Source organism: Ambystoma mexicanum, chromosome 4q (genome assembly GCF_040938575.1).
Source record: "Ambystoma mexicanum isolate Mex_15411 chromosome 4q, UKY_AmexF1_1, whole genome shotgun sequence".
Classification (NCBI taxonomy): Eukaryota; Metazoa; Chordata; class Amphibia; order Caudata; family Ambystomatidae; genus Ambystoma; species Ambystoma mexicanum.
This window is the reverse complement of record NC_090928.1, coordinates 1,048,064,769-1,048,208,947: the sequence shown is the minus strand read 5'-3', so window position 1 is coordinate 1,048,208,947 and position 144,179 is coordinate 1,048,064,769.

The following is a 144,179-nucleotide window of genomic DNA, read 5'->3' as shown; positions in this document are numbered from 1 at the left end:
TCGTGTTGATGGGCCGTGATACGTCTCACCAATCCGATCAAACAACAAGCTGAAAATAGCAAGACAAAGTCAGTGCACGTGCGTGCAAAATGTTGTTCCTAATGAACGTTCCCTGAAGGGTTAAAGGTTGTTACAGGTGCGGTTGCTTCACCGCCAAGCTAACTCCAACACTGGGTTAGTATTCATGCTCTGCATGCAATAAGTTAAACTCGTTTTCTCGTGCTTCCGAAATAGTTTTTACACACTAATCCTGCAGCGCATAGCGCGTCTCCCTCCGACGGGATAAATCAGCTGTTCTAGATAAAAGACGTGTACTTAGCTTTTCATGTACGCGGGGCCGGGGGTTGAGCAGGTGGGCGGTGCCCCGCATAGGCGTGCCTCCAGGAGCTCGAGATGCACACGTCCTCTCTTGCCTGTAGTCAGGATTGCGAGCGGTGCTTTCTGGGCGCGGCTCGCGCATGCGCAGTAGCGCGCGTGTGGTCCTTCTTCTACCAGCAGGCCCGTGAAGCGCACGGCCTGCTGGGCAATGTAGTTTCCAGGTGGTTCTCCATCCTTGGGCCTTCTTCCTGCAAAAAGGGTGGAGAACACGCCTGGACAAGCTGTTTGGACAACCAAGGGCCTCCTTAACTCCCCCCAGAACCCCAAAACACTGCCAATTGCCCCAGCCCTGACAGTACTCCCCCTCCCTCCAGCAGGCCCTGGTTTAGCAGGGTGTAACAGATGAAATTGGCGGAGGAGTCGAGGAGCATGAATCTTACGTGCGGGCTCCCAAGAGCGGTCTTCTGGGCCATACCCTTTCCAGTCCACCAAATACCATAGAGATCCTTGTCTACGGAGTGAATCCAGGATATTGTGGACTTCATATTCTGGAAAGCCATCTATCAAGACTGGTGGGGGTCTCTTGGATCTTTTGGAAGCTGGGGCTGGTTTTAGTAAAGAGATGTGAAACACCGGGTGTATCTTCATGGATGGAGGTAAAATTAACTTTACTGCCACAGGGCCGACCAGAGCCTCAATCGGAAATGGGCCAATGAAACGGGGGCAGAATTTGCAGGAACCTTGTAGATGTAGATTGCGTGTTTAACGCCACACCCGATCCCCACCTGGTATTGTGGACTTGGTCTTCTTTTCTTGTCAGCATGGTGTTTGTAAGTTGCTTTAGCGAGATTTAGATTGCGTTGCGCAGCTTGCCAGACACTCTCCAAATGTTTCTGCCTCTCACTGGCTGCAGGAACATCGGGTATTGGTTCATGTGGCACAGGCTGAAATCGTGGGTGATAGCCGTAGGCACAATAAAATGGGGTGACCTTGGTTGATGCATGTATGGCGTTGTTGTAAGCTAGTTCGGCCAGCCAAATTACTTCTGCCCATTCGTTTTCTTTTCCTTGTGTCAGACAACGTAAATACTGTTCCAAAGTTTGATTCTGTCTCTCGGTTTGACCATCTGTTTCTGGATGGTAACTGGTGGACAACCGGATTTCAATCCCTGCTGATTTGCAAAATGCCTGCCAAAATCGTGAAGTGAATTGAGGTCCTCGATCTGAGACTATCCCATACCGTATACCGTGAAGCCGGACCACGTTTTGTAGGAACAAGTTCGCTAGTGTGCTGGCTGTTGGTGTGCCCTTGCATGGTGTGAAATGAGCCATCTTAGTTAAATAGTCCACAACAACCAGGATAGCAGAAAACCCCTGACTTGGTGGCAGTTCAACAATCAAGTCCAATGACACAGTATGCCTTGGTGCTGGAGGAGTTGGAAGGGGTTGCAATGGATCCGCAGGTTTCATGTGTTTGGTTTTGTTCCTTAAACAAGTTTCACATCTTGATATATTTTGTTGCACGTCTTTTTGTAAACAAGGCCACCAAAAATGGCGCATGAGTAGCTCCTTGGTTTTCAGTGTTCCAGGATGACCCACGAAAGGGGAGTCATGGCACCACCTGATGGCTTGTTGTCGAAGCGGTTTAGTAGGTAAGTATAACGCTGATTTGTAAAATGGCAATCCCTACTTGATAGTCTGCTCTTGACCCCTGCTAGCCCATTGCACCAAATCTTGCGCTGACATGGCCTTCCGGATCTTCTCAAATATGGCGTCTACACCACACTTCCAACTATGCGTACTGGGTCCACAATTGGTTTGGGCTCTTCTGTGGTCTTTGATAGAAGCGAATTTGCCTCTGGATACCGAGAAAGTATATCCGCCTTCCGATTTTCCACTCCAGGTCGATATGTGACGACGAAGTCGTATTCTGAAAACTGCATGGCCCACCCGAGTTGTCTCGGACTAAGCGCCCTGGTGGATTTCAAGAATTGTAAATTACGATGGTCGGTATAGATGGTGATAGGATGGTGGGCTCCCATGAGGTAATGACGCCACTCGTCGAAGGCTACCTTAATAGCTAACAGCTCCTTGTCTGCAATAACATAGGTTTGCTCAGCTGGTAGCAATGTTCATGAGTAATAAGCGACTGGATGTAATTGCCCATTGTTATCACGCTGCGACAGGATAGCACCCACCGCGTAACTACATGCATCAGTTTCAATGATGTAAGGCTTAGCAGGATCTGGATGCTGCAGAACAGGTGCTGTCACAAACACTTCTTTCAAAATTCGAAAACTAGCCTCAGCCTTTTCGTTCCACTGAAAAGGAACTCCCTTTCGTAATAGTTGGGTGATGGGTTGTACCTTCTTAGCAAAACCGTCAATAAACCGGCGGTAGAAATTGTCAAATCCCAACACTGTTTGAACATCTTTCACAGAACTCGGAGAGGGCCAGTTGGCAATGGCCTGCACTTTCTTTTGATCCATTGTGATGCCTTGAGGTGACAGGATAAATCCTAAAAGCTCAACTGTGGTTTGATGAAATTGACACTTCTCAAGCTTTGCATACAATTTATGTTCCCGCAACCTCTGTAAAACAGCCTTCACATGGCCCTGATGTTCTGCAGCATTGTGAGAATAGATTAAGATGTCATCGATGTATACGATAGTAAAGACATCTAGGTAACCACGTAACACCTCATCTAAAAAGTGCTGAAATGCTGCTGGGGCATTACACAGCCCGAAGGGCATGACCTGATATTCGTACAGGCCAAACTTGGTCCGAAAGGCCGTCTTCCATTCGTTGCCCTCTCTGACGCGCACCAAATGATACGTGCCTCGCAGATCTAACTTCGTGTATACGGTGGATCCTCGTACCTGGTCCAACAACACAGGGATTAAGGGCAGCGGGTAACGGTTTTTGATGGTAATGCGATTGATCGCCCTATAATCGATACAAGTTCTTAGGTCTCCTGTCTTTTTTGGTATGAAGAACAAAGGGGAGGATACTGGGAATGTAGAATGTCGTATGAAGCCATTTGCCAAGTTGGTCTCGATGTACTCCTTCAGGTGTTCATTCTCGGCTTCAGTGAGTGCGTATATTCTACTGCAAGGTAGCACAGCGCCCGCTTCTAAATCTATGCGACAGTCAAAAGGCCTGTGTTGTGGTAGGGTCTCGGCGGCCACCTTACTGAAGACATCCCGATACTCCTCATAATCCTCAGGTAGAACTACATCAGTACTGGTTCCTATGAAGTGGGGACAACACCTCCCCATACTACAATTAGCCTGGCAATACATCGAAGAGAACTGCAGCGTACCTGCTGCCCAATCCACGGCTGGGTTGTGGAGTCTTAGCCAAGTGAGGCCCAAAATGAATCCAAATTGTGGTGCAGTTATCACATCAAACTCGATAATCTCTTGATGCCTCTTCCCGCACTCTAGTTGCACGGGTTGCATATGCTGGGTGATTGGGCCTGAAACCAATGGTGATCCATCCACTGACTTCACTTGTTCCGGCTGTTTTTTAGTCTTCAATGGAAGTCCTAGTCTTTTCGCTACTTGATCGTCAACGAAGTAACCAGTGGCCCCGGAGTCGACCATTAGTGACACTGGTATGCGCCTTCCTTGTACTTTCAGATGACCAGCCAGCATAATGTGGGCAAACGGAGTGTGATGTACATTTGCTAGCATCTTTGGGGTATCTTCAGATTCGGTCGCCCTCGACCCCTCATGGACGAGCTGGCGCGTTTCCCGACGGGGTTCCTTTGGTGGGTGGTTTATTAGTGCATTCTCAAACAAAGTGGCCCAATTTACCGCAATAGAGACATAATTTGTCTCTCCTTCTTCACTCTTTCTCCTCTTTAGTCAAGGGCCTCGTATGGTTCCTATCTGCATCGGTTCCTCGGTTCCCTTTTCAGATAACTTGGTGTTTTTTTGTTGATCTAGCCGAACCATAGGCTTATTGTCCCATTTACGACGGTCTTGGCGACGTTCACTTTGTCTCTGATCTAATCGTAGTGCCAGATCAATCATGGTAGAACAGTCTTCTGGTTGGGGGTCAACTTGTGCCACCAAATCTTTCAGCTCCTCCCTTAGACCCTGATAGAATAGGGCCATTCTCTTTTCCTGGGGCCAATCGGTTTCTACTGCTAGTCGGTTAAAGGCCGTTACATACGACACCAAGTCCGTGCTTCCTTGCCTGAGCGTCAACAATTCTCGATCCTTAATCAGTGTTGCAGCCCTGCGGTTAAATATTTTACCAAATTCATCCAAGAACGTATCCCAGTTGTACAACAAGGCATCATCCTTGCGAACCAGCGGTGTAGCCCATGAAGCTGCATCCCCCGTGAGATAGGATATTAAAAATGCTGTGCAAAGCTTGTGCAGTCCTGAAAACACCTGGTTTGGTCAAGAAATGCAATTGGCACTGCATGATAAACTGGTTAAAATTCTGTGGGTCCCCATGGTATCTTTTGGGGGCAGCAAGTGGCAAAGATGGTTCAGTGGCTACCTGCACTTGTACAGGCGTTGGCGGGGGTTGTCTGGGCAAGGGCGTTGCTTGGGCCTGAGTCTGGATAGTCAGGGTATGGACTTGACCTGCTAGATTCTGATAATCCTGCCTGGTTGCTGCTAATTCAGCCTTCAGGTCCTGGAGAAGGGCTACAACGTCTGCCATAATTGTGCTGCCTAGGCGCCGAAGGAATACGTGGGCTCGCAATTCTGTCAGATCCTCACTCCTCTTGACAGGCGCAGAGGCAGCACATACTCCTCCCTCCCCATTGGGTCTTGGCACCTGGGAAATAGAAACCGCAGGCCACCGCAACCCTCTGGGGAAAGAGGGTTAGGGTCCGTTGGGTGGATGGGTAGAGGGAGTTCAGGATAACCGGAAAGAGGTTCAGGGAATTACAATGGATGGGTAAAGGGAATTAGGGAAACATGCTCCTCGACTCCAGTGCTGTTCTTGCTGATGGTTGTTGGTAGTGGCGCTGCCCTCACACACTCACATCCAACTATCACACTCTTAGAAATTATTCCAATGGAAGGCCTTTGTATTGGAGCCTCTAACCAATAAACACCATAGGTTTTCTATTCTCTAGTGCTGCTTTGGGTTTCAAACTGCCTTCTTTAAACATGAACAACTCAGCAATTCACCCTCATTACTTCATGAAGGCAAACCCTCCCAACATCATGTCATATAGTGGTAACTCCTCACCAATATGCAGATCTCAAATTCCCCACATTACCCCATGTGAGGGTAGCAAACAATAACATGCACACGAGGTGCTGAAACACTTAGCTCTGGCTTCTGCGGGAGTCCTAGGTCCTTCGGCCTTTTCGTGTTGATGGGCCATGATACGTCTCACCAATCCGATCAAACAACAAGCTGAAAATAGCAAGACAAAGTCAGTGCACGTGCGTGCGAAATGTTGTTCCTAATGAACGTTCCCTGAAGGGTTAAAGGTTGTTACAGGTGCGGTTGCTTCACCGCCAAGCTAACTCCAACACTGGGTTAGTATTCATGCTCTGCATTCAATAAGTTAAACTCGTTTTCTCATGCTTCCGAAATAGTTTTTACACACTAATCCTGCAGCGTGTAGCGTGTCTCCCTCCGACGGGATAAATCAGCTGTTCTAGATAAAAGACGTGTACTTAGCTTTTCATGTACGCGGGGCCGGGGGTTGAGCAGGCGGGCGGTGCCCCGCGTAGGCGTGCCTCCAGGAGCTCGAGATGCACATGTCCTCTCTTGCCGGTGGTCAGGATCGCGAGCAGTGCTTTCTGGGCGCGGCTCGTGCATGCGCAGTAGCGCGCGTGTGGTCCTTCTTCTCCCAGCAGGCCCGTGAAGCGCACGGCCTGTTGGGCAATGTAGTTTCCAGGCGGTTCTCCATCCTTGGGCCTTCTTACTGCAAAAAGGGTGGAGAACACGCCTGGACAAGCTGTTTGGACAACCAAGGGCCTCCTTAACTCCCCCCAGGACCCCCAAAACACTGCCAATTGCCCCAGCCCTGACAAGAACGTTCTTGAGCAGCAGAGTTCTTTGCTGGCATACTTACTTTTGTGTGATTAATATTTGTTATCCTTGCAAGAATCTCTTGGCCTTTTTCCCTAGCAGGTTGTATTTATTCTGGCATGAGTGTTTGTGGACGTGCCTTCAATACGTAATACGTGGTTCAGAGTGTGCATAAAGCACTCTATGTCCCCATTGGCTTTGGACCAGTGCTTGATACCCTGTACCAACTGGTATTCCCCAAATACTTTACTCTGGAATGGTGACCCATTATCTTATCTCTACATCAGCAGGAGCCCATGTGTGGCAAAGACATCTGAAAGGACTGGGATTACCCACACTGCTGCTGTCGATGGAATGAACCTCACATTGGTATACCGAGAAAACTCATCCAATATCACCATAAAGTGACGGTTTTGCTGAATGCTGACACAGTCTAGGATGATGGTTTGCTAAGGTTCCTCAGCACTCACCGTCTATTCAGTCGTGTGAGGTCTGCTTAGCTGGACTGATGCCTGACACCATTTGAATCAAGCGAGCAGCTTGTCGACCATCATATCTAGTTCAGGGAACCAGACTTTTTCCCTTAGCCTTGCCTTCGTTTTAGTGGCTCCCTGTATTCACTATGGTCATCACTCTCCGAATGAGTACTGACAGATTCACTATTCATGTACCTTGTAGTAAAATACCATCAACACCCACTAACTACTCCTCTCCTACCGTCGAATGTCCTTGTACGAGCGTTGTCATGTTGAGTTTGTACCTTACTTGATCTCCTAGGATAGTCTCCCATTGCTCCCCCTCACAGTTGGTCAACCACTCTTTGCATACCCCCACACTGCTAAGTCACTTCAGCTATGTTCTCCAGGGACATCAACTTGGGTGCTGCCAAGTGGAATTATCACATGGACCAGTGCTTCTGCCTCCTGAAGCATCCACCGCTCCAGTCTGAGTGGTGGGTATAAATCTGATCATGTCAGTATTGGAAGTAACGGCTTGGGGTTAGTTGAAACTGTTATTGGTTGACCAAACACAAACAAATGAAAATGTTTGCACCACACCAAAACTGCACCCAGCCTCACTGAGCTAGGGTCCACCAGGATCTCGGGTGATTTGTAGGGTCAAAGAAAGCCATGAGCATCTCTTCTGTTAGGGTGACCTTTGACTCCTCAAATGCTTTCTGCGTCAGTTTGTTCCATGCCCATTCAGCATCCTTCTTCACAAGAGCATGCAGGGGCTCCCTGATTATAGCAGGTTCGGTATGAAATGGCCACAAAATGTGATCACCCCTAAGAATCTATGCACTTCAGAGGGATTTGACAGTGAGTGTAAGCCTTGGATAGCAGTGATTTCGAGAGGGTTGACTGATATGCCTGCCCCCCTGGAAGATTAACCCAAAGAGGTGTAGCTTAGATTGCAAATGCAGACACTTCTGTTGATGCAACATCAGTCCTTTTTCTCTGAGCTGTTTGAAGACTGCCTCCTGTGAGGGGTCAGAAATGTGAGGCAGACAACTTTGTGAAGGTTTTCAAAATATATACTAACACAATTGGATACTCCCTGTTTTTTGGTATCGGGGGGGTCGACACTGGGGGACAGGTCGACTACCTCTTTCTTTAGTCCCTGAGACTCAACAGATCAGAAAAAGCCAATCTGGTTCAATCAAAGATTGTTACAACCACTATTTGTATAGCATATTCATTATTTTAATACATATTTAACCAAAGCAAAACTAAAAAAGGCCTCCAAGAAAAGGTCCTATATATTCATCTAAAAAGACTTATTTAAACCTGTGCGAAAACACTTACATTCTTTAGAGTGACAAAGCACAATACCGTATAGTGAGGGAAATCACAGAAAACAGAAAACAAAAACAAGGGAAAGCAGTTTCAGATACTGTTAATATGTGTTATTGGTTTACAAATTTACAGAAGGATCTGGCAACAAGGGCCATGATCATTCCTGCATGATTGAATGAGACAGTTTTTCCAAGGAGACGGCTTGATTTGCCTCAATATTTGTATGCACTCTCTCTATTCTAATGTACAAGGTAATTTTAGAGATGTACATAGGGTTGTAAATTCACAAAGACACCTCTGTAGCGCTTGATATAGATTGAGAGGGAGAAAAGCGGTTAATAACAGTTTCCTCAATTATAGTCGACATATGTTTTGGCCATGATGACTCATACAGTTCACTCTCATAGTGGTGTTGGTCTTATTGGTTAAAGCCGTCTTCAGGACAAACAGATTTGATTTTGACGTGTAGTTTATACTTCCCAAGTTTCAAACTTCCTTACAACACATTCTAAAAAAAGAAACATTAAAAGAATTGTTTTAAAACCAAAGTGTTCATTGGGGGTTCTATGATTTCAAATAGTGGAAAAGGAAACTAATGATGTTCCACTTCAATAACTGACCTGCGTCTTGCTCAGACTTCTTTGAGACTAGTAGAAAAAGTCCTAGCGCCGTCTGGCTGCTTTTGGATGTTCAGTGCCAATATTCACCATACCTACAGATATATATACCTCTATTAGTATTCGTCATGTTTCATTTTGATATGTTACTTGTTTCTTTTAGGGAAGGATAACCATCATTCTAAATCACATAGGTACCTTATAGATTTATGCAGAACAGCTTAATGTTGTGTTCTTGCCGTATTGTAGTTTAAATTGTGGGTCCTTGATGATAGGTTTCTTGAGCGGTCTCCGACGCTATTCCAAACTGCGCTTAGTTGCAGTATCATCCGCCGTCTAGAATAGAGTGGGAAAAGGATCAAAATCTGGGAAGCTAACATTGTGTTGCAAGTTTATATAAGGAAACCTTCCATGTAATAGTCACTCTCTTGTGAATTTGGTCCTCTATAACTGAACTATTTTACAGTTGTATAACATTTGTCAATTTAATGGGAATTGTATGTGTGACCTCTAGTGGGACATAACGGTAGGTAAATATTTCCATGCTCCTGTTTAGCCTAACGTGAGGCATACAGTCAGATAAATACTCTCATATAGCCCTTCGGAGCTTGTTACATTGTTAACATCCGTGTGTAAAACACATAAAGGCAGAGAAACATTGTTAGTGTGTTTTATATTTCAAAAGGGTGCCGCTTACCTCAGAAGTTATAGGCGAAGGAGCACGGTTTCTTCCTTCACCCCAAGCATTCTGTCTAATGACTGCCGTTTGGAGACAATTGTTTCTGAACAAGCGATCATGTGATCGTGTATCTTACACCCGCCCTCTATGTTGGAAAGGTTGCATCCCGCGGTTCTGGGATATGTAGTGCATCTAAAATGTTCTTTGTGAGGTACTGGAATAAAGCTTAGCAGTGAAGTATACACGATCGTGTGTGAGCCCTTCCTCTATATTGAAACAGTTGTGTCTCGCAGTTCTGGGATACGTAATGCACCTCAAATGCGCTTAATGAAGAGCTGGAGTAAAGCTTTGCAGCGAAATTCACACACGCGTATGTGAGCACGTCCTCTATATTGAGTCCATGGCATCCCGCGATGCTTAGATCTGAGGTCCACCTCGAGTGTGTTTCATAAATGGCTGAATTAAAGCTATGCAGCGAAGTGTACACATACGTATGCAACTATTGGCAATGAGAATCTCAGCACACAATCAGAGCTGGCCAGGTCCCTAATGTCATCATGTATATTACAGTGTTTATTTGGCAGACTTTGCTTAGTGCAATAGGAATATTCTAGCTATTTGTATTTTCGGATTCCATTGTGGCTTCTAGTCTAGTCAGAAGTATGTGTTAGACGTCACTTTATGCAGAAGGATGCTGCTTTTGCTCATGAGAAACACAATGGACAGATCATATTTACTATTACTGACATGCATCTTAAAGTACTTATAATGTCGAGCTGACCCGGCATTATTGTCATTGTGAGTGACGGAATGTATACTTGTTCTTGGTTACAAAGTGGTGAGCCCTGACCCAATGTGGAGCAAAAAAATAAACAATGACCAACAGGCTTCTTCAGACATGAGACTATGTAAGCTTAGTTTTTTGGAAACCGATGTTAATAAAGTGATATGTTCAGACTCTGAGGGAGACCATCCTGTTTTGAGTACACACATAATTGATCTTTCACAGAAATGCATTCCATTCCAAGGCCACATTCAAACCTTGTTTGACTGCGTTAGTATCATAGATCCATCTTTGGTCACACCGTGTCAATGCAAGATCTCGGTTACCCCCTCTAGGTGTCTGTTTCACTATTTGTAATATGCACCAAAACATGTCACTTGGTTTATACTGTTTGCTGATATAATGTGATTCCAGGGGTTTGTTGTCTATTTTATTTTTTATACATGATTTGTGCTTGCATATACGTTGTCTCACCTGGCGCTTAGTTTTGCCAATATATGCTAGATTACAGGGGCATATTATAACATACACAGCCCAAGTAGTTAGGCAGTTTGTAAACTCTGTTAGTAGTATGACCCGGATGCCCAAGGTGATCCTTTTCATATTCCTTGTTTGAGCACAGACTGAGCATTTGCCGCATCTGTGGTGGCCTGAAACAGGGGGAAGGCCCCATAGAGTGGTCTGAATATGTGTAGGCATCTGTTGTGATGGATAAGTCTGTACCAAAGTATCTTTCAAGTTCCTTTACCTTTTAAAGGCAAAGCAAGGTCTGGCTGGATGGAAATCATCAGTCTTGATCATAGCCCAGTGTCTAAGAATCACTTTACGGAGAGAGATGCTAATAGGGCTAAACTTGCTCACACATGTAATCTTATCTAGAGATGTTTTCTGCATTGTATGTAAGCAAGTGTCCCTGCTCATGTGTTGGACTAGTTTGTACGCCCTGCGTATTGTTGGTTTCAGATAGCCTCTGTCCTTTAATCTTGCTTTCAGGGCCAGACCGTGAGATTTGTAGTCCGCTATTTGTGAACAATTTCTACGAATACGTAAAAAACTGACCAAAAGTAAGGCCTTCCTTTAAACTTTTGGGATGAAAACTTGCATAGTTTAAAAGCGTGCTTTTGTCTGTCGGCTTTTTGTACAACACAGTTTCCAAAGTACCATGATTGGTTTTAATGATTTCAAGGTCAAGAAATGGAATCTTAGTCATGCTGTAAGCAATGGTAAATTGAATACAGGGATTTTGAGTGTTCTACCAGGTATGAAAATCTATTAATTGGGTAATCAAGCCTCTCCAGATCATGCACACGTCATCAATGTATCTGTACCATGCTTGGATATTTGAACTGAATGGATTAGTGGGGTATTAAATGGAGTTAATCTCAAAGTTGTCCATGTAGAGGTTGGCCAGGTCAGGGGCAAATGTTGCTCCCATGCTGGTACCTTGTAGTTGGTTAAAGAAATTCTTGCCATACAGAAAGAAGTTTTCCCTCAGTGCCAGGTGTATACATTCCAGAATGAAAGATGTTGGTACTTTCGTTAGAGTGCTGGTGCGCAGGGCTAGGTATTTGGCCATTACTGTTAGGCAGTCCTGATGAGGTATGCTAGTATAGAGTGTTATCACATCGAGAGTAACTAGCACATCTTCTGATGTTATAGTAACAAGAGTGATGGTGTTAATCATACTTGTGGTGTGTTTAATGTTAGACTGCATTTTATCGACAAAAAGCTGCAAAAACCAGTCAGCATAGATTGGCAGAGATTCCAAAACTGAATTAATTGCAGCAATTATTGGTCGTCCTGGTGGGGTGGTTGGGTTTTTATGCACCTTGGGAAGGATGTAAAAGGCTGGGGTGGTAGGGTTGTTATTCACTAGGAATGAATATTCATCATCATCAATCCAGTTCTCTTCAAGGGCATCACTGTCTTGTGGCCAATGCTGGATTTGACTTTTATGGACTTGATTCATTCACGGTGCGTCACCCTTTCTCAACTCTCATGCTGGACTTCCTTTGCATCTTTTACTCCCATCTTCATCTTGTATCCTGGCCTGCAACATTGTGTTACTACTGACTTCTGCAATTGTATTCGCTCTCCCCTCTTGCTTCTCCACTCTTTTGGACTGCTTACTCTCTGTTCTCTCCTCCTCTCCCTTTCTCCCTTTTCCCATCTCCTCCCCTTACTTTCTTCTATGCACTTACACTATCAGAATTGTCCCTGGACCTAACATGATAGCAACCTCGTCTGTTTCCTCCACCCTCCCATTACTGTTTTTTTCCTCCTCACCCCCCCCCTCCAGCACTATCTGAAATGTCGTCAGGCCTAGTATGATAGTCGCTTGTTTTGTTCCTCCCCTCCCTTTCTGCCCCCCTTTCCCTCCCCTTTTGTTTTCTCCGGCTCCAGAAATGTCGTCAGTCCTAGTACGGTAGTCGCCTGTCTGTTTCCATTTCCTTCCCACTCTCCCCCTCCCTTCCTTATCTATGTCATAGCTCTTGCACTATCTGAAATGTCGTCAGGCCGAGTACGATAGTTATTTCACATCCTTACTGTTCATGACCTGTAAGAATGTCCTTGCCTTGAAGCGCTTTGAAACACATTGTGTATAGGCGCTATATAAATAAACTATCATATCATATCATATCATATCATGTTTCATCAGACTAGTGATTTCTTCTTTTAGTCTCTCAGTAGGGTCATGCTGGAGTTTGCGATAGGCTAGGGGATCATTGAGGTGTTTTAGGACTTCTTTCTCATAGTCATTTTTGTCCCATAACACAATGCCCCCACCCTTATCAGCTGGCTTAATTACAGAGGTGTTATTCGATTTTAATTTAGCAAGGTCCTCCCTTTCTTCTCTTGACAGATTGTCTCTACAGTTGTTTTGTGTCCGTAATAGGGTTTGTGTTTCAGAAATAATCTGATTTTCAAACGCTATTATTGCCGGTGACACCATAGAGTTTAGGGGTGTAAATATAGATGGTGATTTCAGGCCTGTGATGTTTGTTTGTGATTTTTATCAGGTGAGTTTCTGAAAAAATACTTGAGTCTAATGACCTGGAAGAACTTATGAAGCTCAACTTCTGTTTCAAAGTTTCTAGCTCTACCAGTGGGTACACAAGACAGACCCTTCATCAAAACTTTTTACTCTGTTGGTGACAGAACATATTGTGTCAGGTTGTTAATAGGTATTACCAATTCTGAGGAGGACCCTGCCAATTCCTCGTTTGCATGCGGGGCGGCCCTTGATATTTGTTGCGGCCTCTCCTGCCCTGCCCCCGAAAAAACTGGGGTTGTTGTGGTTGTGGTGTACTCGAGCTACTAGCTCCAGTCGAAGTGCTAGGGATTGATCCACTGCTAGTAGAGCTATTGGATGAATTTGAGAAATTGACATAAGGTCATTTTCTGTGAGCTGCATTGGCATTCCGTTGTTGATTTTGCTTATTTAGATCTTCGTAATAGGTTTCAACCAAATATGGATAGGTTTTAGTTTCTTTGTAATGTTCTACGTCTTTTTTCAGTTTCCACATTTTCTTTTCAAGAATTGTTTTATTAAATTGTACTATTTCCTCTTCCATTTTGGTTAGAACCTCTTTAAGATCTTTAATCACATTTTCTTGTTTAATTTTGGAATCCAGCTGTTCAATTTCGTCACGTTGTAATTTAGTTTCACGTGATTCTCCTGCAGAACATCAGCCCAAGGGTCAGGATCAGAAAGTGTCTGCCTTTCCATGACAACATGAGCAGGGTCCCAGACAAGGTTTCCTGGGTAAATCAACTCTAGTTCATCACACTCCGCCAGTTGCAAATTCTCCATTTCTGATTAGCACATTGTCCCTCACATGTATATGCCTTTGAGGCCTGCCAACACCCCTCACACCGTGTATGGAATACCTCAGCTGCTGACAACACAACAACATGTATTCTTTTATACTGGATCAGTCTGATATGGGCAAAGAATGTAGTTATCAGATGTGCTATCAAATCGAGTGGAATTTGGTGGTAGTCGGTGCAGAAGTCTATGGTCCAGAACACTTCTGCTCCCTGCATATCTGCCAGTATGTCCTCCAACGTGGATGTCAGGTGCCTCTCCCTTTTAATGGCTCTATTCGGGAGCCTCATGTCCATACAAATATGTACTTCACCTGGCTGTTTTGGCTTTGATTATATGACTATCAGCGAGACACACAGAGTATGCCCGCTATCTCTCTCTATGATATCTACCTCTTCCATCCATTTCAGTTCATCCTTGACCTTCTTGTGACAGGTTGCACGGTCTGGTCAGCAGCCAACCGTACTTCCTGGCCCTTCAGACATCTTATTCCTTGGAATATGTCATCGTATTCCATGCACAGCCTTTCAATATCTGTCTTGTATACCTTATAAGCAATGTGTTCTAGACCTAGGGTCTCTGCTGGATATCAGATAATATTATCCCCACCAATAATGTCACCATATATATGGTCATGGGGTAAAGCCGTAGACGATGTTATTAGTGGGAATAATTTATAGGGGAAATGGGACCATATAATAAAAATATCGGGGTTGCAGGGGTGCCACCCGCAGGTTCGATGGGTTAATATCACAGCAGAAATATGGAGATATTCTTGTATGGAAATATTTTTGTGGGGATATTAAACACATGGAACCCTCCACTGTATTGCAGCTTAGGTGTATATCCTTTGCATCTGGCATGACATAAAAAGTAGCTGGCGTGGCGACCCGGTTATGTCCTACTTCGGTATGTAACGCCCATTCCAGCAGTATGGGAGTTTTTCTACTTTATTTGTGTATGTGCACCATGGGTGTGGCCAATCAGGGGATTGGTGGTAATTTGCAGAATTGGGCAGAGGACATTATGTTCGCTGATGCTCCCATATCTATCAACACTGATACCTGCATTAACATTATTGACACAACACATCTTGGTTGTTGTTGTCTTGTTTTGCAGTCACAGCGATATGGCAAAGATGAAAAACACTTCCTCTGTATCCAGGGTGTCTTGATGATCTGTCACACTTTCCAGATCTTCCTCTGGGAGCGAAGCCACCTTCATTGTCCTGCCCCTTGGCTGCTGAAATTGCAGTGTAGTGAAGATAGCGCCATGGCGCTCTGCATATATGAGCAAATTGCCCTAACTTTCCACAGCGGCCACACATTGGCACCCTACGCCCAGGTCTCCTTGCACATGAGGCAATGTTCCTCCAAAACATTCACGTGGGTTCTTCACTGTTTCAAATGCTTGGAATTGGGACTCCAAGTGCCCCCTCGCCCTGCCTCTGTTCTCGGATGATTTCTTATGCGTGAGTGGTGCGGATCACTTGGGCTTCTTCAAATTTCCCACCCTTGATGGCCTCTTACATGTGAGTCGACCTGGATGTGGCCAACTCATGGGTACGTCCCAGCTCGAGAATTGATTCGAGAAGCATTTATCTATTTATTTATTTATTTATTACAGTTTATTACAAACTTTTAAAAAGAAGCACAATTTTTACATATGCATGAAAACATAGATCGAACATAGAAGCATTTTTTTTAATGGATCCTCTCATAGTCTATGTTCACCATGGGCATGAAATCGTTTGTGAGCACGTTGCCAGAGTCCATGTATGAACCAGTGCTTTCATGGAGATTCTGAAACAGTTTATGTGCCACACTGCCCGCATAAAACATACAGCATTGATTTCTTCTGTTTGTCCTCATCTATTCCCGCAGCCACAAAAACCTTCTCAAGACGTTGTTTCCATAACAGTCATCTCAGTGCAAAGGACGCTAGGGGCTCCTGATGTGATAACCTGGGTATCACTGGTCAGGCTCTGGCTTGGCTGACCTCTTTCCTCTCAAATCGACCCTCCCAGGTCCAACTGGGGTCTTTCCTCTCTGACATCTTTTTCTCTACCTGTGGTGTCCCCCAGGGTTCTAACCTCTCTCCCTGGCTGTTCAACCAGTATCTGGCACTTCTTGCCCACCGCATCGCTGCTCTCTGCCCCAACTTTCAGTGCTATGCAGATGATACCCAGCTCATTTTCAGGCTACCCTCGGCCTCCTCTTCTCCTTCCCTCATCTCTGACTGTCTTTCTGCTATCCAGGAATGGTGTGCCGCCCACGACCTCTGCCTTAATGCCAGTAAGACTGAGATTCTACTCATCGGCACACCCACTCCCTCCTTCCCTGCAGCTCTCTGGCTGGCCTCTTTTGGCCCTCTTCTTGCTCCTACCTGCAAGGCAAAAAACCTCGGGGTCATCTTCGACTCCACACTCTCCTTCTCTCCTCACATTTCTGACGTTTCTAAGAAGTCACACTACCAGCTGCACCTTCTCAGAGGTATCCTTCCTTTCCTCTCCTTCCCCCAGAAGCTCACTGTCTCCAGAGCCCTGGTTCTCTCGAAGCTGGACTACTGTAACAGCCTCTATCTAAATCTGCTGTCTCTACTCTCTGCCCGCTGCAACTCATCCAGAACAGGACTGCGAGACTTGTCCTTGGCCTCAAGCTCAGGGAACGTATCTCTCCAGGACTGAAATCGCTACACTGGCTCCCTGCGGCTGCGAGGATTAAGTTTAAAACCCTCTGCATTGTCCACAAGGCCTTCTGGGGCCTTGGGCCAAAATACCTTCAACTCTCTCTTCCTAAATATCTTCCTTCTCGAGCTCTTCGCTCATCCGCCTCCAACTCCCTCAGGGTCAGTCGGTTCTCCAAGCAACGAGTCGGGGGGAGATCTCTCTCCGCAGCAGGGGCCTCCCTCTGGAACAGCCTTCCTGCCTCCCTGAAACTTGAGGAGAACCATCTCCGGTTCCGGAAGCACCTCAAAACCTTCCTCTTTGCTTCTGCTTTCTCTCCCTCTCTCCCCTGCTAAATCACTGAAATTGCACTGAATCTGCAACTGGGCCACTCACCGATCTCTGTCCTTGGCCCAGCCACTCTCCCCTGCACTGCCTCCCTGGCAACCCCTGCACTACGGGACTGTCTCTGTATCCCTACAGCCCCCCTTCCCAGCACTTGTCTGCACTTATCCTGCACTTGCCACCAGCTGGCCCTTATTATTTATCTTGTATTTTACTAATCACTTTGTACTGCACTTTCCCCTCTCCCTTTCCCCCTGCACTTTTCCCGTCCCCCCTACCCATGCACTTGCGTGATCTGAATGACACCTGGCCTAGTAGGATCGTTTGTCTGTCTCCCCATGTTCCCCCCTCCCTGCCTCGTCGCGCCTTGAAACACATGTGTATAGGCGCGTTACAAATGCCATATCATATCATATCATGTGTGAAACTCTGGCACCAGGTAGCTGTGGAATTGATGTGTGCTGCAGGAGTCACGTCTCGTGACCCATGCGCGTGCCCCCTCATCTCTCCTACCAGGCGTAGTTCACAACAAGACAACATCATCTTCCCCCACGTGAACCCTGTCCTCCTCTCCTGGTACATATTGCCTTTTCTGCGTGATGTGTAGACATCTCTGGATGGGAACCCATACCTCTATGTCTGGTACCAGTGCACCAGTGGTGTGTAGACTGGTGGACACGGTTGGGGAAATGAACATCCTTTACATTTGTAGCCACTGATTCCAGGTATGTGCCACCCAGCCTCGCGAGCACCCTCAGTATTAAGGGTCGTAACTGGGAGAGAAACAAGGCCTGTAGCACCATCTTCACAGGCCCCTCTCAAGGATGTGATGATGGGCCCATGCAGTAAAGGTCATGGTGCACTTTGGTTTCTCCAACGCTCGGTGGGGATATTAACTGGCATCGCCCACCTTTGTCGCCAATTGTTTCGGTGAGGGGAGGCCTCAACACAGATAAGCATTATGCGGACACATCGTAGATGGCCATGTAAATGCTCGCCCACAGGACGGGTGGTTGCCTTTATTGAGTTCATGACGCAGCATGCACCGCGCCCATCTGCAGCTGTTCACCACAGCTCATTTTTGCATTTCGTTTTGCAAAAAGGGTACTTTTTGCCTGTACCATACATATGGCAGGAAGCAGTTGGGGTGGAATAATAGGGAATTCACCTTCTTTGAGCAGGTGCTGAAACAGGCCGATTCCATGAGAATGCTAGCAGGAAAATTCCCATGCTGTAAGAAAACCAGGAGGCATTTAAAGATGGAATAACAATGCATAGTGGCAATGTTTATATTATTCTGTGCCTCTACTCCACCTCCAAGTGCCATCAAAATCTCGCGGGTTGTAAAAATGAGGCATAAACAATTTAAGTATTGCACTACGGGCTTACAAATGACTTTAATTGAGACTCATTTTGAATTTGATGCAAAAAATGTCCAGATCATAGTTTACGGGCAGAGACAAGCACGTTGCCTGTAAAGAACGGTCTGTGCAACTTCCATTGCATTTCCAGCATGGACCTGTAGTGTTGTGGCCCGATGCCCGCTCCCGAATCACCGGAGGGAACCACCGCAGATGTTGGAATCACCCGACGAATACCTTTGGGGACTGCATTTACGCAGTAGACAATCCACAGGGGTCATTTTGCAGGCTCTGGGTCACTGGCGTCGTAACTCTGTTTGAACACCACCCCATCCGTGCCCCTTGTGACTGTCTTTTTTTAATATTTGTACAGGCCGGGGTTGCACAGACAGACTTGATCACACAGCCCATACCTTGAGAGGGGACGGTGTTGCCCAGCAGGGCACCATCCACGTACAGGGCACAGCCATTGGGCCTTTTGCACTCGGCGGGACACCAGCATGGTGCTTACCGGAGTCAGCTCTTCTACGGAAGCAGCATGTCGATTTTATTGACTTGGTCACATAACCACCATGTGACCATTACACACATCCTGGGAGCTACCAAGCTCCCAGGAGGGGGTGACATGCAACATGTAGGATATACCATATAAGCCCTCTGCCCCTCTCGGACCTTCTAGTGCTGGAAATACGACTGCATCTCTGCCCACACTGGATTTCGTGTTGGCGGAGATGTTTGAATACTGCTCTCTATTGTTTTTACTCCTGTTAAAACCGGGCAGAATCCATAAGGATTGATGTTATATCTGGCTGCCTTAACGACCGCATTGTAGACATGCCACAACAATGCATAAGAACCTGTGACTGCCTCCATTCCTCTGTCTTTTTTTCACCCATTGAACAAAAGAAAGAAAAATGTCATGAAGAACGTTGTTAACACACAAGTGAAAGTGGCTGTGGCCTTTTCCATGCAATGTGCACTGTATTTAAAATGAGGATGCTGAGGTAACTAAGCACTGTTACTTGAATCCTGCTGCACTTAATTAATGCTTACTTCTCCTAGTTACACTTTTGTCTATGCAACCCAATGATTTCAAACAAACATTTGCTTTAAATGTTACCGTTATCCATCTTATTCTGTTAAAATAAACAAATTACATACCAATGATATATTTGTCTTGAATGTTTTTAGTTCGCAAGCACATTTAAAGTTCTACCATTTAAATGTTCACAGCCCAGTTTATGTTCACAAGTTAACATTCCATTTATAATATGATTTACATTGTCTTCAAGAGATTTGGCTATAAATCTTCATTCATATTTATACTCGAACCATTAAATGCAGCTGCATATTCTTGTTAAGAAGATGTGTTGTATAGTCCATCACAACGAGGGTACTGCTGCATCCCTCGTATTACCACTTCATTCTCATCCGCACAATGAAACCTGACCCACAAATTCATCTGCTTATGCATTCAATCCGGTGTTTGTCAACGGAGTAGAGACAGAAGAGGTGTGAGCCCAGAAGGGAGCCTTAGTGAACGCCCACAAGTAGAGGAAGCGACTTGGAAATAGAGTCGGGTCTTAGCACAAATCAGCACATGGAGAGCGTTACTGACCTCTCAGCCAATCAGAATGTTCAGTGTGCAGTCAATAACTAATGTTATTCAATGCATACTGAAAACCCTGTCTTCAGAAGCAGACAGGGCAGGGAAACAACAATGCATTTTCCAGGCAAGATTTTTTCAACAAGACACTTCCTCTCTAGGAGCACATTTTTTTTGCTGTGTCATGCTATTAAACACATGAAAGAGAAAGCTAAACAGCTGGAAAATGCTTTCACTTTCTAATTTCTACTTTTACATCACACCTAGTTTATACCCATGTTAAATTAGTTCCAGTTCAACCAAATTGCTATTAAAATGGTTAACTTATTAAGACAACCATGTTATTTAAATACTACAAAATAGAACCACGTTTAATTTACTAACAGTTTTTTTTATTTAACTTACTCGCTCTTAAAGTAATATATTTTACTTCATCACCAAAACTCCAAAACATGTATTTCTACTACCACCATTTGCTAATGACCTTATAGACTTCGGGAGGGGTCATTATCGCTTAAGATAATGACCATTCCCCATTTTAAGGTACTCATTGAATGACCCCACCCTCAGTCTATATTATCACATAGAGATCGTTATTCACCTCCTCCCCTCAGCCAATCCGAAGGTTCATAGCGCTCCTGTGTTCACTGCATCCTGAACATTCAGTCTTCAAAAGTGAACAGGGACACCACATTGAAATGTCCAGGTAAGAATATTTTTCAAGAAGACACTTTCTCTCTGGGAGGAGCTTGTGTTGCTTTATCATATTATTTAACACAACAAAGACAATACGCCAAAAGGTGGGCAAATGCTTGCACATTCTTATACAGAAATATTTGAATTTTACATGGCACACAATGCATGTTCATTTTCAACCCTCTCCAGTGTAATCAAGTTTGCAATTTAAATTCTGAACTCAGGAATACAGCCTTATTTAACCCCCTAAGTGCAAAGGACGAGTATGCTTGTCTTTTTTTCATAGAAATGATACAAAATAAAAACACATCTAATTTCCTAACTGTGTTTGTCTATTTACTTTACACACTATTAAAGTAACGTTTTTCATTTTGCCATGAAAACTCCAAAACATGTTTTTCTATAACCACTATGTGCTAATTAGCTGAAAGTCTTTGGGTGTGGTCATTATCGCAGGATGATGACTCTCCACCAAGTTGTGGTCCAGGGCGAGTAAGGCTATAGTAGAAGCTGGCTGCTTGGTAAATCTAGTGTTGTGTCCATAACCCCAATTCTAAATTCACTCTTAACCAGGAGCTGTGTTCAGTCATGTCGATGGTGGTGGTGGGCAAGTCAAAGAAGGTCAGTATGAAGGGGAGCACAGCAGGATTTACGCAGCGGCAAAGTCAGGCAAAGCAGCTTGGCCTCCCATTCGGGCACGTGAAGACCATGGATTAAAATATTTTCTCTTTCTCACACGTGGTGTCTGGCCCCTTTGGCCGAAAGGCAATTCTATAGTCTGCCAGTGACAATCCAGGTGAACTTCACAGGCCGCCCATATGTAATCAGGGAGAAGGCTGTTTAAATGAGTGGCCTAATTGTTTAACTGATATTAGTTCATCCCCTCTGTTTATGTGTGGATCAATAGCATGTTTAAGTTTGTAAACCTGTCACATAGTTATTCAATTGCAAATTACTGATTTTAATATTACCATTTGATTTCTCTTTCTTACATGGACACTTCCCCAGAGAGAACCACACAGGTTGGTCTTTGGCACATTTACATTGCGGAATGCCTTGTCATCTAGTTCCAGTCTTGCATTCCCTTTTGTGCTGCTGCCCCTTTAGAAAGTTATTCATTCTTATTTTGGAAAATATTTTTCTATAAGGATTCCTTATGTATTACTAAGGTAATGTGCCTTGTTATTTTAGTGGTTTTCAAATCAGCGTTATTGAGCCTAGACCACTAATGTAGCTATTGAAAGACAGCAAAGCTTTAAACAATGGCATTAAATATCATGTATATGGAGGTACCTGTATCTGTTTCTGTGTTGGTCCAAAAATATTGGGTACTCCCTGATTTTTTGTTTTCAGGGGGTCAATTTGAAAAAACAGGGAGAGCATGTAGACACAACACACACACCTCAAGATTGACTACCCCTCTCTTAGTCCCCTATTGTTCAACAGAACAGTGCCACGTGTATCTACTTTCTTTTCATCAAGTAGGAAGACAGTATCTTTGTGAAAGTTAACTTCTCAAAAACTTTGTAATGTACAATCATAAAACATCATAAAACATCTTAAAACAAATGTCAAACACATGATAAAACAAATAACCATAAATGCAAATATAGGGTTTGTAAGTGACATTAGTTTGTCTCCTCCATTTGTGCTATGTATTGATGGAGATACAATTAGGGAACATGTATTGTCAATTCTCCTGAGTTCAATTGGCGATCTTAAATTGGATAAATGTCACAGAAGATTTTTCGTAAACCTCTAATTGGGTATTCCAACATAGATAGATGAAGCTGGATGTTGGTGCTTTTTCATAAATTCAACATATGTTTCGCCCTTCATTGTCCATACTACACTATCTCTAGTGCTGTTGGTGTGATGTTTATTGAGGCCATCTTCAGGACAAATTACTTTAAATCAAGAACTCAATTCTAACCCAAATGATCTTGTGGTCAATCCCACTCTACAAAAAATATAAAAGACAGACTATCACAAAACCTGTATTGAAATTAAAATAACTTTCTTAGGAGATGCTGTCTAGGCATCTGTCAAATCAGCCCTATACATCCACAGACCTGTTGCCCAAAACACTGTTATGGGACTTGAGCTTGGTTATACCCAAATTGTTTATTGAAATCTGTCTCTTCAGCAGTTAATATGAAGGCCTGGCAGCAATTAAATGTGAGCCTGCTAATAGGTCACACTAGTGTAAACAGTTAAGATACTAATAACACTAGGAGTTATAAAAATATGAACAATTTGCACATCATATCCTATTTAATAAAATAGCGCTTGCCCTATCTACAGATTGGGTGTGAGGCGCACATTTTGAATACCAATGCTAAACCACGTAGGCTTGTTCAGAAATTAACACTGTGTGAAGTAACAACAAAGAAATTAAGGAAACAGCATACAGTGTATTTGGAAAAAAGCTACAGGTGAGCTAATAAGTTAAAGCGTCACCTATTGCCAAACACCTACATATTTGCATAAAAGAACAAAGGGTAAACCAAAATATTTGTTATTTAACAGGTATCCGCAGGGCCCCTGAAGAGACAGACTTCAATAAACAATTTGGGTATAACCAAGCTCAAGTCCCATAACAGTGTTTTGGGCAACAGGTCTGTGGATGTATAGGGCTGAGTTGACAGATGCCTAGACAGCATCTCCAAAGAAAGTTATTTTAATTTGAATTCAGGTTTTGTGATATTCTGTCTTTTATATTTTTTGTAGAGTGGGATTGACCACAAGATCATTTGGGTTAGAATTGAATTCTTGATTTAAAGTCATTTGTCCTGAAGATGGCCTCAATAAACATCACACCAACAGCACTAGAGATAGTGCAGTATGGACAATGAAGGCCGAAACATATGTCGACTTTTTGAAGAAGCACCAACATCCAGCTTCCTCTATCTATGTTGGAATACCCCATTAGAGGTTTCCGAAAAATCTTATGTGACATATATCCAATTTAAGATCGCCAATTAAAATCAGGAGAATTGACAATAACTATTCCCCAATTGTATCTCCATCAATATGTAGCACAAATGGAGGAGACAAACTAATGTTACTTACTAACCCTATCTTTGCATTTATGGTCATTTGTTTATCATGTGTTTGATCGTTTGTTTTTAGATGTTTTACGTTGTATTAATAAAATTACAAAGTTTTTGAGAAGTTACCTTTCGCGGAGATCCTGTCTTCCTACTTGATGAAAAGAAAGTAGATGAACGTTCCACTGTTCTGTTGAACAATAGGGGACTAAGCAAAAGGTAGTCAATCTTGTGGTGTGTGTGTTGTGTCTGTTTCTGTGGCGACATGTATTCATTGCCTTATTGGAAGTTTGTATGAAATGACAATGCAAAAAACTTTGAGAAGACAGAGATACAAATCTACAGAAAGCCGTGTATGTTGTAAAACTAACCATGTAAAGCAAGGAGAGGCAGTCAACTGGCTTGAATGCAACCTGTAGATCTGGGAAACCTGTTCTTAAATCTCACCTTGCCAAATTGACCGAATTATGAGATCCTGGGAAAATCTTTGTCTCAATGTGACTTGTTTTCCATATTGGCCTAGACTAAGTTCACCTAAAAGGAATACAGTTCACTAGACACTGTCGCTAGAGCCTCCCCTATACATGGATCAATAGAGTTAGGAGACTGAGAGGCCTATCACTTTGGTGTGAGGTCACTTGAATCTAAAACAGTTCTGATATGGTTTGGCTGACTGGAGAGTCTCATCAGAGGACTCAATGCGAATGGCATTTGTGTCTCCAACTGACCCTAAGCCCTTTAGGGTCAGGGTCGACTATGTACGCTGTACAAAATAAGAGAGTCTCCTTTTGTGGTTTGCTGCATGGGTTCTATTATTTGGTGGAAGCATTTCTGGAAATAACATAAAACCCATTATTGATTCTAATGGCAATTGAATTTAACGAATCAGGGGATAACTGGAGCATCTTTGAGATGCCCTTGAACAAACAGTGGTGAATTCAATTCACATGTGTACATGACAAAGATAATCCATGCATGTTTAGATTAACTCCAGTTTTAGGCTTTGTGAATTAGGAATAAGGTAGGTAGCAGATGGGAATCAGAGAGCTCCAGTGCAAAGCTTTGTGCATCAGTCCCATCGTTCTTATGGGCGAGTTAACGGGATACCCTAGTGAAAATGAAATGTATTTCTTAAGCATTAACTAAGCAAGAAAAATGCTTCCAAAATGCCTTGTTTAAGCAATTACTGAGCTCCACCCAGGCATCTGTAGGGCAGAGCATTGGTATCAAGCTAAATGAACAGTTATTGGACATTTTCTGAGTGGTATACTCAATGCTTAGAGAACAAATGAATGGCTTGTAGAAGAGAAATGCATATTAGTGCTTGATAAGTGCTTGAGGAGTGTTAAGCATGGTTTTTTGTTTGTCTAAGGTATGTATGAGGTCATATTAGGGGTGTAGCTACTGCCTGCCTCTGAGAGCAAAGGTTTCAGTTTCCAATATGAGCAATTGCCAGATTGTACATTTTATTTGGGATTCAAGCCTAACTTCACACTTCAAAGAAAGCCTGGTAAGGATCCTACACATTTTGAATCTTGCTCCCTGACTGATTAAATGATTACAATAATACGTGAATGAATGGATGGACTCATGTAACAACAGTTCTCTACCCAGCTCCAACTCACCATAAAAATTGAAGGTTGTCTCCCTTACCATGTAGCTCCTGCGGATGGGTACTGATGCATGGAAGAAGATCCAACCCAGAAGAAGAATTGTGAGAAGGTCTGCCCTGAATATTCACCCTTCAAATCCTAACTGAGAGCAGGTCTTCCCTCAGACTGACTGCACTGGGCTTCCACCCATGATAAAGAGATGAGATGCGTGTTCTCTGTTCCTGATCCAGCAGGACGAGCCGAGCTGCAAGCCCTCGGGACTCTTGCACACAAACTGTCTTGCTGTTTGTACTGTTTGGATAATCATTTGGCTTTTCGTCGACTGCTAAAAACCTATCTGTTCTAAAGCGTACTAGCGTACTCCTCTTTTTCTTGTTGATGTCTCTCCTCGCCGGTCTCTGATAGTGCCAAGATGCTTCGGCGAACGTGCTCTTTATAAAATAAATGAACATAACATAACATACTGTGTGGACCCAACACAAAAACGTAAGAGAAGAAAACACTGAGAGCACTGGCATTTTATAACGTACAAGAACTGGAGCAACTAATGATCCAAGTATTACAACTACCCAGAATAAAAGGAAAGTCAACATTGGACCTCCAAGTTGTATGTCGCAGCCACCTTCATGGGCTGCATTGGTGCTGCTTCCGAAGTACCCACACACTGCCCCCACCCCTGTTGAGCTCTCTCCTTCACCGAAGCCTTGACAGAGCGAAGTGGGAAACTGGGGAACCTAACCAATTGCAAGGCTCCAACCACATTGCTCACTTTTGGAATGGCATCAAGTTCTAGAGCAGCAAGGTTGCACCTTTAATGTTGGTCCCATGCTTAACATTGATGTTATAATTACAATGATGGACCAAAGGCCAACTCACCCAATCACATGCCCCACTGTCTTTCCCACTATTTGTTGTGCAATTCTAATTCATTTTTGAGTGAATACTGTTTGTGCAGTACACCCAGGGCAACCCCAGTATAAACGTCCTATGCTAAATTCCCAGTTGGTCTTGGACCTTGTGGTTGATCCTACCTGACAGGGTACAGATGTATGTCTCCATACCTGATGAAGGTTTCATCCTGAAATGTTGTAATAAAGAGCAATTGCATTATTATCAGAAAGTGCACTTACATGTACAATTGCCAACATCACTTATAGGTTTGACTCTACAATTGGATTAATCAGATTATCACGCCAGCCCAACTTGTAATTCAAATCCTACCATTGCTGATTCTGATCCTCATTCTTTCATGGTCAATACATTGAATGCCATGGTATTGGATGTTATAGCAGCATTAGTACAGTGCTCATAAACAGGTGGAATCAGGCATGAAGTATAGTAAAAAGATGAGTATTTTTATTATTAATATGATTATTATTAGTACTAGTAGTAGTACTAGTAGTAGTCAGGGCTGGACTGGGACCCAAAAGTGGCCCTGGAATTGTTTTTTAAGGTGGCCCTATATTTCACTGAAGGAGCGAGTACAGCACGTGAGCCCAGCTTTGACACCTATATTACACTAAGCTCTGTTGCTCATGAGACAGTGAGCTCAGGGGCCCATATAAAGGTGAGCTCAGCGGCATACATAATGGTGAGTTTAGGGCATTGGTGATTAGCAGTAGCTGATAGCACAGGGATACAGCTATCCATAAAACTGTAATCTCAACAGTCTATGTGACCGCAATCCCAAAAGCCCATGAGACTGTGAAATTGGGAGCTCTCCCGACAGCAATTTAAGACATTCATAAGACTGCAAAATCTGCAGCCCCTGTGCCACTAAAACCAGCAGCACATGTGACTGCAATATCTGACAGTAATCGCAAAATCCCACGAGACTGCAAAATTAGGAACCCATGCGAGTGATCCCTGCAACCAATAGGACTGAGATTTCAGCAGCTCCCATGACAGCAAGCCCAGGAGCCCATAAGAATGCAAAAGTCGAGGCCCATCACTGACAGGGACCTGCAAAAGCCAGTAAGACTGTACTCTGGAGCCCATGCAACACTAATTATAGAAGCCTTTGCGACTGCAAGCTCAGGAGCCCATGTGGCAGAAGGGCCACCAATTATGTGATGGAGAGCCAAGTTATCCATCCCTATTATGGCGAGCTAGCTAAGATCCCATGTATGCAGCTAGCTCTGAGTTACATGTAAGGTTCAGCTGCCTGGTCATTTGGAGGTAAAGTGGGCTGGCAGGACCAACAATGTATTTCCACTGATTGCAACACCTACACCTTTCTAACTGGGTACTAATATTCTAGACATTTTCCCTCAGCTTCAGTAACTACGGCCATGTTAAGAAATGCTCACATCAGAATCACTTCAAATGTCCCCAGCACAGTGCTTAGGATATGCAACCTTCCAGGCAGCTGCTAGTGCAAAACTACGACCTGTGAGAGGTAGCAGGCAGACAAGCTGCTTCGTCAGTCTCAGGGCACCAGCTGCTCGCGCGAGGAAGTGCGACGCCTTTTAGAGAACCAGGCGTTCAATGTTTTAATGAGGTTTTGCCTTAGAACGCTCAACAAACACTAGCCCTGCAGGATCCTATGGCGGGTTAAGAGTTGAGGTTGTGAATGGATGAAAACACTGTATTCCCATTTGACCGGCTCGCCTAACAGTGCCCTCTGAATGCAAGAGAGCAGGGACGATATTTACTGGAGAGTAAGGGGCTAAAAAAGAGACGATAGACAGACACAGAGGACGTGAAGATACATAAGCATAACGGACTAGTCTGCCCATGTCCCTGCTACTGCATACTCGTGGAACCAACGCTGTCGCCAGCTCTGTATTTGCTCTGACTTCTCCATCACTTCCACTTGGCATAGAGCTGTCTTTGCTCTCGCATCTCTGGCCCTCCCGTGTCATCTACTTCTTGGCCTTTCTGAATTATGCTACCCATTCTGCCGAAAGTGCTGTTAGTGGAAGCAGTCCATTGCACTTGCAAATCTTGCTTGTGAAGAGCATCCTCAGGTTAACGCTGAGATTGCCCTGCACCAAAAAGTATTAATTCATCCTCCCTCTGCCTTTGCTGTAGTGTAGGTTCTTGGCATGTGGCAGTACTAGAATGAGCGGTGGGCACTATCAGTGGAATCTGGGGGAAGGAGGGTGAACTGCTTGAGAGGGTGCACTTGGAATTTAGGAATGCATTAGAGGGGCTTGATAAGGCTAAGCGCTGTAGGGTCTAGTTATATTAAAATGATGCTGAAAAGTAAAGTGCAGATTGTGCCATTGGATAGAAGTGTAAGTCAATGGAGATTATGACATTTCAAAAGGGCTCCGTTGGATACATGTCAGCAGGGGAGTTGCTAGGGGGGGGCTAAGGGGGCTATAGCCCCTGATCTTTTGGTTGTAGCCCCGGATAGAATCTCAGGAGCTACAACCAAAAGACTAGCTAGCCCCCAGTCCCAACAGTTCCGACATCAGCTTAGACCCTGGTCTTTTCAAGACCTAGCAACTCCCCTGCATGTCAGCATGACTCAGCCCATTCAGGAGAGGATTACCCTGGTTTATGCTTGTGCAGTAGCATTATGGGGTTTGTAGCCCCAGATTTATAATGGAACCTCAGCTATAAACGCCTTGTAATGAAAAGGAAAACAAATGCAGAACTGCACTATCATCTCCCACATGGAATGGTCATGTTGGTGTACAGTCGTGATGTAGACGTGCTGTTTATTAATTATCCATTCTGCAAAGGGCCTGCTAGACCCTCCAAAAAAGGTGCCCCACGCAAAAGCCGCATTTTATTTTAGATACATTAGTAACAGCGGCACAACGTTACTCCATGGATGGGGGATGAATAAATCGCTGCTATCTGAGACTTGGAACCCGCACGTCACAAGTTCGAATCCTGAGGAATAGCATCTTTCAAGGTCTCAAATGGTTTAATAATAACACCTGCTCTTAAAGTGCTTAGAGGGGGAAGGAATCTGGCATTGGGCTTCCCAGTACTAGAGCTGCCTCGCCCCCATGGCCCTTGGTCTGTGCCCTCCCAGGACTAGAGTGGCCTGGCCCCTGTGACCCTTGGCCTCGGTGCTCCATGGCCCCAGCCCCCAGAACCCAAGCAGTGCGTGATCCCTGGAACAGAACCCTCTGCCCCCAAGTATTTTGGAAAAGTCTGAGGTCGTTCGGGAGGTGCGCGCCTATCAAGTCAAGTTTCTGTGACATGGAATCTGGTTCTGCACATTGCCCCACCCAGGGTCCCGAGAGTCAGAATAGAAAGGAAAAGATGGACTGGGATCTATCAAGCATGCCCATTCCGGCCAGGAAATACTACTCTAGTCCCAGTTTTTAGTTTGCATTTTGGGAACTGCAGTTCTGAGTTTGAAATGGAGAAATGCAGGACTACAAGTCCCAGAATACAAAGTAAAACGGGGCCTGGATTATAATCTCCCGAATGCACTATGGGAATGCACAAGCTATGGCCAGAAAGCTTATCTCACACGTTTGTGCCCTGTAGTGAAGACTCGAGTCGCCCGACGTCCAAAAACAGGGGGACCCTGCTGATGCAGAGCGGATGTTTGTAATTGGGGGCTCCAAAAGCCCCCACCAGTCAGTGGCGAGGAAATCGGCTGCCCTTTATATTGAGGTTTGCATCATATCACATCCACACACATTCCAAAAAAAGTGCCACAAACAGCAGACCCCTCCCACTCCCAAGCAAACGCCCTTCCCAAAAACCTGAAATATCGCATAAGGTAGGAAAAACAGTCTATAATTACCAATACTGGTGACGCAGTAGTGCCCAACTACAGACCTCCGGTTTTTTGGAGGGGGTGAGTTTGAGTTTCAGAATATTTTCAAACCACCCCACACGGAGCCTCGAAGCGGCTTTGGACACTTCTGCCAACCCCACCAAACAAGACATTCTGGGTCTCCTAGAAAAATGGAGAACGCTGCCTTACCTTTCCCCCACATGAGCCCATGCACCTTGTGCAAGCGCCCAGGAAAGGAAGGGAGCCCCCACCCATTTCTCGGCTTCAATCAGGGCACAATCACCGCCTCAAACACCCAGGAGACTGCACCTAAAAGTGCTCGTTTAGTTAAAGCCATCTTTCCCCTTTGGAGGTGCTAAAAAAAAAAAAAAGCCCAACAGAAAGAATAAAAAATAAAAAGACCTTTGTAATCAAAGAGATATTTGGGAGGGGGCGGGGGTTGGCTTGTCCCCTTACCTCGGTCCTGCAGACGGGGTGTCCTCAACACTGCCTTTTGTCCCAGAGTTTAGGCCGGGCTTCCTTGCTCTCATGAGCTGCACAACAGAGTCTCAGTCACAAGAAAGGGCACTGGCTGCCCTCTGGTGCTCCAGCGCAAACACTCAAGCAGCACAGTTAGCAGGGGCTGCAGGGGCACGTGCAGTTAATTCCCCTGGCGGTGCCCATCATCAATGCGCAGGTGCGCCATGAGCCCAGCCCCGGGCAGAAGAAAGGAAAGGGACCAGCCACATCCAAGCGAACTACCCAGGGCGGGAACATTACTCCAAGCAAGAAAAAAGGCCCTAGGCCCCCGAGGCCTACCGGGGAAAGTCCCGGTGTCCCGGTGGGTCAGTCCAGCCCTGGTAGTAGTAGTAGTAGTAGTAGTAGTATGGGCAACTATGATATCCAAGTCTGCGCCTACTGTTGCAAAGGCTCTACACAAGGATGGGTAAGGGATGGATGGAATTTCAGAGTGAAGAAACAGGACGGAAAGATATTTGGGTTTGCATGTAGGTCTAGTATTGTTATAGATAGATGTCTATTGTTTGTGTGTAATGTGTATACATGCTGCTCTGTCTCCTTCAAGAACAGTGTACATAAGACTTTAGCTTGACTCCTGACAATGGGTTTTTGGTGCGCTCATTTAGATTTCAATCGATTTCTTTGAATCCTGATAGTGTTGATGCTGTCCCTAGGGAGTCCTCACTCTCCCCAGAGGTGCTGAACTTTGAGATAAAAGGATTGAAAGAGGTAGCTCTTCTGGAAGGCAAGCAAACATTTCACAAAAACAGCTAGATAACAGCTAAAGAATAAAAACAAATTGTATAACCTGCAGAGAAAGGTAGTCCCATTGGGATTATGGTTGTGGAGCAGTATGTGGCAGACTACTATCAGACTTGAACAATTATCTCCCTTTCTCGACAGACCCTAAAAATGATGTAAAGAACTGAACTAGAATAAAGATTCAAGAAGTACAGGAAGAACATTGGTGCTGCAAACAGGATCACATTTCTTTTAGATCAGCAACCAATGAGAGTGTTGAACCTCCATGGCTTGCCAGTTTGATACCCAAAGCTGCCCTCAGTGCACTGCTGAACCAATCCATAAGCGAGGTAACACCATAGAGATCATCGTCTTTTCATGGCAGACCCTCCATTATAACACACCTATACCCCATGATTGTTGCAATCACATCACCATTCCCTTAACAATTAACTGTGTTTTCCCAACCAACCGGCCAGAGGATAAGCCTATCAAGCAGCATTCTGATCATTTAATGATTTCTCCAACCTCACCTCTTCCCTATCATGACCCCAGTACAAGGACAACAACAACAACAACATCCTATAAGGTCTCAACAACACCCCGAAAACCAACATCAACATACATGCCCCAAAGAAACAGCAAACTATCAGACATAAAGCATCCACCCACTAGTACACCCAAGAATTGAATATCAGCAAAATTGTAATCTGAAAACAAGAGAAAACCTGGCACAAGTCCTAAACCTCACCTGACCTAACCCAATGAAAAGAGCCTCAGACTGCTTGAGGACACCACCACAGTGAAATCCACCTACTACCAGAAGAACATAGCTGAAGCCAAACATTCAAGTAAAGCCCCCTTCAATGCATACAGTGCATCAAACCTTCACCCATCTCTTCAGTCCCTCAATCCATCAATAAATCTACCATCATCAACAATTTCTTGATTGACAAGATCATCAAGATCTACTAAAACAGCTTCATCAACCACATTGCATACACCTCCCCGCACATCCAACTGCATGAAATAATGCCATGGACATCCAAGCAGTTTCCATCCTCAAGACATCCACACAGAGGGACTGCACCTTTTTTTGACTGATGTTAATATATCCCTCAACCAAAGAATATTTCCCACACACCCAAAACTGAGCAAATACTTCCACTCCAATAATATACCCAGCAATGAACCCGATGACATCAACCACCATTACGTATCTTTTCTAGACAAGATACTCGAAAGAGCTGAAGGTTCTCAACTTAAGCCACACATTAACACCAACACCCTCCGAGCACCACGCAAGTCATAGATAATGCTTTCTGCATCCTCGATGATGGACAACCCTTTCTCCTGGTACTACTTAATCTCACCACAGCATTATAGACAGTGGATCCTCAAGCACTTCTTCACATATATTTCACAAGCACATTGGAATTTGTGAGACTGTTCTCCAGTGTTTTGCATCATGTGTAGATGACTGGAATCAGTTTGTCCAGTCTCTTTAGATCATCTCCACTAGATGTCACTTGTTGAGTCCCACAAGCATCCATCCCCTCACCTTTGATCTTTAACCTCTACATGCAGCCCCTGGGAGGGATGCATCCTGGTCAGCCGCAACATCCACATTTACCAATACAGAGATAATAGATAACACTTCCTCAAAATATTTTCCATCAAAGACATCCACAAGCTCAGGACCAACCTCACCCTGATAAAGACAACCAGCTGCATCATTTAGAAAGCTGTCACCTTGCATGGTCCCTCATGCCTGACCAACAAGGTGACCATCTATGGAAGCAAAATCTCAACAAGAAGCCAGGACCTGGTCAGTTTAGAGCTGCATATATTTTCAAAAAGGAACCGGCTTGCTCAATCTATGCTCCCAAGCTGTGGAACCTCATTCTGGACAACATTAGACATGCCCCCCCCTTCATGCAATGCAGAAAGGAACTCAGGGCCCTCCTGTTTAAGGAGATCCTTCTTCATACACATTAACACCCCAACTCCACCTCCGTCTGACTCCACCTTACCCCAAATGACTACTCCTGCTGCTTAACTGTAATAAGCATAGCCCTGTTGTACCTTTGACCCCTAACATGTAGTCCTATTAACCTCTGATTTACAGCACTTAACTTCTTCTTGAAGCCAGTCCATCACTTAATAAATACCCTAAATAAATAAAACAAATACAAATAAATAAACATCTACACATATTTACAAAATCTGCCTAGACGAATAGCTGTAGCTGGCATTGATTTCATCCTAGAGTCCCTCTTAAAGTATGCTGCTTTTTATTCAAAAGTGTTCTTTCCATGCATGATCTTTCAATGATGTGGAAGAAACATCAAATAATCCTGGAAAATATATGCTGATAACCATGGACTTAAATTCCTTGTACACAAATCTACCACTGACAGAGAACTTAAGCATCATTGAAAACATTAACTGAATAGAAGAAAATGACCTGGTAGTATCAATCAAGTAAGTTGGATGCTGCGCACAGATGGCCTTCAATAAGAACTACTTTCAGTTTAATGGTATTTCTTGAACAGATGGAGGAAATGGCAGTGCAAGCTCATGATTTGGCTAATCTCTATGAGAATGCCTTTGAGGAGGCTCACATTTACTCTGATACCAATCAATTCCTGGGTAACATCAAAAACTGGAAAAGATATATGGATGATGTCATTATTTGGAAGGGCTACCCAGATTCCGAGGAATAGTTTCTTTGTTGGAACACTACTCTGAATCCACACCATAATTTGACATTTAATGGAGACATACAAGCAGTAGACACTGTGGTAAGTCAGAAGACGAAATCGGGCAAAGGGGTGGCACTTCAAACTCCAGGTTTTATTCAAGGAATGAGAAAAGACCCTATCTATCCTGATAGCTAAAAGGGTTGCCCTCCCTAACTGAATTCAAACTCAGTTGTGGTCGTCAGGTTGGTTTTCATACTAAAGAATCACTCTTCTGTCCAAAATATTCTAATCTGACCCTACTACTAAGCAAAAGGTGTTCAGCAAACAGATATGAGGCCAGGAGAATGACTCCCTTCTCCTGGTCCAGCTGGTTCAGCCTTAAGGGTTGACTTCTAATAGTCGCTGCCCACAATTTGGTTAAGTCCTTGTAATCCCTCTCAGGGACTTCTCTGGTTTTGTCAAAATGTCCAACAATTGCTATTTCTCAGCAATATATATATTCCAGGACTTTTCTTCTCTTCCTCTTGTTTAATACAAGGGAGATTGCTCGCGAAATGTCCTTAGCTTTTCCCATGATTTCCTCTAACCTCTTGGCTAGGGAGACTATTCCCATAGCAATCTTTATCATTGATATCTCTCTTGCAAATATTGTTTTGAATGAGGTTACTCCCGATGCACTCTTCTAGCTTGCTATCTTTCTTGCAACTACTGAGATGAGGGAGATTATTCCCGATGTATTCTTCACTCTTGGTATCTTTATAGCAATTACTGTGATGACGGAGATTACTCCAGAAGCACTGTTCACTCTTAATATCCTTATAACAATTACTGTGATGAGGGAGATCACTCCCAAAGTATTCTTCACTCTTGATATCTTTATGGCAATCGCTATGATGAGGGAGATGACTCCCGAACTATTCTTCACTCTTGCCCAAACCCGGAACGGGTCTTCCGTGACTCCCGTCACCTTCTTTCTCATGGGATCATGTCACCGGTTCTGCGGGTGTTGGTTCGGCTTGTTCTCGTTGAAAGCTCTTCCCGTCTCTCTCTCCACCTCCTGCTGCCCTGAGCTGGCTCAGCGGGTTATTTTGCTCTTCAGTGTAGTTGCAGGACTATGTGGTCCACCTCCTAAAGGTCACACCACCATCAGCCTCTCTCCAGCTTCTATATAGGTCAGATCTCAGTTTAATGATGGATGGCTCTGCTGATCTTTCCAGTGTGACTTCATGACTAAGGACCAGCTTCTCCAGCGTGCTTCCTCGCTCCCTGGTTTGAATCTCACAGGGTTGACAGGCTTCATGCCAGGTTCCCATTTCACCAATTCCATGTTTTTTATTGCTTTATTTGTGGAATAGCTGGGTCCTCCCCAGTGGAGTGCCATAGTCTTACGCCTGTATCAATGGAGTATTCTTCATGCCTCTTTGGGGCCACCTCTTCTCAGTACTGTCTAGATTTAGAAAAGGAGCAGTTTGCACCACTCCTTAGAGCTTCCTCTCCTCACTACTTTTGTGAGGTGTCCTGTTATCACTCTGTATGTTCCTCTTCGTTTTGGTGGAATTAGATCTTGACTGGGTAAAGGAGAGAATATTACAGTAACAAACAGTAATGCTTGACGGTTGGTTCTGGGACAACCTGAAAGACTTCATAGTCTCCAAGGTAAGGGGGTAAGGGAGTTCCATCACAGAACGGGAGTCCTTGACCCCATGAGGGGCGTCCCTCCCTATGAGGTCTTGTTTTCCACCACCCCTAGGGGGGTTGCTGTGTAGCGGGCTCACCTCCCTAGCCTCAAAGGGAAGGGCTCCCCTCTGGGGACAATTGAGGAGATCCTGTGAATCGTCACATCACAGTTGATTTCACGATTGGGCATGAGGATGGCACTTTTTTCACTCAATATTTTAAAAAATGTACTGATAAAAATGCCCTAATTGTCTACAATTTAGCACACTCAATTCCATGCAAGGCAGTCTCCCCTTTGACCAGTACCTACGCCTACAGAGGAACATTACTAACTCTGAAGATTTTGAATTTAATTTAAGAACATAAGTTACAAACATGAAGGTACTCTGGCCTATTACTGGATAAAGCAAAATAAAAAATAAAAACAACAGAGAAGCACTCCATGAGCAAAACACAAGACAAGAGAAGAAAACAGGAATTGTTTTTGTTAACACTTTCACTAACGAACTGGTAGGAATCAAGAATATCATTAAAATAAGTTGGCTGATCATATAATCCATTGAGAGCACCATCAAACGTCTTGGTCTTGAAAAGAGGCATGCTAGTACAGGCACATATGCCACCATAGAGGCAGCCCCATCCAACTATCAAAGAGAGTAGGGCCTACACAAGATTCATGGGAGGTCATTACGACCTTGGAGGTAGCCATGCTGCTATTTGCGGCATGGCTATCCTCATTCCGGGTACCAGGTCCGGGTTCCTGGAATGGGGAAATACCGGGCCCTTCCGACCTTGGAGGGTCCGGTATTTCCCCATTCCAGGAACCCATCCCCATTCCCATTCAGGCCCCATAGGGCTCAATGAGAATGGGGAGCATGCTAACAACGTGCCCGTTAATGACGAGCCTGTTGCTAGCATGCTGGACCGCTCGCGGGACCCGCTAAGGACGCCTGGTAAAACCAGGTGTCCTTAGCGGGTCCTGCAAGCGGAACTCGTAATGAGGTGGTAGGGTGTTAATGGGGCCGGCAGCTCTACTGGCCCCGTTAACCCCCTACCGCCAGGGTTGTAATGACCCCCATGGTCACTTCCCATGCAAGCTATGTGAAATTTGCTGTTTTACCGAATCTACTCAGAATGTCATGCTGCCACATACAAGGAAATGGATGCAGAAGGATGTCTCCAACTGTATGTAACACTGCAATGGTAGTGTATGGCATATATCGCCACAGTTTTTTTTTAAAAGGAACATGGAAAAAGACAACAGATAGATCAGAGAAAGAATGACAGAATGTCCAACTTGTATCCAAAATCCGTACAAACAGATCCCAAGGTAAAACAGTTTAGTTGAGAGAAACACAATGATTTAAAATCAGAAGGACTGTAAATCAGGTGGTGAAACATCAACCAAAGCTTAGAGGAGATTTTAATCAGTAGGGAATAATATCAGATTATTCAGTTTAACAGCCATATTACCTGGCTAAATGGGAAACTACAATGCCTGTGAATTGTTTACGTACAGAATAGAATTATACATGAATTCAGAAATGAAGTATTACAGCCATTTAAAGCTATTATGATCTACCTCCTCCTGGAGGGGCTAAGACCTCAGAGATAAAAGACACATTGGTGGGAACCCTGTGAGCTTGGTCAACCACTAACAAGAATGGACTAGTGGTAATCACTGGGGACTTCAATGTCGACTGTGGACCCACGGAAAAGACAACACTTCCAGGAAAGCAGGCGGGCGCTCCAAGCTATAGGCTGAAGGTCTCCCAGAGAGCCAAAGCACGGTTGAGAACAATGGCTGAATTTGATCTATCTCCTATCCTCCCAGAGAACAGCGCAAAAGATACAACATGGACAAATGGCACAATTTCCACCTGGACAGATTTTACATTTACAAATAAACACGAGAGTCTGAACTTGGTGAATCTAGAATTGATAGACACTAAGGCTAGCGATCATGTAATGCTAAGTGCCAAATGGCACGAATACATCTGCAAGCCCAAAACTTAAATGAAGGTGAATGTGATCGTCAACTCAGGGGGAAACCGTGTGCGCTAGTGCCCGAAGACCTTGCTCAGATACAATACACTACTAAGGCATGACCTGAAGAACAGAGAAGGGGAGAGAGTGCAAGACATTATCAGGGAAATATATGCCCGGGTTGGAGCCGAGGCTGTGGCATCCAAGAAAGGGGCGTACAAGAAAGTATGGGGAACAGGCCAGTATTTCGATCATGCTATAGTGAATAAAAAGAAAGAAAAGAACTCTGTTATTAGAAAGCTGGAGAAGAAGCTCAGAGCCTGCCGTATGACTCTAAAGGAGCGGATAAAAAATCGTTAGGAACAATTATAACTTCTGGCTCCGAAACCACAGAGAATCCATAGAGGACGTAGGGTGGAAGCATCTGAATAAATTAATAAGAACAAACGACTCAAAGAAATTCTGGTACTGGATAGGGAAAGCACAACAAACCACAGGGCCTCAAAAAGAAATTGTAACTGTAATTGAGGCCAGTTGGACAAAGTTCATTGAAGGATCCTTTGATGGCCCAGAAGGATCAGATCTGATGCCCTTGAGACAACAAATCTCGTGGAAAGATGCCATCCTGATTCCACTGTTTAAAAAAGGTGACAGGGAAAGGCCCGAAAACTATCGCCTTCTAGTTATGCTGGACTGTAGCAGAAACGTTTTCACCAACATTCTGCTGGAACTACTTACGGCATGGACAACAAAAAAGGGCATCTTAACTTATCATCAAACAGGGTCCAAAAAGGGGTGTTCAACAACTCACCCCAGTTGGACCCTGTTAACGCTGATATCCGACCTGGAAGCAAAACCTGGGATGGCACTGTATGCTTGTTTCGTGGATTACATGGCGGCGTTTGACAGCGTAGATAGGGTCAAATTATGGTCCATGCTCGAAGAGTGGGAGATAGAGCTGTCCCTCCTATATTTCATAAAAGCTCTCCACAGGGACACGTCGGTGAGAATCCGGCTGTCACAGGAAGGGGCCCTTTCGGACAGTATACCCACCCGGAGGGGTCTGAAACAGGGATGCGCACTAGCCTCACTGTTCTTCAACCTATACCATTCCATTCTGGCGAGAAGATTGGAGGCAGCCCGCAACACTCCACCTCAATATGGCAATAAAGGCCTGGCGTGTATTGCATATGCGGACGATGTAGTGATCTTCGACAGAACCAAAGTTGGGTTGCAAAATTCTCTGATGACACTATATTCATTCTCACAAGAGCTGTCCCTTAAACCCAATATCAGCAAAACTAAGATTATGATATTTGCGAACTCTACTGCTGCTAGGAAGAATAAAAGTTGGTGGCTGGGAGGAGAAAGAATCGATACTACTAGCACCTACCGCTACCTGGGAATTACCATCACAACAAAATCCATGGTGTCCTCTATCTTAGAGGCAGTAACCAAAAAGCGTGGTAGAAATGGCTAGCCCTAAAGAAAACCATCGATGGACAAGGTGGCAGAAATATAGAAGCAAAACTCCAAGCATACAACATTTCAATAGTTCCAACTATCACATACGCCCTAGAAGTCTTTTCTTGGAAATGGGTTGCGCCTATTGAGAAGCACAGCATTCCACGTATGGGAGCAATTACTAAAAAGCTAGCCAAAATAGAGGAACAAAGTTCCCAATGACTTTGTCATGTCTCCCTTTTCCAGATGGTCTTGGTGGCGGCTAAACCGCCGTCGATATGTTTGTGCCCTGGTTATTCTTCCCGGATGTCTGAAGGCACAAGTTCCTCCCAAGATGGGGAAGGTTTGCAGGTGTACGGCTCTCCAACCTTCTACTGTTTCTCTTCTAGCGGAGTTTCTGCCTCCGGACGGTCAGCTGACTGTATATCTACTTGGGACCCTAACACATCCATGCGTCGCTACTCTTTGGCAAGGCGCTCCGTAAATTTGTTTCTAGGAATCATCATAGAAAATTCTATTATATCTGTCTACCTATTATATGTATCTACCTACTAATCCTTTGTCCTTTACTAGATATTTAGCCACTGAATCCGCCTCTCATCTCCGCTCGCTTACCTGGGCAGCCACCACTGACGTTCACCGGAATCCAGTAACTCCTCTCCACGGCAGTGCTTCTCGCTTCGGGAACGACCTGCTCTCACTCACGTCTCGAGATGGTAGGGAAAACATTTGATTGCTCTATCTTGGTCCATCCAGACCGATCAAAGATTAACGCTTCACTTTCTTTCCGTAGACTCTACTTTCGAACCTGCCATTCTTAGGAAAACTAATACTGTTTATTCCCGATTCATCGATCACTTCCGCAGTTCTTCCGAGGTAGGTGAAGCGCTATAGTTTAAAAATCCCTCAATGAGTGACAAGTTACCCTTTACGGTATTTCTTACTTCCCAGACCTCCAGCTCCATTTCTTCCGTGGCCAAATCCCATCGAAAGCTGTGGAAAGAAGTATTGCTTTCCCCCGCTTAATACATATCACACATCCCCAGGTAATTTCTTCACTATCACTATGACATTTCTTCTATTTGTCTTGTTTATCACTCCACTTACCTTATCTCCTTTCCGCTTAAAAGAGATCACCAACCAACTCTTAGAAGACAGCCATAACTACCTGTATCTCCTAAGTTGATCCACCTACGCACGCTATTCCACTGGCAGTTTATCCACGCAACACCAGACTGCGGCGTCAGGGTTTTCTACCCCTGAGGGTTTCCCTGGGATTTCGGCCGTCCTCAGTTCCTACTTTCCCAGGCTGAGGGCGATAGCGATTCTAGGGTAATTTTCAACGTCATCCTAAAAGTATCTGCTGACCAGGTTAGTGGTTTCTGTGACAGAGTTACTATTTGTTGCATACATTGTAGTTGTGATAGACTTTAAGATTGTTGTCCACAGGAAATATATGTAAAAACATGCATTTTAATATGATTGTATAAGTAAATGTGATTATAAAATTGATACTTGATTTTATGTAAGTGTAAAAAAAATGCTATTCATCTAATAATGCACTATAAAGAAATAAAAAAAAAAAAAAGAATGATGATCTAATCATTTGCTTCATTGGGGCTTTTCAACAATTAGTGAAACAGACTTTGCATTTTTAGGTAAAAGGTTGTCCAAAGAAATTACTGTGGGTTCCTGTTGCTATCTCCTATAAAACATGTGGTCCTTTTCTGCATCAGGACGGATAGGAGCATTAGACTCAATGCCCCCAAAGCTGTATCACTACTGTGTATGAGATGCATAAGAATCTGTGCTGCATTACCCAGGAATGACTGTGGTACATATGCATACCACTTGGGACGCACTTCCTTAAAGAAGTAGAAGAAAGAAAAGTGTTGGCCTTTTGAGCATGACTTAAAACAAAAAAATAAAAATTGCTGAAATATGTTGTCAGGATAAAAAAAAAGTGTTGACATTTCGAGCAAAAGCTTAAAGAAAACAATAATTGTCACATTTGAACATTTAGAGGTCTCGTCTTTTCTTCATATCTAATTAACTTTGCAATAGCTAAAGCTTACACTTTATTCTTCTCAAAGTGTATTGTTAATTATCTAAGCAAATGCAGTAGGTGTTTAAAGTAATTGGGGACATGTACTCTTGTTATAAACATAAACATTGATTCAGCTTCCTGACTTCTGATGTTATTTATAATGCATTTCTTACAATCAATTGCTGCATCCATGTCTCGTTTCTGGTGGTGAATCAATTTCCAGATCTGCTAGGAAGGTCATGTAGGGAGGACAATCAGAAATGTGCCTGGCCCTCAGATGACTGGGTGGCAGATCTAGTCAGGTGGCAAAGCATGCTAAGAAAGGGTTCAAGCCTGAAGTGGCAATCAAGCACTCTCCATAGAGAAGGGCCTGGAAGTGGGTGAGGTCTGCTGTATGGCAGTGATTACTAACTTTTTGTTGTCTGTGTCTTCGAGTGTGGAATCAAACTGCTGCTCTTTCATGCAGGTCACTTGAGGAAGAGCAGGACAATCAGTATTTTGCTTTGCCTTTTGATGGCTGCACTGCAGGAGTAGCCAAACAGCAATGCAGGCATTTGTGGGGCAAAGCCTCAAGCAGGGCTTGCAGTGTCTAGGAGCTAAGGCATGCCATAGTAGTGGACCTAGAAAAAAACATGGGTTTCATGGGATGTCATTTTCAGGTTTCCTGCACAATTGCTTCTTTAATTTTCAAGAATTATTAATCTCCATCCATTACAGTGACCCATTCACTTTCAGACACCACCTTGCATTTTAAGGACAACATTTTGTCACTTTCATCGTTGATAACGTCAATTCTGGTTGTCAGTCTGGATTAACAATCTGGACAAGTGTGTGTCATGGAACATACTTTATATGGAAGGCATGTTCTTGAATAGCTGCCATCCGTTTGCTAATGCATACTGGTATCTTGTCCAGAATTTTTGATGTGAGGATTTCCTTTTGAGATTTGTGGAGAAATCTCTAACTTCACAACTAATATACTGGAATTTCTTAATCGCTCTCATGACTGCCAATAGTTGCTTTTCAATGATCGGATTATGGCGTTCAACACATCTAAGCTTTCTGAAAGTAAACATAATAGTCGGCCCTTCTCTTCCTTCCAGTTGCTTCGGCAGCGCTCCAAGTCCAATGGCACTTGTACGTGTGCTTACAATAGTTATCCTGCTGTGCATGCAGTTTAATTAGCTTAAGGACTTTTACAACTTCTCGCATTCCTATAAGAAAGACACCTTCACATTCCATATTCCATTCAAAGGTATTATATAGAAAATGTCTCTGAGTATTTCTGTGTGAATTTGGCATAATACTCCACCATGTATAGGAATGACACCCGCTGCTCTATGCTTCTTTGTATTGGTGTGTCTTTTGTCATCGCTATAAGAGAAATAACATGACCTAAATTTTCAATTAGATTTTTCCATAGCTCACAATGCTCTCTTCTCTCAGTGTCACCCCGATGCCCCTTAATCTGAACAATGCCATTGTCAGTCCTCATCCGTCCTTCATCATGTTCATATTTGGTGGACCAAAATACCAATAACACCTGAGGTTTATGACTGTAAGCTTTTGAATTAATCACAACCTCTGGTATTGCTCTGGGTAAGCCTCCAGACCATCATTGGTCACCCTGTCCTGCCATTAAAGAAGGAGACAAACAATATGTAAATCAGACTTGGTCAGCCATCAAAAGGGGCAGTCCAGCCTGAACTGCTGCGTCACATCCCTCCTGCATGAGACCAGAAGGAGCCCCAGACAGGTTTCAACCTTATTTGGCTTTGTAAGTGTGATGTATATTCACAATAGGCTCGGGATCCAGAAATGGGCATACAGGTCCCCCTTGGGTGGCATTCTGCATCAGACCACAAGGAACCCAAGGCATGTTCCAGGATCATTGGGAATTGTAGGTGAGCCTGTGCCTAGACAACATCATCTTACTCAAGAGAGAGTTCCTCAATCATGCTGGTCAATCCTACTCTTTAGCATTTTGCCATGTGGCCCTTGTATGCACATTTCTAGCTAATAACACACTTAAGCAGGACACTCTTTCCTATAAGCAAGATTCATGGGACTATCACATTGGAACCTCCTTTCACTATCTCTGCAACTAACTCTGTCACCTCATTCAAAGGCCTAATTCACCTGAGCTATACTTATTTTAACCTCAGTTTTAACTTTTGTGGGTGGTGTGGGATTCTGCATGGGCTGTATTTCAGCGTTTTGGACTGATCCATTTTCTTTTCTTTTAAACATAGTAACTCGCTGCATGGTATGTGTGACCCTTTTGGCAATGAACACGTTCTCTATGGGTGGGTCTCCCTCTTCCCACAATTCCTTCCTCACACTTCCTTCTTTGCAGTTCAACCTACATTGGTCTCTGAAGCATTTACATGATGAAGCTATATCCCTCAGAGTAGTAATGTACTGCTCAACTGTTTAACCCTCCTCATGTACTCAAATGCCAAGACGATAGCATTCAAGTATGATGATGATGGTTGCCTTATAGTATTTACCTGGTTTCCACATGTAGATCTCCCCTACATTCAAGCCCATTGCTTCTTGCTCAGGTGATATATGTTCTCCCATTTTCTTATCCACCTGTACACCGGCTAAGCATGAGTAATGACATGTTTCTAGCTACCCCATAGTTGACTCCACATGCTGCATTCAGGTAATGTTCAAACCCTTTACGCCAAAGTTTCCATTTTACTATTGGTTCACCTGGGGAAGGAATCAATTGTGAAGGAAGTAAAATGTTCTGCATGCCCATGTTCCTCAGGTGCAGTAATAACCTTGTTGCCACATGCCAGTGTCCAATGTGGTAGTCTAGAAACATTCATCAATCCCCTACGTAGCAGACCACGAAGGCCCACATCGAGGGCTTTTCTTAATTTCTTCCCTGCTTCTGAGCATTTCAGAGCCTGCCTTGCTGTTCTCACAGGCATCGCACCATTTTTCCAGCCTAATTGGAGCCTTTCATACCCTTCTAAAGTAAACCTGGCATTTGGCACTTCTCTGCGCCTGGGCCGCATTTATGAGCATTTCTTTTACAATAAATTGCAACTTTACAACGATTGCATGACAAGTGCAGAAAGTGCATTATTCTCCATGGATGAAACCCATTTCCTGGGTATTTTTATTTAATTGGGAATTGCACACAGACTTCCACGTGTGCTTTTGGCCTTTTAAAGATGTCCGGACCTTTCTAATTGTACTTCCTTGTTGTGTGGTCTGGCCCTGACTCCTCTCCCATTGGCTGGCCGGCCTTAGACAGGCCAATCAGCTATACCAGGAGGCGGGAGCCGGCACCAGACCACAAAGGCCCACAACAAAGGTCCCTGTCTGCTTCCCTGTCCACTGCTGGGATGCTACATCATTCTACTACCGCAACTTTACCCTCCATGGGGCTGCCAGCTCACTCAGCACATTGGAACTGGACTACCATGACTCTTTTACTTCCCTCTCCATGAGTTTAGTTTCCCTGCTTCTGTTATCCTTTCGATTCCCTTCACTGACCTTCACTTTCCCCTCTGCCTTTTCCAATTGATTTCCCTGTTATGCTCTCTAATGCTCTTGTTTCAGCACTCACCCCTAACTCATACCTCATTTCGTATACCTATGGTGCCTTAGCATTTGCCTTTGATACTCAAATGTGGGTGTGTTTTACAAATTTAAATTTGGGTGTGTTTATCTGGGTGTGTTTTAGAAAGTCAAATGTGGGTGTGTTTATCTGGGTATGTTTTAGAAAATCAAATTTGGGTGTGTTTTAGAAAGTCAAAATTGGGTGTGCTTATTTGGGTGTGTTTTGAAAGTCAAATTTGGGTGTGTTTATCTAGGTGTGTTTTGAAAGTCCAATTTGGGTGTGTTTTGAAAGTAAAATTTGGGTGTGTTTTAGAAAGTAAAATGTGGGTGTGTTTTAGAAAGTCAAATTTGAGTGTGTTTATCTGGGTGTGTTTTTCGTTTCACCTTGCCCCTCAACTATAACTTGCTAGCCCAGTGACTGTTCTGTTTATTTATTTATTGCATTTATTACACGCCCAAACCCGGTGGTATCATGGCGTAGTGACAGACATCTTACTTATAAAATAACAGCGAACCTGTACAGGACGGCAGCAGCCTTAGGAATACCTACTGAATCCTGCTAGAACCTTCTGCCAAAAAGGACAACTTTCCCTTAGACCTACCTAACCACACCTGCATTGAGAAAGACCCTCCAGGGTTGAAACATGTGTCAGCTGACCACCCTTTCTAGACCATGCGTCTACACTATGGACAATAAAATCACACAATAAGCCTCAGCAACCTGCGTGAGATCCTTTTTATTTACAAGGGTCAAACAAATTTCCTCTAACTGCAAGGTAACCAGGACTTTTCTGTTACTTATAAAATAATACAATACATTATACATTTCACATAATTACATCAAGATAAAGGAGGCAGTACAGTAGTTCACTGGAGATTGATACTTTCAGGGGGGTGTGGGAGTAAGTGCTATTCAAGAGGATGCCTGATGCTTGCTGGTGTCAGGATGAGGCTCAAATTTATTGAATAGCCATGTTTTAAGTGTCTTCTTGAAGCACTGGTGTGAATGCTCAGTTGTAGCGTGAAGTGGGAGTGTGTTGCAGAGTTTAGGGGCCATTACTAGAAGCTACTTCTGTCAATCTGGAAAAATGAATACCCTTCATTTGAATGATAGACGTAACTTGATGGCCGTGGGCCAACCGTTTTATGCACCGAATTATAGAAATATAAACTGCTATGCTTGACCGACGAGCGGCCATTTTAAATGTAGCAAGAATCGCCATTTTGCTTGTTAACCATTGCTCATTTCTTTCTGTCTAAAAACTGCTTTGCAGCTTGCAATTCATGTGGATTCTGCTTACTCTGCTCAACTGTTAACATTGTTGTCTGAATATGAAAGGACAAGGTCGCGGGACTGAAGAGTTTGCTGAAACTCCTCATGAGTAGCCCAGAGAGGAATGCCCACGCTCCCTCTCTGTAGCCTTGGGAGGAAGCTGCAGGGCATTTAATCACTTCACAGCTGCCAGCCTATCTCGTACGATGGTAGAATATGCTAGAATAATACAGTTAAAGGCTTGAATTATGCTTTTCTTACGGCCCCCCTTCGCAAAACCCTTTAGAACGTGTCGGCTCCCAGGACACGAATAGTACCTCATATATAGCAAAGCTTGGAATGTGGCACTTATCCCGTGTACAGATTGCTTCCAAGAACAGAACCACCGTATTCTAAAAGATGCCTCCGCACTTTCTAAATTGCACATTGTTACTAGAATAGACATCGAAAGCATTATAATCGTCATACTCGTCAGATATGTCCATCGTCATCCCGAGTTCAAAGGAACTTAATACAGAGGGGTGTTGAACATGACTTTGCTGATTGTATGATATGCATTTTGTATATATGTAACTGATGTACGTAATTCGCTCTCTTGCGTCCCTCGAGGTCTAGGAAACTCACGTCGCGGGGCGTGAGATCAGAATTGGCCAATTGATACTATCTTTTGCTTGCAATAAACCCTAGCATTGGGAATTTGAAACCTCGTGTCTGGCGCATCTTTTCGTGAATGGTCATTGCCTTGTTTCCATAGAACGGGGGACCCCTAGGGGCCCCTTTCAAGATGGCGCCCGAATAGAGACCTTCCCCCACTTGCCCCATCGTATACGTTGTAACGGAGTAAAGGCAGAAGAACGGCGAGGACGGGACGGTCGAGCCGGGATCAAGAAGTGTACGGGGTGCCCTGTAGAACAGAGGAGAGATTCCTTCCGCAGATCTGCACACATCTGATCCCTGATCGACGTACCGGGCCAGAGGGCAAAGGAGGCGAGGGTCCCGAGACGAGGCAGAAGCCAGAGAAGCGCAGACACGACGTGGGGAGAGGTTGCGTTAGAACAGGCGACTTGTTTTATCAGGGAATCATTCCCCGATTCAAAGAGAAACCTGATTTTTGGTAGAGTGTTGATTTTGCAAACTCAAATGTCCAGGTAAAAGTGGCTAACCAAAGGGGAAGGTTAAAGAAACATGCCTGGAATACTGTCCACTTTAGCAGGGCTTTTCAGCTGCGGTAGACAGTCCTTGGAATATGGCAAAGTGCACCGCCTGGGGGAACGCCGGCTTATGATATGTATGCGAAATATGGTGTGGGAGCGATAATATTTTGTGAAATTTGGCATAGGCAAACTAGAAAGCAACCCGACCATCAGTGGCCGATTAATGGTAGTTTTGAGATGGGGAGAATAGATAACCTAGAGAGGGTGCTGATTAGAAAGAAAGCGCGACCTGCAGCTTTTGAGACCGTCAAAGATTGGAGGAGGGAAGCGATGCTCCGACTAAGGAGTAGAGAGAAGCATGCGCGTAAGCATAAAACGAAGCTTGAGATAACAGAAGAGAAGGAAGAGGAGGAGTGGACTGAGAGTCGGGACGGGAAGGGAGACGGGACCAGATGAACATAGACAGAATATACCCACAGCGGGAACTACACATAGCAGATGAATTAATGGAACATTTGTTAACTAACACGGATCGAGGCCCAAAACCAGAATCGAAACCAAACACGCCAGCAGTGACTGCGCGGGCCCAACTAATAGCCCTCATACCCCCTCCCGCAGCCCGAGCACTTCCACTCACGCAAGCGTTAACCCAAGCCCCGCCCACAGCACGAGCACTCCCACAAGCGCAGACCGCGGACACACAATTTCCCAGCACCCAGCAAGACCGTTCACAGATGCCACCTGTGTCACTTGTCCCATCCGCACCTCCCGCTCTAGAGACAGATTCAGCACCATCCACCCCTCCCGAAGTCGAGATTGAGACTGGGGAGGCGAGAGGCGGGGCTGAAGGAACAGGATTTGGACGGGTAACTCGAAGCGCGACCAGCAAAGAGAGAAAGATTGAATTACGGCGGGAGGCAGAAATGTACATAGAAGGAAATTATGAGACGGCAGCATAGGCCTCAATGTATGGGTACCGAAGAAGAGACGAGAGACAGGTAGTGTTGGAATGCATGGGGGAAATTCTGGTGGGAGAATGGAAAAAGATACTTGGGAATTTACCGCCACAGCGGTTGTTAGATTTGAATAAGTTAGCACGCAGTGAGCAAAGAGATGAGGACGTAAGAAAACATGTGCACAAACTGATTGAAGTAAAAAATGAAATGGAAGACAGATATGCTGAAATGTTTGCTACACCTGAGTATAGTAGAGAGTTTATTAAGAAAGGTAGGAAGGAGGCGTCAAGGTTGAGTATAAAAAAATCATGGCCAAGAGTTTTTCCAGGTGGTACAAAGCATTTGTCGGTACCGGGACAGATAGGCGATAAACAAAGATTGCAGGTATGGGTAGGGGAAACAATGCGATGGATGTCGAACAAAAGAACGTCAGTAAAAGAAGTAAGTGAGATATGTAATGGGTACCCATTGGAGATGAGAAAGGAAGCGATGCAAACGATAGTAGGGGTGTTATTGCAGCAGGTCATTGGATGCAATAGAGGGAGAGGTAATGCACAAGGCCGGGGAAATTTGAATAATATGCATGGGGTGTCATTGGGATTAAATCAATGTGCGTACTGTAAGGAGGAAGGACACTGGCGAGCGCAATGCCCGCACCTACAGAATAGAGGTGGGTTTGGTCAGAGAAGGCCTCATAGAGGACATCAGGGGTCAAACGGCCCAAGCAGAAGTAACATGCAGCAGCAGCAGGGATATACCAATGGAGGTACTCAAACCCAATCATATGGCCAAAACCAAGCACAACAGAACCAGACATTGAACCAAAGTGTTTCGAACCAAAATCAGGGCGGGCAGGGCCAACAGAGAAATGATCAGAGTGGAGGACATCGAGGGGGAAATGGGAATATTTTTGATACACACCAAACACGTATTGCAGCAGTAGCGGTGACTACACATCGGACAATGTGTTATTTTCGCGATAGGACAGCCCACGACAGGGTCGGAACCAGTGTCTATTCCCGTGAATCAGAGAGGACCCTACGCAGAAATGAGAATCGGGAATAACGAGCACCGTTTCCTTGTAGATACAGGGGCACAGAAGTGCTCGATAGACCACCACTTGGTTCCGGAGATACCACTGTCGGGGCAGAAGCATGTTTCTGTAGGGTGCGCAGGTACACCAGTAATTAACCCCATGTCCGAAGCTGTCCCAATTACAATATGACCATTTACGGAACAGTGTCCATTTCTTTTGACAGAAAATTGTGGAGAGAACTTGCTAGGATTAAATTTGTTGAGAAAATTGGGGGCAGTCATACATTGTACGGCAGACGGGGTGTTCCTCACGATGTGGCCTCACGATGCACCGGTGACGGAATTTATGTCAAAAGAATTGCCAGAAGAGCTAAGTAGAGTACCAACCTGTCTGTGGGCAATGCATGATAACGATGTAGGATGCTTGAAAATAGAGCCAGCAAAAATAACTCTGAAAGAAGGTGTAACACTACCACAAATTCCCCAGTATAAAATTTCTGTTGAAGGTGAGAAGGGATTGAAAAGCATTGTTACTGACCTGGTGAGATTGGGGTGGTTGAGGAAATTGCAGGTAGCACGTGCAACAGCCCGATTCTTCCAGTTTACAAGAAAGGAGGCAATGAGGTACCCTATCGTTTCATAATTGATCTGCGTGCATTAAACAAAGTGGTAGACCCACAATTCCCTTTGCTCCCATATGTCACAACAATACTGACAATGATACCGGCCACTGCAGAATACTTTAGTGTAGTCGATTTGAAGAACGCATTCTTAGCATCCCAGTGGATAAAAGCAGTAGATATCTGTTCGCGTTCACTCTAGGAGGTCGATCATTCACATTCACATGCATTCCACAAGGATATACAGAAAGCCCGAGCATTTGCAGCAGAGCGCTAAAAGAGCAGCTAGACATGCTAGAACTACCCGAAGGTTGCGTACTCTTGCAGTACATAGATTACTTGTTATTAGCTGCTGACACGAAAGAGATCTGCAAAGAAAGTACTGTATTACTCTTGACACATTTAGCGACCCATGGTCATAAGGCAAGTTTGAAGAAATTCCAGTATAATCAAAAAGAGGTGTCTTATTTGGGATACCTACTTTCGAAAGAAGGGAGAAGATTAACACCAGAACGCGTAGAAAGTATTTCTAGTATGCCTATTCCAAAAACTCAAAAAGGAGTGAGAGCTGTAATAGGCATGGCCTCTTATTGTCGGCAGTGGATCAGTAATTTTGCGTTGATCGTGAAGCCGATGATAAAGTTGACTAAAAAGGATGCAGAGATGCCTTTGCAGTGGGATGAGGAATGTCAGAAAGCGTTTGAGCAATTGAAAGTTGCATTGTGTGCTGCGTCAGTTTTAGGCACTCCCAACTATAAAAAGATCTTCAGACTATTTGTGAGTGAGAGTGAAGGATGTGCATTGGCGGTTTTGACACAGGAACAAGGTGGAAGAAATAGGCCGTGCGGCTATTTTTCTTGCTCGTTGGACCCTGTATCGCATGCACTACCACGATGTTTGCGATCCGTCGCAGCGGCTGCTGCGTCAGTGAAACAAACGGAAGGAATGGTATTGGGGCACACTTTAATTCTGATGGTGCCACATGCTATAGACGTTCTGTTAAATAGGACGCAGACACAACACCTCACCTCAGCTAGACTGACAAGATATGAGCTCATCTTGTTTGCACCCCACATCCAAATTATGAGGTGTAGTGCATTGAATCCTGCAGAATTAATGCCACTGCCCATAGCAGAAATTGGTGACAACGAATCACCACCCCATGATTGTTTAATGATCACTGAAGAAGAAACAAAGGGAAGGATTGATTTGAGCGATATCCCACAAAAAGAGCCAGATGGGGAGTTATTTTGCGATGGCTCTTGTTTTAAATTACCTGATGGCACATCAACGGCTGCATATGCAATTACTACCCTAAAGAGAGTTGTAGAGAGCAGAAGGATCCCCTACAATTCGGCACAAGCCGCAGAAATAATAGCACTGACCCAAGCCTGTGAACTCTCTGAGAATCTGAACGTAAATATTTATACTGACAGCCAGTACGCCTTTGGCGTGGTTCACAATTTTGGCCGACTTTGGGCTGAGAGGGGTTTCTTGACATCACATGGAGCCAGGATTCAGCATGGCCCTTTGATTGTGCGATTGTTGTCTGCGCTCACGTTTCTAAAGCGCCTAGCTATAGTAAAGTGCGAGGCACATAAGAAAGTAACATGTAGAGTGGGAGAGGGAAACGCGTTTGCAGACAAGATTGCGAAGCGAACAGCCACAGATTTGGGGAATAAAATGATGACAGTACAGACTGAGGAAGTACCTTGTATGATAGAGAATGGAGTTGCCACAGTCAAAGAAATGCAGGCTGAGGCCACGACCGAAGAGATTCAGGGGTGTGCTGAGGGCTCTGCTGAGTTAGATTTGGAAGGATGTTGGGTGGACAAGGAAACAAAGAACTGGATGTTGCCAAATTGTTACGTGACTGCAATGGTTATAATGGCGCATAGCCCTACCCACATTTGCACAAAGAAAATGGTACAGCATTTATCCACAGTATGGAAGAATGAGCACATAAAAAAGAATGCAGAAAGGCTAGTGCAGAAATGTATCACGTGCCTGCAACACAATGTAGGGAAGGGAACCGTGACTCCAGTAGGTAGTTTCGGCCCACCCTCTATGCCGTTTGAAGTGGTCCATTTTGATTTCATAGAAATGGAAAGGTGCCAGAACTACAAGTACGTGTTAGTGGTAATCTGTGCATTCAGCAAGTGGGTGGAGGCATATCCTTTAAAAGACTGTACTGCCATGTCCACAGCAAAAGTAATGCTGAAGGAGTATTTCTCCCGATTTGGGTTGCCCCGTGTCCTGTGGTCAGACAACGGTCCCCACTTTGTGGGCGCAGTAGTGCTATAGATCTGTGCAGGACTGCAAATAGAGAAGCGATTCCACAGTTCCAGGCATCCCAGTTCTGCCAGGCTTGTGGAGAGACACAACGGAATCCTGAAGTCAAAGATAGCGAAAATTTGCGCTGGGAGCAAGTTGAGTTGGGTGGATGCATTACCCCTAGCGCTGTTGTGTATGCGCACGTCTGTGCAGGCGAAGACTGGGCTCTCCCCATATGAGATTATAATGGGGAGACCAGCAAATGTATGGTGCGCCCCGCAGCCCAAAAGATTATGTGAGGTCGAGCATCCTATGTTAAGCACTTACTGTGGACTTTTAATACAAAAGTTGCGTTTGATTCATCAGCAGGTGCAGGAGGCGTTGCTGATGCGATATACAGGACCGGGGCACTCACTGGAGCCTGGGAGCTGGGTGTTAATCAAAAACTTTGAACGGAAGACAGCATTAGCACCCAGGTGGCGCGGCCCCTATCAAGTACTTTTCGCAAAACAGACGGCCATCCGAGTGGACGGACGGAAGGCATGGATCCATGCGACACATGCCAAAAGATTCCCAGGACTGCTGACAACTTCCGATGACCAGAGAAAGGAAACGGTCTCGGAAACGAAAGAAACTGTTGCCAGTCCAGTGCCACAGCATCAGCCTGAGCGAGAAGTGAAAGTTGAAACAAAGCGCAAACGAGAAGTGAAATTCGAAGCAGAGTCTGAGGAGGCTGCCATTAAGGGGGAAGGGCGAAAAGTGCCTCAACGTTGCTTAGCGGAAACAACATCACTGCCGAGCGACACAAACCCTGCATTGCAAACACGAGCAGAAACAACGCGCGCACCCCTTTGGCGCCCACCAGTTCTCGCGAATGCACCAAAGCCAGAGAAAGAAACTACATCATTGCCACGACGGCCATCGCTGCCCATCATTGTGCCACAGGCTGACACTGAGCCTGATACTGGAAATGCAACGGCACTATTCACGGATCATACAATAGCAGGAGTGAATCGATATAATCTGCAGCCTCGACAGGCAAAGTGATCCACAGATCTTTGGTGCTTTTCTTTTTGGCCTTTGGTTCTACTCACGGACGGAGTAGGAACCAGGGCCGTAGAGGAGAGAAGTGTGAGAATTGTGCAAGTCGGACAATTCAAGACTCACGACTCCTCGGTGCGCTTATAAAAGTACATGTGTCAGGAGCCAGAGCAGGACAAGCTGGACGCACATAAGTACTAAGGCTGATAGAGTACATGTGTCCTAAGCCAGAGTGGGACAAGCTGGATGCACATGGTACTCTATCAATAAAGAACTGTTCAGAAATGGTCTGAGCAGTGGGAGAAAGAACAACTAATCTTGCTCGGGAGTGGATAAATGATCCAGGCTGTGAAAAGGCTGACAGAATTGAACTGTGACATTTTTCGTTGAACTTTTCTGGCATCAAGAACGAGAGACATTCACGACGAACTTTGCAAGCAAGAAGAAGGACGATGAAGAACAAGTTAAGACCGGTTTCAGCCTCCTCCTGCACCCCTGCTGAAAAGATAATAGATTTAGAGACTGTAAATTTAGGGAAAAAGCATGGTAAAAGGAATAAGGTACTGATTTGGACATTGGTCCTATGTTTTTTAAGTATGACAGTACCAACAATAACAGCTATTACACTATGGTTCCTGGAGTACGTACACCCATTAGAAACACTTTTGCCATAAGCAGCTACTGAAAGCCCGGTTCATGTAATCGCTGGTACTTTGCCCCCAATGGAAGAGAGACATAGAGAAGGATACGGCAACAATACATTGTTGCTCATCATGAACATGACCCATGCGGTGTTAAAGAAAAAAGATTGCTGGGTTTGCGCCCATTTACCACAGCACGGTGGGAAAGGGATAGGCTGTTATGCACAACCATTGCCATTGATTTATTCCTGTGAAGTAACGTTAAGTGCAATGTTCTTTGGGAAATGGAACAAGAGTAATACGGGTCAGCTAGATGAGACCAATATGAATGAATTTGAGGAAGTAATAATGAGATCTGTGGGTTGTTCCATATTCCAAAAAGCTTGCACTAGAACCCACGAGAAAGAATACACGAAAAAGAACAAGACTAGATAGATTACATAGGCAGAATAGACCAACCCCGCCAGCAGAAAGAACATCAGTAATGCCATTTCGGATGAGGGATGAATGGAACAAAGATGCTGTGCCCCCTGCCTATACAGTGGATCACAGCCCCAAAACTGCTCCCCTATGTCTACAAAAAAGGGTCCCTATAAAGTAGGAACGTTTAGCAACTGCCTGAACATGGTGGTTTTAAAACATGAAATAGAACTCGTGTACGTGGGAGACCCTGTTTATTTTATATGTGGAGAAAAAGCATATCCATAGTTACCTAGGAACTGGGGAGGTACATGCTACCTAGGTCTACTGTTTCCAGGAGTGTTCCTCTTGGAGACAGCAGAAGTAGCCAGACGAACAAAAGGTAGAACTCAAAGGAGTAGTGAGGATGGAATGATAGCAATGGATATAGCCAAATCATTTATACCGTTCTTGTCCCAAATAGAAAATTCTTACAATATAAGAAAACTGTCTGGAATATTACAAAAAACAATAGATTCCACAACGGATATTTTATTGAATATGACGTTAGAAGAAAACAGGATGGCTCTCAATATAATATTAGTTGATCGTGGGGGAGTTTGCAAGCTCGTAAAAACTGCATGCTGTGTGTATATAGATGACTACTCCCCTATGATATTTAAAGCGATCCGGAAATTACATGCCATAAGTTCCACACTCTCTACTGAAGCAGGGGGTTGGGGGATAGAATCCTGGTTATGGGGATTATTGCGGTCTTGGGGATGGAAGTTAATTTCGATACTAATGATGGTACTCGGGATATTCATAACATGCTGCTGTTGCATACAATGCTTACCAATAATATGCACTGAAATAACTGATGGATGTACTAAGGGATGTATGCGCATGGTGTTGAGAGGAAAACAAACGCATGGCCGAAATAACAGAGACACTGAGGAAACAAAAATAGTAAAACAAATCATGGCGATAGACATTAATGATGGAGATGATTTAGACATAGATACCCCAGACTCCTCCTCAGAAGAGGAGGATACAATGAATAAATAAAACGTTTGGCACACGGCCAAAAGGAGGGTTTGTCAATCTGGAAAAATGAATACCCTTCATTTGAATGATAGACGTAACTTGATAGCCGTGGGCCAACCGTCTTATGCACCGAATTATAGAAATATAAACTGCTATGCTTGACCGACGAGCGGCCATTTTAAATTTAGCAAGAATCGCCATTTTGCTTGTTAACCATTGCTCATTGCTTTCTGTCTAAAAACTGCTTTGCAACTTGCAATTCTTGCGGATTCTGCTTACTCTGCTCAACTGTTAACATTGTTGTCTGAATATGAAAGGACAAGGTTGCGGGACTGAAGAGTTTGCTGAAACTCCTCATGAGTAGCCCAGAGAGGAATGCCCACGCTCCCTCTCTGTAGCCTTGGGAGGAAGCTGCAGGGCATTTATTCACTTCACAGCTGCCAGCCAGTCTCGTACAATGGTAGAATATGTTAGAATAATACAGTTAAAGGCTTGAATTATGCTTTTCTTATGGCCCCCCTTCGCAAAACCCTTTAGAACGTGTCGGCTCCCAGGACACAAATAGTGCCTCATAGATAGCAAAGCTTGCAATGTGGCTCTTCTCCCGTGTACAGATTGCTTCGAGGAACAGAACCACCGTGTTCTAAAAGATGCCTCCGCACTTTCTAAATTGCACATTGTCACTAGAATAGACATCGAAAGCATTATAATCGTCATACTCGTCGGATATGTCCATCGTCATCCCGAGTTCAAAGGAACTTAATACAGAGGGGTGTTGAACATGACTTTGCTGATTGTATGTTATGCATTTTGTATATATGTAACTGATGTACGTAATTCGCTCTCTTGCGTCCCTCGAGGTCTAGGAAACTCACGTTGCGGGGCGTGAGATCAGAATTGGCCAATTGATACGATCTTTTGCTTGCAATAAACCCTAGCATTGGGAATTTGAAACCTCGTGTCTGGCGCATCTTTTCGTGTATGGTCATTGCCTTGTTTCCATAGCACGAGGGACCCCTAGGGGCCCCTTTCACTTCCTCCTGCTTTAGAGCATTTGAAACGTGGGACAAAGAGATGTACATTGTTATTGGATCTGAATGTTCTCATGGTTCTGTTTCGGGTGACAGTGTTGTTGATGTACGAGGGGGCCTTTTTGGCAAGACGTTTGGGAGTGACAAAAATTGTTTTGAAGATAATTCTGGCTTTGATAGGAAGCCAGTGGGCTTCCCTCCTGAAGACGGAGATATATCGATTTTTTTAGTTCAATGGCTGCTGGCTGTGCTTTATTTTGTAGTAACTGTAGTTTGGCTAACTTGGTGCTCGAAGTGCCTAGCAGTAATATATTACATTAATCTAGCTTCGATAAGATGAGGGCTCTGTTTAACGTAGTGCGGTTTTGTGGTGTTAGAAATTGGCCACTTAATGCACTCAGTTTGGATATTTAAGAAGTGGCCGATGAAAGGGCGCTTACATGTTTAGACATTGTAAGTTTGCGTCTAGGTGAACAACTAAGGTTTTTACTGCTTTAGGACTGGGATAGATGTTCCATCAATGGGGATTGTGGAGTAGTCAGAGTGGAGGGCATTAATTTTGGCAGGGGAGCCTACAATGAGAATCGCCTTCTTCTCATCATTTAGGCAAAGGCTGTTCACTGCCATCCAGTTTTGAATTATTGTGTATATTTTGTTAATCATGATGGTGTCCTGATCGTAGTTCCCGGTTATGGGAATTAGGATCTGGGTGTCATCAGTGAAGTTTGTATAGATGACACCCATGGCATCCAGAGCGGTGAATAGTAACTTAGTATAAGCATTGTAGAGGATGGGCTACAAGCATGATCCTTGCGGGACTCCTAGAGGTACTGGTATGGTGCCTGCAGCTTCCCTCCCAATGGTGCTCGGGTAGGTGCAATCTGAAAGGAAAGATTTGATCCAGAGTGTGGCATCTTGTGAAAATTGGGAATCATTTACCAGGGTGGAGCAGACTTTGTCATGATCCACTAGACCGAATGCAGTGGATAGATATAATAGTAGGAGGATGCAAAGTTTGCCATCGTCTCTTATGTAGTCCATCTGGATTTTAACATCCAATAGAGCTGTTTCGGTACTGTGGTTAGGCCAAAAGCCTGATAGTCTCACTCCTAGGAGGTGATTTTGTTCAAGATGAGATTGTATTTGTGCATAGGCTATTTTATCAATAATTTTCAACAAGAAGGGAACCGTGGTTGTGGGGCGGTAGTTTGTGAGAACTGTTGGATCCAATATTGATCATATACTGCTATATTTGCATATTCCTCCCTCTGCCTCCTCTCTCTACCTGCCCATGGCGCAATCTGTTTCTCCTATCTACTCTAACTGCTCTCTATCAACTATCCTTCCCTTCTCACTAAGTCTGGTAATAAGAATTTTAAAAAGGATATCTTGGCTCCCAACCCAGGTCTCCCCATCGCTAAACACCTATTCCTGAGCCTCTGCCAGACAAACCCCCACTGATATCCTCTTTGTTGTTCCTTCGGCAGATCTCTGGCCCCTCATATGATCTCTGTGCTCTGTCCTTTCTCCTCCTCTCCCGTTAATGGTGGCACCTACTGGGAAGTCCTCATGGATTTCTTTGACTCCTCCAAAGTCATCATTAATATCTACTTAAATGGCACTGTCATGGTGCAAGGCCATCAGGCCAATCTCCTCCTCTTTGATAGGCAGTTCCCTCGCCTCATCAACTTTCTCTCATCTCCAGCTGCCAGCTGTCCCTTACTCTCCGCCCTTGGTTACCTTGCCCTCTTTCTCTTCCTCCTCTGCCTCATTTCGAACCCCCTCCACACCTTTGCAGGACGTACCTCTGATTTGTACCCCTCCTCGGAAGGTCTTTAAGACTGGCAACCTTCTCCATCTTGCCACTCTCAAGTCTCGCTCGGCTGTCTGACACTCCGACGACATCTGCCAACTCCTACAAGACTTGACCTTGATGTCATCGGTCTTACCGAGACATGGTTCACGGCCAGCTCTGTCACAAGCTTTGACACTCTGCTGTCACGACCCTCGCCCAAAACCCCCTCTGGCAAACCCATTGGTCAGGTGGAGTCAGGACCCGGGCCTCTAGAGCCTGGCATCCTCTTCAAAAGCCCTCATGGGGCCAGTCCTGGCTCCTATGGCACCAGGCTCATACACCATGAAAAACAATGTGCTTGGGAACTACCTTTTTGTATTGTCAGCCAACATGGAGGCATCCACATAGCTTGGTTCCTAAGAACCAAGCTATGCGGTCTAGTGTTTTGGGTGTGGCAGCCTAGGGACTACTTTACCTGGACTATTTTGTTGGGGCTATTTAAACCACCCCCGAGCTAGACAACATGCTTCGCGTTACTATGCAGCTTGCAACGTGACGCTTACCATGTCCAGCTATTCGCTCGAACCTCAGAGAAGCAGAACCTGCAAGGAAACAAAAGGAACATCATTAGCAGCAGCATCTTACCTGCAGTCTTCATCTTAAAACACTCGCAGCTACTGAGAACAGCTTCCCCCGTGGACAGAACAACTTGAAAGAGGAAGATAGAGGCAACATTAAAGAAAGCAGTAGAGACATTGACAAATTACAAACTGCTCAAAAGGCTTACCTGGCTGGTCGCCTCTCGGCTGGCACCACTCCGGACATTCCACTCGAACTGAAGACCACCGCGACCTACAAGGAAGGAAAACACAGGTTAGCAAAGGCAAGACTTCGCAGCGCTGCGCATATCGCTTACTTACCGCATCATAGCGCTCTTAATGCACCATCATTTACCAGCGGGGCTCAACCAAGCCAGTTCGCCACACTGAAGCTCCGCATACCTAAGGGAGAAAAAAGATACATTTTAAACAAAGAAAGGCATGCAGGATAGCAACAAAACTAAAGAACAGCAATAAGACCTACCTGAACAATATCAAACGGGCCGGCGTCAGTGAAGTAACTGGACCGCACTCGCCTATGAAAGACAATGCACCCCTGCAAAGAAGGCAGGGTGGAGAGCCCCTCCAAAGAAGGCAGGGTGGAGAGCACGCCTAATTCTACCACAAGTTGAGGAGAGGGCACCAGAGGGACTGAAATCATACGGGGTGGAGGGAGGATACTTACCCCAGTCGGTCAGTCTTGAACACAGTCCTCCTGTATTTTCAGGCAGAACCTTCCCTGCAGACCAGATCAGGGCAAAGCTGAGAAGCATACTAGCGAGTAACCTGGCTGGGTGGCGTCCCTGTGGATACCAGGTGAGCGTAACAGAACGCGAAACCTACCATAACAAATCCACCTGGGCGCCATGGAGACATCAGAAATGGACCAGTTGGCCCAATTACTAGAAGAGCTTCGTGCTGTGGGTCATTCTGCCCGACAAGAGACTAATGCCCTCCGGAGAGACCTAATAGTGACCAAAGAACGCACTGAAGAGATTAGTAGGCAATACTTGCAATCACAGGCAGGAAAGACGCCTCTACCTGGAAGCAATCCAACGATGCAAAACCCCGCCATACCACCCACTCCGGTATAGATCACGTTACCTGGAACAGTGCCCCTGGCACCACCAGAAAGGTTGTCAGGCGACCCACTGAAGTATGCGGCATTCATCAATCAGTGCCGCCTTCATTTTCTTTGTAGGCCTGGAGCATTTCCAAACGACCAAGCTCGGGTAGCTTTTGTCTTATCATACCTGAGTGGTAGTGCAGCAGATTGGTTGGTGCCATTGGTAACCCATGACAATCCTCTATTACATGACTTTGGGGGGTTCCAGAGAGAAATGGAAAAACATTTTGCTCACCATACCCAGGAACAAGCAGTAGACAATGAACTCTTGTCCCTCCGACAGGGGAATCAGGACTTGTTAACGTATATTGCTGCCTTCAACAGACTGGTTGCCGAAGCAAGGTGGCCAGAAAACAAAAGAACCACGTTATTCCATCGAGGCTTATGAGGCGAATTAAAGGACGTCTTAGCCCAGGTGGTTGATCCACCCAGAGACTGTGCAGAATTCATAAATCTGGTCGTGCAGCTGGACCACCGGTTGCAGGACCGAAAGGCAGACCGGTCTAAGATGGACCCTCGGACCGTGTATGTTCGACCAAGGTAAAAAAACACCCCGTGTACCTGAAAATGCTGTAGAACCCATGCAGATTGGAGGGATACAGCCTCCACTAACAAAACAAGAGTGGGACAAAAGAAGACAACAACAGCTTTGTTTGTATTGTGGGAAACCAGGACATTTCCTGAAGGACTGTCCAGTAAAACCCCCAAGAAGAACAGTCAGGGCCATAGAGAAGGAAGAAGCTAAGGAATCGGAAAACTACCAAGCTCTACAAACGTAGAGGTCAGTTTGTCGAGTGAGAAGAAAAAGTTGCTGACCTCGCACTTTGCAATACCAGTGATCTTAATTAACCACCAACAGTCTTCAAGAATGCATGCCGTTGAAGCATACATCGATAGCGGAGCAGTTGGAAATTATATTGATGAAGAACTGGCAGCAGAGATGGGGCTTCCTTTGTGTTCTAAGCCAACTATGGACAAGGTAACCACCGTGGATGGGACAGAAATCGCTTCCGGACCAGTAACCCAGTGCACAGCCAGGGTAACCTTGCTGTGCCAGGACAGACATCGGGAGTCTATTTCATTCGAGCTCATCAAGGCACCTCAGTTCAGGCTAATACTAGGGATGCCATGGTTGGTTGCTCACAACCCTTTGATATACTGGCGGGCATGAAAATTAACCTTCCCCGGGGACTGCTCCCCTGCCTGCTATTACCAAGAGGAGAAACCCGATGTCTGTATCCCCATGACTCCCGGAGCGACAGTATCAACCCTGGGAGCAACTAATACCTTGCCAAGTGAATACCATGATTTCCAGGATGTTTTCCGAAAGGACTAAGCCAATACATTGCTGCCGCCCAGGCCCTATGACTGTCAGATCGACCTTGTTCCTGGTGCACAAATCCCTTGCGGCAGGATCTACGCTCTCACAGAACCAGAAAACCTTCATTTGAAATCCTATTTTGACCATTACCTTGCAAACGGATTTATCCGTCCTTCGAAGTCCCCCGCAGCCAGTCCTTTGTTCTTCGTACCGAAAAAGGAAGGAGACTTGAGAACCTGTATTGACTACCGTGCATTGAACCAGATCACCGTGAAGAACCGCTACCCCTTGCCACTTATCCCTGAGATGCTAGACCAAGTTAAAGATGCCCAGATTTATACCAAATTGGTCCTTCGAGGAGCGTACCACTGTCATGATGCCTACCTCCAAGGAGCCAGACCAGGCCCAGCTACCCCAGAGGCAGACATCATGTCCCTGAGGGAAGTCTCAGCAGCCCCAAGTAGGGGCCCTTTGGACTCAGTCCTGGCGCCTTTGGCGCCAGGCTCATATTGGACAACAGTCCTGGCGCCATAGGTGCCAGGCTTATAAAAGATGACTTTGTGTTTAAAGGTGCTTGGTGTAAACTTACCTGATGCAGACCATGCTGCAACATCCGGGCCATCTAGAGGCCTGAATGGGACTACTTTATCTTTGGGGACTAATTAACCACACGGGTGTGGCCGGAGGAAGAATACATACCTGAGAGGAAGGATACATACCTGGAACTACTTTGAAGGCTATTTAAGCCACGTCCAAGCAGCAACTCACGCTTCGCGTTGTTCTGCATCTAGCAGCTGGACGCTCACCGTGTCTGCTCCTGCATCCTGACTTCTGCCACGCCCGTCAGCATCCTGGAACACCTGCAAAGGGAGAAGAGAAGAGAATAGGAGAAAGAAGAGTCCTTACCTGCTAAATCTGCATTCCGGAGACATTTCGCTGACGATCCTGAAAAGGAAGACATTCTTTTTAAAAGCACATCGCATCGATCGCTGCAGCGCCGCATTCCACTCACCTTTACTAGGCGCCTCCATGTTCATCAGCGACCATCTGGATCCGCAGCCACATTTCAGCGCCTAGGGAGAAAAAGACAAGAACAAAGGTGAGCTAGGGAAGAGAATAAGAAAACCTTAATTTGCCATCATAAGACTTACCTGTTGGGTCAATTCCCACTTCATTTCGGGTCAGTGCCGCATCCTGGCATTTCCGGACCCCGGCCCCTAAGGGGAAAAAAGAGACATCAGCGTTAGTGAGCGAATGCTAAGACATTACCTGAACGCTCATTAAAGACTTACCTGATATCTACTGGAACTGCACCTCTCACTTCGGGTCGGTGCCATATCTCTGGCATTTCCGAACCCCGGCCCCTATGGGGAAAAAAGACACAAGCATTAGTGCATTAATGCAAGGACACTAAAGGAACCTCTCATCAAACAACTCACCTGAGTTTCCTTCGTCGGTTCCATTGCTCATCTCAGAATCTTTGTTCTGCACCTGAAATAGAGACAACGGACAATTATTATTTCGGGCTCATACTTATAAACAGAATTCTCACAGTACTTAACCGGGAAGGTCAAGCAAACTTGAACTCTCTACAATCCATGATCCAGTGAAGTAACTGGATTACAACGCGCCCCTGCATCAGAAGCAGGATGGAGAGCTCGTCCTTTCAGACCCTAAGGTGAGACTTCACGGGGAATCGCAGAAGGGTTTCGTGGAGGGTGAGAAGGGAGTGGGAGGCTTACACATTAACCCGCAGATTGTTAATACTCCCTTTTCACACACAGAAGGATATTTCTGCGAGCCAGACAAGCCAAATTTGAGGGTCCGGTCCTGTCCATCTTCCGAGTCCTGCGCTTCACCATAGAAGAGGCAACAGCACTCCAAACCAGGCCTGCGCCTCCGTGGGAGTCAGGTGAGCGTAACAACCACCTGGTCCGAGTCAGAAAAGGAGATGAATGGAAAACCGCCTTCCGTACTGAGTACGGCTTGTTTGAATATCAAGTCATGCCCTTCGGGTTATGCAACGCTCCTGCGGCATTCCAGTATTTCATGAATGACGTCTTAAGGGAGTTAATTGATTTGTGTGCCTTAGTGTACATAGACAACATCTTAGTATACTCAGCCTCGGAACAAGATCATTTCAGGTATGTTCGTTCAGTCCTCGCCAAGCTCCGTCAACATTGCTTGTTTGCAAAGCTTGAAAAATGCTTTTTTCATGTCACCGAAGTAGAATTTCTTGGTTTTATCCTTACTCCAGGAGGCATCAGAATGGACGTGCACAAGGTAGATGCCATTCTGAAATGGCCTTCACCGATGTCTCTGAAAGGGGTACAAAGCATGCTGGGCTTTGCGAACATCTACCGCCGGTTCATCCCAGACGTCTCTCAGGTTGTGCACCCAATCACAGTACTATTACGAAAAAACAAACGTGAGGAGAGGGCGCCAGAGGGACTGAAATCATACGGGGGTGGAGGGAGGATACTTATCCCAGTCGGTCAGTCTTGAACACAGTCCTCCTGTATTTTCAGGCAGAACCTTCCCCCAGACCACATCAGGGCAAAGCTGAGAAGCATACCAGCGAGTAACCTGGCTGGATGGCGTCCCTGTGGATACCAGGTGAGTGTAACATCTCCTCCTTGATGGCTACAATATCGTCTCTGCCGCCAGATCCACCCAGAAGGGCGGGGGTGTGGCCCTGATCTTCCCTGAGTGGAGTCCTGCCTCTATCATCCCCACTCAGACTTACTCCTCTTTCAAATGACTTGTCTGTAGGCTCTCTCTCTCTACTAGCCACTCTCTTACTGTTGCTACTCTCTAGCGGCCCCCTGATCAAATCACGTCCTTTCTCTCTGAATGGGCTGACCTTTTCCTCCTCCCTCCTGGCCTCAACCACTCAACTCATCCTCCTTGGTGACCTCAATATCCATCTTGATTCTCTCTGTTCCTCATCTGCACTCTTTCGTGACATTTGCGACTCACTCTCCCTCTCTATCCTCCCTTCCGACCCGATTAACTCTGCTGATCACACACTTGATGTCTTGATCTCCTCTGGCCTCCCACTCTATTCTCCCCTCACCACTCCTCTCTCCTGGAGTGATCACTGCCTCCTCTCATCTTTCCATCTCACCCCCTCAAGCCAAGCCTACCCCAAGATTGCCACCTACCTTCTCAAACATCCGGCCTATGAAGCGTGTGTCAGTCGAGACTTTTGCTGCCACCTTCTCCCCCCTACTCCAACCCTGGCTGACTCACACCCTGACTCTGCCCTTTCTCTGCTCTACTCTTCTATTTCTGCTACTCTTGATGCTCTTGCCCCTGTCATGAGGATCCGTTTAAAGTCCAAAGCTAAGTGAAATTCTTGGTTTGACTCTGACCTAGCTACACTTAAACGTAAGTGTAGAGCGGATGAGAGGAAATGGAGGGCTTCTTGCCCATCGTCTGAAAAACAGACCTGCCGCCTGCTCCAAAGGCAATACTGACTCTCTGTCCGCACCAAGATGAGAGTCCACATTGAAGGCCGTGTCTCTGCAGCATCTACCAACTCAGCCAAACTCTTTAAAATCTGTAAGGAGTGGGCCAACCCTGCGGCAGCCTCCACCCTTCCCCTCTCCTCCCAGGCCCTTTGCAATGCCCTTCCCACTCACTTTATCTCTAAAACCCAGGATATCCTGTCCACCCTCTCCTCCACTCCCCCTCTCTTCCCCTCACCCTTTCTGCTTGATGACCCTCTTTCAGCTACCCCCTCCCTCTTTTCCTCCTTTCCTCTTTTCTCCCCTGATGTGGTTGCTAGTACCATCTATGAAAGCCTCATCAAAACAGGTCCATCCCTGTTCCTCCTAAACCATTAAGGACCACACTGATACCCTCGCTCTGGCCCTTGCCAATTTCTGCAACCTCTCTTTTGCCTCTCGAGAAGCACTCCAGAAGCACGGAAACTGCTCTCCTGAACATCCGTGAAGACCTGCTCTCTAACCTTGACTCTAACATTCCCTCTGTCCTCATCCTACTGGATCACTCCTCTGCTTTCGACATGCTCAACCACACCACCCTGCTCAACCGTCTCCGTGACAACCTGGGTATCACTGATCAGGCTCCGACCTGGCTTAACTCTTTCCTCTCTGATCGACCCTCCCAGGTACACTTGGGTCCTTCCTATCTTCTATCTCGCTCTCTACCTGTGGTATTCCCCAGGGTTGTAACCTCTTGCCCTGGATTTTCAACCAATACCTGGTAACTCTCACCACTGCATTTCCACTTTCTGATCAAATTTCCAGTGTAATGCTGATGACACCCAACTCATTTTCAGGATTTCTTCAGTCATCTCCTCTGCTTCCCTCATCTCGGATTGCCTAATCTCTATTCAAAATTGGTGTGCCACCAACAAAATGTATTTAAATGTCACCAAGACTGAGATCCTCCTCATTGACACACCTTCAACATCCTTTCCCCTCACTCTCTGGCCAGCCTCCCTTGGCCCTCCTCCTACCCCTACCTGCGAGGCCAAGAGCCTCAGGGTCATCTTTGATTCCACACTTTCCTTCTCCGCTCACATCTCTGACATCTTTAAAAAGTCAAACTTCTTACTGCATCTCCTTAGAGGTACTCTGCCTTTCTTCTCCTTCCCTCAGAAGCTCACTGTCTCCCAAGTTCTGGTTCTCTCTAGGTTGGACTACTCTAACAGCCTCTTTCTAAATCTACCTGCCTCCACTCTCTGCTCTTTAAAACTAATCTAGAACAGAACTGCGAGACTTGTCCGTGACCTTGAAGCCCTGGGATCCTATCTCTCCAGCTCTGAAATCCCTTCCTTGGCTCCCAGTGGATGCAAGGATTACATTTAAAACCCTCTGCATTGTCCACAAGGCTTTCTCGGGCCTGGGTCCAAAATACCTTTAACTATCCCTCCGTAAATACCTCCCCTCTCGACCCCTTCGCTCCTCTACGTTTAACTCCCTCAGGGTCAGTCGTTTTTCAAAGAAACGAGCTGGGGGTAGATCTCTGTCTTCGGCTGGGTCCTCCCTTTGGAACAGCCTCCCTGTCATCTTGAAACTTGAGGAGAACCAACTCTGGTTCCGGAAGCAGCTCAAGACCTTCCTCTTCGCTTCTACCTACACTTCTCCCCTGCTGATCTGTTTTGACTCTCGGCACCGTGCACTTGGCCACCCTCTGTCCTTCGGGCCCAGGTACCTGCTCAACCTGCCTCCCTCCTGCACTGCCTCCGGGCCACCCCTTGCACTGGGGTCTGTATCTGTACCCATACAGTCCCCCACCCACTTTTCTTCTGCACTTATCGGATGCACCCTATCAGACTAACCTAGCACTTTGCCACTTGCTGGCTGCACTACCACTGTTTATTGCATTTATTTATTTATTTATTTATTTTACTTATTATTATTTATTCTTTTCTCTCCTCTGTTCCGCACTTTCCACTTCTCCCCCTTTCATGCACTTTCCCCTTTTCCCTTTCCCATACATTTGCGTGCTTTTAATGTCACTGGGCCTAGTAAGATCATTGTTTTTGATCTCCCCTGTTCCCCTCCCTTTGCCTGGTCGCGCTCTGAAACACTAGTGTATGAGCGCGATATAAATAAAATATCATATCATATCACTCCATGTCCTTATACCGGCACCTGATTTGTCACTGATTTCTCTACATTGCCCAATCTGATTGTTGTTGTCTAGCAGTTTGGTATAACAATGCACTGCTCAAGGGCACCACGTCTGTACTGTATGAATTTGAGTTGCAACGACTTTCTGATTTGCGTACAGGACGACGTAAAACAGCTGCAATCTTTCTCTCACACTCTGCTGCTTGCAGTGGGGAAGCAACGCCAGTCACTGGGCAGCTCACAGTGAGACTGATTGCCGGGGAGATGCTGGATGCCGAAGCTTGTCACCAATTGTGTGGTCAAAATTTAAAAAAATAAAATTAGGTTCTCATAACATGCTTCATGACGTAGTCCAGCCTTTAAGAGCTATACTGGGTTTGGAACCCCTGCTACTTGGCATTGTCCTGCTTCCAAGACAAGGGTGTTTGATGCTGAGTTATCCTCCTGGCCCTGTCAGTGGCTTGTGTGCAACTCATGTGCATGCTCGCAGTGTTACATGGCACACACATAGGATTCAACCCACCTGCTGATCCCACAGAATACGACCATTATGCACCACTACTGCCCTTACTCTGTCTTTTCTACAACCTATCACAGTTTTCTGGAGTGCCACTGCACAGACGGAACAGCCTATCTACACCTGTGCTGATGGGAGCCAAGGTCATCTTTAAGTTTACTGCCACTCCACTGCCAAATGCCAGTGCTCAGACATTAAGTAGTTGCACCAAATTTCCACTTCTTGGCACTTGTAATGACCACATATATCATTAGGATATTTATTGTACCAGAAGAGAAAGTGATCACATGATGCTAGGTGAAGTCATCCAGCCTCCACTCCAAATTATACTACTGGAATGCACATTCTAGACCTAAGACTGTTCCAACCAGGAGTTCAAATGCAGGTAAGTTTCTAAAGTTTAACCTGTCCTGAGCAAGTTTAACCGAAGCATATTAATTAAGTCTGTGTCACAAAAATTGCTCTTGCCATCTTATTCATGGTCCACAATATAACACTATAGCCATACAGCTTCTGAAACAAACCGAGTCTGGGCACAGGCCCCTTAATCACCTTAACCCAAGTGGGCCCACCACCTGAGAATCAAGTGCAGGTTTTGTACGTAAAGCAAGTTTATTGTACAATCATCCGGGGAGCAGTTAGATGATGCTGTGGAGTCAAACTAACCCAAGTATAACTGAACCACATAAATTAACACATTGGGCCTCATTACGACCCAGGTGGTAAGTTACCGCCTGGATCGTACCCTTACCACCATGGTGTAAACTATGTTTACACCATGGTGGATGGTGGATTTACCGCCCCATTCCAAGGTGAGTGGGGCGGTAAATCCCCATTTCCCATTTTACCCTTCCCCATTCCCATTTATGCCCCATAGGGCATAATGGGAGTGGGGAAGGCGCTAATTACGCCACCGTAAATTACGGTGGCGTAATTAGCACCATGGTCCCTTAGCGCCATGGATTTTAACGCCTGCAAAAAGCAGGCGTTAAACTCACCATGGCGCAATGGGACCTCGGAATCAGGCGTTAAGGGTCGGCGCCGTTTACGGCGCCGTTAACCCCTTAACGCCTGATTCGTAATGAGGCCCATTGTATACAATTTTCCAACAGTTAAAACACTTGCATATATTTTATTACAATCCACTCCCCACATGTGATTGGACAAAACCTCTTCAAAGAAACTCCATCTTTCTCCAATTCTTACATTCTCATTGGTAGCCGTTATCTAAACTACCATCTTCAGCTCATTTGTAAAACACACCTCCTTTTAGGATTTGTCTGTGGTAGGTCATGAGAACATCAACTAGTTAAAAATGTGTGTGCAAACATAATTAATTACTAGTAATAACTGGCCTGAGCCCTTTTAACCTAACTCTTAATTGCACATGGTTCACATAAATACTTCAAGGAATATGAAGAAGGCTGAATAAACGGGTTCTCTTTGAACTAGTGATAACTATCTAATTCAATTGTTACCCATCTCCATTGAAACATTATAATCTAACTGCCATTTGATCACACACGGCACATCTTGAGAATACAATTGAAACTCCTGGGTTTCGATTACTTTAGCCTCAAGTATTGATTCACCCAAGTTTTACTGCTGGTCAAAACCAAATAACGGAAAGTCTCCATCAAGCTCCCATGCATTCAAGAGGTTACATCTGCTTTTTGCGATACTTATGAGGCCATAAAAAACATGGCCGGCTTCTTTAGCTGAATTGACCATCGGTAAGGTCGTAGTTACTTAATTACCTGTCCTCTGGCCTGTGAAACTCTGCAGAACCGGTTTCTCAAAGTCAATTCCTGACTGCCGTGTTTTCATCTGTTTATAAAAAGCACATTACATGTGGATTTATAAATCCCTTTGATATGTTTTCTCTTTGTGCATGCATGTTTAATAAATATGATCCTTACTTTACAGTGGATTCTTCGGGACAGGCCCCCCTTTCCTGCATGCGCATTTAAGAAACATTATGTCTGAATCGCGTTTATATTTAATTTGACTGTTTTAGAATTTGTCTTTCTACACGTGTGCAAAGATAATGAGACTAATTCATAGAATTTCGCAGAAAAGTGTCGCAAGCGGCTGGCGCAGAGTGTCCGCGTGCGATTGTGTGCACCAGGCACGTGCGCTAAAACCGATTTCCGCGCACAGCGTATTCATGGATTCCATGCTCCCAAACCAGCCGTGGCGCAGAGAATCGCAGCGACCCTGCAGCAGCGCCAGTAACGCCCCCAAGAACGCCCTCGCGCAAGGAAAAGCCATCAACATCGCTAAATCATCGCAAAGGGCTGCGCTAACCCTGGACCAGTTTACAGGGCTGCCAAACAAGGAACGCAAAGCGGGCAACCTTCATATCAGGAGTACGCGGGAAGTTTTACACGTGATTAGCCAGGGTACGTGTATTACAGGGGTACGCGGGAAGTTCAACACGCGATTGTCCAGGGAACGTGTATTACAGGGGTACGCGGGAAGTTCAACACGCGATTGTCCAGGGAACGTGTATTACAGGGGTACGCGGGAAGTCTTACATGCGATTAGCCAGGGCACGTGTAATACAGGGGTACGTGGGAATTATCACACGCGATTTGGCAGGGTACGTGAATTACAGGGGTGCGTGGGAATTATCACACGCCATTTTGCTGGGTACGTGTATTACAGGGGTGCGTGGGATTATCACACGCGATTAGGCTGGGTGGGTCCTCACAGGTGTTCCCTGTGCACCCTCCACGGCCCCTGCAGGCAGCCCACAAAACAGGGGACTACCCTGCACACCTGCTCATGTCCCCCTGCACCCCCACCCCCCAGCCACTAGGGGCACCCACCACCAGGCCCCCACCCATGTCTCCTACCACCCCCACCCCCCAGCAGTGCAGGGGCAGCCTCCACCATGCCCCCACTCATGTCTCCCACCACCCCACCCCCCAGCAGTGCAGGGGCATCCTCCACCAGGCCCCCACCCATGTCTCCCACCACCCCCACCCCCCAGCACTGTGGGGCACCTGCCAGCAGGCCCCCACCCATGTCTCCCACCACCCCCAACCCCCAGCAGTGCAGGGGCAGCCTCCACCAGGCCCCCACTCATGTCTCCCACCACCCCCACTCCCCAGCAGTGCAGAGGCATCCTCCACCAGGCCCCCACCCATGTCTCCCACCACCCCCACCCCCCAGCCACCAGGGGCATCCTCCACCAGGCCCCCACCCATGTCTCCCACCACCCCCACCCCCCAGCCACCAGGAGCACCCTCCACCAGACCCCCACCCATGTCTCCCACCACCCCCACCCCCCAGCCACCAGGGGCAGCCTCCACCAGGCCCCCACCCATGTCTCCCACCACCCCCACCCCCCAGCAGTGCAGGGGCAGCCTCCACCAGGCCCCCACTCATGTCTCCCACCACCCCCACCCCCCAGCAGTGCAGGGGCATCCTCCACCAGGCCCCCACCCATGTCTCCCACCACCCCCACCCCCCAGCCACCAGGGGCATCCTCCACCAGGCCCCCACCCATGTCTCCCACCACCCCCACCCCCCAGCCACCAGGGGCACCCTCCACCAGGCCCCCACCCATGTCTCCCACCACCCCCACCCCCCAGCCACCAGGGGCAGCCTCCACCAGGCCCCCACCCATGTCTCCCACCACCCCCACCCCCCAGCAGTGCAGGGGCACCCTCCACCAGGCCCCCACCCATGTCTCCCACCACCCCCACCCCCCAGCAGTGCAGGGGCAGCCTCCACCAGGCCCCCACCCATGTCTCCCACCACCCCCACCCCCCAGCAGTGCAGGGGCATCCTCCACCAGGCCCCCACCCATGTCTCCCACCACCCCCACCCCCCAGCCACCAGGGGCATCCTCCACCAGGCCCCCACCCATGTCTCCCACCACCCCCACCCCCCAGCCACCAGGGGCACCCTCCACCAGGCCCCCACCCATGTCTCCCACCACCCCCACCCCCCAGCCACCAGGGGCAGCCTCCACCAGGCCCCCACCCATGTCTCCCACCACCCCCACCCCCCAGCAGTGCAGGGGCAGCCTCCACCAGGCCCCCACTCATGTCTCCCACCACCCCCACCCCCCACAGTGCAGGGGCAGCCTCCACCAGGCCCCCACTCATGTCTCCCACCACCCCCACCCCCCAGCAGTGCAGGGGCAGCCTCCACCAGGCCCCCACTCATGTCTCCCACCACCCCCACCCCCCAGCCACCAGGGGCACCCTCCACCAGGCCCCCACTCATGCCCGACTCATGTCTCCCACCACCCCCACCCCCCAGCCACCAGGGGCATCCTCCACCAGGCCCCCACCCATGTCTCCCACCACCCCCATCCCCCAGCAGTGCAGGGGCACCCTCCACCAGGCCCCCACCCATGTCTCCCACCACCCCCACCCCCCAGCAGTGCAGGGGCACCCTCCACCAGGCCCCCACCCATGTCTCCCACCACCCCCACGCACTGTGGGGCACCTGCCAGCAGGCCCCCACCCATGTCTCCCACCACCCCCACCCCCCAGCAGTGCAGGGGCAGCCTCCACCAGGCCCCCACTCATGTCTCCCACCACCCCCACCCCCCAGCAGTGCAGGGGCATCCTCCACCAGGCCCCCACCCATGTCTCCCACCACCCCCACCCCCCAGCCACCAGGGGCATCCTCCACCAGGCCCCCACCCATGTCTCCCACCACCCCCACCCCCCCAGCCACCAGAGGCACCCTCCACCAGGCAACCACCCATGTCTCCCACCACCCCCACCCCCCAGCCACCAAGGGCAGCCTCCACCAGGCCCCCACCCATGTCTCCCACCACCCCCACCCCCCAGCAGTGCAGGGGCAGCCTCCACCAGGCCCCCACTCATGTCTCCCACCACCCCCACCCCCCAGCAGTGCAGGGGCAGCCTCCACCAGGCCCCCACTCATGTCTCCCACCACCCCCACCCCCCAGCAGTGCAGGGGCAGCCTCCACCAGGCCCCCACTCATGTCTCCCACCACCCCGACCCCCCAGCCACCAGGGGCACCCTCCACCAGGCCCCCACTCATGCCCGACTCATGTCTCCCACCACCCCCACCCCCCAGCCACCAGGGGCATCCTCCACCAGGCCCCCACCCATGTCTCCCACCACCCCCACCCCCCAGCAGTGCAGGGGCACCCTCCACCAGGCCCCCACCCATGTCTCCCACCACCCCCACCCCCCAGCAGTGCAGGGGCACCCTCCACCAGGCCCCCACTGTTAGGCGGAAACCTGTGCAGCTCCCTCTGGGACCACTGCAAAAGATTTAGGACTACAGGTGTTGCGATGAACCCACTTGGTAGCAGTCTGTACCACACAGATTCAATTGGTAGCTGTGGCTGAGCAGTCAGACTTCTCTCAAGAAAAGTTGGTCAGTATAGGGAGCATACAAGATAGGGTAATTCTTCGCAGCAAAACGAGTAAACACGCAACCAGGCTTTAGTATAAAAGTAGCAAGTTATTTATTAATAACAGGACATCTACGGAAAGTACTAAAGCGAACCACGGCAAACAAATCAAAATACAATTACTCTGCAGAATGGAATAAAGCTCAATCCCCGAAAACACAATATCGACAACTCTAGGTCCTACGGCACCACTTATTTTCAGACAGAGGTGTATACCTCAACCCAGATGACACTCGAATATTTAGTGAGGAAGGGAGAGAAGAGATAGGCAGGTAATGAAGTCAACACGGTTCGTACTGAAGCAGGTAAAAATGCAAGGCAAGAAGGCATTAATCACACTAGATCATACAGTTCGGCGGCCAGGCCCACTCGGTGAGAGGTATGGCACGATGTCCTGGAAAGTCTCTATGGGTGATGCGTTCAAGTCTTAGTTAGCAGTTTGGTTAGCGACAGGTTGAACCAGTTCAGAACAAAGAGTGAATAAAGCTTGGAGGCAACCCAACGGAACAGAGAGGAATCAGATACCTCACACGAACCGATCGATAAGGGAAGCCAGGCGGTTACGGTACCTTGTTGTGGAAGACCACTCCAGCGGGGGCAGTTGTTCCTGGTGGTGGATGCACGACGGGTCTTGGCCAAGAGAAGAGATGCTCTCGTCGTCGAAGAGAAGATGTCCGGTGCACCACCAGGGAAGAAACCAGCCGCGGAGGGCTTCGTCACAAGGCACCACCTTTCGATCACGATGCCGGAGTAGTGGCTATCCGGTTGCCGAGTGCTCTGCACGGGCAATTCGACCACTGCGTCCAGGGCGATCAAAAAGCACAAAGAAGAAGAAGACTGGTTGTTCCCACCAGCCAGGGAAAGAGCCTCTCCGGCAGGGAGATCTCTTCTGTCGTCGGGAGGTTGTGAGACGGTTCCGCAGGGCTCCACCGGAGGTGTCGTCGTGCGGGTCGGCTCAGCGTTACCCTCGTCGGATTCTTTAGGTCCAGTGGCGACGTTCCTAAGATCCAGTCCCAAAAGCCCTGCTTTTATGCAGACGTCCCCCATTCATTCAGCCTAGCTTGTCAATCAATACATGCTAAGTGGTGAGCGGGAAGGCTCACCACCTGGGCCAATCACTCCAGAGTGCGACCTGAGTTGGCAAGGCAACTCGGTCCAGGGTGCCTAAACCCCCTCCCACACCCCTGAGGTAACCCAGACAGAATGGCGCCACTTTGGAGGGTCTCTGTCCAGAGGCCCGCCAAAAGTGGAACAAAGGGCTCAACCTTTGGTTTAGGAGTCACAGAGAAAAACACAGACGCCATTTTACAACCCGAGTTCTGGCAGAAAATACCACTCGATAAACCTATTTAAGATAAGTAGATCGGTGGTACGTTGGAGATTAACGAAAAACAGTATCAATCTTCAACAATGGGACGAATCCCATAGGGTTATGCTCGGGGTCGAACATAACAAGTAGTTTCCACTGCCACCAGCCAAAACTCGACGAGGAGGGACGGGACAGTGCCCCCTCGAGTAACAGATCCAGGAGTAATCGAATTACCCCTACTAGCACGTCCACAATAAGATGGTTGGTACTAGTTCTGTTAGTAAATTTAGGTCTAGTAAAGCCAATGGTGACTTTACATGCCCGGGGAGACGGTAGTCAGTCCCCGGGTATGGAGTCTATGGTGGGGGGACCAGCTAGGGTGCCCCCGTGTCACGACACGTAGGGTGCGGAGTGACACACATAGAAAAACTTATGAGACCCTATGGAGTAAAAGACCCCATAGCCCATCGAACACATTGACAACTCAAAGGAATCACACACATACATGTCCAAGAGTGAGAGGAAAAGGGTCACACTCTTGGCAGGATGGAAAAAACAAACTCCAGAAATCCAGCAAAGCTGCTGGGGGACTCACTAGGTTAGGAAATTCAGCCTAAACAGAGAATTCTCCCTAACACTCGCCCCCCCCAGACTAAGGGACAGGAGGATTTAATCCACTCCTGGATGAATCTCATACCTCTAGTCGATGATATACATCCTAGAGAGACCATCAGCATTTTGGTGGTGACACCCTGACCTGTGCTCAATGGTGAAATCGAACCCTTGCAGGCAGATCGACCATCTCAGTAGTTTCGGGTTTTCCCCTTTCATTTGCATTAACCATCTCAAGGGTTGGTGGTCAGTCTGAATAACAAAAGTAGAACCATACAAGTACGGCCTAAACTTCTTCAGAGCCCACACGATAGCAAAGCATTCTCTTTCGATTGTTGCCCACCTTGTTTCAGGATCCTTCAGCTTGCGGCTGATGTAGCAAACGGGGTGCTCCCTACCTTTCCCATCCAGTTGACTGAGTACGGCACCTATCCCTACATTGGAAGCGTCTGTCTGCACAATGAAGTGTTGGCGGTAATCAGGAGCTCTGAGTACTGGGGCTTGGCAAAGAGCCTTTTTCAGGTTTTCAAAAGCCTGATTGCACTCCTCGTTCCATTTAACCTTTTTAGGGAATTTGGGCGAGGAGATGACATTCAGTGGAGAAGCTATGGTCCCATAGTTCTCTATGAAATTCCTGTAATACCCGGTGAGGCCTAGGAAGGCTCTCACCTGAGTCTGAGTAGTCGGTGTTGTCCAATTTTGCACAGCTTCAATCTTACTGAGCAAAGGCCTTATTTCTCCACCGCCTACCTCATGCCCAAGGTAGACTACCTTACTCTGTCCAATTTGGCATTTACTCGCCTTTATGGTCAGATTGGCTCGTCCAAGAGCCTGCAAAACATCTCTCAGGTGGGTTACATGTTCGTCCCAGGAATTGCTGAACACTGCTATGTCATCCAAGTATGCCATGCAGAAGTCCTCCATCCCGGTTAGAACCTGGTTTACCATCCGTTGAAACGTAGCAGGTGCATTTTTTAGTCCGAAAGGCATTACCGTGAACTGGTATAAACCAACGGGGGTAGAAAATGCAGTTTTCTCCTTGGCATGGTTGGTCAGGGCTATTTGCCAATAGCCTGACGTCAAGTCAAATGTGCTGAGGAACTTGGCAGCGCCAAGTTTATCCACCAACTCATCTGTCCTTGGCAAAGGGTGGGCATCAGTCGTGGTGACTGCGTTAAGAGCTCTATAATCCACACAGAATCTAAGTTCTTTAGATCCGGCCTTTGGTACTAACACAACTGGGCTAGACCATGGACTAGTAGAGGGCTCTATTACCCCGAGATCAAGCATCTTGCTGACCTCGCCTTTGATGTGGGTTCTTACGTTTTCTGACATGCGATATCCTCTGCTTTTGACAGGCAGACAGTCACCAGTGAGTATCTCGTGCTGGCCCCAAGGGGTCAAGCCTGGTGAGAGCGAGAACAGAGAGGCAAACTGATTCAACATAGACTTGCACTCTTCTTGTTGCTCGGGTGTCAGATTGGAGGAGAGATTTACTCCTTCAATTTTTTCATCTAAAGGTAAGCCTCTGAGGAGATCCGGAAGAGCTTCACTCTCTTCTTCTTCCTCGGCCGATGCTAGAAGCAACGCTCCTACATCAGGTCGTGAGACATACGCTTTAAGTCGGTTGGTGTGAAAGACTGTCGGAGCCTCCTTGGGGTTGCCCAAGTCCACCAGATAGTTAACCTCGCCGAGCTTACCCACTACTCGGTAGGGTCCCATCCATTTATCTTGCAAGGCCCTCTGCCTTGTGGGGATCATAACAAGAACAAGCTGGTTTTGAGCGAACTCAACCATGTTAGCCTTTTGATCGTGCCAGTGCTTGACCAATGCTTGTCCAGCTTTCAAGTTATCGCTTGCTTCTGTCATCAGGTGCGACATTCTCCTCCGGAGACCTATCACGTAGTCAGTCACTCTGACTGGCTTGGGGGAAGGAGCACTCTCCAACCCCTCCTTAATCAGGGCCAATGGACCTCTGACGGGATGACCATAGAGCAGTTCGAAGGGAGAGTAGCCTACTCCCTCCTGAGGGACTTCTCTATAAGCAAAAAGAAGGCATGGCAATAGAAGGTCCCACTTACGTTTAAGGGGTTCTTCTAGAGCACCTATCATGCTCTTCATGGTTCGGTTGAACCGTTCTACCAACCCATTGGTTTGTGGGTGGTAAGCCGTTGAGAACTTGTAAGTTACCCCGCAGGTTTTCCACATGGCTTTCATGTAGTGGGACATAAAATTTGACCCCCTGTCAGAGATAACTTCCTTAGGAAATCCGACCCTAGTAAAAATACCAACGAGGGCCTTAGCCACAGCCGGAGCTGTAACAGTCCTCATAGGAATTGCCTCAGGATACCTGGTAGCATGGTCTACTACAACAAGTATAAACCTGTTGCCTGAGGAGGTTGGAGGATCAAGGGGACCAACGATATCAATCCCTACTCTCTCAAATGGGACTCCCACAACGGGAAGAGGCACTAACGGTGCCACATTCTTGGACCCAACCTTACCAGAGATCTGGCAGGTATGGCAGCTTCTGCAGTGTTTTTCTACTTCGGCCCCCATCTTTGGCCAATAGAAGTAGAGCGAGAGCCTTTCCTTAGTCTTCTTGAAACTCAAGTGACCAGCCAAAGGAATCTCGTGGGCTAACTGCAAGAACTGTGGTCTGTTCTCTTGGGGTACTACAAGGTGTTTGTAGTCTCCAGGTGCAGACTCGGTCGGTTCACTATAGAAGAGGCCATCTTCCCAGTGCAACCTATGTTTCCCAGGCTCTTGCCCTTCAGCCTGAGTTTCTGCCTGACGGCGAAGACCTTCCAGAGTTGGACATTCTCTCTGTCCCTTACTGAAGTCCGCCCTGCTGGGTCCACCTTCTGCCAGTAACGACTGCAGCTCAGGATGGTCAACAGGATCCAGATCTCCAATGAGTTCTTGGCCTTCCATTAGCTCTTCTTCAGAGTCTAATTCTACCATACAGGGTTGTATTTCCCCCTCAGCCTCAGCTGGAGGTGGAGTTACGGGTGTGACGTTGGACAACCGCGGGGAAGTCCGTGTCGGCTGCATTGGAATGTGGGCTGTTGGTTTTGGTTTAGAAGTTTTAGGTTTCCCTTTTACTTCTGTGTTCCTAGTGACAGCGGCCGCCATTTCCAATGGAGCAGGAGTGATTTCTTTCTTCATCATCTCCCCGAGAGTTCCGCGCAGGGTCCTCTCTCTTGCAGGTCTGGTTAGCTCCTGTAACCGTTTACTAGGAGGTCTGGGAGTATGCGATACAACTCCGAGAGTTTTCAAATCGTTACCCAACAGTACGCGTCCTGGTACCTCACTCTGTATGCTGACAGGTATCTTTACAGTCATGTCGTTACACTGGATGAGAACTGGTAATTGGGGAAGCATCTGCACAGGCCCTCCAGCTAACTTGGTGAGGCGGTTGGGTGCCTTAGCAACATCCTCAGCCTGAAAAAACGATTTATCCACCACAGTTATGCTGGCCCCAGTGTCCCTAATGGCAGGCGTCTCCTGACCATTCACCTGGACACTGTCCTTATAATACTCTTTAGTATTATCGGGGATAGAATTATAGACATCTAAATTCTGTTGTTCCCACAACCCCAGAGATACTAAAGAAACGCTGGCTGAGACTCCAATGGGTTCGTCAGCTAGCAGTAGAAAGTTCCCACTTGCCATTTGGACTTCCTCCTCTGGAGCGAAGGCTAAGGAGACAAGCTGGACCCCTGAAGGTTTACCCTTACATCTGGGATCTCCTTTCACGTGATCAGTCGAGCCACAAACAAAGCATTTCCCGAATGCTTTCTGGAATGGTGGCTTGTTCTGACCTCCTTCCGGTTTGGCACCAGAAGACATACTATTCTGCTGTGGTTTTCCCGGTGGCTTACCCTTCTGGTTTTGTTTGGGGCCCTCTTTGGAATGTGAGTTATTCGAATTCTCCTTTGAGTCTTTTTTAGGCTGTTTTCCCTCGTCCTTTTTCTGAGTTGCCCCAGAATCCTTGTGAGTAGCCCTGTTGGCAACCCACAAGTCAGCAGCCTTAGCTAGAGCCCTGGAATCTAATTCCTTCGAGTCAGCCAAGTGCTGTCTGAGCTCGGGAGAACAGGCATCATAAATCGACTCCAACATAAAAAGATTTCGCATACCCTCGTAAGTGTTAACTTTGTAACCCTTAATCCATCCCTCTAAGTTTTTCAACCCTTCACTCACCCAGGTAGCCCAAGGGGTACCATCATGCTTTTTGAGGGTTCTAAACCTCTTAAGATACTGGGAAGGGGTCTTCCCGAATCTAGCTATCAATGCTAGTTTCACACTTTCGTAATCCGTCTTATCCACCTCCCCCAATTCCATTACCACATCAGTCGCAACAGGAGGAAGCCTAGAGAACAACCAGGGAAGCAACGCATTCCCGGTGATGTCCTGGAGCCCATGATTGTATTCAAACAGTTTCAACCAATCCAACACATCCAATCTCGGTTCGTACATACCCACTAATTCCTTCGGCATCCGGGGTCTTTTGGAACTGGAGCTTCTAGAGGAACCAGAGGAGAGAGAAGCATTTTCCATAGACAACTTTTTCATTTGTAACTCATGATTAAGCTCTATTTCCCTGAGTCTTAACTCAGCTTGCCTCTGCTCAGTTTGAGCCAAGAACCGTTTATGTTCTAATTCGAGCTTCATTTTTTCAAGTTCAAAATAAGCAGCATTACTCGTGGGACCTGGTATTGGCCCCGTAGGCACAGTTGGTAAGGCAGGTAGAGGAACAGGTGAGACAGTTTCATTAGCCTCGCCGTCCTCGTCAGCCTCTTCATCGAATTACGATTCAGATCAACACCATTACTGTTATCTACAGTTGCTGGAGAGTTTGGTTCTTCTGAACCAGTACCCAGACTTTGGTTCGCCAGCAATCTCTCTATCAGTTCTAACTTCTTGCCTTTTACAGGAAGATTCTCTTGTCTACAGAGAGCTCGCAGACTCTCAGTATTTTTATCCGACAAAGACTCTTGGCTGTAAATTTCCATCGTAGACATGTTTTTTGAAAGTTGCTTTTGTAACGTTTTGTGGTTAGTCGTTCTACAGCGTCGAAAAACACTCTAAACTGTATGCTCGATACTAATCCCACCGCTGTACACCAGTGTTAGGCGGAAACCTGTGCAGCTCCCTCTGGGACCACTGCAAAAGATTTAGGACTACAGGTGTTGCGATGAACCCACTTGGTAGCAGTCTGTACCACACAGATTCAATTGGTAGCTGTGGCTGAGCAGTCAGACTTCTCTCAAGAAAAGTTGGTCAGTATAGGGAGCATACAAGATAGGGTAATTCTTCGCAGCAAAACGAGTAAACACGCAACCAGGCTTTAGTATAAAAGTAGCAAGTTATTTATTAATAACAGGACATCTACGGAAAGTACTAAAGCGAACCACGGCAAACAAATCAAAATACAATTACTCTGCAGAATGGAATAAAGCTCAATCCCCGAAAACACAATATCGACAACTCTAGGTCCTACGGCACCACTTATTTTCAGACAGAGGTGTATACCTCAACCCAGATGACACTCGAATATTTAGTGAGGAAGGGAGAGAAGAGATAGGCAGGTAATGAAGTCAACACGGTTCGTACTGAAGCAGGTAAAAATGCAAGGCAAGAAGGCATTAATCACACTAGATCATACAGTTCGGCGGCCAGGCCCACTCGGTGAGAGGTATGGCACGATGTCCTGGAAAGTCTCTATGGGTGATGCGTTCAAGTCTTAGTTAGCAGTTTGGTTAGCGACAGGTTGAACCAGTTCAGAACAAAGAGTGAATAAAGCTTGGAGGCAACCCAACGGAACGGAGAGGAATCAGATACCTCACACGAACCGATCGATAAGGGAAGCCAGGCGGTTACGGTACCTTGTTGTGGAAGACCACTCCAGCGGGGGCAGTTGTTCCTGGTGGTGGATGCACGACGGGTCTTGGCCAAGAGAAGAGATGCTCTCGTCGTCGAAGAGAAGATGTCCGGTGCACCACCAGGGAAGAAACCAGCCGCGGAGGGCTTCGTCACAAGGCACCACCTTTCGATCACGATGCCGGAGTAGTGGCTATCCGGTTGCCGAGTGCTCTGCACGGGCAATTCGACCACTGCGTCCAGGGCGATCAAAAAGCACAAAGAAGAAGAAGACTGGTTGTTCCCACCAGCCAGGGAAAGAGCCTCTCCGGCAGGGAGATCTCTTCTGTCGTCGGGAGGTTGTGAGACGGTTCCGCAGGGCTCCACCGGAGGTGTCGTCGTGCGGGTCGGCTCAGCGTTACCCTCGTCGGATTCTTTAGGTCCAGTGGCGACGTTCCTAAGATCCAGTCCCAAAAGCCCTGCTTTTATGCAGACGTCCCCCATTCATTCAGCCTAGCTTGTCAATCAATACATGCTAAGTGGTGAGCGGGAAGGCTCACCACCTGGGCCAATCACTCCAGAGTGCGACCTGAGTTGGCAAGGCAACTCGGTCCAGGGTGCCTAAACCCCCTCCCACACCCCTGAGGTAACCCAGACAGAATGGCGCCACTTTGGAGGGTCTCTGTCCAGAGGCCCGCCAAAAATGGAACAAAGGGCTCAACCTTTGGTTTAGGAGTCACAGAGAAAAACACAGACGCCATTTTACAACCCGAGTTCTGGCAGAAAAACCACTCAAAACCACTCGATAAACCTATTTAAGATAAGTAGATCGGTGGTACGTTGGAGATTAACGAAAAACAGTATCAATCTTCAACAATGGGACGAATCCCATAGGGTTATGCTCGGGGTCGAACATAACAAGTAGTTTCCACTGCCACCAGCCAAAACTCGACGAGGAGGGACGGGACAGTGCCCCCTCGAGTAACAGATCCAGGAGTAATCGAATTACCCCTACTAGCACGTCCACAATAAGATGGTTGGTACTAGTTCTGTTAGTAAATTTAGGTCTAGTAAAGCCAATGGTGACTTTACATGCCCGGGGAGACGGTAGTCAGTCCCCGGGTATGGAGTCTATGGTGGGGGGACCAGCTAGGGTGCCCCCGTGTCACGACGCGTAGGGTGCGGAGTGACACACATAGAAAAACCTATGAGACCCTATGGAGTAAAAGACCCCATAGCCCATCGAACACATTGACAACTCAAAGGAATCACACACATACATGTCCAAGAGTGAGAGGAAAAGGGTCACACTCTTGGCAGGATGGAAAAAACAAACTCCAGAAATCCAGCAAAGCTGCTGGGGGACTCACTAGGTTAGGAAATTCAGCCTAAACAGAGAATTCTCCCTAACACCGACCCATGTCTCCCACCACCCCCACGCACTGTGGGGCACCTGCCAGAAGGCCCCCACCCATGTCACCCACCACCCCCACCCCCCAGCAGTGCAGGGGCACCTGCCAGCAGGCCCCCACCCATGTCACCCACCACCCCCACCCCCCAGCAGTGCAGGGGCAGCCTCCACCAGGCCCCCACTCATGTCTCCCACCACCCCCACCCCCCAGCCACCAGGGGCACCCTCCACCAGGCCCCCACTCATGCCCGACTCATGTCTCCCACCACCCCCACCCCCCAGCAGTGCAGGGGCATCCTCCACCAGGCCCCCACCCATGTCTCCCACCACCCCCACCCCCCAGCAGTGCAGGGGCACCCTCCACCAGGCCCCCACCCATGTCTCCCACCACCCCCACGCACTGTGGGGCACCTGCCAGCAGGCCCCCACCCATGTCACCCACCACCCCCACACCCCAGCAGTGCAGGGGCAGCCTTCACCAGGCCCCCACCCATGTCTCCCACCACCCCCACCCCCCAGCACTGTGGGGCACCTGCCAGCAGGCCCCCACCCATGTCACCCACCACCCCCACCCCCCAGCAGTGCAGGGGCAGCCTCCACCAGGCCCCCACTCATGTCTCCCACCACCCCCACCCCCCAGCCACCAGGGGCACCCTCCACCAGGCCCCCACTCATGCCCGACTCATGTCTCCCACCACCCCCACCCCGCAGCAGTGCAGGGGCATCCTCCACCAGGCCCCCACCCATGTCTCCCACCACCCCCACCCCCCAGCAGTGCAGGGGCACCCTCCACCAGGCCCCCACCCATGTCTCCCACCACCCCCACGCACTGTGGGGCACCTGCCAGCAGGCCCCCACCCATGTCACCCACCACCCCCACCCCCCAGCAGTGCAGGGGCAGCCTCCACCAGGCCCCCACCCATGTCTCCCACCACCCCCACCCCCCAGCCACCAGGGGCACCCTCCACCAGGCCCCCACCCATGTCTCCCACCACCCCCAGCCACCAGGGGCAGCCTCCACCAGGCCCCCACCCATGTCTCCCACCACCCCCACCCCCCAGCCACCAGGGGCACCCTCCACCAGGCCCCTACCCATGTCTCCCACCGCCCCCACCCCCCAGCAGTGCAGGGGCAGCCTCCACCAGGCCCCCACTCATGTCTCCCACCACCCCCACCCCCCAGCAGTGCAGGGGCAGCCTCTACCAGGCCCCCACTCATGTCTCCCACCACCCCCACCCCCCAGCAGTGCAGGGGCATCCTCCACCAGGCCCCCACCCATGTCTCCCACCACCCCCACCCCCCAGCAGTGCAGGGGCAGCCTCCACCAGGCCCCCACTCATGTCTCCCACCACCCCCACCCCCCAGCCACCAGGGGCAGCCTCCACCAGGCCCCCACCCATGTCTCCCACCACCCCCACCCCCCAGCACTGTGGGGCACCTGCCAGCAGGCCCCCACCCATGTCACCCACCACTCCCACCCCCCAGCAGTGCAGGGGCAGCCTCCACCAGGCCCACACTCATGTCCCCTATCACCCCCACCCCCCCCCGCCACCAGGGGCACCCTCCACCAGGCCCCCACTCATGTCTCCCAGCGTGCTACGTGTATTTCAGGGGTGCGTGGGAAGTTCCACACGCGAATAGCCTTGGCGCGTGTATTTCAGGGGTGCGCGGGAAGTTCCACACGCGAATAGCCTGGGCGCATGCATTTCAGGGGTGCGCGGGAAGTTTTACACGCGATTTCAGCAGGGTACGTGTAATACAGGGGTACGCGGGAAGTCTTACATGCGATTAGCCAGGGCACGTGTAATACAGGGGTACGCGGGAATTATCACACGCGATTTGGCAGGGTACGTGAATTACAGGGGTGCGTGGGAATTATCACACGCCATTTTGCTGGGTACGTGTATTACAGGGGTGCGTGGGAATTATCACACGCGATTAGGCTGGGTGGGTCCTCACAGGTGTTCCCTGTACACCCTCCACGGCCCCTGCAGGCAGCCCACAAAACAGGGGACTACCCTGCACACCTGCTCATGTCCCCCTGCACCCCCACCCCCCAGCCACCAGGGGCACCCACCACCAGGCCCCCACCCATGTCTCCTACCACCCCCACCCCGCAGCAGTGCAGGGGCAGCCTCCACCAGGCCCCCACTCATGTCTCCCACCACCCCCACCCCCCAGCAGTGCAGGGGCATCCTCCACCAGGCCCCCACCCATGTCTCCCACCACCCCCACCCCCCAGCTGTGCAGGGGCACCCTCCACCAGGCCCCCACCCATGTCTCCCACCACCCCCACCCCCCAGCACTGTGGGGCACCTGCCAGCAGGCCCCCACCCATGTCTCCCATCACCCCCACCCCCCAGCAGTGCAGGGGCAGCCTCCACCAGGCCCCCACTCATGTCTCCCACCACCCCCACCCCCCAGCAGTGCAGGGGCATCCTCCACCAGGCCCCCACCCATGTCTCCCACCACCCCCACCCCCCAGCCACCAGGGGCATCCTCCACCAGGCCCCCACCCATGTCTCCCACCACTCCCACCCCCCAGCCACCAGGGGCACCCTCCACCAGGCCCCCACCCATGTCTCCCACCACCCCCACCCCCCAGCCACCAGGGGCAGCCTCCACCAGGCCCCCACCCATGTCTCCCACCACCCCCACCCCCCAGCAGTGCAGGGGCAGCCTCCACCAGGCCCCCACTCATGTCTCCCACCACCCCCACCCCCCAGCAGTGCAGGGGCATCCTCCACCAGGCCCCCACCCATGTCTCCCACCACCCCCACCCCCCAGCCACCAGGGGCATCCTCCACCAGGCCCCCACCCATGTCTCCCACCACCCCCACTCCCCAGCCACCAGGGGCACCCTCCACCAGGCCCCCACCCATGTCTCCCACCACCCCCACCCCCCAGCCACCAGGGGCAGCCTCCACCAGGCCCCCACCCATGTCTCCCACCACCCCCACCCCCCAGCAGTGCAGGGGCACCCTCCACCAGGCCCCCACCCATGTCTCCCACCACCCCCACCCCCCAGCAGTGCAGGGGCAGCCTCCACCAGGCCCCCACTCATGTCTCCCACCACCCCCACCCCCCAGCAGTGCAGGGGCATCCTCCACCAGGCCCCCACCCATGTCTCCCACCACCCCCACCCCCCAGCCACCAGGGGCATCCTCCACCAGGCCCCCACCCATGTCTCCCACCACCCCCACCGCCCAGCCACCAGGGGCACCCTCCACCAGGCCCCCACCCATGTCTCCCACCACCCCCACCCCCCAGCCAACAGGGGCAGCCTCCACCAGGCCCCCACCCATGTCTCCCACCACCCCCACCCCCCAGCAGTGCAGGGGCAGCCTCCACCAGGCCCCCACTCATGTCTCCCACCACCCCCACCCCCCAGCAGTGCAGGGGCAGCCTCCACCAGGCCCCCACTCATGTCTCCCACCACCCCCACCCCCCAGCAGTGCAGGGGCAGCCTCCACCAGGCCCCCACTCATGTCTCCCACCACCCCCACCCCCCAGCAGTGCAGGGGCATCCTCCACCAGGCCCCCACCCATGTCTCCCACCACCCCCACCCCCCAGCCACCAGGGGCATCCTCCACCAGGCCCCCACCCATGTCTCCCACCACCCCCACCGCCCAGCCACCAGGAGCACCCTCCACCAGGCCCCCACCCATGTCTCCCACCACCCCCACCCCCCAGCCACCAGGGGCAGCCTCCACCAGGCCCCCACCCATGTCTCCCACCACCCCCACCCCCCAGCAGTGCAGGGGCAGCCTCCACCAGGCCCCCACTCATGTCTCCCACCACCCCCACCCCCCAGCAGTGCAGGGGCAGCCTCCACCAGGCCCCCACTCATGTCTCCCACCACCCCCACCCCCCAGCAGTGCAGGGGCAGCCTCCACCAGGCCCCCACTCATGTCTCCCACCACCCCCACCCCCCAGCCACCAGGGGCACCCTCCACCAGGCCCCCACTCATGCCCGACTCATGTCTCCCACCACCCCCACCCCCCAGCCACCAGGGGCATCCTCCACCAGGCCCCCACCCATGTCTCTGGTGTGCATCCTGTCCTCGGACCTCCTGGATCCACCCCCCAGCCACCAGGGGCACCCTCCACCAGGCCCCCACCCACGTCTCCCACCACCCCCACCCCCCAGCAGTGCAGGGGCAGCCTCCACCAGGCCCCCACTCATGTCTCCCACCACCCCCACCCCCCAGCAGTGCAGGGGCAGCCTCCACCAGGCCCCCACTCATGTCTCCCACCACCCCCACCCCCCAGCAGTGCAGGGGCAGCCTCCACCAGGCCCCCACTATTGTCTCCCACCACCCCCACCCCCCAGCAGTGCAGGGGCATCCTCCACCAGGCCCCCACTCATGTCTCCCACCACCCCCACCCCCCAGCCACCAGGGGCACCCTCCACCAGGCCCCCACTCATGCCCGACTCATGTCTCCCACCACCCCCACCCCCCAGCCACCAGGGGCATCCTCCACCAGGCCCCCACCCATGTCTCCCACCACCCCCACCCCCCAGCAGTGCAGGGGCACCCTCCACCAGGCCCCCACCCATGTCTCCCACCACCCCCACCCCCCAGCAGTGCAGGGGCACCCTCCACCAGGCCCCCACCCATGTCTCCCACCACCCCCACCCCCCAGCAGTGCAGGGGCAGCCTCCACCAGGCCCCCACTCATGTCTCCCACCACCCCCACCCCCCAGCAGTGCAGGGGCATCCTCCACCAGGCCCCCACCCATGTCTCCCACCACCCCCACCCCCCAGCCACCAGGGGCATCCTCCACCAGGCCCCCACCCATGTCTCCCACCACCCCCACCGCCCAGCCACCAGGGGCACCCTCCACCAGGCCCCCACCCATGTCTCCCACCACCCCCACCCCCCAGCCAACAGGGGCAGCCTCCACCAGGCCCCCACCCATGTCTCCCACCACCCCCACCCCCCAGCAGTGCAGGGGCAGCCTCCACCAGGCCCCCACTCATGTCTCCCACCACCCCCACCCCCCAGCAGTGCAGGGGCAGCCTCCACCAGGCCCCCACTCATGTCTCCCACCACCCCCACCCCCCAGCAGTGCAGGGGCAGCCTCCACCAGGCCCCCACTCATGTCTCCCACCACCCCCACCCCCCAGCAGTGCAGGGGCATCCTCCACCAGGCCCCCACCCATGTCTCCCACCACCCCCACCCCCCAGCCACCAGGGGCATCCTCCACCAGGCCCCCACCCATGTCTCCCACCACCCCCACCGCCCAGCCACCAGGAGCACCCTCCACCAGGCCCCCACCCATGTCTCCCACCACCCCCACCCCCCAGCCACCAGGGGCAGCCTCCACCAGGCCCCCACCCATGTCTCCCACCACCCCCACCCCCCAGCAGTGCAGGGGCAGCCTCCACCAGGCCCCCACTCATGTCTCCCACCACCCCCACCCCCCAGCAGTGCAGGGGCAGCCTCCACCAGGCCCCCACTCATGTCTCCCACCACCCCCACCCCCCAGCAGTGCAGGGGCAGCCTCCACCAGGCCCCCACTCATGTCTCCCACCACCCCCACCCCCCAGCCACCAGGGGCACCCTCCACCAGGCCCCCACTCATGCCCGACTCATGTCTCCCACCACCCCCACCCCCCAGCCACCAGGGGCATCCTCCACCAGGCCCCCACCCATGTCTCTGGTGTGCATCCTGTCCTCGGACCTCCTGGATCCACCCCCCAGCCACCAGGGGCACCCTCCACCAGGCCCCCACCCACGTCTCCCACCACCCCCACCCCCCAGCAGTGCAGGGGCAGCCTCCACCAGGCCCCCACTCATGTCTCCCACCACCCCCACCCCCCAGCAGTGCAGGGGCAGCCTCCACCAGGCCCCCACTCATGTCTCCCACCACCCCCACCCCCCAGCAGTGCAGGGGCAGCCTCCACCAGGCCCCCACTATTGTCTCCCACCACCCCCACCCCCCAGCAGTGCAGGGGCATCCTCCACCAGGCCCCCACTCATGTCTCCCACCACCCCCACCCCCCAGCCACCAGGGGCACCCTCCACCAGGCCCCCACTCATGCCCGACTCATGTCTCCCACCACCCCCACCCCCCAGCCACCAGGGGCATCCTCCACCAGGCCCCCACCCATGTCTCCCACCACCCCCACCCCCCAGCAGTGCAGGGGCACCCTCCACCAGGCCCCCACCCATGTCTCCCACCACCCCCACCCCCCAGCAGTGCAGGGGCACCCTCCACCAGGCCCCCACCCATGTCTCCCACCACCCCCACGCACTGTGGGGCACCTGCCAGCAGGCCCCCACCCATGTCACCCACCACCCCCACCCCCCAGCAGTGCAGGGGCACCTGCCAGCAGGCCCCCACCCATGTCACCCACCACCCCCACCCCCCAGCAGTGCAGGGGCAGCCTCCACCAGGCCCCCACTCATGTCTCCCACCACCCCCACCCCCCAGCCACCAGGGGCACCCTCCACCAGGCCCCCACTCATGCCCGACTCATGTCTCCCACCACCCCCACCCCCCAGCAGTGCAGGGGCATCCTCCACCAGGCCCCCACCCATGTCTCCCACCACCCCCACCCCCCAGCAGTGCAGGGGCACCCTCCACCAGGCCCCCACCCATGTCTCCCACCACCCCCACGCACTGTGGGGCACCTGCCAGCAGGCCCCCACCCATGTCACCCACCACCCCCACACCCCAGCAGTGCAGGGGCAGCCTCCACCAGGCCCCCACCCATGTCTCCCACCACCCCCACCCCCAGCACTGTGGGGCACCTGCCAGCAGGCCCCCACCCATGTCACCCACCACCCCCACCCCCCAGCAGTGCAGGGGCAGCCTCCACCAGGCCCCCACTCATGTGTCCCACCACCCCCACCCCCCAGCCACCAGGGGCACCCTCCACCAGGCCCCCACTCATGCCCGACTCATGTCTCCCACCACCCCCACCCCCCAGCAGTGCAGGGGCATCCTCCACCAGGCCCCCACCCATGTCTCCCACCACCCCCACCCCCCAGCAGTGCAGGGGCACCCTCCACCAGGCCCCCACCCATGTCTCCCACCACCCCCACGCACTGTGGGGCACCTGCCAGCAGGCCCCCACCCATGTCACCCACCACCCCCACCCCCCAGCAGTGCAGGGGCAGCCTCCACCAGGCCCCCACCCATGTCTCCCACCACCCCCACCCCCCAGCCACCAGGGGCACCCTCCACCAGGCCCCCACCCATGTCTCCCACCACCCCCAGCCACCAGGGGCAGCCTCCACCAGGCCCCCACCCATGTCTCCCACCACCCCCACCCCCCAGCCACCAGGGGCACCCTCCACCAGGCCCCTACCCATGTCTCCCACCACCCCCACCCCCCAGCAGTGCAGGGGCAGCCTCCACCAGGCCCCCACTCATGTCTCCCACCACCCCCACCCCCCAGCAGTGCAGGGGCAGCCTCTACCAGGCCCCCACTCATGTCTCCCACCACCCCCACCCCCCAGCAGTGCAGGGGCATCCTCCACCAGGCCCCCACCCATGTCTCCCACCACCCCCACCCCCCAGCAGTGCAGGGGCAGCCTCCACCAGGCCCCCACTCATGTCTCCCACCACCCCCACCCCCCAGCCACCAGGGGCAGCCTCCACCAGGCCCCCACCCATGTCACCCACCACTCCCACCCCCCAGCAGTGCAGGGGCAGCCTCCACCAGGCCCACACTCATGTCCCCTATCACCCCCACCCCCCCCCGCCACCAGGGGCACCCTCCACCAGGCCCCCACTCATGTCTCCCAGCGTGCTACGTTTATTTCAGGGGTGCGTGGGAAGTTCCACACGCGAATAGCCTTGGCGCGTGTATTTCAGGGGTGCGCGGGAAGTTCCACACGCGAATAGCCTGGGCGCATGCATTTCAGGGGTGCGCGGGAAGTTTTACACGCGATTTCAGCAGGGTACGTGTAATACAGGGGTACGCGGGAAGTCTTACATGCGATTAGCCAGGGCACGTGTAATACAGGGGTACGCGGGAATTATCACATGCGATTTGGCAGGGTACGTGATTTACAGGGGTGCGTGGGAATTATCACACGCCATTTTGCTGGGTACGTGTATTACAGGGGTGCGTGGGAATTATCACACGCGATTAGGCTGGGTGGGTCCTCACAGGTGTTCCCTGTACACCCTCCACGGCCCCTGCAGGCAGCCCACAAAACAGGGGACTACCCTGCACACCTGCTCATGTCCCCCTGCACCCCCACCCCCCAGCCACCAGGGGCACCCACCACCAGGCCCCCACCCATGTCTCCTACCACTCCCACCCCGCAGCAGTGCAGGGGCAGCCTCCACCAGGCCCCCACTCATGTCTCCCACCACCCCCACCCCCCAGCAGTGCAGGGGCATCCTCCACCAGGCCCCCACCCATGTCTCCCACCACCCCCACCCCCCAGCAGTGCAGGGGCACCCTCCACCAGGCCCCCACCCATGTCTCCCACCACCCCCACCCCCCAGCACTGTGGGGCACCTGCCAGCAGGCCCCCACCCATGTCTCCCATCACCCCCACCCCCCAGCAGTGCAGGGGCAGCCTCCACCAGGCCCCCACTCATGTCTCCCACCACCCCCACCCCCCAGCAGTGCAGGGGCATCCTCCACCAGGCCCCCACCCATGTCTCCCACCACCCCCACCCCCCAGCCACCAGGGGCATCCTCCACCAGGCCCCCACCCATGTCTCCCACCACTCCCACCCCCCAGCCACCAGTGGCACCCTCCACCAGGCCCCCACCCATGTCTCCCACCACCCCCACCCCCCAGCCACCAGGGGCAGCCTCCACCAGGCCCCCACCCATGTCTCCCACCACCCCCACCCCCCAGCAGTGCAGGGGCAGCCTCCACCAGGCCCCCACTCATGTCTCCCACCACCCCCACCCCCCAGCAGTGCAGGGGCATCCTCCACCAGGCCCCCACCCATGTCTCCCACCACCCCCACCCCCCAGCCACCAGGGGCATCCTCCACCAGGCCCCCACCCATGTCTCCCACCACCCCCACTCCCCAGCCACCAGGGGCACCCTCCACCAGGCCCCCACCCATGTCTCCCACCACCCCCACCCCCCAGCCACCAGGGGCAGCCTCCACCATGCCCCCACCCATGTCTCCCACCACCCCCACCCCCCAGCAGTGCAGGGGCACCCTCCACCAGGCCCCCACCCATGTCTCCCACCACCCCCACCCCCCAGCAGTGCAGGGGCAGCCTCCACCAGGCCCCCACTCATGTCTCCCACCACCCCCACCCCCCAGCAGTGCAGGGGCATCCTCCACCAGGCCCCCACCCATGTCTCCCACCACCCCCACCCCCCAGCCACCAGGGGCATCCTCCACCAGGCCCCCACCCATGTCTCCCACCACCCCCACCGCCCAGCCACCAGGGGCACCCTCCACCAGGCCCCCACCCATGTCTCCCACCACCCCCACCCCCCAGCCAACAGGGGCAGCCTCCACCAGGCCCCCACCCATGTCTCCCACCACCCCCACCCCCCAGCAGTGCAGGGGCAGCCTCCACCAGGCCCCCACTCATGTCTCCCACCACCCCCACCCCCCAGCAGTGCAGGGGCAGCCTCCACCAGGCCCCCACTCATGTCTCCCACCACCCCACCCCCCAGCATTGCAGGGGCAGCCTCCACCAGGCCCCCACTCATGTCTCCCACCACCCCCACCCCCCAGCAGTGCAGGGGCATCCTCCACCAGGCCCCCACCCATGTCTCCCACCACCCCCACCCCCCAGCCACCAGGGGCATCCTCCACCAGGCCCCCACCCATGTCTCCCACCACCCCCACCGCCCAGCCACCAGGAGCACCCTCCACCAGGCCCCCACCCATGTCTCCCACCACCCCCACCCCCCAGCCACCAGGAGCAGCCTCCACCAGGCCCCCACCCATGTCTCCCACCACCCCACCCCCCAGCAGTGCAGGGGCAGCCTCCACCAGGCCCCCACTCATGTCTCCCACCACCCCCACCCCCCAGCAGTGCAGGGGCAGCCTCCACCAGGCCCCCACTCATGTCTCCCACCACCCCCACCCCCCAGCAGTGCAGGGGCAGCCTCCACCAGGCCCCCACTCATGTCTCCCACCACACCCACCCCCCAGCCACCAGGGGCACCCTCCACCAGGCCCCCACTCATGCCCGACTCATGTCTCCCACCACCCCCACCCCCCAGCCACCAGGGGCATCCTCCACCAGGCCCCCACCCATGTCTCTGGTGTGCATCCTGTCCTCGGACCTCCTGGATCCACCCCCCAGCCACCAGGGGCACCCTCCACCAGGCTCCCACCCATGTCTCCCACCACCCCCACCCCCCAGCCACCAGGGGCAGCCTCCACCAGGCCCCCACCCATGTCTCCCACCACCCCCACCCCCCAGCAGTGCAGGGGCAGCCTCCACCAGGCCCCCACTCATGTCTCCCACCACCCCCACCCCCCCAGCAGTGCAGGGGCAGCCTCCACCAGGCCCCCACTCATGTCTCCCACCATCCCCACCCCCCAGCAGTGCAGGGGCAGCCTCCACCAGGCCCCCACTATTGTCTCCCACCACCCCCACCCCCCAGCCACCAGGGGCACCCTCCACCAGGCCCCCACTCATGCCCGACTCATGTCTCCCACCACCCCCACCCCCCAGCCACCAGGGGCATCCTCCACCAGGCCCCCACCCATGTCTCCCACCACCCCCACCCCCCAGCAGTGCAGGGGCACCCTCCACCAGGCCCCCACCCATGTCTCCCACCACCCCCACCCCCCAGCAGTGCAGGGGCACCCTCCACCAGGCCCCCACCCATGTCTCCCACCACCCCCACGCACTGTGGGGCACCTGCCAGCAGGCCCCCACCCATGTCACCCACCACCCCCACCCCCCAGCAGTGCAGGGGCAGCCTCCACCAGGCCCCAACCCATGTCTCCCACCACCCCCACCCCCCAGCACTGTGGGGCACCTGCCAGCAGGCCCCCACCCATGTCACCCACCACCCCCACCCCCCAGCAGTGCAGGGGCAGCCTCCACCAGGCCCCCACTCATGTCTCCCACCACCCCCACCCCCCAGCCACCAGGGGCACCCTCCACCAGGCCCCCACTCATGCCCGACTCATGTCTCCCACCACCCCCACCCCCCAGCAATGCAGGGGCATCCTCCACCAGGCCCCCACCCATGTCTCCCACCACCCCCACCCCCCAGCAGTGCAGGGGCATCCTCCACCAGGACCCCACCCATGTCTCCCACCACCCCCACCCCCCAGCAGTGCAGGGGCAGCCTCCACCAGGCCCCCACTCATGTCTCCCACCACCCCCACCCCCCAGCAGTGCAGGGGCAGCCTCCACCAGGCCCCTACTCATGTCTCCCACCACCCCCACCCCCCAGCCACCAGGGGCACCCTCCACCAGGCCCCCACTCATGCCCGACTCATGTCTCCCACCACCCCCACCCCCCAGCCACCAGGGGCACCCTCCACCAGGCCCCCACCCATGTCTCCCACCACCCCCACCCCCCAGCCACCAGGGGCACCCTCCACCAGGCCCCCACCCATGTCTCCCACCACCCCCACCCCCCAGCCACCAGGGGCAGCCTCCACCAGGCCCCCACCCATGTCTCCCACCACCCCCACCCCCCAGCAGTGCAGGGGCATCCTCCACCAGGCCCCCACCCATGTCTCCCACCACCCCCACCCCCCAGCAGTGCAGGGGCACCCTCCACCAGGCCCCCACCCATGTCTCCCACCACCCCCACCCCCCAGCACTGTGGGGCACCTGCCAGCAGGCCCCCACCCATGTCCCCTATCACCCCCACCCCCCCGCCACCAGGGGCACCCTCCACCAGGCCCCCACCCATGTCTCCCACCACCCCCACCCCCCAGCAGTGCAGGGGCAGCAGGCAGTCAGGCAGCAGCAGGTGGGAGCGTGCTCGGGGCTCTGGGGGGCAGTAGTTCGGCCTTCCGGGCAGGAGCGTGGTATTCCGTGTGCGTACGCGTGGCCAGCTTGGTACGGAGTGATTTGGCACGTGAAAATCCTGCACGTCAGCGTGAAAACCGAGGAAAGGCCCTCAGCGCGTAAGCGCGTCTGTGACGTGACCCGCACAGGTGTTTCCCACACAGCACGTGATGACAGAGCACACGTGGAAAGACTGCACGTCAGAGTGTAATCGCGTGTGATTGGTGGAAATGGCCCTACACGCAGAAGTGACAAAGCATGTGATTGGTGGAAATAGCCCTACACGCAGAAGTGACAAAGCGTGTAATTGGTGGAAATGGCCCTACACGCAGAAGTGACAAAGCATGTAATTGGTGGAAATGGCCCTAGCGCGTACACGCCGCGTAAGTGACGCTGGACGTGTGGGCCTGTATAAAAGGTACGTGTAGAACACGTTTTCCTTGTACGTGCTTTTCGTGGAGAGCAAGTGGGTGAATTCTGTACTTCTTGTCGTTTCACACGCGATTTACTTCACGGCGTTTCAAGTTCGTATTCCCTGTTACCTCTGACAGCTTTTTCTCTTTTTTCTCTTTTACTGGTTTACCTGGGCCTGTTCCCTCAAACAGTGTTCCCTTCTACTGTTGTCCTGTCTCCTCAGACAGCGTACAAATCTTCTTTTGGCGGGGGTGTTGCCAACCAAACGTGCTCCTTTTACACGCTCGTTTACCAGGCAGACGGTGAGTCACGCACGTATCTAACATCTGTGCTTGCCCCGTGTGTAGCCTACCCCTTCAGAGGTCATTCTAGGCTGCGTGTGACACGCATACGTTCATTCTTGTGTTACTGGGTGCCACAGCGTAGTGCAGGTTTTTCTTTCTGCACACGTGGTCTAGGAGGGGTTGCGTGCACGTCATCTCCCTTTTTTGGGGCTCCTGTGCGTAGCGTGACCCGTCATCTTTCCCCAGGGGTTACAATCAGCCTTGCAAGAGCACTAGGGTACAATTACCATCTGGTACCCAACCCCTTTGACCCCCAATTGCCCAGGACAATAGTTTACACCCACTCCCATACGCACATTTACATCAGTGCCATGGCTGGGAGGCGAGGATTCCGTAAGGGTGGCAAAGGTGGAAGAGCCACAAGTGGTGGCCGTGGTGGATCCGGTAGGGGACGTGGTCGTTACTTGCAGGGTGAGCCTGTCCCCCCATGTGTGGAGGACCAGTCAAGGGCACCCATAATCCCCCCCCCCTCCCGTTGAGGCTGATGTGGCTGACACCATCCATGCTCAGCCCTTGTTGGACCAGCCCATTGTGGCACCAGATCTGGCTGACTCCATGGCTGACTTCCAGGTCAGCAGGCCTATGACACGTGCTCTGGTGCACGTTGATGTCACCATGCCACGTGCATCTGGGCCAGCAAGGTCATCTGCTGCACCAAGGAGGCAGGGCGGAGAGGCTGCAGGGGCAGCTGCGGCTCCATCCACCCCAGCCCTCACACACCCAGCCAGGACAGTGTCGGTCCTAGTCCATGCTGCTGACATTCCCCCTGACACCATCACACTAGAGCCAATGCCTGCACCAACTCCCATGCTGAGTGTGCAATCCCACACTCCTGATACAGAGTCCACCAGGGCTCCTGCCCCTAGTGTCCAGAGCGGCGCAGGACACTCAGGATCACCACCACCTTCCAAGCGAAAGAGGAAGAGTGCTCGTCCGGCACAGGCTGATGCCCCAGACACGGCTACACAGTCCGGCCCGTCCAGGAAGCCCAGCTTCACGGATGACGAACTGAATGCACTTGTCGAGTATGTGTCCGCACATGACAACGAGATGGTCATTGTTGCAGGATCCAAGACCACACCTGCACAACGCCAGGCACACTGGCAGACCGTTGCGGACATCGTAAGTGCCCTTGGAATCGTGAGGCGCACAGCCAATGATTGCTATAAGCGCTGGAATTACCTAAAGCGCAGGGCAAAGAGTAAGCTGGCCTCAAGTCATGCCGCAACTCTAGTGACTGGAGGTGGGTCTCCAGTAGTAGACATGGAACTCACTCCACATGAGTCAGTCGCTGGGACCTACGTCACGGAGGAACAGATCCAAGGCGTGGGAGATCTGGCTGATTACGAAGCATTGTCTGGTGAGTGCACATGCATGTGTGTGTCATCCATGTGCATGGTGTGTGTGTGAGGGCTTCTGTTTGTGTGCCAGGTGAGAGTGTGTGCGCCTGAGTCGTATGGGTCAGCCATGTGCTTCATGCAATCCTTCCTGCGCAGCTGCATTTGGCCATAGCAGTATCCCTTCTGCCAATAGTAGACATCTAGCCCAACTGCACGCCAGTTGCCCTTGAAGTGTCACCTTGCCACAACATAGTTGCTTATTTTTCACTGTTCATTCAGTCAGATTGTTTGCATTCTCCCACTTTTACTAGGCATGTCGCTGTCCACTAGTCACATGTCTGACATGGCTATGGTAAAGTGGAGTGACTTTGTTACCTGGATATCATTTGTACACACATGTCCCTGTGCAATTGGACCATTTCAGACTGGCAGCTCCAGGTGAAAAATCTGACCTGTTAGAATTAGAAAAGCGATTACATGCGGGAACTGGACTGAATGAATAGGTGCTGCCCTCCTCTCCATCTTCACTCAATAGCAATGGTACATGCCATCTGTGTGATGGCATGTGTGTTTCACCTGGCAATCACAGGCCAATGTGTGATGCCACTGCCAGGCAGCATGCAGAAAATGTGTTCATCTTCCATCTTGGTGTCATCAGTGTGTGCCATTTGCCTGCACTTCATACGCAGTGAGGGTGCATGCATGGGAGGGTTTTAGTCATGTGGGACATGTGTCAATCAAGTACTGGTTCTCTTGCTTCTCAGCCCTCATTGTGTGCCATGGTGCTAATGCCTGTTTCCATTTCTTTGTTTTTATGTCTTTGCAGGGGAAGACGCACCTGATACTGCTGGGGTTGTGGAGATGGTGCAGACCCAGGAGGGATCCGAGGGCCGACCAACCACCAGTGAGGGACGTGGTGTGGTGGTGGGGGAGAACCCACAAGTGCTGCAGGTCGTGCTCTCAAGGGGTGTCTCTGGCTGCACCTCCCCCGAGCTGTACTCAGGTGTTGATTCGGATGAGACCTACGTGCCGTCGCAGGTGAGTGTTCCAGGGAGGGATTCTGTTCTGTCTCACCCACCTGCACCAGGGTCAGAACCCTCCATGGGGATGTCAGTGTTGGCAGCTACGCCTTTGGTGGTTACGGATGCAGGGTCACACTCCGCGACATCTGATCCTGTTCCTGGGCCAGCAGATCAGAGGGGGAATGCAGTCCTGCAGCCTCAGGCAGTGCCGGCACAGCAAGGCGCAGTTCGCCTTGCCCCAGACAGGTGTGGTGCCCGCCGACGTGGTGGCCGTACGCCACCTGGCAATACCGCATGGGAGCAATCCATTTACGGTATGGCAACCCAACAGGCTGCATCATCCGAGATGATGGCTCAGGCCATGGATAGGGTGGCCACTTCCATTGTCCCCCCAGAAAGGCTGATGGAGCGACTAGAGCAGGCAACCGACTCCATCTGCCAGTCACACAGGGAGGACATGTTGGGGTCCAACAGGGACAGGCGGGCGGCACTGGCGACTCTGCAGGAGGCCATCTCCATTGAGTCCCAGGGCCACAGGGAAGCCCTGAGGCAGGAGCTCCTTCACCTCAGGACGACTCTTGTTGAGCTTGAGGCTTCAACACACCAAAGGACAGAACAGCAGCTGGAGCGTCTCACCCGTACGCTCTCAGCTGAGATGCAGGCAACGAGGGCGGAGGTCCGGGCATCCCGTGAGTTGTTGCATGGGGACCTCCGCACACTCATCCTCCAGAACCAGACCTACCACACCCGCATGCTTGCAGCCATGGAGGAGCAGACTAGGGCCTTGCGTGGGCTGCCTCCCATAGTGCAACCACCTCCGGATGCAGCTGCACAGGGTGATAATAGCGACAGACGTGATACTCCCACAATAGGGTAGCCGTGTGGGCCATGAGCCCATGGAGGTGTTTTATTTTCCCAGGATCCACGCAGGTGGGTTCTGGTGTGCATCCTGTCCTCGGACCTCCTGGGTGGCCTCCCCAACCCCCCCGGGCCCATCAATGGCCATTTTTGATTGTTTCCTATTTTTATTTTTATTTTTATTTATTTTCTTCCCTATTTTTTTGGGACGATTTGTTGACTTCCGTAGTTCCTGTGGGCATACGCTGCATTTTGGCTGGGCACATGCAGGCTTCTAATGTATTTGGTTCAGATGCTTGGGTTTGAGTCACACACACCCCTCCTGCTTCCCGTTTCCATGGGCTTGCAAAGGGTGTGCCCAAGTGACAGTGAATTACACAGTGACGTTGGACTCCCATGAGCTGTGTGGGCAGTCTGTAGTCAATACTGTGTATACATTCCTAGTGCATATTGCTGTTGTGTTGTACACTGCATGTTGCATTGATGTGTAACTCATCTTCTGTGTCTACCTCCCAATTTGCAGGTCCCTTCCTCATGTCTACACAAGGACCTCTAGTCTGGAGATGGGGTCCATGTTGGCAGCAGTGCACCTACAACTCTACATGGCGCCAACACTGCACAGTTGGTAGTGGTGGGAGTGCAGGCATTTCCAGGTGGTGAGACTACTAATATGTAACATTTGTGATGTCATGTTAATGGTAGTACGTGCTCAAGTATGTTGTTGGTCCGGCATTGCTGTGAGCATTTCAGGTGTTGCAGGTTTCTAATAGGGACACTGTACATAGTGACACTGGTGTCATGTTGTGGGGATTACTTTGTTTACCTGCAAATAGCATGACATGGCACGGTGTGTCGTGTGGCGGTGCTGGGGTTGGGTTGGCTGACATGGCACTGTCCTCTTGTTGCATTTTGCAAGTGGCTATTCATTTTAGCTGCTTGAATGTGTAACTTCACAAAACTGCATTGGTGGTGTCTGTGTGGGTAGGGATGCACACATTGTGACACTTCCAGGTGAACAATCTCAGGCTGATATGGTATTCACGGTTCATTCTCCAGACATTCAGGATCAGTGTCAGGTTGAGTCATCATTGATTGTCAGATGGAATGTGCCAGGGCAGTGTGCACTCCACAGGGGTGTGATTTCTATGTGAAGTAATTAGCCACTAGCTGTGTACGGGCTGCCTCCCCCGTGCCCTTTCCCCTCCCATGCGCAGCGGATGTGCATGTGGTTGGGGATGTGGGGCCACCACCATGTCCACGGCCAGGCCCCGGCGTGTTGCAACGTTGTGCAGGACACATGCTGCCACTATGATCCTGCACACTACTGGGGGAGCGTATAACAGCTGGCCGCCAGAACGGTCAAGGGAGCGAAAGCGTGACTTTAGCACTCCGAATATGCGCTCCACTATGCCCCGGGTCGTAATGTGGGCTGTGTTATATCTTACCTCGGGTGGCGTGGTGGGGTTACGAATTGGCGTCATCATGTGGGGGCTGAGAGGGTAGGCACTGTCCCCTGTGGAGGTGGTGATTGGTATCATTGGTGGGGTTGTGACCTTGCTCAGTATCCAACATGCATGCATGTGCAGTGGCATACATACTCACCAAGCAGCCATGTATCGCCATGCCGCCCAGCTTCTAGGTCCCGGCTTAGGGTGGACATTCGGTAAATGAAGCTGTCGTGGGTGGACCCGGGATAGTTGGCATATACTGAGGTGATGATTCCCTTGGCATTACATGCTACCTGCACGTTGATGGAATGCCAGTGCTTGCGGTTCCTATAGATGTGCTCAGATGCCCTGGGGGGACGTAGAGCCACATGGGTGCAGTCGATGGCACCTAGCACTTTGGGGAATCGTGCCACACCGTAAAAATCCAGGGCGGCAGCATGCCTTTCTGCAGGTGTTCTGGGCAGGTATATGTGCCTGCGGACTGATGGGCGTGCAGTGATGATGTCCAAGACCTGGTGTAGGCAGCGTGACTGGGTGGCCTGTGACACCCCACCCACTATGGCACTTGTCCGCTGAAATGATCCAGTGGCTAAGAAGTGCAGTACATTGAGGACCTTCTCCAGGGGGCTGAGTGCTTGGGAGCACAGGGTGGGTGATGTGAGGTCATCCTCCCACTCACTCACCAGGTCCAGTATTATGTGTGGTGGAAACCTGTACCTCCCATACACCTGGTCATCAGGCATCCCGAAAAGGCTGGTTCTGGGTGTGAATATTCTGGCCCTGACTATCCTCCTCCTCCTCCTTTGGTAGCCCACTGCCACTGCTGCTAGGAACGGTATGTTCATCCTGGCGTCTGAGCTTGTTATTGTTAAAGTGCGCAAATTTATGCTTTGCGCGTGTTCTAGGCGAGCGTGTGACCCGCGCACCCCTGGAATCCAGTTCCCAGTCCAATAGCGTGTAGAAATTCCCACGCACCACGGGATACAGGTGCGCTGACGTACTTGCGTGTGTAAGTGCCCGCGCACCCATGAAATACACGTACATAGGCCAATCGCGTGTACGCGCACTTTTGTCCAATTACACGCGATGACACTCTGACGTGCAGTATTTCCACGTGTGCTCCGTCATCACGTGGTGAGTGGGGAACACCCGTGCGGGTCACGTCACAGACGCGCTTACGGGCTGAGGGACTCTGGTCCAATAGAATCGCATATGCGTGCTGACGCGCTTACGCGCTAAGGGCCTTTCCTCGGATTTCACGCTGACGTGCAGGATTTTCACATGCCAAATCACTCCATATCAAGCTGGCCACGCGAAAACACACGGAAGACCACGCTCCTGCCCAGAAGGCCGAGTTACTGCCCCCCAGTGCCCGAGCAGCCTCCCACGTGCCATCTGCTGCTGCCTGCCTGCCTGCCTGCCTGCTGCCACCGTGCCCTGCCATTTGGTGCCTGCACATCAGCCATCTGCAGGGGTCCAGTTGCTGTGTCCACCCCTGCTGGAACTGAAGACTCCCGACTGGGATTACATCGCTCCACAGCCCAGCCCCAGGACCCAGTTGCCCACCCACACCTGCCTCTGGGGTTGCCATGTCGGGCACTTCCACATCTGGCATCAGTGGCAACCCCAGGCCAGAGGGGCAGAGGGGCACCAGCTTCACTGCCACCGAAGTTGGTGTCCTGGTGGAGCATGTCCTGGGGCAGTATGATGCCCTCTTTGGATCGTCCCGCGCCAGCAAGGAAGGACGGGAGAGGATCTGGACCGACTGTGTGGTTGCCATCAACGCGGAGGGGGTGGCAACCTGCAACGTCCTGAAGATCAAGAAGCGCTGGGAGGACTTGAGGTCCAGGACCCTTGTGAAGGCCCGGCGCCTCGTGGAGGGGGGCCGGGGCCACATGAGTTCCATCCAGATGAGGGTCCTGGAACGCGTACGCCCAGCGCTCCACGCCCAGATCCTTGAGAGGGAGGTCCGTCTGGAGTTGAGCGGTAAGTGTCCAAGCATTATTGTGTGAGACAGGGCATGTTGCGGTGTGCTGGTTCTATGATACTTGCCTGTATGTGTGCCATAGGCCATGTATGCATGTATGTGTGCAGGGACATCATGGTAATGCATGTGCGACCAGTGATGTGTGACCCACATGGTTGTTGCATGTGTTCAAATGCTGCATGGGGAGCCCTATGCAGATTTTGAACATGAGAGCATGCCAGTCTCTGTACCTGGACATGGGTGGGGGTGAGGGATGGGTGCTGATGCCAGGTACATATATGGTAGCCATGTCTGTGTGCCTGACCTGCGTGTCTGTGACTTGTGCATGCCATGGATGCATGACACATGTGTGTGACAATGCACAGATTCAGTGAAGCAGCCAAATTACCCTTGTATCCGCTGTGTTTGGTGTGTTTGGGGCCAGATGGATGTGACTGAGGTGAAGTGTGTGCATGTGATAGGCATGAGCCATGATGCATGTGAGTTACATATCATTGAATGTTTCAAGAGTCCATTGGACATGCATGGAAATGTCCATGGCATGCACCCTGCCTGTTACTGTGTGTGTGTTGCCTGGACTGACCCATGTGTTGTGGAGGGACATGATGGAAGTGTACTTTGACAGTGGTGCTCATCTGCTATTGCTTCCTGTCTAGGGGACCATTGTACAGTGCCCTGATGCTTGTGTTCTTTGTCTCCCTCTACGCAGCGGCTAGTGAAGAAGAGGGCGGAGACGGCGCTGTGGAGCAAGGCGGCGGGGATGCCCCCACGGCTGCAGCGGAAGGGGTGGGTGAGCCCCCACAGGGGCCTGCTACAGTGGGAGACGGTGAGGAGCCATCCAGGTTGGTGGTTTGCACAGAGGAGGAGGAGGCCGCCACTGGGGCACACATGGGGCCTGCTGGGGGCATCCCTGCTGGTGCAAGTGGTGCAGTCCAGGGCCAGGGGCAGGAGGCAGCACAGGTCACCGTGGAGGGGCCTGTGCATGTCGCTGTCCCTGACCCTGTGAGTGCACCACCATGCACCAGCAGGGATGCCCCGTCCCAGGCCCGTCCGCAGGTAGAGGGGATGTCCATGTCACCTGACTCCCCTCCACCTGCGGACGTGGGAACCCCTGGCCGTGTGGAGAAGGTCCTGATTGGGGTCGCGATGCGCACGGCTGTGATTCGTGATGCCGTGCGTGCTTCCCAGGAGGAGCACGCACGTCATCACGAAGTGCACCGTGCCGACGTGGCCCAATTGGGATCGGCCATGTTCGGGGGTTTCCTGCATGTGTTGGCCAATCTGGTGGCCCTCTCCTCCTCTGTGCAGGCTATACACCAGTCGTTCTCCTTGCCGTCTTCCGGCCCAGATGCCACCAGGGCCCCCTGTGGACCTGCCCCGACCAATGCAGCCAGCTCGGTGGGGATCCCATTCCTGCCACAGTTGGGAGTCGGAGGTCCAGCAGGGGTGGACAACACAGCAACTGCACCCCAGCAGATGGAAGATGTGACAGCATCATCGGGCAGGGCACGTGCACAACGGCGTCGGTGGTTTCCATCAGCCTGGATGCCGTCGTGCTGGCAGAGGCAGTGGCGTCGGAGGCAGCAGCAGGCTCGACGTGGGAGGCATCATGGCTCGGGGCCAGCAAGATCAGAGGGGCAGGCATCGGCCGGAGGGCAGGGCAACCCTGGGATGGTGGTGTCTTCCGTGTGGGAGCAGTTGGTCCAGCGGATAGGTGCGGAGCGGCAGCGGGCGGAAGAGGAGCGGCTCACCATGGTCAGGGCGGAGTTCTCCATGCGTCGGGCGTTGAGGCGGGCTGAGTGCCTCGAGGAAGCTCGCAGGGAGTTTGAGCTGGACATGGGGTTATCCCTGCGAGACCTCGGGGCCAGGACAGAGTCCCGCCTCCAGGACATCGACATGGAGTTCGATGATGCCCTGGCTAGCAACATCACCGAGTGAGCCGCAGGACTTGCCCGCTGCCTTTGTATATAGTTATTTAGTTAGTTAGTGTTAGGTTTCCTTTATTAATTGTTATTTTTTTGGACCGCTCGGACAATGGCCACTTTTTTGTATATATTATTTTCATTAGGTAGTAGTAGGTTTCATTTATGGTGTTGGGCTCATGGACCCTGGAATATTCGTGTATATAGTTTGCTTTTTGAAGAAACATTTTTTTTATTAATTATTGTGTTCACCATGAGGAAATGGTTTTTCAATATTTTCCTTCCACATGATATTGCTTTGGACAACATTTGTTTTTGGATTATTTTGTTTTTTTTATTTTTACATTTGTTCTCAGACATGGACCATTTATTTTGTTATCCCCATTGTTGTATGTTTGATTTGTTTACTTATTTTTCATCTTTAATACATGTTTTTTTAACTTTCACTTGTGGTATTTTCTCATTGGTTTCATACATGTCATGATATGGGTTTTGACATTCACTTGCACCCACTGTGTATGTGTGTGTGACGGACATGTGTTCATTTACAGACTTGCCATTGGGGTTGTATCATGTAATTGCATTCACTATGTGGGTGGATGCAATCCTTGCCTAGGTGTTTGTGCTGGGTATGCTGCCCATTACTGCCATGATTGAGTTTCGTCAGGACCTGGGGGCAGGGGGACATGTGTGGGTGCCTGGTGGAGGCTGCCCCTGCACTGCTGGGGGGTGGGGGTGGTGGGAGACATGGGTGGGGGCCTGGTGGAGGCTGCCCCTGGTGGCAGGGGGGTGGGGGTGGTGGGTGACATGGGTGGGGGCCTGGTGGAGGATGCCCCTGCACTGCTGGGGGGTGGGGGTGGTGGGTGACATGGGTGGGGGCCTGGTGGAGGATGCCCCTGCACTGCTGGGGGTGGGGGTGGTGGGAGACATGGTTGGGGGCCTGGTGGAGGCTGCCCCTGGTGGCTGGGGGGTGGGGTGGTGGGTGACATGGGTGGGGGCCTGGTGGAGGATGCCCCTGCACTGCTGGGGGGTGGGGGTGGTGGGTGACATGGGTGGGGGCCTGGTGGAGGATGCCCCTGCACTGCTGGGGGGTGGGGGTGGTGGGAGACATGGGTGGGGGCCTGGTGGAGGATGCCCCTGCACTGCTGGGGGGTGGGGGTGGTGGGTGACATGGGTGGGGGCCTGGTGGAGGATGCCCTTGCACTGCTGGGGGGTGGGGGTGGTGGGAGACATGGTTGGGGGCCTGGTGGAGGATGCCCCTGCACTGCTGGGGGGTGGGGGTGGTGGGTGACATGGGTGGGGGCCTGCTGGCAGGTGCCCCACAGTGCTGGGGGGTGGGGGTGGTGGGTGACATGGGTGGGGGCCTGGTGGAGGATGCCCCTGCACTGCTGGGGGGTGGGGGTGGTGGGTGACATGGGTGGGGGCCTGGTGGAGGCTGCCCCTGGTGGCTGGGGGGTGGGGGTGGTGGGTGACATGGGTGGGGGCCTGGTGGAGGATGCCCCTGCACTGCTGGGGGGTGGGGGGGGTGGGTGACATGGGTGGGGGCCTGCTGGCAGGTGCCCCACAGTGCTGGGGGGTGGGGGTGGTGGGTGACATGGGTGGGGGCCTGGTGGAGGATGCCCCTGCACTGCTGGGGGGTGGGGGTGGTGGGAGACATGGGTGGGGGCCTGGTGGAGGATGCCCCTGCACTGCTGGGGGGTGGGGGTGGTGGGTGACATGGGTGGGGGCCTGGCGGAGGCTGCCCCTGGTGGCTGGGGGGTGGGGGTGGTGGGAGACATGGGTGGGGGCCTGGTGGAGGATGCCCCTGCACTGCTGGGGGGTGGGGGTGGTGGGTGACATGGGTGGGGGCCTGCTGGCAGGTGCTCCACAGTGCTGGGGGGTGGGGGTGGTGGGAGACATGGGTGGGGGCCTGCTGGCAGGTGCCCCACAGTGCTGGGGGGTGGGGGTGGTGGGAGACATGGTTGGGGGCCTGGTGGAGGCTGCCCCTGGTGGCTGGGGGTGGGGGTGGTGGGTGACATGGGTGGGGGCCTGGTGGAGGATGCCCCTGCACTGCTGGGGGGTGGGGGTGGTGGGTGACATGGGTGGGGGCCTGCTGGCAGGTACTCCACAGTGCTGGGGGGTGGGGGTGGTGGGAGACATGGTTGGGGGCCTGGTGGAGGCTGCCCCTGGTGGCTGGGGGGTGGGGGTGGTGGGTGACATGGGTGGGGGCCTGGTGGAGGATGCCCCTGCACTGCTGGGGGGTGGGGGTGGTGTGTGACATGGGTGGGGGCCTGGTGGAGGATGCCCCTGCACTGCTGGGGGGTGGGGGTGGTGGGAGACATGGGTGGGGGCCTGGTGGAGGATGCCCCTGCACTGCTGGGGGGTGGGGGTGGTGGGTGACATGGGTGGGGGCCTGGTGGAGGATGCCCCTGCACTGCTGGGGGGTGGGGGTGGTGGGAGACATGGTTGGGGTCCTGGTGGAGGATGCCCCTGCACTGCTGGGGGGTGGGGGTGGTGGGTGACATGGGTGGGGGCCTGCTGGCAGGTGCCCCACAGTGCTGGGGGGTGGGGGTGGTGGGTGACATGGGTGGGGGCCTGGTGGAGGATGCCCCTGCACTGCTGGGGGGTGGGGGTGGTGGGTGACATGGGTGGGGGCCTGGTGGAGGCTGCCCCTGGTGGCTGGGGGGTGGGGGTGGTGGGTGACATGGGTGGGGGCCTGGTGGAGGATGCCCCCGCACTGCTGGGGGGTGGGGTGGTGGGTGACATGGGTGGGGGCCTGCTGGCAGGTGCCCCACAGTGCTGGGGGGTGGGGGTGGTGGGTGAAATGGGTGGGGGCCTGGTGGAGGATGCCCCTGCACTGCTGGGGGGTGGGGGTGGTGGGAGACATGGGTGGGGGCCTGGTGGAGGATGCCCCTGCACTGCTGGGGGGTGGGGGTGGTGGGTGACATGGGTGGGGGCCTGGTGGAGGCTGCCCCTGGTGGCTGGGGGGTGGGGGTGGTGGGAGACATGGGTGGGGGCCTGGTGGAGGATGCCCCTGCACTGCTGGGGGGTGGGGGGGGGGTGGGTGACATGGGTGGGGGCCTGCTGGCAGGTGCCCCACAGTGCTGGGGGGTGGGGGTGGTGGGTGACATGGGTGGGGGCCTGCTGGCAGGTGCCCCACAGTGCTGGGGGGTGGGGGTGGTGGGTGACATGGGTGGGGGCCTGGTGGAGGGTGCCCCTGGTGGCTGGGGGGTGGGGGTGGTGGGTGACATGAGCAGGTGTGCAGGGTAGTCCCCTGTGGTGTGTGCTGCCTGCAGGGGCCGTGGAGGGTGTACAGGTAATACCTGGGAGCACACAGCCAAATCGCGTGTGGAACTTCCCGCGCACCCCTGCAATCCACGTACCCGGCCAAATCGCGTGTGTAACTTCCCGCGCACCCCTGAAATCCACGTACCCGGCCAAATCGCGTGTGTAACTTCCCGCGCACCCCTGAAATCCACGTACCCTGACAAATCGCGTGTGGTACTTCCCGCGCACCCCAGAAATCCACGTACCCTGACTAATCGCGTGTGGAACTTCCCGCGCACCCCTGCAATCCACGTACCCTGCCTAATCGCGTGTGTAACTTCCCGCGCACCCCTGAAATCCACGTACCCGGCCAAATCGCGTGTGGTACTTCCTGCGCACCCCTGAAATCCACGTACACGGCCACATCGCGTGTGGAACTTCCCGCGCACCCCTGCAATCCACGTACCCTGCCTAATCGCGTGTGGAACTTCCCGCGCACCCCTGGAATCCACGTACCCGGCCAAATCGCGTGTGGAACTTCCCGCGGACCCCTGTAATCCACGTACCCGGCCAAATCGCGTGTGGTACTTCCCGCGCACCCCTGAAATCCACGTACCCGGCCAAATCGCGTGTGGAACTTCCCGCGCACCCCTGAAATCCACGTACCCTGCCTAATCGCGTGTGTAACTTCCCGCGCACCCCTGAAATCCACGTACCCGGCCAAATCGCGTGTGGTACTTCCCACGCACCCCTGGAATCCACGTACACGGCCATATTGCGTGTGGAACATCCCGCGCACCCCTGCAATCCACGTACCCTGACAAATCGCGTGTGGTACTTCCCACGCACCCGGCCAATTCGCGTGTGAGACTTCCCGCGCACCCCGGTATACACGCACACGTTTTTTTTCTGTCTGCGCGTGTCTGTGTTTGTGGGTAGCCGTTTGCACGTCATTTGTCCTGGAGGGCCACAGTATTGGGCATTCATCATGGCTGTATATAGGTGCTATTTGTTGGCGCACCTTTTGGCGCACATTTCTTCCAGGCGCAGAGACGCTACCGCCTGCTTTCTTGTGGCGGTCGTGTTTGTGCCTGTGCGCTGGTTTGAGCGTGCGCTTTTTTGCCCTATTCTATTCCATGAATACGTGTTGTAGGCGAGCGTGTGGGCGTTCCGCGCACTTGTACCCTGTGCTTCCCCTGTGACGCCCACATTTTGGCAAGTTGTTCCCCATTCCGAGTGGTACGCCCCGTGTTCCGCCTACTTTTGTTGCGTGCGCCACGCTATGTGCGATTTTCGCTGTGGCCTGTGCGATTTTCGCTGTGACCTGGCGCACGCTGTTTGATGGCCTGTGCGCCAACGTGCGCTGCGCACTTTTTTATCGCACATCCGCTGGTTTTCTCGCGCACGGACTTCCATGAATCGACGTGCGCTGCTTTTCGTGCGATTTTCGCACTTGCACTGCGATTTTCGCTATTCCACTGCGAATCGCACGTTTTTGCCCACTTGCGCCGCGCTAATTATTCCATGAATCGGCCTGAATATGTATCAGTTTAACACAAAGTAACACTAAGTAACATATCCCATTCACATTTAACTATACTGGATACTTACGAAATTGCAACATCACACCCCGTTCGTCACACCCCAGTCACAAATATGGCATTCACAACATAAACCCCTCTTGAGCATGGGGACCTTTCCTGACCACCCCAACAAAAGCAAAGATGTTTACAGGACTATACAATTTAGGTTCAGGCAAAGATGCAGTACTGAAAAAGCAAACATGCAGATTACTCATGACACACTTCCAACTCAAGGACAAAGGGGTATGTCCCTTGGTCCCTCTCAACCTTTCTTCAGTCTTTGACAGATACAAGTACAAAACTCAAATCATATTTATAGCTTCAAAAATGGAGTTCTCAGGCTCCATGCTTAACACATTCTCCTACCTATAGGAAAGAGTCCAGTGGCTCCAAAGGGTTACATTCAGTACAATGCAATACTTGGTCGCATACAGGATGCCCCCACATGTTACTAGTCATCTATACTTTAGACATGGTGCCTCCAGGAGCTCTTCCCAATGACTATAACATCTCGGTCCACCAATACGTGGATGACATATACACCTAAAAGCCAGTTGTACCAAAGGTGAATGATGCCTAAAATGCTGTCTTGTTCTAATACAATCTAGAATGGCGAGCGTGTACCTAAAGCTCAATCCCACCCAAACTGAGCAACCCACCCAAGCAAACTCGCTTCCAATCCTGGCTATCCAGCATGAACCTCAAAGAGTTCATGCCACGAATCGCCATTTGTGCCAAATTACTGGGTGTTATCACAGAGAGAAGCCAATATTGCAAACCTCACATCAAGGAATCCCAAATACCCTGTTTCATCTAACACTCCTTCAAAAATAAATCTATTTCTTCCACCCTCTGACTTTAAGACCAATGTCCAAGCATTAGTACTGTCACACCTGTTAGGTGTCACCACCTGAGCCATAGCATCACTCATAGCAGTGCAACATGCCACTGCCAGACTAGTCACCAACATCAGGAATTTCAGCTGGGCCTCTCACAATCTCAAGACACTTCAAAGACTTCAGATTTCAGCCCAGATCAACTATCTTTAAAACAGTTTTATTGATATGCAAGCCTTTATACACGCTTGTGCCCCTATGGCACCAAAAGGCTAGCCATTTCAGTGGGCCAGTGCAGTGCTATAGGTCACAGACATTATTAATGGAAAACAAATTCAGGAAAAGAAAAAAGAAAGAAACATGCCTAGCGCTATTAATGCACAAATATTCTGGAACAACGTCCTACTAGACAACTTTATAACTCATGTGACGTATTGCCATCTGCAAGGGTTTGGGAGCCCTAGATTCTTATTTTTAATTTGTATTAATATGCAGTCTTGGGCTGTATTCTCTTTGTATTTGATCTTGTTTCCCTGGCTACACTGTTACCAGTCTTTGTGATGAAGAAGAAGTTAATAAATATGAGCGGATGAAGCTCAGGGACATCTTATTGATGAAGTTGATGAATTGGAGATGAATTTAAGTAATGAAATATTTATTTTAGCATTTCCCAGTGCAAATCTTAAAGTGCCAGAGAGAATGGGAAGATACTAATGAAGTATGTTGGTATAAGGGGCACTACATTTTAAAGTGCGAGTGAGGTATTGTAGTCTGGCACTAATGGTGCCGATTGGTGTGCTTATGGTATAGTGGATGAGAGTATAAAATTCCCCAGTTGTATATATGTGGAGTTGACACTTCTGGCATTAGGGATGCAGAGACTCGTGTTTTAGCATTCATTATTTACATGTGAGGAATACACAGGCATGCTTCTGGCACTAAGGGTGTGGAGGTTGTTAAATTGATGTTTATACTTTGGGCACAACGTGCATAAGTTGGCGAAACGTCCATAAGCACAAGATAAGGGTAATGCACAAGTGAGATAATTTGAGCGATATTATTAGAGATTGAAATAGAATACTACAGATGATCTATAAAGGAGAAGCCTAGCAAGAAAGAATTTGGTGTGCATAACATTAGAAATAGTTTGTTCCCATTTTTCATGCAAACGAGGGTGATTTACCAAATTAGGCTTGTTTGTGTGGATTTTTATGCAAATGAGAGGGGTTTCGACGAATTACCCTTTGTTTGTGTGATGGACGAAGGGCTGTTCCCTTACAGTGCTGTTGTGGATTGTGTGTACTTTCTTTGTGGTGTTTGTTGCTTTTCTATACATTTCTTGTCCCTTCAATGTTTTCTTTAGAGGAGGCCATGGGTTATATTGAAACATAATGTTGGTTTAAGTTACTTTGAATCAGTATATCAGGAAACCAATTTGTGGGAGTTTGTTTGATATTGGTTGTACGGTATGCTCGAGGTCAGGCAGTTCGCCTGTCTACTAGTTCATGCTCAAAGGGGCAGCTTTGAGACTGGGTGTGGGAGATCCAGTAAAAGGAGACACTGATTTCATGTTGGCTTAGAACATTGTGTTGTTGTCCCTAGTGTGAATGATAGTGCTCTGGTGTGGTAGGCTGGAGATTTGGCAGTGGCAGATAAAAGGTGTTCAGTAAGTCTGATGGTTGAGATGGTAGTGTTGTGTCTCAGGTTTTGCTGGCGTAAGCTACTTGATATGTAAGTGGTGGTATTGGATTCTGTGGTGAGAGGTGTGGCATGAGAAAGTCTGTTATGTTGCACCTTGTGTTGAGAAGGGAGGTGTGTAACATCCTGACATTGTGAGTGTGTTCTCTATTGGTGTTAAGAAGGGAGATGTGTAGCTTCCTGACTGACAACATTTGTGTACAATTGAAGGTGCATTTCAATGTGGAATCTGGGGAGCCCCAGATTCCAGTGTAGTCCGTTGGACTGGACTTCGGAATTGGAGCTTGAACATGATAGAAGTGTACTCTCCTACCCAACCTCCTAACTTAACCCTTTAACATGAAATAAAGAAGTTTCCTTTTATATTCACTGTGTATCCTGAGGTTCCTGCTCTGTGTGAACTTACCTGAAATCCCAGGATGCATCCTTGAAGTATTTCTGCATCCTATAAAACTGCTTCAGCGCAGATCCCTGCAGAGTTTCTGATGAGTTGCTGCAGTTTTAGGCTGAATACACTTGGCCTTTGGTCTTTTTTCCCTGGCTACACTGTTACCAGTCTGACAAGGCAGAGGAGGAGCATCCTATAAGAACACTGCTTCAAAGCAGAGCACCAAAGAGTTTGCTGATGAGTTGCTGCAGTGTTGGGCTGAATACTCTTGGTCTTTGGTCTTTTTTTCCTGGCTACACTGTTACCAGTCTAGCAAGAAAGAGGAGCATACTATAAGAACTCTGCTTCAGCACGGAGCAGCGCAGAGTTTGTTGCAGAGTTGCTGCAGTTTTGGGCAGTCTCGAGTAGGTGAGAGCCGGGGAGCACAGAGAGTCGGAATGAGCGGGTGAGCACATTCATCCTTTTTTGTGACTGATAAGTGACTAAGTCGGAAGTTAGCTGCTGGTGGTTACCTTCTGGTGATGGATTTCCATGAACAGTGTTGGATGCACGTTCAGATTACCGGCCCTCCCAAATGATTTAGATTGTGATAAATATATTTAAACACAGAGAATATGTTAAGATTGGTGCAGGGCAGAGGGGGAAGCTTTAGGGGTGGAAGCCAGATGGGAGTGGGAAGTTATTTAAGGGGGAACTAATCATTTGTTTTGCAATACTGTTATGTTGAATACATTGCATGTGCGCGAAAGTTATAACATGAACATTTCGTGCATTTAAGAGCAGGCCTGAATCATTGCAGGCCATGTTGGAGACACAGAAAATGAGGCCTCATCTCTTGTTTGATTATCACATTCTGATTCCAAGGTGTGGCAAGGAACACGCATGTACATCCACATATAAATGTATCTAGGTAGGCCTTTGAACATTTAGGTAGGAATGCGCGCAGCCAAAAAGGTGAAGGGCGCAGCCCAGTACAAAGGTCATACTCATGGGAGCTGGGGCAAAGATCCCTGGTTGCCAAAACATGAACTAAGACTTAGGACACTAGGGCCCCCCAGAATGATTGTCACTCTATTTGAACTACCAGATGTGCAGGAATATGAGTCTTAAATCCTTTGTAAATTGAATTGATTAGTGGGATACCAGGGCTACCTCTTGGGAGGGGGAACCCTGTTTGTTCTTTGAGCCTTTCTCAAAACCGGGCTGGTTCACTTCAAGAATCACAATTATTGGAACGTATGACACCATAATGGACCTTTTGCATCAGGCTTTCATAGCACCATCTAATTCACTGTGTTGCACAGCCATGTATCTAGTGAAAAAAGTAAAGGTGGCTAGTTCGAGGATGATTCAGGATTTCTCAGTGGTTCCAAACCCTGCCACCATACCTGTTGGGTCAACCCATTTTACTGTGATGGATTTGAAGAACCCATTTTTCTCAATACATTTACATCCAGATTTTAATATCTCACAGCATTTTTCTTTGTGGGAAGCCAATTTCAACATATTAGGCTTCCTCGAGTGTACTGTGAGTCCCCAAGTATCTTTAAGAGAGTATCACATGAGGATCTGAGGAACATTGATGTTTCCAGTATTATTCAATATGTGGACGATTTGTTGGTGTGTAGAACCGCTGAACAACAGTGCAGGGAGGACTCCATTGCCTTGTTGCACCTATTGGCTGACAAAGGATATAAAGTGGACAGAGCAAAGTTGCAGTGCTGCCCGCAGGAGGTGCTGCATCTGGGTCAATTGATTTAAGTAAATGGTAAAAGAGTGACTCCAGAACGTGCAGCAACAATACGCCCTACCCCCAGCCAGTGATGGTTAAGGATATGCAGACATTTCTCGGTCTGTGTAATTAATGAACAGATGATGACTGCAGTTTTGACTCAACACACCACTATCGGTCACAAACCCCCAGCATATTACAGTGCATGTTGGATTCTGTCATACAAGGACAGTTTCCTTGCAAACAAGCCTTTGAATTCTGCTGCTTTTACCATTGAGAAGTCTGCTACTATTGTTATGGGATGTTCATTGACGTAAGTTGAAAGCGCTGTATTTTCCATACTGGAAAAGACCAAACATACATTAACAACACAAAGGACTTCTGCATATGAAGTGATTCTTTCAAGCCCATCTATTCACATGTTTTGTTGTAGGACAGTGAACCCGGATACTTTTTTGACTGAGCCCATTACTGACGATGACGAGATGCGTGACTGTGTTACATACAAGGGTCCTGAGGATGACATGCCTAAGGCACATGACTATGCTTTAGATGATGGAGAGGTGTTTTTCATTGATGGGTCCTCAACTATTGACCAGGAGACAGGCCAGTGACATACTGGGGTAGCAGTAGTTCAGCTAGTTGACGGGTAGTATGAGGTTTTTGTACAGAAGAGGTTACATGTCACTTTTCAGAACAGGCAGCGGAATAGATTGCTCTTATTGAAGCACTTGAGGCAGTGCAAGGGTGTCGAGTTAAAATGTATTCTGACTCGGCCTATGTTACAACCACTGTTCATTCTGGATGGATGAGAAGAGAATTTCATTGAGCAGATGGGTCCCTAGTGAAGCTTGCTGCCCTGTTGGGTGAGTTGATTCATGCCATGTCACAGCCCACGCTTGCCGCAATCATCAAGTGTGTCGCCCACACATGTGCCGCAGACTTCGTCTCCCTTGGGAATGAAGCAGCAGACACGGCAGCCAAACAGGCTGCTTATTTGCCAGCACCAGATATCCCTGAGCATCCAGCATTTGCAGAAATGTAGTTGCAGCTACAGGTTCCATATACTGCTGTTGCTGAAATAATCGAGATACAAGATCAGGCGCTGCAAAGTGAGAAGTTGTTGTGGGAAAGAAAGGGGTGTGAACATTTCCCAAATGAATTAGTGTGGAGACAGACCTGTACCCATGATTTTGCCCTAGTGGTGTTCGATCAACTCCACCACCCGGCCATCTGTCCAAACAGCATATTGCCACTGATATACTACAAGGTTGGTATGTGCCCAATATGCAGGAATTGTTGTCTATGTTCACATCAAATTCGGTAGTTTTCCAGACATACTGCACTGGTCAAACATTAAAAACTTTAAGGGGCACACTGCCACATCCAATGGGCCCATTCCATGACCTCCACATTGACTTTGCAGATATGGGTGGGAGTTGTAACTCTCTAGTTACTTTGTAGTTGTAGTATCTCCTTTCTCTTGTTGGATTGAGGCTGCTCCATGTGCACACCCTGATGCCAAGACGGCTGCCAAGATTTTAGTGAGTGAAATGTTCCCCTGATGTGGAGTGTGCAAAATGCTTAAAAGTGACAATGGTGCCCACTTTTTTAATGAGCTGTTTAAGGAAATTGCAGCTCTTTTGGGAATTAAACATAAGATGTGTTTCATTTATGACCCCCAGGCCAATGGTGTTGCAAAAAGGATGAATGGTGTATTGGAAACAAAGTTTTCTAAGCTCTGTGTCACCCTGAAGAAAAACTGGGTGCACAGCCTTGCCCTAGCTTTCTTCAGTTTAAGGAGTCAGCCCTGTAAAGACCATCACCTATCCTCACATGATATTGTGACAGGGAGACAGGCACCTGTGCGTAGTGCCTCTGATGCTCACAGTGCTGTGTCAATTTTGAGGAATGAGTTTCATTCATATTTGACTCAGTTAACAAAGTGTTTAAATACCTTTCTCAACAGATTGCCCCACATCGAATGGAAGAAGGTGAAAACAGTGCTGCATCAGAATCTGCAAGCTTACCACCATGGCAATTATTTCCCGGTGCCAAAGTATATGTGAAGAATTTTTTCTGCATGTGGAGTGAGCCTCAATACAACAGACCTTATACTGTGGTGTATGCTATTCTTCTTGCGGTCTGTCATACCCTCTGCTCATTCCACTAGTGAACCCAGGTCCCCTTCAGCCCGACTGACCCCACAACCCCCACAACTCACTTCACGTAACTCTCATAGTTTCCGGGGCTCACGTTGGCAATCCATTTTTGCCCGCGGACGGGCGCAACATCGGCCCAAGGTTTGCACGCTGCATTCACGCCTACGACCTTTTCTTCATTGGCAGTTGCCCTGGAGACTAGGAAGCAGCACGCTTCGAGGAACACATCCTCGTCGCATTGCCGTTTCCATCCATTCACGTGACCCAGAGTCTCGGTCACATGACACGTTCTCACGTCACGTGACCAGGAAGCGTTCAGTACAAAGGCTGTAATTTGCTTTCGTACCGCGCTTCACATCTGTTTTTTTCTTCGGAAACTCTGTTTGGCTCTTCTGCTTCCTGTGTTTACTCTTGGAACCTGTGCCCGGCTTCGTCTCACGGATTGTGTTTGGATTACCCTTCGCTTTGAATTGGAACTTCGAAATTGTTACTTGCCTGCCGACCTCGGACCGTTTTATGGACTTGCTTTTGGATTGCCCCTGGCCTTCGTCCTACTGACTCAGAATTCTACGGACTCTCCTGCTATCACGTTCTCTTGCCAAGTACTAAGTAACCCGCTCCAGGAACGAGCCCAGGTGGGGTTTCTTGGATCTGCAGTTGGCTTTCCTGCTGCTTCCGTGGCATCTTGAAAATGTCCGCGTGAGTCCTGGAACCCTTCCACACCCCTAGGTTTCCCTCAGTGCTTCTGACAACACTTGGTAAGGTCTCTTGTTTTACCTACCTTTGCACAAGTTATTCTTGCTTGCCTGGTATTTAACCTATGTTTCTTTTCAGCTTCCATGGGGTTTCCAGCACTCGGCGGTGGCGGATTTCTCCACCTGTGGCCTCAAGGGTTATACAGGGAGTAGAATTATTTCTCCCTGTGTGACAGTTGGGGACGGAGGTCTCACATATCTGCACGTCGATCAAGGTCTAACACGGTCAAAGTTAAGGAACTACGGTACTGGGTGCATTTGTCTGATGTTAGGAAAGCACTACAAGAAATTGCCACGAACCACAAGAATTTTATCTGAGTGTTTTTAACAAGGAGATTTTTCTTTAAGTATAGGCACACTTCACTGGTTGAATGTTACATTGATATCTAGGCTTCGTGATCTTCTCAATTATGTTTTCTTCTATGGATTTTCACATTTTTGTATTTTTTTATTAAACAAAAACTATATGGTTTAAAACGTTTTGTAGGAGTGTATGTATTCCGGTTTTGTGTGGATTTTTTCTTGGTTTATTTTTATATTTGTATAGCCAAGTTATATGGTTAGATTATATAAAGTAGCTTAGGGGTGTAGTACAAGGGGATGTCAAAACGATCCGTGTTTTGATGCATTTCTTGAAGCCACAACACCAAGTGATGAATATATAACCACGGTAGTGAACTTTAAACAAATGAGAATACAGGATACTGTAATATGGAGCTTATAGATGTACCTTAGAAGGGGTTTAGATAAAGAAAATGAGTATAACCAGTATATGGGTGTAGTGTTTTAAACAATGTCTGATTTGCACCACCCAGAATTTAGTCACATGTAGTACAGTCATATGAAATTTGGTAGAAAAAAAGAGGTATAACAGGAGTTGTTATGTCTGCACCCTCATCCCCCATGCACCTGGGGTACACATAATGTTAGCATCCCAAGAAATATTGCCCTTGGAGGCCCCATGTTTGGTGCATTTACTGTTGTGTCATGTTCACGGTCTGTTCCAAGGTACAAGTTGTACTAATGGACAGAGATGGAGAGAAGTGTGCCTAAGATGACAGTACCCCCCATTGTAAGCCACGGCTCATGTTAAAACTGGATGGAGTGTTGTTCATGTCGATCAGATGGCAGAAGGCAGTGGTTAGCTGTGCAGAAGGGGGGTTGGTAGGGTTTGGAGAAGACGTTATATGGAACATCAATAAGAACTGTTTCAAGATATGGACTGCATAAAAACTCTCTTGGTCTTAGAGTGTCAACCAACTCCAAACTTGAGTCAGCCAAACTACTTTCAGTCAAACTACCACTAACGCCCAACCAAACTGCTACCCTCCACCTTATCTACAGTCCTCCGGGTCCTGCACCATCCTTTGTTGAAGAAATATCCACCCTTCTCCTTGACAAAACTAAAACCAATTCGCAAATCATCATCCTAGGTGACCTTAATCTAGGTCTTGGCGAACCTAAAGATGCCACTGCATCTGACTTGGAGAATGTACTAGTCGATTTTGGTTTCACCATGCATACTCAAGAACCCACCCATACCAAAGGCAGGACTCTTGACTGGCTAGCCGGCTCTAACTGCACCATTAACGTCCTTTCCAATACTCTGTGTCTTTGGTCCCACCACCACATCATCTCCTTCAATATTGAAGCAGCCCCGCGTGCCCCAACTGTGCTAGCCCCTGCCATCCCCACTAGAAATAAAAAGGACATAACCAAGGAAAAACTTCTCCCACTATTACTCCCTCCTCTCAATGCTGCCACATACCCCTGCACCGACCCTATTGTCCTTGCTGACACCTACAATCATAACATGACTACCGCGATAAATTCTATTGCCCCTTTCAAACTTAGGAAGTCTAAACCACGTGCACACCTCAACTCTTGGTTCACACCACATTTGAGACTGCTCCATAAAGCCAAACCGTGCGCTGAAAATCGTTGGAAAAGTCACCCTTCTGATGAGCATAAAGACGGTTTCTTCCTTGCTTCCCTCACCTACAAAGATGCCATAATTACAGCCAAAAAGGAATCCTTTAACAACCGTATCTTACAAGCAGACTCGAACATTAAAGAATTGTTTAAAATTCTGAAAGAACTCGAAACTCCAGTCACCCGCCCTGATACCGGCACCAAAGACAGTAAATGGTGTGCCAACATCCAGTCTGCGCTACTGAATAAAATATCTACCCTACAATCTAAAATTAGAGACAAACAAGAGAGTTTAAAGCTGGACAACCGACCACCTACACTCGGAAGGGTAGCTGCCTTAGACTCTCCAAACATTAAACCTTTTGCCTTCTCCCCTCGCTCTACTGTTGAGGTAGAAGACATCATCAAGCGTATTAAACCTTCAAACTGCCAAGGCGACCCGTGCCCTGCTCCTATCATTAAGGAAGCTGTGCATGACCTGGCCCCATTTATCACAGCCTTCATTAACTCCTCTTTTAAAACAGGTACTGTCCCAGATAATCTGAAGGACGCATGGGAGATCCCATTGCTCAAAAAGCCTTCCTTAGACCCAAGTATACCTACTAATTTCAGACCCATAACTACCGTCCCGTTTCTGCTGAAGATCTTAGACCGTGCGGCATACTTACAGATTCAGGACTACTTGGAGTCCAATGATCTCCTTGTTCTACGGCAATCTGGATTCCGCCCCAGACATGGGACCGAAACGGCTCTGATAGACCTGAAATCCCAAATCGAGGGCCTGAAAGACAATGGGAAACTAGCAGTGCTACTTCTCCTAGACCTTTCCGCCACCTTCGATCTGGTCAACCACCAAATCCTATGCCAACACCTTCAATCCGCTGCCCACTTCTCTAACTCAGCTACGGATTGGATCAAATCTTTTCTGAGCAACAGATCTATGAGGGTCTTCTCACCATCTGCAGCTGCTGAGCCCACTACAATTCACTGTAGAGTGCCCCAAGGATCTTGCGTGTCTCCCACACTTTACAACGTTTTCACTAAACCGCTCTTTGATGTACTTGATTATCTGGGTGTCTCCTATACCAACTATGCCGATGACACCCAGATACTCATTCCCATCACTGGCGATTATCTAGCTGACACCAAGGCCTTGAACGACGTCTATCTGGTCATCCAGGCTTGGATGGCCCAACACGAACTATGCCTCAATGACGATAAGACAGAGCTCCTCATCCTGGGTTCCTCGCAACGTGTCTGCAAACTGGATCCATCCTACCAGTCCTTCACCATTGATGGAAATATCATCAAAGTCTCTAAAGACACAAAAACTTTAGGTTTCTACCTTGACACCTCGCTATCCTTGTCTCGGCAAACAAATGCAGTCAGATCAGCTTCTGCCTACATGTGTAAACTTATTACAGCTGCTAGACCGTTTCTAACTACCTCAAACAGCGTCACCCTTGCCAGAACGCTCATTATGTCCAAAATTGACTATTATAGTGCCCTCTACTTAGGGACTAGCCAAGTCAACTTGAATAAACTTCAAACCACTCAGAACAATGCCATTAGGGCAGCCCTAAACATCCCAAGAAACCATCATATTTCCGAATCTAGATCTAATCTACACTAGCTTTCGGTCAAGCAGAGAATCTCACTGAAAACACTGGCCCTCATGCACAAATGCCTCGCCAACAAGGCCCCTCCCTATCTTTGCAACAGGTTGTCTCTCCACTCCTCCATTCGACCTCAAAGAACAGCCCAGACCCACTGTTTAGCCATCCCTAGGTCTAAACTCCAAAAAAGCGGGGGGACAAGCTTCCCCGTCCTAGCCTCCAAACTGTGGAACACCCACCAGGTCTCCATTAGATCCGAAGACTCCTTCAACACATTTAAGTTGAAAACAAAATCATGGCTCTTCGAGCAGAACTGAACCTTCCCACTACACAGTTACCCATGAGCTCCGTTCACTGTACAATGCATGTCTTCCTACGCCTCACCGGTGCTCGTCTTCTGTAATTCACGTGTATATCTCTGTCTGGATACTATGCATGTATATAACGTTGCTCACGTTGTTTGTATATAACCTTTCTGTATATAAGCAGCTATATAAAATGTATATTTGCACAAGTTGCGCCCGGATGCCCTTGGGCCGGATGGTGGGCGTTACAAATAAATAAACAATAACATAAACATAAACATAAACATATATTCCTAAACTAACATGGATTGAAGCATGTGAAACCCCAGTAAACATTCAACAAGTTGATGAACATCAGTTTTGCTTTTGAGGGTGGCACTGATGGAGCTGTACTGGGTATGCACCTAACAAGCACATCTGCATCTTCCATCTTCCTGGCAAGGCACATGTGCGTTAACAACATTGCAGTCTGCTATCTTGGTGTTGCCTGAAGCACATTTGACAATAGCCTCCAAGCATGGGGTGTTTCAATCTAACCTAGCCTCCATCTAACCCCTCTAAATGAGGAAGAAGAAGCGATCAACGAAGTTGAGGAAGAGATCAAATTATCTGTCGGATGACTCATCCAAGCTGCTCAAAAGCAATCCCAGATAAATATTGGTTGTACAACTTGATGGAGGTCTTCTTCACATCTCTCTTAATACCAGGAATCCAGGCTGCAGTGAAAGCAAAGCGTTTGCAGATTGTTCAGTGGGAAGTGATCGAGTTGGCGGATGATTGTTCAGTGGGAAGTGATCGAGTTGGCGGATGACACTGAGCAAGTTCTAAACACATTCAAGAGTGAGCTGAGCGTGATCCGGTTAATGATGCTTCAAAACCGGTACATCCTGGATCTCCTGAAGGCGATGGAAGGAGACATGTGCAAGAAGATAGGGCTGTCTTGCCACAAGTACACACCCCCAAATGATGCAGAGAATGGGTCCCTGACACACATTATAGGGGCCCTACACAAGCTAAAGAATGGCATGGAAAGTGAAGCAGGTGTGCAGGCCGAAGATTGGTTTGATACGTTGTTTTCATGGGCACCATCCTGGCTCAGGGCACTGGTGAAAATACTGGTTCTGCTCATGGTGTTCCTAGTGGTGTTGTTCTGCACATGCCAGATGATGCTTCGATGTTGTGCCAAGTATATTCCGAACCGTGCAAGGATGATGGTTACTATTGGGGCAGGAATGACTCTCCCGGGTACAAAACATGGGCAGGCTAAAAATGAGGACCCAAATATACCATGCATGGTTAGGGTTGAACAACCTATTTACCCCCAGGGACATTAACTCCCACCCGATCCAGAAACTACACTGAGCACTGGGTGGATTTAGCGTGTGATGGGGATTGCATATACCTTACATGCACCCCAGGGAAGTATGCATGGCTGGGGGTAGTTTTCATTAAGGTTGAAGAGCAGGGGTCCCTAAGGATGAAGTGGATAGAGAGAGAGAGAGAGAGAGAGAGAGAGAAAGGGAGAAGTTAGCTAATGGAGAAATAACTGAAGGGGGGAATGTTGGAATGTACGTTCAGATTACGGAAGCTGCCAAATGATTTAGATTGCAAATAATATATTAAAACACAGAGAATGCGTAGAGTGGTTCAGATGAGGGGGGAGCTTTACGGGTGGAAGCCATTGGCGTGAGGGTGTAGATATGAAGGGGGAACTAATCCTTGGCTTTGTGATAGTTTTATGTAGAATACATTGCATGTGTGTGATAGTTATAACATGAACTTATATTGCGTTTAACAGCAGGCTTGAATCCTCGCAGACCGTGTTGCAGACACAGAACACTGAGGCCTCATTGGTTGTTTGATTATCACATTCCAATTCCCAGGCGTAGCAAATGACCACATGTACACCCACATATACATGTATCTAGTTAGGCCTTGGAACAATTAGTCAGGAATGCGTGCAGCCATATAGGAGAAGGGCTGCGGTCCAGTACAAAGGCCACACTCATGGGAGCCGAGGCAGAGGTCTCTGGTTGCCAAAACATAAACTAAGAATTACCAGATGTACAGGACTATGCGTCTTATATCCATCATGAATTGGATTGATTAGTGGGATACCAGGCACACCTCTTGGGAGGGGGAGCCAGTACAGGGGGAGCATAGAACAACACAATCTGTGATTTGTACCAAGGAGAGCCATGGGGCATGCCCATACAATGGGGAGGCATGATGGGGCACCTGCTTGTCCTGTGGTGAGAAAAGAGGTGCTTTGTTCACAAGGACCAGGCTGACAAAGCTATCTGCCGAGTTCATGTTGACAACCAGGTGCACATAACGTGGTTAGGAGTAAAGATACGGCGGTGCCAGTTCAGTCTAACACATTTATTTGAAGCGTTTCAAGATGGAAGATGCTGTTACCCATGTGCAGTGAAGATGGAGGAGAACACAACGTGACCAATTGGGAAAAGGGCTATATGTAACAATTAGTATGTAAATAGGTAGCAGCCAATGAGGGTGTGGGATGAACACTGTATATCAAGTACGTCATGAGCGATGAGTTGTTTGTTTATAAAATGCATACACACCATTTTGAAGGAGTTAGCTCTGTCGCAGTGGATTTGTAATACCCTGTCACCCATTTATTTTTGTATACAAAATAAAGCTCTTGTTCTTCTTGAAAAAGGGTGCACCTAGCCTGTTTTCCCTAGTGGGCTGTTTTTTCTTGGTCTGGTTGTTGGAGTGTTGGCCTACAAGAGTCTCCCCACTAGCTGATATAATCTGTCGTAATTGGACTCACCTGGCATGATATCAGCACCCATTTGTTGCCACTCTTTTGGATTCATGTATTTCTTATGCAGTGTCCACTTGAGAGATGATCCCCGTGTCATAGATCCCAACATGGTGGTTATGACAGAGAGCACTGATCTGGCAAGGGGGTGCAGGGGTAAAGGCGTGGAGGTGGATTTGTCACTAGAACATACTACTATTTCTGCAGAAATTGGTATTTCCTCTGAGGAGCGGCTGCAGAGATTTGTCCTGGATTACACATTGGCCCTCATTACGACCCTGGCGGAAAGGGACTGACCGGACCGCCACAGCGTAAATAGCGTTTCCGCCATTGCACGAAGGAGCAAAGTGCGGCCCATTCCGACCCATCGGGCACGAGCACCACGGCATGGCGGAAGTGCAAAGTCCGCGATGGCGGAAATGACCCCAAAACGGCCCACACCGCCGCCGTACGGCGCCCTAGGTGCAATACCGCCACCCATCACAGCGGACACCGCAGTGTGCGCCTACCGGAAAGTACGGTGACCGGAAATATACGGAAACGGAAGTTAAAACATGGGCCCGGAACGGGAAACATCCCGCCGTACACCTATAAAACCACTAAAACCACACAACCACTAAAATCACTACCCTGAGACACACCCCAACCCGTCATCCACCCTAGCGAAACCAAGAAAAATGGGAAAAGTAGCGAAGAAAGCGTGCGACCGCAAGCGGCAGGTCCACTTCTCCCGTGAGGAACTCACCGTGCTAACAGAGACCCTCCAGGAGAATGCTGCCGTCGTCTTCTGCACGCAAATGACCAGGACGGCACTTGCAAACAAGAAGGCCATATGGGCTCTGGTGGCACAGCGGGTAAGTGCGGTGGGGACCGCACCCCGCACCCCACAGCAATGCCGTAAGCGATGGGACGACCTGCGGATACGCGTCCGCAGCATACTCTCTGCCAACCGCAACATTGCCACAGCCACCGGGGGAGGTCCTGAATCACCCATCAAGTTGACCCCCTGGGAAGAAATCTGTGCCTCCACCATCGGAATGGAGAGCATAGAGGGAGTCGGAGGGATGGAGAAAGGAGTGCAGACATCCGAAGATTCAGGTAGGTGGGCCAAATAAAACAATGCCAAATCCACAAAGTCCATCCATGTGAAGTACCATGCGTCCACATAGTGCAACAGAAACACATGTCCAGGAGAACGTCCACACACATCGGCCTGATAGCGCACGTTAAAACCCACAATAAATACATAAATAATTAAAAACCCCTAAAACACGCACTACACGTGCAGCAGGCACACCCTAACTGCAGGCTGCCAAACAACTGCACCCTCACTCCACACACAAATGAAAGCACCTCCAAGGCCCCGACCCAAATCACCCTCAGGTACCACCCCAATGCATGTGATACAATGCCATTCCAATTCCCACAGACCCATCAATAACCCTCGCCCTCCTTTACTCCACCACAGGGTCCGATCCAAACGACGAGCTTCAGGACACCCCTACCAGCACACCTGCAAAGAGGGCCAAGACCAACGGCCAAAGACCCTCCACCTCAGCTGCACGCATCAAGACACGGCAGCAGCACAAATCAGGTGGCAGCACAGAGGAGGGAACATCAACAGGCACCCCAGCAGCCAGCATGCCCACAACACCACCACCACAGGTCCCCCCAACGGATGCCACAGAAGGCACTGCCTCTGGTGGCAGCAGCACCATAGGTGACACCCCATTGATGGCAGCATGCTCCGACACAGAAGACGGGGATGTCGAAGTCAGATCCATCCATGACCTGTCCCAATCCCCCTGTCTGTCCCATCCCGTACAACATGAGGATACCACGCAGGGGCACCCACAAGACGACGACTGGCCATCCCCCACAAGCCCTGTGGCAAGGCAACATGAGGACAACAGCCCCTCTGTGACACCCCCGCAAATGGCCATGGCCCAGCAGAGGCAACAGTCCCTCGACCAGTTAATCGTGCAACAGCAGCAACTGGCCACGCTCCTCAAGGACCATGCCGATGAATGTGGGGGCACTAAGGCAGACATAGAAACATCAACTGAGACACTTAGGGCAGAAATGGAGAGAGGTACAGAGACACTAAGGGCACAAATGGAGAGTAGCACCGAGAGCCTGGGAGTCCAAATGGAGAGAAGCACCGAGAGCCTGAGGGGGGAACTGCATGCGACGTCCAAGGACGTATGTGCCGAACTTGCCGCAGTGCGCCGTGTGCTCACTGAGCTCTCGCAAACCCTTAGGGACATGCATGGACGTGAGCAGGCAGAGACATCATCCGTTGCAAGTTCCGTCCAGGGCAGCCCCCAACGTAGATCTGGGAGGAACCTGCGCTCCACAGGCAGGGGTGCCCCTGATACCCGCAGAGGGGGCTTGCAATAGCGACTGCCCACTGACAATGAGCATCTTTGGACACTGGTGTTCAGGGGGGAGGTAGGAGGGTGGAGGGGGTGTGTTGGGCTCACTTGGGTGGCGGGTCGATAGGGTGTACAACATGATATCACATATGCCATAAACAGTGCACGATCAACCAATGAGATGTGTGGACATTGATCTCTGTGTACTAGGCCATCATAGGCGTACAGTCCATATTGTGCATGTCCCAGACACACACAGTGCCACGAGTCCCGTGTCCATGTATCAGCCACCAGGCGTGAGTGCTAGAAGCATGCATCAATGAGATGCTGTCGAATGTCACGGCCCTCCGGTGCCTCGCAGACTCCTTGAGGTGCTGCCACATCCCCACCCTCATCATGACCATCATCAGGTGCTTGCAGTTCTGCGTCAGGGGGCATGGGCACATTTCTACGTACGCACATGTTGTGGAGCATGACACATGCCATCACCATCTTTGCAACCTTCTCATGGCGGTACAGGAGTGCCCCGCCAGACCTGCTGAGGCAGCGGAAACGACCCTTCAGTAGGCCGAATGCCTGTTCAATGACTACACGGGTACGTGAGTGGGCATGGTTGTAGTCCTCCTCATGCTGGTCCCGTGGGTTCCGGACTGGTGTGAGGAGCCATCTCTTCAGTGGATATCCAGCATCACCTGTATGTGGACGAGAAACGTATGATGTGGAATGCCATTGCTACGTACGCACCCCCCCCCCTTCCTGCCAGGTCATTGCCGAATCACATACCCCACATTATCATGCATGTAATGAGACTCACCGAGTAGCCAGGATCTGTTCCCTGCGTGTCGCTCCATGTAGCGTGGTATTGTAGAGTTCCTCAAGACCATAGAATCATGGGTTGATCCAGGGAATCGGGAACAACAATGTGTAATGATCCTGTTGGAGTCACACACCATTTGTACATTCAGAGAATGAAATTGTTTTCGGTTGCGGTACTGGGCCTCCATGGCATGTGGGACGACCAATTCCACATGGGTGCAGTCGATGGCACCAATGCAACCCGGTATGCCGGCAAGTGCATGGAATCCCACTTTTGTGTTGGTAATTTCCTGCTCCGAGCGTTGTAGGGAGATGTAGTCGTCTGCGTGCTGCAGGAGGGCATCGAGCACTTGCAATAGTGTCCGTGAGAACAGTGGCTGAGAAATGCCATGCAACTGTCCGACTGTGTGCTGGTAGGTGCCTGTGGCCAGGAAGTGGAGTACAGACACCACCTTCAGTAGGGGTGGGATGGCGGTTGGGCTATCTATCATGCTGACAAGGTCAGCCTGTGTCATGTCCACAATGGCGGCTATGGTGTCCCGGTCCAGACGGTAGAGGGTGTGGATCTGCTCATCAGTGAGGTTGAACGGATGTGCTCGGAGGCGTGGGATTGCGGGCTGCCTGCGTGGTGGTAGTGGCTGTGCTGGCGGCCCTTGCTGGCCCTGCCTTGGCCTCCTCCTCCTCCTGCGTCTCCTCCGTGCGGCCGGTTGTAGTTGGTGTTCGTCTTCTTCTTGGAGTTGGAGTACTTGCAGTGCTATCATGTCCCCCAGGGCCAACATCGCGAGTCCTGCCGGTAGCATTTCGGTGTGGTTGTGGGAGGAGACTGGCTGTGCAATTTATGTGTTTTCAGGCTGAATGGCCTCCACCTGTGGTGATTCATTCCACCTGTGCAAACTGCTCTCCCCTTTGGCCGAGCACGTCCCGCGCACAACGCTGCAATTCGGGGAATGGCATCTTGCTATTGCAATCATGTATTTGTACCCGATGGCCGTGTAACATTGGTTGATATGTTCATTCTGCTGTGGTCCCATTGTTTCACATACTATCTGTGCAGTCGCGAACAGACTTGTGAGGGGTCAGTGGAACGTAGTACTCGAGTAACGGTGGGCCCTCATGCATCACTGTACCGAGTTGCAACGACGGGCGGGGCGTCCCATTTGTGGGTGAAGGCAGTTGCCATTTTCACACACAGCCGCACTCGATGGATTAATTAGTGATTTCAAACGGCCACAGATGCCTCTTCGACGTGATGTTGCAAATGAGGAATTCGAAGGGCGGCGCTTTCGGTTTTCAGCTAGCGGCGAGGAAATGCCCACAGGTCTGACTGCAAATATAACGTACTATTGTTCAATGTCCTTGGGACAGGGGCCATGGCGAGGATGCAATGATTGATATGAATGGTTTGGGATGCGCAATGGCGACGTGGGCGATGAGGCCGGACGTTCCCAAATACATGTTACTTCACTACACTGGAATTACGGGCTGGGGCACTGTGGATTTTGCAGGCTGCATAACGCACAGACTCAATGGATATTTCTAATGTTATGTGAGTAAATATTCAGGCGTTTTAATCCCGGGATGAGGGAATGATGAATGGATGCATGGGCAGGTGATTTGATACAGAGTTTGCCATGTACAGGGCTTCTTGGGATCTATCCGCCTCCCCTACGCTATGTGATGCAGGGCTGCCATAGTGGGACCATCGTCTATCTGGCCTTGTTGAGCCCTCCCTGTCTCGACGCGCCCTCAGACACTTGTGTCCATGCACGTTACCAATCCCATCAGATGGATTCTGTTTTCACAGGCGCATGCACAGGTACACTCGTTTGTGATGGTGTTTACACCTCGATATAGATAGTTATGAGTCGCAAGTGGTTTTTGGGTGGTGATGGACCTTTGGAGTGGGCTAGCATGCATATGGCTGTGGATTTAGTGTGATCATTGAAGTGAGTTGTTGGAATGTAGTACTGATGGCCATTCTGTTCTTTTTCTTTTCTTTTGGTTGACAGGTATCTCCTCCCCTTTTGCCACTGCCATCTGTATGCCACTCCTGCAGATGGGTTTTACTCCCGACACCTGCTGCTTCGTGTTAATCAGTGGAGCAGCATTACGATCTTATGGGACGATCGCCAATGGGCCACATGCCCTTACGCAGTACTGGTGGCTCGGAGCAACATTTCGGCCTTTCAGCTGGACTAGTGCCTCCCCATTGGGACGGCCCTGCGGTTCTGTGCGCTTCCATGTTGCCTTTTCGTACGTGAATGTGGCTCTGTGTACCATGAGGGAACAGGGCGTCACACAAGTAGTGGCTGGTCATTTCTTGCGGATGCAGCCCACAATGGTGAAATGTGTTTTGGAGTTCATGGCCTGATGGCTGTATGGGCTTGGTGATTTTGATGTGCATTAAATTTCTATTCTGATTTGGCCCGTGTAGCGTTCTTCTTTGCAAGTGATGTGGCATATGCCTATTTGGGGGGCGATGTATTGTGAGGAGATCTGCACTGGGTTCCAGCTTCGGAGTTTAGTTGCGTGGTACTGTACTGGGCGCGTTTGCCTACGAAGCCCGTGAGGTCAGGGATGGGGGCTGCCAATATGACAGTTTGAATGTTGTCATGCTCAGGGGCGGGGGATTGGGTTTTGTGTAACAGATGCCGGTCAGCCAGGTGGACTGGTGGAATGATGTGATTTTCGGAATATTGCTGGTCACAGGTGCCTGTGTTTGCGTGCGTTTCTTGGTGGGGGACTGTGGTCATGTCCATTGGGATGGCTTCTGTATTCGTGCCATCTGTGCCCTGCAGCTCCCATTGGCCCCTGTTGTGTTTCTTTTGTTCGTTGGCATGCATGGGTGACTTGTACATTTCACTGGTTGCATTGTGACTTCATTGCACCTACGGGGAGTTGTACTTTGTGGGCAGGGAGCGGTGTACAGGCACTCAGTGGGGCCGTTTACGGTTGATTCGCGATGCCGTACTTCTCACCATGGCGGAATGGTACATTCCGCCATGCTTGATGGCGTTAGGTACATGTCCGCTAGGGTCGGAATTGGCGTACCCTTGCGCCATGGTGGTGTTTACGGTTTGGCATGGCGCGCGCGCGCGTGCTTGGTGCAGTTAGCGTTGGCGTTCACTACGGTGTCGCTAATGGCTTCGTACTTTGCGGTGACGGGTCATAGTCGCACCGAGCGCTATTCGATGGCGGTATTGCATTTCCGCCATCGTTTTCCGAATTCCGCCAGGGTCGTAATGAGGGCCATTGTCTTTAACCGCATTAAAGTGGAAAATTATGGACTTTTTCCAATGGACCGTAGTGTTAGTCCAGGCGATCTTTGTGTATATTCCTCTCTGTCTAAGTTGTGTCATGGACCAAGTAAAGGTGGTGGGTGTAGTCCCTCTCAGAAGCCTTGGAGCTGCCAAAAATGCCCCACAATGCTGCACAGATTATACAATGTTAAGTCATGAGTGCCTGTTATACTGAAGAGCTTTGTCAGACACACCAGTGCTGTTTGAGACACAGGCTCCCCCAGTTCTTGATGACCTAACGGACACAGATATCCATGTTTCCAATTTGAAGCAGGATATAGAACCTCCCTACATGACAGATCAATCAAACAACACTTTAAAGGTGTTGAATTTTGTTAAGATCTACAAGGACATAAAAGTGAAAGTGTTTGCCCATTCTATGGCTCTGATTGAATTGGAGAGTTAGATGAACATTTGTTTGCAGAAAATAGAGTGGTTACAAGCCTTTCTAAGAGTGTACAAGCCACTAGGGATGAAATAAATTCTAATATTCGCTTTGAAGCAGATATACACTTTAATATTCTAACTGAACTACAAAATAAGATGGATTCCTGCCTGCAAAATTCAGAGTATTTGATGAGGACAATTAAGAACAGCCTCACAGTTAATAATGAGACTAATGTAAGCCTTTATCATGGTATTGACATCCCACCCTCAACTCAAATCACAATGTAAATGGAGGAGTTTGCATGGTTAACTGCACTACCATGTGATTTAGGGGATGACTGTGTTATGTAAATTGCAATTGGTTATTAAAAGCACACTTAACACCAAAGAGGTTTCTAAGCGCGGACCTGGGATTCAAACCTGTTTTGCTCTTGTCGTCTTGCTTCCAAGACAAGCGCATTGCCACTGAGCTATACAACCCTTAGCAATGTTCATGATTGTGATTTGATATCAGATCCGGTGTAGTCCGACCAATAACTTAATCCCTGCCATAAACCTTGAGTTTGAAGAAGATGGGACTGTTACTTTTTGGGAGGACAGGCAACTTGAGTAAAAACAATAGGACATTTGCTCCAATCTTTCTAAAAATGCTAGTTGTCAAAAACTTAAAGACAGAGGTAGTGAGAAGGGTAAGTTTGTGATCCCACTGGTCGAGGAGTACAAGCTTACCTCAATCAAAATGTGCATTCACCAGCCCAAATTATTATTGACTTGATAAATTAAGACTGGGGAAAAAATAGGGCTCCCGAAAAATCGTACCCCAACTTTTTTTCTCTCTGTATAAGTAGTGGGTGAGGAGTTGAGATCGAGTAAATCTGAAAAACATACTGTATCAACGCAATGTGGATGCCTGTCCAGGAACTCAAGGGACTTGGGTGGGTGTTCAGCCACCTCGGATGGGTGGGTACTCTGCATTAGAATCACTAGCAGAAAACCGTGTGCTTGGTGGCTTAGCAAACGGTGACAAGGACAAGAAAGAAAAGGTTGGTGGTGAGCAGAGACCTTTAGGCACTATTAGAGCTTGAGATCAAGTGAGGAATTCACCTGTTGGACTTAGTAGCTGCCTTATAGCTACAGGAAGATCAGGCAGTTATGAACCATTAAACTATATTAGCACTGCTCTATGATACACGTGCCCTGAGCATTGTGGTATCTAGTGATATCACGAGAGACGAGTTGTCTTTTGACAACAGGCTTGATGTTGCAAGCCTTGCTATTCCTTTGCACCTTGTGTGTGACTGTTTGTTAGCATCTATTGATGATCTGAGAATGCAGGGATATGATTTACATTAAATGGAGGGGCCTGGATACCAGGCCTTACAAAGACAAATTGTGGATCCCCCTAAAGAATTGTATGTATCTTGTACATTGGGGGAAAATGTGGAAAGAAGAGAGGTGCTATCAGAGGAAGTGCCTGTAGGGGGTTCTTACGACTGCAAAACCATGGATGGGGACAACAAAGCTGGGTTTATAACATTGTATCTTGGAGCACCTATGTTTTTTGCACCTCTGACATAAAGATAATTCTAATGCGAGGGGAGTGGGTGCAGAAATGTTGATGCTGCAGGAAACTTTTGTGATTGGATCATTGACTTTGGATGGTTATTGTATTTGCCAGCCTGAGGCAATTAAAGGTGATCTGGGTAGGCCGAGAGGAGGGCTCCTTGTTGCAGCCCAAACTAGTTGGGCTTGGAAGTCAAGACTCTGCTTTCTTGGCCCCCAGGTTTGCTGATCACGCAGGTACTCACACTCGAACCTACTGGTATGCTTTTGGTAGATTTGGTGGTTCTACATCTGCAAATAAAATTCACCTATGCTGCCCTAGAAATGTTGTGGAAACTATTCAGAATCTTCTCGTTTTTACTCCTGTTGCTTCAAATAATAATCCCGGATAATCTGGAGGGTACAAACCAGAGATTAAAGATTTTAAATGGTTGATGAGGTCAAATGTACGTGGCATCAAGAGATGAAGTGAGAATGATACAGTAAAAAAAATTGCTGATCCATCCAGAGAAATAGAAATTTTAAAATAAAACAAAAGTGAGCCGTTTGCAAACCCATAGGCTGGAGTGGGAAGCGAACTTGAAGAATCTAATACAAAAATCGGTTTCTGGTTACTGGAAACTCGTGCACTTGGGGAGCAGTTTTCACCAGGTAGCACAAGAGAATGACACATCAGAAAAAGGTTGGATTAGACGTTTTGAAAAATAATATGCTTCCCCTTCAAAATCTGCTATTATACATTTAGACCCAGTGTATTGAAAATTAGAATTTGATTATAATGATATCGAACTCCTTATTTAAAAAAGCAGTGGCTAAAGAGCCCCTGGCCGGAATGGGCTGAGCAATATAGTATTTAAAGCAGAGCCTGGTTTCTGAGCACTTCTTCTGTATGATTATTTTAAGGAAATAGTAAGAGAGCGACAGCAATAGCAAAACATTGTGCCTATTCATAAAAAGGTAATTAAATCGATCCCGGCAACTATAGGCCTGTAGCACTGCTATACGTAGATTCCAAAATCATTGTGTCACTAGTACCTAGGAATTTAAATGTCTGGGCAGAAAGTTTTTGAGCCCCCATCAGGAGGGTTTTTGCAATAAAGTTGTTACAATGACTGCAGGGTTAGTTGTTGATTATGTACAGCAATTAGCATGGCAAAAAGTAACCCCAACAATTGACGCTGTTAGCTTTGATCTATCTTTAGCATTTGACAAGGTCAACCGAAATTTGCTATGGCGTCAATAACAAAAGTGGGGTGTACCTACCTATCTGCTTAATATTACCTATCTGCTTAATACTCTTGTCGCGATTCATGACAAAACCTCTTTAAAGATAAGATTGAATCAGTATGTAAATACTACACGTGTGATACATACACAGAATAGGCTATGACAAGGTTGTGGGCCTCATTACGAGAATGGAGGCAGCCATGGAGCTGTTAGCTCCATGGCTGCCTCCATTCCGGGCTCCATTACCGGGTTCCTGCAATGGGGACTTACCGGGTTACTCCGACATAGGAGGACCCGGAAAGTCCTCCTTGCAGGAACCCATCCCCATTCCCATATGAGCCCCCATAGGGCTCAATGGGAATGGGGAGGGAGGTAATAACAGGCAGATTACATCTGGCCCGTTATTGCCTCCCTTTTCCCCTCGCGGGACCCGGAATGCACGCCTGGTTTTACAAGGCGTGCAATCCGGGTCCCGCGATGGGAAGCTCGTAATTGGCGCTCCCGTAACCTTCATCACAGGAGCGCCAGCCTCATAATGAGGCCGTATGTCTTTTTAATGTATATTTGGCATATTTAGGAGAGGCCCTAAAAAAAACCTGCTCTTTTAGCTCCTGTAGTGTACGTACAGAAAATCCATTGGATTACCTACACCAATGATATTATAATATTTGAAACAACAAAAGTAGGAATATATCACCTGCTAAGTTCCTGTGAGGGGTATTCTGAAGAAAACAATCTCTCAATGAATACCTCAAAGTCATAAATGCTGATTTTTAAAGCTGGTAAAAAATTGAAAAGCCAAATTTTAAAATTGAATCAGCTATGCTGTGAGGAAGTAACAGAGTTGAGATATTTGGGCTATCAGATTTTTACTCAAATGAGAACGATCCAAACAGTGGAATTAAAATAAAAAAAAGTCCTTGTTACCTCAACTGAAACACTTCCACAACCGATTTGGCAGATATTCATTGAAACCACCAAAAACATTGTTTGAGGCAATGTTTATTGCAGCTTTGCGCTATGAATTTGAAATTGACCACCTTTTAAGTGACTTTGATATTGATGCTTTAGAAAGGATTAAATGGAGGGGTATACTGGATCTCCCTGAATCTGTGCCTATGACATGTATTAGGCATGAACTAGGATTAAAGGCATACTCTAGTAAAAAATGTTATTGTCCCTATGGGTCGGCCATGTTTTTTTAAGGCTAAGTGGCTCGATTTTAGAAAACTTTCCTATGGACCTTACCCGAGTTTTCCTCCATTAAACGCACGCGAAAACAAGCACCTGGGAGCCGCCATTTTCTGATAATCCTATCTTTTCCCTGATCGCCCTGGCTCACCTGCTTTTGCGGCACTAAATCAATTCCCCCGCCCCTGAGCCTGTCATCAGCAGACTCGTACCGCCCATTTCCCAACGCCAAAGCACGTCTCGTGTCAACATTCGCTGCGCTTCAGCTAATGACGTGTCGCCATGGAAATGGCAGGACGCCTCTTTCCTCAATAAGTATAAACAGACCGTTTCACAACACACAGCAGCCGATTTTCGATTCCATTCCTCTCTCTGTGTTACTTTTAGTATTCTGTGACTCGTTTCAGTGCTCTGGTCAGCTACCTTCGCCGCTTGTAGCCCGTGTGAACACCTGTACCATCTCGGTAAATTATTTTACTCTGTTTACCACACAATGGCTACAATAATGCCCTACATGTACGAGCCTGAGTATACCGAGGAGAAACTACTGGAAAGGGAAGCACGCGAAAACGATGGGGATTCGGACGGCAGTTGGGAGGACGATTCAACAGATGAAGAGCCTGGGCCTAGTCGAATGGACGGCGTCTCCACCTGGTGCACATGCAATCGGTGCAAGCTAATGCCAACCGAGGACGAGAACTGCTGCTGCCAAGAAAACTCGGGATGCCTGGCCTACATTTCGGAAGGCGAGCCACGACCGCAATGCATCACCGAGCTGCCAGACTTCAGGGCAGCCTGCCTCACACGGGCCGTGTTGAGAATCTTGATGGTGCTTATGCACGAACTTCGAGCAACTGTTCGTCCTCGTAATCCGAGTAACGAGTAAGTATACTCTGCTTGTCATGCCACTCCTATTTCATGGTCTTCTACTATATCCAAAATTACATCTACATATCATTGTAACGCATGTAAGGCGTTGAATAGTGTGCATTGTCTAGACAGCATTTGTCCGTGTAAAATGCCATTAGTTACAAGAATTGTCATTGACAACAAAAGTTTATTAAACTTATCTGGGTCATTTAAAAACAGTTTGTTTCATTCCTTTTCACAGGTGGTACAGGCTGGTGGCCTATCGTTCCTATACATGGTGGCTTCACGGGAGGCTTGGACACCGCGTTCGAAGAGTGATACCCGCCTGTGCCGTTCGTGCCATTAGAGAAACGTTCCCGAGTGACAGCGGTCAGTACAGGGGATTTTCTCTCGCTGGGCTGCAACCTGACCTGTATAATCTTTAAAGTCTTGTATTTTTGTGTCATGAAAATAAGATACAAAATAAAACACCACATTTATTTTAACAACGTTTGTCTCGATTTTTTAAATGAATCACATATATCTATACTATCAATTACCATTGGATTATACAGACCTTCGGGTCTTGGCCACTATAATACACTGGTTGAAGTGTGGGTCTGTGCTCACAAGAATCTGCGGTATGTGGCATTTGTTATTGATAAGCAACGATATACTATCATTCATATAAAGGCGATGTACTGTATATTGATATAAAGGCGGTTCGCGCCGGTGGATGCTCGCTGGCATGCGGGGGGCTGTCCGGGGCGCGAAAGGCCAAGGTGCCAAACAACATGTACACTTCAAAAGGTGTCCCACGCCAAGGGGCCATCGGTCACATGGCCTCCTCAGACCCTGTGTCTCCAGCCAGGCCTCCCCTTGAAGCAGGCCGCCCCCCTGCAATCCACATAAGTGTGTCTCCATTCAGCATTCTTCCTGTGCCTTATCTGCACGCCCCAGGCCCATCCATCCCACCCACCCTCTATCAAAGGCGGTTCGCACCAGTGGATGCGCGCTGTCAGGGGCGCGAAAGGCCAAGGTGCCAAACAACATGTACACTTCAAAAGGTGTCACACGCCAAGGGGCCATCGGTCACATGGCCTCCTCAGACCCCGTGTCTCCAGCCAGGCCTCCCCTTGAAGCAGGCCGCCCCCCTGCAATCCACATAAGTGTGTCTCCATTCAGCATTCTTCCTGTGCCTTATCTGCACGCCCCAGGCCCATCCATCCCACCCACCCTCTATCAAAGGCGGTTCGCACCAGTGGATGCGCGCTGTCAGGGGCGCGAAAGGCCAAGGTGCCAAACAACATGTACACTTCAAAAGGTGTCACACGCCAAGGGGCCATCGGTCACATGGCCTCCTCAGACCCCGTGTCTCCAGCCAGGCCTCCCCTTGAAGCAGGACGCCCCCCTAAAACCACGACATACATACGTCATTCATTCACAAACACACCCCTGTTCCAAATACTTTATAAACCACTTGATATGTCTCATGAGAACATCTTTGTGCTTTGCAAGTCAACTCCTGAACGTGTTACCTGGCAACCACCGAGATCTACGCTAATCTGGTCGTCGTCGTGCTATCCGTGAACTTCTGTGACCGCTTAGAGCAAACCCATCAGTGTGCTACCTGTGGCCACCCACCGATTCTCCTGCAACATACTGTTCTGCTTGCTGAATCCGACTGTTTGTTGGTCAAGGTAAGGCCATGTATCCTAGTCATATTTCGCAGATTTTTAAATTTTTATCTATTTGCGAGTAGAGTACACAATAGTGCTATGTTCATTGGTCTCATTGCTATTGACTATAGTTTCCATTGCTATGCTATCAATAGATCTATTTATTTTCATCTATGTCTATTGTCATCGAATTGCATCCTTCGGGGATCCAGTCTATGATGTAAGCATGTTTCCTTCTCGTGCAATACAGAACATCCAAGGGATGAGTCACATGTTCAGATTTTAGTCACATCATTTATACATTTCTGCAATTTATGCAAATACTAAGCTGCACATAATGAACTGGTACAGTTCCTGCGACCAAAACAAACCTTGCATTGATCATTGTATGATTCATTTACTTTTGTATCAAATCTTTATTCTTGAAGATTGTATAATAATGTCGATATTTACTTTTCAGATTTATCAACAATGCCTGCCTGTTCGATTAGCGGTTGCCCTTCGAAGACCCATGCGAAATCTGAAGGAACTACAATGCATGTATTCCCGAAAACTGTCGATCGAATAAGAGAATGGGTCAGACATTGCGGATATCCACTGCATGAGCTGGAAAGTAGAGTCCAACAAGTCTTAGAGGACAAGAGGGGCGATCGATACCGCATCTGCAGCCGCCACTTTTCCTTGGACATGTACACAACTTCTTGGGTAACAAAGAAGAATAAACGGCGAACGACACGGAAATTGCTCGAAAACGCTATTGCCACTCTATTCGTCCACATTCCGGCACCGGTGAGTCAAGTGTCCGGATTTAGCTTTCGGCCTTGCGGTAGTGTGTAGCCGAATGGATTAATTGATATTGTAGGTGTTCTATCCCTTGTAATAATTTCGATATTGATATGAGTGTATAGTTTTTTGAATAATGACATTTATCAATATATTCTTTTTCGATTTCATAACCCACAAACGCAATGTATATATATATGGGGACAGGGAACTGTGCTGTATTGAGCATTTTTCAAGTATTCTGTCGGCTTACATGGCTATTTTTAATATTGGCATTTCATTATCAATCAGTAATTGACCTTTACAACTTCTTGACTATCCCTTGAATCTGAAGCAAGAACATTCTACATCCTTGACGTGGTCGCAGTTATCAACCACTTCTAGCGCGTATCAGGTAATCTTATTAGGCTAATCCACTACATACTTGTTTTATGCATGTCAAGTAATAGTTTTATTCTATCGTGTAATTATTTTACCGAATGTTTGGTTACTGCTTTCCAATTGATATACACCTTAGTTATCGTCCACTGGTGTTTGTTTTCAGTTATAATTAGTGTTATCCATACTAATGCAAGTACTGTCTTTCAGGGAGATGCTGAAGCGTCTGCCACATCTACAACATTTCTAGATGTTTTTCAACATCAGGAGGTATGGATACTGACAGCTCCATCGAGCATCATCATCAGAGCTGGAATTCTTGTCGTTTCATTGTTCTACACAATGTTTCATTCGTGGTTAGCCGTTGATATGTACCTGTGCTGTCGACCCCAGGTGTATGTTATGTTTTCACAATTGTAATCCTCACTAAAGCAAGTACTATGTTTCAGGCAGTCGATGGAGCGTCAACCCCTACACTTGATGCAGAGCCTGACATTCAAGTATACGAATCGGCGCAACAGCTTTCGGAAGTGCGCACTACATTTGCAACATCCATAGATATTCTTCAGCAGCACGAGGTATGGATACTGACAGCTCCATCATGCGTGATCATATAACGTGATTCCATTTGCTATACTTTCTTCCCTATAAACGCAAGTGCTGTGTTTCAGGGAGACGACGGAGCTTCCACCCCAATCACAACATCTCATTGAGATGATGCAGATGTAAAGGAATCGTTGAAATAAGTCGATGAAATGTGATCATATTTGGATTTTCCTTGATTCTTTTGGACAATGCATCTTTCGCGGTTATCTCTTTATATGTACCTGTGCGTTTGACCCCAAGTGTGTGTTATGTTTCCAATATTGAAAAGCATACTAATGCAAGTATTGTGTTTCAGGGAGATGCGGATGCCTCCTCTCCAATACAACCATTCATGGCTGTCCATGCAGAGCCGGAGGTATGGATACTGACAGTTCCATCGAAATAGATCATCACTGGTCGAATACTTGTCGTTTGATTGTTGCACACAATGTTTAAATCGTATTTGGCTATTGAGATGTACCTGTGTGTTCGTCCTCACGTGTTTTATGCTAACAATATTTTGATACATAGTAATGAAAGTACTATGTTTCAGGGAGACGATGGAGCCTCATTCCTTGCTGTCTATGCGGATACAGAAAATATACTCGTTGCAGCGCAAGAGGAAGGGAGGACATGCGGAAACGAATCGGAGCTACAGCGTGCAGATGTTGAAGGTCGAGTCAAAAAAGTTGCAAAGAAAAAAAAACAAAAAAAGGTTAGTTACAAACAGTTAATAACTTTAAAAAAAATTTTGTGGTGGGGACTATTTTATGTTTTTTTCTAGTCAATTCTACTACACTCCATCTTGTGTTTAAACTGAACATCCCTTTTCCAATCTCTCCTCCAGTTACCCGTGGGCATCAGAACTATACACACACAGACATTGAAGCGAATGAGAGATGTGGCTTGCCAGACCATGTACACTATGGAGGAACTATTAATTGAGGCGAGGCGTGTTCAGGCTCGAGATGCTCATGTCCAATGGCCAGAACATGAATTAGCTCTGTTTGGAGACTACAGCAAAGTTGCATTGGACCATAGCTACTGTGCGACCGGACCACTACAAGAAGATGTTATTGAATGTATTGGAGATAGCTCTGAAGTAGTTGCAGATCAATTTACACAATCTACACCAGCCAAAAAATTGCAACCAAAAAACATGTCGACATTGTTGTGTTCTCCCATCAATGTTGAATTAGCAGATGTTGAAATGAGAGAGAATGAACCAGCCGCAGCATCCATAGACGCAACAATACTTGATAGCAGCGATATTACTTTCCAATGTGTTGACATCTCCACAGCGTCAAAAGCTGAAACAACGTTGACGCAGGATGACAGTCTAATGAAAGAGAGCAAATACATTGTATTCGACAGTTGCTTGATGGAAATTGTAAGTATGCTGAAATGTGTGCATTCCGTTAGAGGGAAAGTATGTGGGAAGCCATTGATTAATGTGACTCGTAAAATGAAAGGCACTAACGTCAAAATAAATGCCGCCTGTAGATTAAATCATAGGTTCTCATGGTCTGCACAACCGATGCTGGGGAAAATGCCAGCAGGCAATCTACTGTGTGCAGCTGCATCACTTTTTAGTGGCTCCAGTTTTAGAAAGTTAGAGGCTTTCTTTCAGTTTGTGGGACTCCATTTCATTTCTAGTGCGCTGTACTACACATACCAACGTGATTATCTGTTTCCGGCCATTAGTGATGCTTGGAGAATTGAACAATTCTCTCTAGCAAGTACATTCGAAGGCAAACGATTCAGGCTAGCCGGCGATGGACAGTGCGATAGCCCTGGGTTTTCTGCCAAGTACTGCACCTACCACTTTCAGGACATGGATAGTAAGAAAATTGTGAGTTCGGAGGTCGTGCAGGTAACACAATGTACATCCTCAGTGGCCATGGAGAAACTAGGATTTATAAAATCAGTGGAACATCTACAATCGAGGGGGATGGACATCGAACTCATAGCCACGGATAGACACGTTTCAATTGCCAAGACAATGAGAGAGCAGTTCCCACATATTAAACATCAATTTGACGTATGGCATCTTGCTAAATCAATCAATAAGAAAGTCTCGGCTGCAGGAAAAAAAAAAGGTTTTGAAAGTATTTTGCAGTGGTCACATTCTATCACCAACCATCTTTGGTGGAGCTCAAAAATTTGCGAGGGGTCAGTGGAAATACTACTTGAAAAATGGCGGTCACTGATGCACCACTGTACCAACGTTCACCGCTGGACAGCAAATGAACATTTCCACCAATGTGAACATGGCCCTTTGTCCCCAGAGGAGGCACGGAAGAAGAAGTGGTTGATTCCATCATCACCGACACACAAAGCCATTGAGAAGATTGTTTTCAACAAAACTCTATCAAGAGATTTGAGAGGACTGACAGAATTCTGTCACACAGGAGATTTGGAGGTGTTCCACAATATGTGCCTAAAGTACAGGCCAAAGCGCTTGCATTTTAGCTTTCGGGGCATGAAACATCACACTCTACTAGCCGTCTTGGCCCATAACAGCAATGTCGGACGTGAACAATCTAGGACTAGGGGCAAAGTAAGGATGCCTCGCTACACCAAGGTGTTTTCAAAACGAAGTAAGCAATGGGTGATCAAACCAGTCTATGATGAAATGCAGTTCGACTTTGTGAAAGGCCTTATTGTTGCTGTGTTAGAGAAGCACAGATATGGAATTTTGGACGTTTCTGAACAGAGCAGTGATCCATTGCCACCAAACATTGCGACTGTGCCATGCCCACCCGATGCACAGCTGATTGTAAAGTACAAATTGCGGTTTAAATAATTGCAATAGGATTGTATTTTTGTAAATAAATGTTATTGTACAGTGTACCAGTAAACCTAACCCCCAACTTCACCATCATGGGTGGCGAAGAAGCTGGGTGTCATCTTTGAATTCTCTCTATTCACCTCACATATGTGTATGTATATATTTTTCTCATGTCTCATCTCATGTAAATGTAAATGCTGCGCACTGTTAACGGAGGGGAGGCTTGCGTATTGCGAAAAGTAAAACAAACAAACAAACAATAAATCTCACTTTTAACTCAACTCCTGTGGTACTTTATGCTTTCTCTGACCTTCCGCAAAAAATTAAATGTTTCAATTTGGGCTGCAAAGCTCGCAGACAACGGGGACAAAATTGGGGCACTTAGAACGCGCCAGCCAAGCAGGCCGTGGCATTTGGGAGAGAAGCCAGTTCGCATTTGCACATTGAGGCGCACTACATAGACGGATTCTAAACTTGAAGTTCTCACAGATGCCTATACTACGTGATGTTGCAAATAAAGAATGCGAAGGACAGTGCACAGATGAGGCCCACAAGTCGCACTGGAAGTATAAGGGTCTATTGTTTTTTGACCTTGAGACAGGGACCATGCAGAAAGAACTACATTTGAAGGGAGTGCGCAATAACGTAAGAGACGATAAGGCAGAAAATTCAGAAACTAGACCGAGTTTCAGTTTTAGGTCAGTATACGAAAAATCATTGTCAAGAGCACGGTCCGTTTTACAGACTGCATTACGAAGAGACACAATGGAAATTTCAAATATAATGTAAGTAAATCTTTACACGCTTTTATACCGGAATGAAGTTTTTGTGAATGGAATCATGAATAAATGAATGAATGAAGACTGTAAAAGATGTTAAAACTGTTCGTAGTGGGCACATGGGCATGCAGGTTCACTGGTGTCACCGATCTCGCTCCTTGGCCCAGCCACTTTTCCCTGCACTACGGGACTGTCTCTGTATCCTTCAGCCCCTTGTCCCGGCATTTACCTTGCACTTGCCACCAGCTGGCCCTATTATTTAATTTGTATTCAACTATCCTTGTACAGCCCATCCCCATGCGCGATCAGTATACACTTGACACTCAGTATCACTATACACTTGAGTATACGCGCGTTACAAATGCCATATCATATATCATATCATTCCTCATGCATGTAGAGTGTCGTTTATCATTGTGTGTTGCCCTAGATTTATCTCGTTACTTTTCGCATTTATGTTAGAGAAGAACATACTCCATTGAACTACCCTTGCAAGCAAATAGTTTCTGATCGGCCGTAATGAATGAAATGAGTAATATTAATGAAGTTCGGCTAGTGAGACTAATTATCATTTATTTGTTTTCTTAACAGGTATTTGATCCCGTTCTGCAACTGCCACCTGTTTGAGACACCGGCGGACGGATTCTTCAGCAGACACCTGCAGCTTCGTGTCAACAACTGGAGCACGATCACCATATTATGGGACGATCGCCAAAGGCCCACATGCCCTTACGCTGTACTAGTGGCTAGAAGCAACATATCAACCTTTAGGCTGGACTAGTGCCTAGTTGATGGAACAGCCTTGCGGTTCACCGTGCTTCCAAAGTGATTCTTTTTACGAAAATGAACACCCTGTGTGCCATAATGGAACAGCGCGTGACCCAAGATGAAACGGAACAGTTATTGCGGATACAGATAAAAGAAAATAAATGTCTTCCGGAGTTCATATGAATATTCTCTAAACATTTGATGCCAAATAAATGTACTTTACCAAATGTACCGTGTTGCTGTTTCATTGTAAAGTACAGTTTCATATTCCGAATTGTGGCGCGCTGTGTTGTGAGTTGATCTGTGTTGGTTTCCGGGTTCTGTGTGGAGTCGCGCAGAAGACGACTGGGCGCGTTTGCCTACGCAGCACAGTAACGTCACGGGGAGAGGCGGGGAATATGAATGTTTTGATAATGTCAGGCTCAGGGGCGGGGGAATTGATTTAGTGCCGCAAAAGCAGGTGAGCCAGGGCGATCGGGGAAAAGATAGGATTATCAGAAAATGGCGGCTCCCAGGTGCTTGTTTTCGCGTGCGTTTAATGGACGAAAACTCGGGTAAGGTCCATAGGAAAGTTTTCTAAAATCGAGCCACTTAGCCTTAAAAAAACATGGCCGACCCATAGGGACAATAAAATTTTTTACTAGAGTATGCCTTTAATATCTTTAAAAACTAAAATACTTTGTAAAAGGTTGCTGAAACATGACAGATTTGTAAACCCTCCCTGGAACAACCATTATGAAGTATTTAAGACAAGCAATGCTAAAATTGAAAAAGCCCTTGGACAAGATGTGTGTGGCACAATGTCACAAGATTGGTCTTGAGTTAGATATCACTATTCTAGAACCTTTGCAATGCATCCAAAAAATATTTGGAGGCAAGATTGGTCAATCACGGTGGACAAAATAAACTCCTACAAAAAATATATAGACTTAGCAAAAGGTAATCGTGCGTTCGGTCCCCCAGCATCATACCTTATCCATCATGAAATGTGCACTTACCATTTTACGCTTCCATTTAAATCTGCTGCCGACACAGCAAATTGATGCATGCGGAAAGAGTCTTACAATAAAGGTCCTTAGTGGTGATATTGTACTGCAAGTTTAGAGACATTATGGGGGTAATTAATGGATTATTTGCGCCAAAAAAATGGGATTTGTGCGCCATTCTGCCCCAAAATCCCTGTTTAACAAATGGGGATTTGTGGGCAGAATGGCACACAAATCCCGTTTTTTTCCGCGCAAATAATCCATGAATTACCCCCAAAATCACTTGTTAGTTGAGTGTACTGCTACGATTGACATGTGTAACACATTCTTCTATAAGCATGTGCAGAATTTAAGAATTAACCCATGGGAATTCATATGGGATTGTTGCTCGTTGTCAATGTTGATTGCACTTTATCGATTTGTTGGTGCTATTGAATTAGTGAATTTCTAAGAAAATCTAAGATATGATATTTAAACCCACTGTTTATGGTTTTAAATTGAATACTGATGTAAATGTGTTATTGATTTTTTATATGTATATGTGTTAAGGCCTGAATGTTTCAAACTATATGACTCAAATAAAAGAAATACAAAAACATAATATGCAATGATGCATGTCATTCTGTTTCTGAAACTGTTAAATTTATTGTTACATATCAAAATTATAGTGAACACATTTGCCTTTTGCTGAAAAAGCCTTTTAGTGCCCTCAGCACCAGTCCAGCAGCGACACAGGGCAGGTTCAGAAGTCAGATGTGCATTCCTGACTGCTGCTGAAATGAAATACAGCATTCCTGCAGGTAAGGGTGGCTTTTTAATTGTCTGCACTTCTGATAAAATTATTTAATTTATATGATCTATGAAAATTGTTTCACTTAGTCAGTCCGGTGGCATGCAAATCTGTAGATATAAGCCATGTGCATTGTAGCATGGTGGCTTCTAGGATAACACAATTACACAAAATGTATACAACCACTGCAATTTGATTTCACACTTTTGTCAGATCTGTGTGCAGGGCCCAGCTTTGACTGAACTGATTTGTATTGGTTTCTCATCTGATTGTTTCCACAGTGACCATGTGGGACAATAGCTAGGTTTCTGCCTTTTGATTCTCCTTCAGAAAAATCAACACCTTCCTGTCTGGGCACCGGAAGTCCCACTAGGGATCTCCTGGGAAAGGGAGCATCAATGGCAGCACCAACATAAAAAAGCCACACTCACACAGTGGTGTTGGCCACTGGAGTTCCTTTGAAATCCGCAGGCATGGAAAGGGTGTGTGGTTAGAATAGCAGGAGGAAGAGATGGGATGAGAGAGGTGTTCCACCATCTTGGTTTCTGTTAAGGCTCTTGACCACTTCCTGTCTCCCACATTTCCTGCAGTAAATGCCCTCTGGGTATGTTGGGTTATGTTGTTAGAAGGGAAAGGGCAAGCTTTCTTTGGACCAATCCCTGTGACCATTGGCCTTCATAAGTAGATGCAGCCCCCTCCTTTATTGATTTTTCCTCTGACTCTTATTAGGCAAAGACGTATTCACTTGACCTTTGTTGGAATACAGCATGCTCTTAAATCCTCTGGGATAGAGGTGAAGACCAA